This window comes from Tamandua tetradactyla, chromosome 2 (assembly GCF_023851605.1).
Source record: "Tamandua tetradactyla isolate mTamTet1 chromosome 2, mTamTet1.pri, whole genome shotgun sequence".
Classification (NCBI taxonomy): Eukaryota; Metazoa; Chordata; class Mammalia; order Pilosa; family Myrmecophagidae; genus Tamandua; species Tamandua tetradactyla.
This window is the reverse complement of record NC_135328.1, coordinates 157,781,053-157,925,231: the sequence shown is the minus strand read 5'-3', so window position 1 is coordinate 157,925,231 and position 144,179 is coordinate 157,781,053. Positions and strand designations below refer to the sequence as shown.

The window sequence follows — 144,179 nt, the reverse complement described above, 5'->3', positions numbered from 1 at the left end:
AAAGTCATTATGGAAAAGGCCCTGGGCAGCCTCAAGAGAGGTGTAACAGAACTTTTTCTGTCTCTGTTAAGGCTGCTGCCCCTTCCTGATAATCCCTTGCTATGCTGAACTCTGGGGTGGGGGGTGGCAGAATGGCCTAAGAAATTCACGTTTAGGGAAGGTTGTTGGAGTAGACTGTGGTGCTTCACATCTGAAGACATCAAGCAGGCAGGGGAAGTTGGAACTGCAGGGGGGAGGCCTACGGTGACACAGGCTCGGGAGTGTTGGGGAGAACAGGTTCTGGCACAGCAAGTGGCTAAGGCTGGAAGCCTTACGGAACTGAGTCATCCTGCAGAGGGTCACATTTTGGAAGAAGTGGGCTGAGCAATTGAGTGAGAACTAATTGGGCTGAAACCTTAGGCCCTCTGCAAGTTTCCAGAGCTGCAACAGCTGAAGTTTTAATGGTGCACAAGGACCTTGCTCAACAGGGACCCCATGTGGGCGGTGATGGGAACAACAGTGCCAGCCACTTGATTGACTTCTAGTTCTCTCTACTTGGTATAAAAAGCAAGACTAAATAATTATTTCAGACTAACTAAACTCTCAAAGTTCTTGAAAAATTTGGGGCGGGGGAAGGAGGCCTGAAAATGGACTTATTAAAATTCCTGCTAATAATAGCAGCTAGGAATTGATAAACCTTGACCTGGTCACCCAGTCTGCTGACACCACTGCCCACCTGAATAAGCAGCATCATCCATCAGTCACAAATTACATAGTCCTGTGACAGGCACTGCATACACCTGCCCCATAAGTCCAGCCAATCAGCACACGCTGAGACTTTGCCTTCCTAAAATGGGACAGAAACAATTCTGGATCTTTTCACCTTAAAGATCAATCCCAGCTCTTTCCTAAATTTCATTCCCCAGAGCCTGGACTCCACTGTGCATTGGGTTTCTTTCTTGGCAATAAACCTTTTCTACCCAGTACTCAATCCTTGGTCTCTCTCTCTCTCTCTCTCTTTTTTTAATAGTTTAATATATTTTAGTCACAAATTCAGAAACAGCATAGAAGACAGACAACATTAAAACCATGTATTTCCATGTAGGACAACTCAGAAAAGTATAGTGAATGGATGTAATCTACTATGTAATAAAAATACTTCAAACATCATTTAGTTGCCATTAATAAGAAATTTGCTTCTTTTAAAAACATCCAAACGTTGGCATTGTCTAGAAAAATTTTTTCCATTTTATTTCATTTTTTATTTTTAAATTATTTTTTTAATTTTAAATTAAAAAATGACAAAAAAGAAACACAAAAATTCTTAACATATGATCATTCCATTCTACATATATAATCAGTAATTCACATAGCTGCATATTCATCATCATGATCATTCCTTAGAACATTTGCATCAATTCAGAAAAAGAAATAAAAAGACAACAGAAAAAGGAATAAAATGAAAACAGAAAAAAAAATTATACATACCATACCCCTTACCCCTCCCTTTCATTGATCACTAGCATTCCAAACTAAATTTATTTTAACATTTGTTCCCCTATTATTTATTTTTATTCCATATGTTCTACTCATCTGTTGACAAGGTAGATAAAAGGAGCATCAGACACAAGGTTTTCACAATCACAGTCACATTGTGAAAGCTATATCATTATACAATCATCTTCAAGAAACATGACTACTGGAACACAGCTCTACATTTTCAGGCATTTCCCTCCAGCCTCTCCATCACATCTTTTGTGGGGTTTTTTTGTTTTTTTTTGCATGGCAGGCACCAGGAATTGAACCCAGGTCTCTGGCATAGCAGGCAAGAACTCTGCCTGCTGAGCCACGTGGCCTGCCCCATTACATCTTGAATAACAAGGTGATATTTACTTAATGCGTAAGAATAATCTCCAGGATAACTTCTTGACTCTGTTTGGAATCTCTCAGCCATTGACACTTTGTCTCATTTCACTCTTCCCCCTTTTGATCGAGAATGTTTTCTCAATCCTTTGATGCTGAGTCTCAGTTCATTCTCGGGTTTTTCTCAATCCCTTGATGTTGAGTCTCAGCTCATTCTAGGATCTCTGTCCCACATTGCCAGGAAGGTCCACACCCCTGGGAGTCATGTCCCACCTAGAAAGGGGGAGGGTAGTCAGTTTGCTTGTTGTGTTGACTGGAGAGAGAAGCCACATCTGAGTAACAAAAGAGGTTCTCTTGGGGGGGGCTCAGCCTATAGCTTGGTTGTCCACACTGCTTGTGAGAATATCAAGAATTCAACTTGGGTCTCTCTTTTTTAAAAAATATTTTTATTAAGAAATTTTCACACACATACAGTCCATGCATGGTATACAATCAGAGGCTCACGATATAACCACATAGTTATGTATTCTTCACCATGATCATTTTTAGAACATTTGCATACTCCAGAGAAAAAATAAAAGGGAAACACCCAAACATCCCATACTCCTTACTCCTTCCTCTCATTGACCATTTGTATTGCAATCTACCCAATTTTTTACCCTTTATCTCTCCTGTTATTTAGCTATTTTTTTATCCTTACTTTACTCATCTGTCCACATCCTGGATAAAAGGAGCATCAGTCCCACAAGGTTTTCACAATCACTAGACACATTGTAAAAGCTATGTAGTTATACAATCTTCAAGAATCAAGGCTACTGAAACACAGTTCGTTTCAGGTACTTCCCTCTAGCCATTCCAGTACACCATAAATTAAAAAGGATAACTATATAATGCATAAGAATAACCTCCAAGATAACCCTCTCAATTCTGTTTGAAATCTCTGGGCAACTGAAATTTTATTTTGCCTCATTTCTCTCCTCCCCCTTTGGTCAAGGAGGCTTTCACAATCCCATGATGCCGGGTCCCAGCTCATCCTGGGAGACCTGTGCCACGTTGCCAGGGAGATCAACACCCCTGGGAGTCATGTTTCACATAGCAGGGAGGGCTGTGAGTTCATCTGCCGAGGTTCTCTAGGGGGTAGGGGGGATGACACTCTTAGGGATAATTATAAGTAAGCTTAACTTCTCCTTTGTAGGAATAAGTTTCATAGGGGTGAACCCCAAGATTGGGGGCTCAGCCTACATTATTGGTTGTCCCCATTGCTTGCAAGACTATCAGGAATTCCCTAGATGGGAAAGTTCAATATTTCCTCCTTTCTCCCCATTACCCCAAGGGGAGTTTGCAAATAATTTTTTATTCTCTGCCCAAATTACTATGGGATATATCACAGCATCACACTAACCTGTACAAGCTAGCAGGATCTCATGCAATTTTCAAGTGTCATGGTCAGGTTCATGTGTCAACTTGGCCAGGTGGTGGTGCCCGATGTCTGGTTGGGCAAGTGCTGGCCTGTCTGTTGCTATGAGGACATTTCATAGAATTAAATCATGATCACATTGGCTGCATCCACAGCTGATTGCATTTGTAATCAGCCAAGAGGAGTGTCTTCTGAATGAGTGACGTTTAATCTAATGACTGGAAAGCTTTTAAGGAGGATTCAGAAGAGACAGTTTCTCTTCCTGCTTCAGCCGACAAGTCTCTCCTGTGGAGTTCATCCAGACCCTTCATCGGAGTTGTCAGCTTCACAGCCTGCCCTATGGATTTTGGACCCTACGTTCCCATGGTTATGTGAGACACTTTTATAAATTTTATATCTACAGGTATTTCCTGCTGATTCTGTTTCTCTAAAGAACCCTAGCTAATACACCAAGATTCCATATAATTATGGCGTTCAAATAAACAGACTATACAAATTAAATGAGATAATATGCTGCCAAAAATATAAATTTTGCACCAAATAAACATCCTTTCCTGTGGTCTTACACAGAAGTTGAAGTCTAAAAATATGGACCATATTATCCTTTACCCTGTATTCTGATTTACCTTCATCCTATCCAAATCAGCTTCATTCATATCTCTAGTCAAAGCCTGATCACTTTTTCAACTTTTTAAGCAGATGCTATATGGGGTAACACTGTCAATCTTTGGTCTCTTAATATATATATATTTCTCTCTACAGGATTTAAGCTATTTGGAAAAACAAAAGTGATATGTCTTTATTTGAACTCCAGATCAGTGAAATAGTTCATTCATACACAAATCATAAAAGGAAATGATTTAAGAAATAAGTTCTAGAACATATTAGTGTAGGCTTATAATAAAATGCACAAACCCTCCATGAGGTGGCCACTCTCACTCTGAACCCAAATCACAACCAATCTTGATCACAAATTAGAATCACCTGGGAACTTTTAAAAGTAAGGATTTGCATACATTGCTGGTGAGAAAGTAAAACGGTACAACCACTTTGGAAAACAGTCAGGCAGTTCCTCAACAGGTAAAATAGAGAATTACCATATGACCCAGCAATTCCACTCCTGAAAACAGATGTCCACACAAAACCATGAATGTTCAGAGCAGCATTATTCATAACCAAAAAGTGTAAACAACCCAAATGCCCATCAACTGATGAATGGTTAAATGAAATGCAGGGTAGTCCTATGATGGAATGTTATTCAGCTATAAAAAGGAATGAGGTACCAAAACCTTCTACAAGATGGGTGAACCTTGAAAACTTTACCCTAAGTGAAATAAGCCAGTCACAAAAGACCACATATTATGCTTCCATTCATGTGAAATGGGAAGGGTTTGAGGGAAATCAGGAATGACTGCTGAAGGGCATGGGGTTTATTTGGGGAATCTAAGATTTGTTGCAGCAATGGTTGTACAACTCCATGGCTATACAAAAACAAATCAACATATTTACTTTGAATTTATTGTAGGGAATATGAATTATATCTCAATAAAATTGTTATAAACAAACAAAAAGGATGCTGAGAGTTCAAATAGAGTCAAGAGGCTGCACTGGAGGTCACTTTTATGCATGTTTCAGTTGCACATTGCTACTTATCATAACTTGCCAAACCCCAACCAAAACCATTTCTGCCAATCCTAAAGAATACCCACAGCATTATACAAGATTCTACAAAGGTTCCATGTACTAGGGTAACTTTCCAAAGCCTGCAACCTCCAGATGGGTCCCTGGGCCAGATGTCCTGAAATGCAGAGGGGTCAACCCTTCCAGAATTTCAACCAGTTCCATCCCCCTCCCCCATATAATCAACAGCCCCTTCCAACAAGAAAAAGTTAGAATAGTCACAGCCCAAATATCCTTAAAGAATGGGAGAAAGATTAAAGGTGATGGTGGAGTTATATCGAGAAGTTTGGGTTTAACAAATGAGTATGATTGCTGAATCATACTGATATTTCTTTTAGCTCCCAGTACCTTAGAGCAGCTAGAAATAAAAACTGAAAAAATCGTGGAACTGTAACCCATACCAAACTTTAACATCTGCTCTATAACTACTTGTTAAAATGTACTTGGAAATGTATTGCTTTTTTGTATATATATATTTCACAATAAAAGAAACACTGAAAAAAAAATAAGGGTGCTGGGCTCCACCTCTCAAAAATTTGATTTGATAGTGTCACATATGGTATTCTATTTACTTAAAAGCTCCCCAGGTGATGCTACTATGCAGCCGGGTTGGGGACCCCTGCAGAGGTCCCCTTCTTCAAGAGGCCAGTCTGGCAGTCAGTATCACAGGTGGAAGGACAAAGGTTCTGCATTCCAATCCTATGTACCTGGCCCAGCCCATCACATGCCTCACTGATGCACCAACTTTCCTCTAAGGCAGGAACTGCAGGAGATACCTCTGGAGAACACTCTGCATGATGTGGGTAAAGGACTTTGAATTTGTACTTGGAAGATCTGGATTTGAATTCTGGCTCTGCTACTTATGTACATAGGTCAATTTCCTCTTTTACCTCAACTGTAAAATGGGAATAATCCTATTTGTTTTTACACAGCTAAATTTTGCCATAAACATGGGATTACATCAGTAAAAGCATTTTGTGACCTATTAAAAACTAAGTATGAAGTAGTCGTCTTTATTATCAGTTGGCTAAAATCTGGAGGATGATTAGAAAACCTCATGCCCTTACAATATTCATGGATAGGGCAGGGAAATAGTGAATTAGATCATTATGGAAGATTGGGACTGGATCACAACAGGCATTAGAGACACTGTCTGGCTGCTGTTTGGAAGATTAGGGTGGCTCTCTTCAAGGTGTTTGAGTAAAAAGTGACCTAAACCAGGTGATGTCATATATTTATTTGGGGGGAGGGCAGCAAAATGCAGGAAGCTTGAAGGCAGTCACCAGACCAGGAGGGAGATGCTGAGGGCATTGGCCTTGGGGACCGAAAAGAGAAAGCCAATTCCAGAGACTGTCAAGGTAGACCCAACATCCCTTCTGAGGGACCAGAAGTAGGAAACACTGGGGAGGAGTGGACAGAGCACAGGCTTCCTTGGTAGACTTCTGGCTCCACTTTTTATGTCCATATTGAATCCCAACTTTGTGCCAGACACTGGACTCAGGGTGGAGAAATAGCTGTGAACAAGGCAGGTATAGCCCCTCCCTCATGGAGATTTCAAACCAGGTGGGAGAGAGGCAAACAAACTGGCAATTCCATAGGGGTGTGATGACTCCTATGATCGGGAGTACAAATTTTTGTGAGCTGTCATGTGTTTGTTAATTTGGGAGCATGGAGGAGGCGGGCCTACCTAACGTGTTCCTGGGAAATGCTGAAGCCTTCCCATTGGAAGTTCATTTTAGTTGATCTGAAAGGTAAGTAAAGGTTTACCCAGCAAACTCAGGGGATGGGGTGAAGAAAGGAAGTGTGTTTCGGGTATGGGGAACAGCAAACACACAAAGACATAGAGGCAAGAGTCCTAATGTCACACACAGTAGGTATTTAGCAATTTTCTGGAGCTAGAAACTAGCATACAAAGCAGGAATGGTGAGACAGAAAAGAGCAGAGGAAAGCACGGATATCATAAACAATGTCAAAGTATTTGAGCTTAGAGGGCAATGGTGAGCAACTAAAGCTTTTATTAACAACCAACAAAACAAAACAAATTTAGATAAAATTTATGAGCCAGGCACTGTAATATGTTGAAGTGTTTCCATCTACTCTCCATGTTTTTAAGCTTCTTTTTCACATTTCAACTCTTTGTTTATGCACGGTGTTCTGGGAGATTTCCTTGGCTATGGCAGTCTGTGTTTCACTCACTCACGGAGGTTTTTATTTCAATGTCCGTTATTTTTCATTTTGAGAATTATTGGTGGTTCTTTTAATAGCCACTTATGATTTCCATCTCCCATTTTGTCTTACTAATGCTATTCTTTATGTATTTGGCTACCTTAGATATACTTATTTATTATTATTATTTTTTTACATGGGCAGGCACCGGGAATCGAACCCGGGTCCTTGGGCATGGCAGGGAAGCACTCTTACCTGCTGAGCCACCGTGGCCCGCCCAGATATACTTATTTTAATTTCTCTTTTAGATTGCACTAGTATTTCTATTTCTTCAAGGCTGAGTTCTCTCTCATTTATGTCTGTACATGGCACTTAAATGGATGTGAATTTCCTCACTGTTTTAGTTTGTTAATGCTGCCAGAAATGCAATATACCAGAATGGATTGGCTTTTATAAGGAATGTATTAAGTTTACTGGTTCTAAGGCCATATACATAAATGTCCAAATTAAGGCATCCAGATAAAGATACCTTGACTCAAGAAAGGCCAATCTGGGAAGGCACATCTGCTGGCCCTTTGGCTTCTGGTTTTAAAATGACTTCCCAAAGGCATTTTCTTTCTGCATCTTGAAAGGTCTCTGGCTGCTTGGACTCTGAAACTTATTCCAAAATGGTTCCTTCTTAAAGGACTGCAGTAAGTCACCCACCTTGAATGGGTGGAGATACATTTCCATGGAAACCACCTATTCAAAAAGTCTCATCCATAATTGGGTGGGTCACATCTCCATGAAAACAACATAATAAAAAAGATCCCACCCAACAATATTGAATCAAGATTAAAGAACATGGCTTTTCTGGGATACACAGCAATTTCAAACAGACACACTCACATACATGAATAATTCTTGCTCCAGATTTTTCTCCTCATGTAACTTGGGTCATGGAGGTCTCCACTTGGAAAAGCTTCTCAGTTACCTCTTCCAAGGTCCTAGTTTGGGCTTACTGATTCCAGACACTTTTTTAGGTTAGTGGAAAGGTTTGGATTTTGCCACATTGGAAGGTAGGCTCCACACCTATATGTATTCAGGCTCAGGATCCAATTTCATGGCCCCTGTCTGGAAAGAGTGATTCTATCTTCCAGCTAAGAACTTGGTGGAAGGATATTCATATTCACATATGTGGGTGGGCAGTATGTCCAATTTTTAAAAATTTTTTATTAAAAAAAAATTACAAGAAAGAAACACAAACACTCCCAACACATACACTCAGCAATTCACAATATCATCACATAGTTGCATATTCATCTTCATGATAATTTCCCAGAACATTTGCATCAATTCAGAAAAAGAAATAAAAAGACAACAGAAAAATAAAACAAAAGCAGAAAAAATTTTTACATGCCATATCCCTTACCCCTCCCTTTCATTGATCATTAGCATTTCAAGCTAAATTTAACATTTGTTCCCCCTATTATTTATTTTTATTCCATATGTTCTACTCATCTGTTGACAAGGTAGATAAAAGGAGCATCAGACACAAGGTTTTCACAATCACACTATCCAATTTTAAAAAAAAAACATTTTTATTGTAAACAACAAATAAACACACAGACATTCTTGACATACAAACATTTTTGATACGGTTACAATCAATGGCTCACAATATCACATAGTTGTGTATTCATCACCATGAACATTTTTTTGAACACTTGCATTTCTCCAGCAAAAGAAATAAAAAAGAAAAAACTCGTACATGCCATCCCCTTACCCCTCTCTCTCATTGACCACTTGTATTTCAATCTACTCAATTTATTTTAACCTTTGTTTGCCTATTATTTGTTGATTTCTTATCCATATTTTTTACTCATTCCATATTGTAGGTAAAAGGAGCACCAGACACAAGGTTTTCACAATCACACAATCACATTGCAGAAGTTATATCATTGTACAATCATCTTCAAGAAACATGGCTACTTGAACACAGCTCTACAGATTCAAATGCTTCCCTCAAGCCCTTTTTTTTTTTTTTTGGCTTTGTATACATATGCCTTTCAGGTATTTTTAAAAAAGTTTTTTTATTTTGAAAAAAATTAACAAACAAAACATTAAGATATCATTCCATTCGACATATACAATCAGTAATTCTTAATATCATCACATAGTTGCATATTCATCATTTCTAGAACATTTGCATCGATTTAGAAAAAAATAAAAAATACAACAGAAAAAGAAATAAAACGATAACAGAAAAAAAAAGATTATACATGCCATACCCCTTACCCCTTGCTTTCATTTACCACTAGCACTTCAAACTAAATTTATTTTTAACATTTGTTCCCGCTATTATTTATTTATTTATTTATTTATTTATTTATTAATTAAAAAAAATTGACACAACATTTAGAAATTATTCCATTCTACATATGCAATCAGTAATTCTTAATATCATCACATAGATGTATGATCATTTCTTAGTACATTTGCATCGATTTAGGAAAAGAACTAGCAAAACAACAGAAAAAGATATAGAATGATAATATAGAGAAAAAAATAAAAAAATAATAATAATAAAAAATAAAAAAATATTAAAAAACAAACAAACAAACAAAAACTATAGCTCAGATGCAGCTTCATTCAGTGTTTTAACAAAATTACATTACAATTAGGTAGTATTGTGCTGTCCATTTTTGAGTTTTTGTATCTAGTCCTGTTGCACAGTCTGTATCCCTTCAGCTCCAATTACCCATTATCTTACCCTCTTTCTAACTCCTGCTGGTCTCTGTTACCAATGACATATTCCAAGTTTATTCACAAATGTCGGTTCACATCAGTGGGACCATACAGTATTTGTCCTTTAGTTTTTGGCTAGACTCACTCAGCATAATGTTCTCTAGGTCCATCCATGTTATTACATGCTTCATAAGTTTATTCTGTCTTAAAGCTGCATAATATTCCATTGTATGTATATACCACAGTTTGTTTAGTCACTCTTCTGTTGATGGACATTTTGGCTGTTTCCATCTCTTTGCAATTGTAAATAATGCTGCTATAAACATTGGTGTGCAAATGTCCGTTTGTGTCTTTGCCCTTAAGTCCTTTGAGTAGATACCTAGCAATGGTATTGCTGGGTCGTATGGCAATTCTAGATTCAGTTTTTTGAGGAACTGCCAAACTGCCTTCCACAGTGGTTGCACCATTTGACATTCCCACCAACAGTGGATAAGGGTGCCTCTTTCTCCGCATCCTCTCCAGCACTTGTCATTTTCTGTTTTGATGATAATGGCCATTCTGGTGGGTGTGAGATGATATCTCATTGTGATTTTGATTTGCATTTCTCTAATGGCCAGGGACATTGAGCATCTCTTCATGTGCCTTTTGGCCATTTGTATTTCCTCTTCTGATAGGTGTCTGTTCAAGTCTTTTTCCCATTTTGTAATTGAGTTGGCTGTCTTTTTGTTGTTGAGTTGGACAATCTCTTTATAAATTCTGGATACTAGACCTTTATCTGATATGTCGTTTCCAAATATTGTCTCCCATTGTGTAGGCTTTCTACTTTCTTGATGAAGTTCTTTGATGCACAAAAGTGTTTAATTTTGAGGAGCTCCCATTTATTTATTTCTTTCTTCAGTGCTCTTGCTTTAGGTTTAAGGTCCATAAAACCGCCTCCAATTGTAAGTTTCATAAGATATCTCCCTACATTTTCCTCTAACTGTTTTATGGTCTTAGACCTAATGTTTAGATCTTTGATCCATTTTGAGTTAACTTTTGTATAGGGTGTGAGATACGGGTCCTCTTTCATTCTTTTGCATATGGATATCCAGTTCTCTAGGCACCATTTATTGAAGAGACTGTTCTGTCCCAGGTGAGTTGGCTTGACTGCCTTATCAAAGATCAAATGTCCATAGATGAGAGGGTCTATATCTGAGCACTCTATTCGACTCCATTGGTCGATATATCTATCTTTTTGCCAATACCATTCTGTTTTGACCACTGTGGCTTCATAATATGCCTTAAAGTCCGGCAGCGTGAGACCTCCAGCTTCGTTTTTTTCCTCAAGATACTTTTAGCAATTCGGGGCACCCTGCCCTTCCAGATAAATTTGCTTATTGGTTTTTTTATTTCTGAAAAATAAGTTGTTGGGATTTTGATTGGTATTGCATTGAATCTGTAAATCAATTTAGGTAGGATTGACATCTTAACTATATTTAGTCTTCCACTCCATGAACACGGTATGCCCTTCCATCTATTTAGGTCTTCTGTGATTTCTTTTAACAGTTTTTTGTAGTTTTCTTTGTATAGATTTTTTGTCTCTTTAGTTAAATTTATTCCTAGGTATTTTATTCTTTTAGTTGCAATTGTAAATGGGATTCGTTTCTTGATTTCCCCCTCAGCTTGTTCATTACTAGTGTATAGAAATGCTACAGATTTTTGAATGTTGATCTTGTAACCTGCTACTTTGCTGTACTCATTTATTAGCTGTAGTAGTTTTGTTGTGGATTTTTCCGGGTTTTCGACATATAGTATCATATCATCTGCAAACAGTGATAGTTTTACTTCTTCCTTTCCAATTTTGATGCCTTGTATTTCTTTTTCTTGTCTAATTGCTCTGGTTAGAACCTCCAACACGATGTTGAATAACAGTGGTGATAATGGACATCCTTGTCTTGTTCCTGATCTTAGGGGGAAAGTTTTCAATTTTTCCCCATTGAGGATGATATTAGCTGTGGGTTTTTCATATATTCCCTCTATCATTTTAAGGAAGTTCCCTTGTATTCCTATCCTTTGAAGTGTTTTCAACAGGAAAGGATGTTGAATCTTGTCAAATGCCTTCTCTGCATCAATTGAGATGATCATGTGATTTTTCTGCTTTGATTTGTTGATATGGTGTATTACATTAATTGATTTTCTTATGTTGAACCATCCTTGAATACCTGGGATGAATCCTACTTGTTCATGATGAATAATTCTTTTAATGTGTTGTTGGATACAATTTGCTAGAATTTTATTGAGGATTTTTGCATCTATATTCATTAGAGAGATTGGCCTGTAGTTTTCTTTTTTTGTAATATCTTTGCCTGGTTTTGGTATGAGGATGATGTTGGCTTCATAGAATGAATTAGGTAGCTTTCCTTCCACTTCGATTTTTTTGAAGAGTTTGAGGAGAGTTGGTACTAATTCTTTCTGGAATGTTTGGTAGAATTCACATGTGAAGCCGTCTGGTCCTGGATTTTTCTTTTTAGGAAGCTTTTGAATGACTGATTCAATTTCTTTACTTGTGATTGGTTTGTTGAGGTCATCTATTTCTTCTTGAGTCAAAGTTGGTTGTTCATGCCTTTCCAGGAACCCATCCATTTCATCTAAATTGTTGTATTTATTAGTGTAAAGTTGTTCATAGTATCCTGTTATTACCTCCTTTATTTCTGTGAGGTCAGTGGTTATGTCTCCTCTTCCATTTCTGATCTTATTTATTTGCGTCCTCTCTCTTCTTCTGTTTGTCAATCTTGCTAAGGGCCCATCAATCTTATTGATTTTCTCATAGAACCAACTTCTGGCCTTATTGATTTTCTCTATTGTTTTCATATTTTCGATTTCATTTATATCTGCTCTAATCTTTGTTATTTCTTTCCTTTTGCTTGCTTTGGGGGTTAGTTTGCTGTTCTTTCTCCAGTTCTTCCAAGTGGACAGTTAATTCCTGAATTTTTGCCCTTTCTTCTTTTCTGATTTAGGCATTTAGGGCAATAAATTTCCTTCTTAGCACTGCCTTTGCTGCGTCCCATAGGTTTTGATATGTTGTGTTTTCATTTTCATTCGCCTCGAGATATTTACTAATTTTTCTTGCAATTTCTTCCTTGACCCACTCATTATTTAAGAGTGTGTTGTTGAGCCTCCATGTATTTGTGAATTTTTGGCACTCCACCTATTATTGATTTCCAACTTCATTCCTTTATGATCTGAGAAAGTTTTGTGTATGATTTCAATCTTTTTAAATTTGTTAAGACTTGCTTTGTGACCCAGCATATGGTCTATCTTTGAGAATGATCCATGAGCACTTGAGAAAAAGGTGTATCCTGCTGTTGTGGGATGTAATGTCCTATAAATGTCTGTTAAGTCTAGCTCATTTATTGTAATATTCAAATTCTCTATTTCTTTATTGATCCTCTGTCTAGATGTTCTGTCCATTGATGAGAGTGGTGAATTGAAGTCTCCAACTTTTATGGTATATGTGTCTATTTCCCTTTTCAGTGTTTGCAGTGTATTCCTCGCGTATTTTGGGGCATTCTGGTTTGGTGCATAAATATTTATGATTGTTATGTCTTCTTGTTTAATTGTTCCTTTTATTAGTATATAGTGTCCTTCTTTGTCTCTTTTAACTGTTTTACATTTGAAGTCTAATTTGTTGGATATTAGTATAGCCACTCCTGCTCTTTTCTGGTTGTTATTTGCATGAAATATCTTTTCCCAACCTTTCATTTTCAACCTATGTTTATCTTTGGGTCTAAGATGTGTTTCCTGTAGACAGCATGTAGAAGGATCCTGTTTTTTAATCCATTCTGCCAGTCTATATCTTTTGATTGGGGAGTTCAATCCATTAACATTTAGTGTTATTACTGTATGGGTAGTACTGTCTTCTACCATTTTGCCTTTTGTATTTTATATGTGATATCTAATTTTTCTTCTTTCTACACTCTTCTCCACACCTCTCTCTTCTGACTTTTCATATCTGTCTCTAGTGCTTCCTTTAGTATTTCTTGCAGAGCTGGTCTCTTGGTCACAAATTCTCTCAGTGACTTTTTGTCTGAGAATGTTTTAATTTCTCCCTCATTTTTGAAGGACAATTTTGCTGAATATAGAAGTCTTGGTTGGCAGTTTTTCTCTTTTAGTAATTTAAATATATCATCCCACTGTCTTCTAGCTTCCATGGTTTCTGCTGAGAAATCTACACATAGTCTTATTGGGTTTCCCTTGTATGTGATGGATTGTTTTTCTCTTGCTGCTTTCAAGATCCTCTCTTTCTCTTTGACCTCTGACATTCTAACTAGTAAGTGTCTTGGAGAATGCCTATTTGGGTCTATTCTCTTTGGGGTGCGCTGCACTTCTTGGATCTGTAATTTTAGGTCTTTCATAAGAGTTGGGAAATTTTCAGTGATAATTTCTTCCATTAGTTTTTCTCCTCCTTTTCCCTTCTCTTCTCCTTCTGGGACACCCACAACACGTATATTTGTGCGCTTCATATTATCATTCAGTTCCCTGATCCCCTGCTCAAATTTTTCTATTCTTTTCCCTATAGTTTCTGTTTCTTTTTGGAATTCAGATGTTCCATCCTCCAGTTCACTAATTCTATCTTCTGTCTCTTTAAATCTACCATGGTAGGTATCCATTGTTTTTTCCATCTTTTCTACTTTGTCCTTCAATCCCATAAGTTCTGTGATTTGTTTTTTCAGACTTTCTATTTCTTCTTTTTGTTCAGCCCATGTCTTCTTCATGTCCTCCCTCAATTTATTGATTTGGTTTTTGAAGAGGTTTTCCATTTCTGTTCGTATATTCAGAATTAGTTGTCTCAGCTCCTGTATGTCATTTGAATTGTTGGTTTGTTCCTTTGACTGGGCCATATCTTCAATTTTCCTAGCGTGATCCGTTATTTTCTGCTGGTGTCTGGGCATTTAATCAGATTTCCCCGGGTGTGGGACCCAGCAGGTTGAAAGATTTTCCTGTGAAATCTCTGGGCTCTGTTTTTCTTATCCTGCCCAGTATGTGGCGCTCGTGGCGCTCGTCTGTCTGCGGGTCCCACCAGTAAAAGATGCTGTGGCTCCTTTAACTTTGGAAAACTCTCACTGTGGGGGAGGGTCGCCAGCCGAAGCGGCTTGGGGGAGTTCCGATTCAAATCTCCCAGCTGGCCCGGGAATCTGCGCGTGGGTGGTTGCCGGCCTTTGTGGCTTGGGGGACCTCCTATCCAATTCTCCCAGCTGGCCCGCATGGCCTCACATGGTGGGGGCGCCAGCCACCACGCCTTGAGGGGACCTCCTGTCCAATTCTCCCAGCCAGCCTGGGAAGGAGGGAGGGAGGGATTCCGGCCACCAGCCGCCCCGGCCCGGGGAAGCACGTGCCCCTTGTGTATCTCACCACAGCGGATTCTCCCTGCCAGTTCAGCCGTTCCAGAATGGGGTATGCTGTCTTTTTGGTCTCTGTCGTGGCTCCGGGAGCTGTTCTGTACCATTTCTATTTCTTTAGTAGCTGTTCTGGAGGAGGAACTAAGACCCGCGTGTCTTACTAAGCCGCCATCTTGATGCAAGATCTCCCTCTAGCCCTTTTACTACACCATAAACTAAAAAGGAGATATCTATATAATGTATAAGAATAACCTCCAGGATAATCTCTCAACTCTTTCTTATTCTTTGTATTCTTTGTAGGGATAAGCCTATTCTTTGTAGGGATAGGTTTCATAGGGGTGAACCCCAAGATTGAGGGTTTGGCCTATTGATTTGTTTGTCCCCATAGTACGTTCTTGCTTCAACTTCAAACAGGAAGTTGACACCAGCACTTCACTGACTGCCAGGCTAGTGGCATGTTATGGGTATTTTAACCCCAGCCCTTACAGACAATATCTGTTCCTGGTCCTCTCATGGGCTGTGCCACTTCAGCTCCTTCTCAATATATCTGATGCCTAGGGGGTCCCAGTTTTTGCTTTTGAGACATGTACTCTAAAATATTTTAATAGTCAAATATTTAAAAAATACGCTATTTGGCTTTCCTGTGTATTTGACATAGAAGTCATGTTTTAGAATGTATCCAATCTATCATCTTAACTTAAGATGTTCCTATTATATTTTTAACTAGAAGTTATTTTTAATAGGATATTAATATATTGATTTTTAAAAATAATTTTAAATAATCTCTTTACTTACCTCTCTTGTTTTTCTAATAAGTTACAACGGCTTCTATTTATTTATTTTTGACATACAATCATATAATCTGTAAATAATGAAAATTTTGCAACCTCCTCTCTAATAATTATACATTTTATTCAGCCCTTGTCTAATTGCCTTAGCAATTACTTTCATAACTATATTCAGTAATAGTGATACTATCATGTCCGCGACTTCTCGCTCAGCGTCAAGCCCCCGGCCGGTGGGTGAGACAATGAGGAGAGACAGAGAGACGCAGACAAATCCGCGCTGGTGAGAAACACAGGTCCAAGACACGCAGCAGTTGTAAGCACAGACCTTTACTGGAGTTAAGCTTGCATTCTCTGTTACAGGTTCCGCGCGGGTGAAATATCCCGCGGGGGAACAACCTCTATGCGGCCGTCAGGCACGGCTCCCTGTGGGTCGTCTCCACCCACCCCGTCCGGGTAACCTCTTATATACTGTGCCCAAACCCAATAGGTTAGTGCCACGTATACAGAGGTGATTGGAAGATAGGGTTGGTGGGCGTGTGCGTCATTTGCGGAAGCAGGATGTGAGCGCCATCTTGGCTCACTCGATGGGCGGGGGGAACTCTAGAGCAGGCTGCAGCGTGTCCACTAGGCCAAACCCGGAAAGCGGCTCTCTACATCTCCCCCTTTTTGTTTTTATAAGAGGCATGGTCCGTAGACCGTATTCTTGTACCCAGTGTCTCTATTGATGATGGTGCTCCCGTGGGCCTGAGTGGCTCACAACATAGTTTGGTGCTTTGGGGAGTCTGGACTAGGCTCGCGTCATCACACGACGGAGCCTCTGGCACCGACCAGAATGCTCACCTCATATAGAGACCGGAGAGTCCGTGAACTGGATACCACGTGACTCCTCCCTGCAGTGCTTCGCCTCGCAACTGGGTCAAGCGGGGATTATGAGAGCGACAGCCAGGGCATAGGAAACGCTGCGGAGGCCTCGGTGAAATGGCTAGAGCCAAGCCCAGTCTGGCCAGGACTGCGGCCGCAGCTCCACCGTCGAGGCGGCTAGGCGCGCAAAATTAACAGCCTCTGGTGCCTAGCTAAACACGGGTAGTGGCCAGGGAGCCTGCAACAAACCTTGCTGACAAGAGCTTTGCCCCAGGTGATTCAGACGGGCTATCTATCGAGGAGGGACGCACACCCACATTTGACTGGGAAGACATAGCTAACATGGTAGAAACACGTAGTTGCTGCTGTGTCTGGAACAAGCGTTCTAACAAACATTTAACAGTGACTAAGCCCACTAATAGTCCCACTGCCACGAGAATCCAAGTAGTCAAATTGGGCCAAGAGAACCATGAGGTGACTCGGTTCCACAGACTTTGTACAGTCTCGCCCAGTTTGGAAAGGTCGAAGGCAACGGGGGTTATTAAAACTGGTCCCCCTTCTAAACAATCGAAGGGTGACCGGCGCTTTCGTTGCTATCTCGTCAGTCGCCGCCGTCATCAGCAGAGTTGGAGGCCTGATCTGATGGTTCAGGTTGAAGGCTTGTTGGTTTTTTAGGCAACAGCTCCGTGGCCTCCTCGGGCGATGTCACGGTTCTCACCAGTCTTTCCGGAACCCACACTGGTTGACGTCCTGGCTCCTGGGGAAAAACACAAACAGAGACTCTGGCCCAGCTGAGCACGGGGTCAGGGCCTTGCCACTGTCCCGACAGGACATCCTTCCAACGCACTAGACCTCTATGTGGAGGACTCGGAGTAGTGTGCTGAAGAGCAGGTGTCATTCCTAGTGAATTTTCATTTAAAAAATTGTACGTAAACAAGGCTATAGACAGTTGAGCCTTTGGGGACAGGCCGTGACCTATTCCCCCTTTCTGTTTCTTTAGTAAGTCTTTGATGTCTAAGATGAAAATAGACCAATGCTCTGGCAGAGCTGAGAGAAGGGGCAATCCCATCTGAACAGGTCCTAAGGACTCCATGCAATTATTAAAGGCTCTTAAATCATGTAACAATCTCCATCTGCCTGATTTTTTCTTTATGACAAATACGGGTGTGTTCCAAGGCGATGTGGAGGGAATGATATGGCTCTCTTTTAGCTGTATAGACACTAGAGTATGCAATGCTGACAGCTTTTCTTTTGGTAAGGGCCACTGAGGCACCCACACCGGGGTACTGGTCTTCCACTTTAGTTTTATAGGTGTGGGTGGGAGTCTCCCCTCAGTGGCCCCTAGGAAAAACCCAGGCCTCGTCTGTCAGAATTGGAGACAGCTTGTATAGGCCTTGCGCGCCCGTGCAATGAGGCTCCTAAGCCTTTGCCGGGGACATATCCCATTCCTTTTAACAAGCGCTTAGAAGTTGGAGAGCAGCCACTGTAATTACCTGATTCGGCCACCAGAGGGAGCCCGTGGTGAGGGTTTTTGGCGAGATCACCAAAACCATTCACCAGAAGCCGCCGCGCCCCTGCAGCAGGCGCTGGCGGGGCGGAAGGCTGCGTGGGTGAGACAGGGGGCCTCTCCCAATCGATTAACGGAGGCGCATCCGCACCTTCGGTCTCACCGCTATCTGACTCAGAATCAGAGGTGTCTGAACTATCGCTTGACTCTGGCGGCTTGCCTTTACGGGAGCCGTCCGCAGACGAAACTGACTGAGTTTCTTGGAGCGCGTGCCGTGCCTGCAGCAGGGCGGAAGACGGACTGAGGCCTGAAGTAGACTCTGCCTCAGGGCAAGCACGGACGGTTTCCCAGATAGGGACCAGGATCGGGTCCATACAAAGGCCCGTCTGGCGCGCCCGTTCTATGTCATTACCAAGTTTTAACCAAGAAGGCAGACTGAGGCTACCAGAATGGGCGAACCAAAGGGCAAAGGTAACAACATCGTCAAGGAACCGCAGGAGGGAACTCTTCTTAACTGAGATGCCCCGCTGCTTCAAAAGGGTTTTTAAAGGGGGTAATAAAGGTGAACTTCCTGACTGCCCCATGCTTGCAGCCGGCACTGTACTTTAACCAATCGGGGAGCTCTCCCGATTCACTGGGGCTACCTGAACGCCCACAGCCCTTAACTCTCACGTAATAAGAAGTACTCACCTTCTCGCGGTGATCAAGCGCGGGAAGTCCGCTGCGAACTCAAGAAGCACGTCCTCACCAGCTCGGGGAAAGGCAGCAGAAGGGTTCCCCGTACGGGCCACCACTTGTCCGCGACTTCTCGCTCAGCGTCAAGCCCCCGGCCGGTGGGTGAGACAATGAGGAGAGACAGAGAGACGCAGACAAATCCGCGCTGGTGAGAAACACAGGTCCAAGACACGCAGCAGTTGTAAGCACAGACCTTTACTGGAGTTAAGCTTGCATTCTCTGTTACAGGTTCCGCGCGGGCGAAATATCCCGCGGGGGAACAACCTCTATGCGGCCGTCAGGCACGGCTCCCTGTGGGTCGTCTCCACCCACCCCGTCCGGGTAACCTCTTATATACTGTGCCCAAACCCAATAGGTTAGTGCCACGTATACAGAGGTGATTGGAAGATAGGGTTGGTGGGCGTGTGCGTCATTTGCGGAAGCAGGATGTGAGCGCCATCTTGGCTCACTCGATGGGCGGGGGGAACTCTAGAGCAGGCTGCAGCGTGTCCACTAGGCCAAACCCGGAAAGCGGCTCTCTACACTATCAGGCACTCTTTTGTATCTTACTTTGACAATAATGATCATGGTATTTTGGTGTCCTGGCTTTCATTTTGAGAAATATGTTTTCATTAACATAAGGAAGTACTCCTACGTTTTACCAGGAGTGGGTATAGGAATTTCATTAACTGCATTTCCAACATTAATAATAAAAGCAATCATATGGTTTCTCTCTTTTCATTTGTTTAATAATTTATATTACTAAATAACATGATATGGGACCATCCTTGATTTCTTAAATGAACCTCACTTGGTCCTGGTGTGTTACTCTTTTAAAGCACTGTTGATTCTATTTGATATCTATAACATACATGTATGTGTATATATATTCATATGTTTGTTTATAAACTTTTTTCTTTTTCATGTCTATTCACAAGTGTAATTGTAGTTTTCTCCTCTTGCCCTGCTTTTATTAGGTTCTGGGATTTATTGATTTTGCAAAAGGAATTAAGATATTTCCTTTATTTCTCTATGTTCTTGAACAGTTTAATAGCTTCAAAGGTATCTGTTCTTTCAAGATTTGGAAGAGTCACATATGAATGACATGGGACTAGAGCTTTTGAGGGTCATTTTCTTACTATTTGTTTAGGTTTTCTATCTCTTTCCAATCCAATCTGGAAAATTTATATTTTCAAGGTCATCAATTTTATGCAGGTTTAAAAATTTATAGGTACAATAGCATGCAATAGTCTCTTACATTTATCTATATTTCCTCTATATCTGGGGCAACTTTCATTTATCATTTCTAATTTTGTATTTTTATGCATCCACTTTTTTTGTTTGTTTGTTTAGGCTAGCTACTGATACCCAAAAACAGTCACCCTACTTTCAGGTGTAATAAATTCCATTTTCTGTTTTTGTTTTCTTAATCAGTACCTTCTGATTTTAACTTTGTTTCTTCTTTTTTTCCCTCCTTCCTTAGGCTTACTTTATTTTTTTTCTATTCCTACTTTTCATCTACTTTCTTTGTAGTTTATTTTATTGTTTTTCCTTGTTCCCCCTTTCTTATAGTTCATTTAGATTTATTTTATTGTTTTTCTAACTTTTTGAGGTAGCAACATGTTCCTGTGTTTTTTTCCATAATGGCCATAATGGCACTATGCAATTTCAACCATAGTGACTGAACTATGGTGACTATGGACTCCATTGCACTATCTAGTGGTGACTATGGACTCCATTGCACTATCTAGTGACCTTCCAGGATATCACACTCACTGGAGCCTTTTGGGACTGACTTTCTTAGGTATTTTGGTATCTCAAAACCAAATGACAAGACAAGAACCCTGGGTAAGAGCTGAACATGCAGAGATTTGGGATGAAAGGTACACAGAAGGCAGAGGAAACATAAGCAAATTTTCAAACACAGGAAAAATATAGCTGAAGGGTAGATATAGGTTAGTGGTGGATGCTTGGATGGGGAGAATGAAGCCAGAGCACTGGATCTTGAATCCAAGGCTAGAGTTTAGAGATTTCTGTAGACAGTGGGGAGCCATTGACAACTTTTGTTTAGGGTAGGGTACCGTGAACTCTGAAGGGGTTCAGGCCTGATCTAGGACCTGGGTATCAGATGCAGTGGACAGGGCAGGACCTAAGGAGCTCCTCATGGTCAATGGCCAATGATCAGTAATCAATACTCAAAAGCCAAGTGGGATGATCTGGAGCTCATGGAGAGGTCAGGACCAAGATGTAGGTGTGGAAGTTGTCTGGATGAGAGTAATCATAGAAATCCTGAGGGTTTTAGGGGGAGGAAGGAAGAGAAGAAGGGTTGAAAATGAAAAACTTTAACAGGGATTCAAAGAAGAGAGAGCCTGAGATGGAAACCTAGAGGTAAACCAGGGAGAACAGGGCCATCAAAGCTGAGAGACAGAGCTGTGTTAAGCTATGGAGGGATACCGCATCAGGGCTGCAGATGGGTGGAGTGGATGAAAGGCGAGAAAGTGAGAATATAAGTGGAGACCACTCTTTCTAGAGGGGTCCCTCATCCCCAATGTTAAATGAGTGAATGGTTGTTATAGAGCAGAGCAGAAGCATCAATGGGAGGTGGGGTTTTGGAAAGAATGGGCATTTCACTCCTAAAGATCTTTTTTATTTTATTTACAATGAACAAATGAAATATTAGAAAACTGTTGTGTTGTTTTTGGAGATTGATAGGTCAGTTTCTATCTTGCCTGGCTGGGGATCACGTATTCAGTGCAAAACATTGACTAGTACCTTCTTTTCGAGAACAGGTTTTATCAAAGAGAGGTCAATTAGAAGAAAACAACAACTAAAGACAGAAACAAAACAAAGATTATTTCCTTCATTTCAGAAAAGGTTTGTTTACAAGCTTCCTTTAAACAGATGTCTCTCCTAGGGTACTGAAAGTATTATTCAATTTTAAAAGATAGATATACCAAGCTTTTCCATGAAATGCCATGTAAAAAATGCCTTGCAGACGTTCAATAAATGTTAGTCACCGTCCCCTCCTCCTCCACTCCCAGTAGTTCCTAGGCAAATCAGGCCTGTGCTCCATCACAGAGATGTGTTCTTCCTGCTTAGAAATTCAATTAGCTTTTCTCATCTGGGGCCAGATGCATCTGAGTCTTACCTAACAAGAGGCTGTGCATTTGCCAGGATTACTTGACCTTTCCAATATGCATCACCATTCACCCAGCTAGGCCTGCTCATTTTGCCTGATGTCTGCTGTAGGATAATAATATTGGAAGCTACAAGGCAGGGTGCCTGCTTCCGGACTGCACACAGACCAGGAAGGGTATGAAAAAGGTCACTGGTGTTAATCATGTAACTTGCCTCCAGGCAAATACACAAACAATAGTGAGTTCTGGGAGATAAAAGAGGAAACCCAATCAGGTCTTGGGCGCCTATTCAAGCCCCATCATAATGCAAGGCCAGAGGGAGAATGGATGAATCAGGTTTCTCTAGGGAGAGGAGATATTTTTATAGGAATTGGCTCATGCAACTATGGGGATGGGCAAATCCAAATTCTGGGAGCTCTAATGGAGGTTTTTGATGAATTCCCCAGGAGAAGCTAGCTGGCTGAAGTAGAGATGGAAACTCTCTCTTCTCTTTCAGTTTCCCTTAAAGTTCAACTTCCAGTTGCTCCCTCTGTTATTCTCCCTCTATGTTGGAATTTCATTCCACTTATACAGGGCTTCAGTAATAGGATTAAGACCATCCTGATTGGGCTGAGCCACACACACCTTAGCTGAAATCAGAAGGTCCTATTTAAAACCTACTTCACACACACAGGAATGGATTAGATTTAAGAACATGTTTTCCCTTTCCCACAGAAAGGGAAAGTGGAAGAGAAAGGGCCAGTAGCTTTCCATGGGGCCAGTGATTAAATGGCAAAGCCAATGCCCAAAGAACAAATGAACATGCATTTGTGTGACAGTATTGTGCTATCCAGCCTTGAGGGATGGGAGTTTTCTTCTGTGGAGTTATTTTTCAATGTCCTGAGAAGCAACTACCAGGTGTGGCCTACCAGCTCCGAGCTTCCCTGGTTCTCTCCTGCTCTTGGTTGGACCATCTGACCCAGGAAAACTGACAGTCCACATCCCGCCCCCCACCGCCCCCACCCTGCTTAGCGTCTACGTTAACCTGACTTTACCTTTCACTGTCCTCATCAATGTAGATTATTATACCAGGAAACTCTTGCCCTGGAAGATAAAATTCACAAATAACTATTGTTTATTCCAGGAAGTTTCCCCAAAACTGTTTACATGAGCATCAAACTGTTAGACTATTCAACAAAAAGTGTCAGAGTGCTGTTTATTCCCCAAGCTCTTTGTACCCCTCCAAAATTGTCCCCTTGCTGTGTCCACGGATCCCAAACTAACACAATCGTAACCCAATCCTATTCAAACTCCACATCTAAAGGACTGCCATAAATCAGACTCCAAAACTTCACACAATAGGATAGGTTGAATTCACCCCTGTACCAAAAAACAGCTACAGAAGGGATGGGAGGGCAACTGGGACAACAATTCCAGGGTGTAAGTGACCTGGGAGATCCCTACACCATATAGGGAGGCCCTGGTTGCAAAAGCAAAAGAATTGAGGGACAGAGAACCAGAGACAATCCAGCTAGTGCAAACAGCCTAATGTGCTGCTTTCCAGGCAGAGGCTCAGAGCTCTCAGGAGTGCACAGATGGGGAGACAATGGGGACTAGGAAGCAAAGCCTCATTCCTTGAACGACTATCCTCAGGCACAAAGTCCCCACTCCTGTCCCGTGACTCACCCCACACCCCATGCACCCAACCCCCTCCACCTGTCCCGCTGTCCAAGCACACTGTCCCACCCCAAACTCCTGCCCTGAGCATGCGCAAGCCTGCTCAGCCCAAACTGCCACTCCCGAGCAAGTTTGCACTCTCACCCAGCTCCTCCCAAGACCCATCCACCCAGCCCCTCATCCCTCTGCCTCCCTGTCCCCTGCAGGCAGTCGCCAGCACATCAAGGCTGCAGGCGCTTACCTTCATATCCAGGCTACACCCACCCCAGCCCATACAGTTGCACAACCTCGCCCCACCCCATCACCCCCCCCTGAACTTTATGCCTGTGTACATCAGTTTATGGCCCTCCCACATTCCCACATGTGTGGGGCCACCCCCCCCCAGCTCTGGCCAAGCGCTGACCTGCTCATCTGGGCCACACCCGCTCCCAGCCCAAGAGGGCTTTACCCCAGCTGCTGGTCCTGAGCTTTGCCCAGACACACACCAGGGCCCCGCCCCCAGACCCGCCCTTGTACCCCTCCAAAACTGTCCCCTTGCTGTGTCCACCGATCCCAAACTCACATGCTCACAGTCACATCCTCCCCACCACCGGGGGCCCATGGTTTTGTGCACGGAACTCTTGACCCTGCATCTTACTGCCTGCCCTTCACACATGCACCCTTGCCCCGCCCCCCGGCATGAGTACTCTGCTCCCACACCCAGCAGGTGTTCACATGCGCATCTGTGCTACATAGCCCCACCCTGCCCACGCATGCACCCCTGCTCCAACACCCCGCACTTGCACACCCGTGCCAGAGTCGACCCACCTGACATCACATGCCCCTGACCCACATCCTGCAAACCCCATGACCTGTGTCCCACCCACCCCTACACACTCCCACATCTGCATCTAGCCCCCCGGACCCCTCCCTCGTGCAAGGACACACCTGTGCCCTGCCTTCCCTGTGTTCCAATGTCTGTGCCACCTACCCTACACCCTGATACTCATAATCTCCAAGCTCCATGCACCCCCCCCCCACATCCTGCCTGCACACCAGCTCCAGTGCATTTGCACAGCTTCCATCCACCTCCTGCCCTCTGTCCCCCATGCTGCACCCTGCTCCTGTGTTCCAAGACTTGTCTCAACTGCACCTTGCCCCACAGCTACCACACCGCACCTCCACAATGCCACACCCCACATCCCATGCTCACAGGCATCAGCCCTACAAAAAATACTAAAGGGAGTTCTGCCAGTGTGTGTGTTCGGGGGTGGAAAGATAGGAGACAGAGGTCTGGAGGAGGGCACAGAATTGAAGAGTACCAGTAAGGGTAACTTTTTTTTTTTTTTTTTACCTTTACTCATAGTCTTCCTTTCTGCACTCTTCTCCACACCTCTCTCTTTTGTCTTTCCATATCCATCTCTAGTGCTTCCTTTAGTATTTCTTACAGAGCTGGTCTCTTGGTCACAAATTCTCTCAGTGATTTTTTGTCTGAAAATGTTTTAATTTCTCCCTCATTTTTGAAGGACAATTTTGCTGGATATAGAATTCTTGGTTGGCCGTTTTTCTCTTTTAGTAATTTAAATATATCATCCCACTGTCTTCTTGCCTCCATGGTTTCTACTGAGAAATCTATGCATAATCTTATTGGGTTTCCCTTGTATGTGATAGATTGTTTTCTCTTGTTGTTCTCAAGATTCTCTCTTCTTTTTGACCTCTGACATTCTGATTAGTAAGTGTCTTGGAGTATGTCTATTTGGATCTAGTCTCTTTGGGGTACACTGCACTTCTTGGATCTGTAATTTTAAGTCTTCCATAAGAGTTGGGAAATTTTCAGTGGTAATTTCCTCCAGTAGTTTTTCCTCCTCCTTTTCCCTTCTCTTGTCCTTCTGGGACACCCACAACACATATATTTGTGCACTTCATATTGTCATTCAATTCCCTGAGTCCCTGCTCATATTTTTCTATTTTTCCCCTATAGTTACTGTTTCTTATCGGATTTCAGATGTTCCATCCTCCAGTTCACTAATCCTATGTTCTGCCTCTTGAAATCTACCATTGTAGGTTTCCATTGTTTTTTCATCTCTTCTACTGTGTCTTTCATTCCCATAAGTTCTGTGATTTGTTTTTTCAGACTTTCAATTTCTTCTTTTTGTTCATTCCTTGCCTTCTTTATATCCTCCCTCAATTCACTGATTTGGTTTTTGATGAGGTTTTCCATATCTGTTCATATATTCTGAATTAATTGTTTCAGCTCTTGTATCTCATTTGAATTGTTGGTTTGTTCCTTTGACTGGGCCATATCTTCAATTTTCCTGGTGTGATTTGTTATTTTTTGCTGGTGTCTAGACATTTAATTACCTTAATTAGTTTATTCTGGAGATTGCTTTCACTTCTCTTACCTAGGGTTTTCTTACTGGATGAATTTGTTGTCTATCTGTTCTTTGACATTCAGTTCAGCTTTTTCTGGACCTTTAGCTTAAGTTTTGTTTAACAGAGAATTTTTCATTTCTTGTTTTCTTGCTTCTTGCCCTGCTTGTATGGTGCCTTTCTGCACCGCCCCCCCTTCCACCCTTAGGAGAGTCTATGTAGGCATTATAGACCCCTGCCAGATTTTCCCAGACCAAACTGGCCTCCTATCAGAGGAAAGAGTCACCTGCATCAGTTTTCCCTGGGGGTGAGATCCAGCAGGGTTGAAAGACTTTCCTGTGAAGTCTCTGGACTCCATTTTTCTTATCCTGCCTTGCAGGTGGTGCTTGTCTGCCTGCAGGTTCCACCAGCATAAGATGATGTGGTACCTTTAACTTTGGCAGACTCTCCCTGCTGGGGACATGGTAGAGACAGAGGAGAGGTTGTAGGCTGGTTTTAATGGCTTCCTAATTACCAAGTCCTGGTGTCTGAATTCCTTGAGGGAGGGATTCCACCTGAGTTGGGCTTCACCCCTTCCCTGGGGAAGGCACAGGCTCCAGACACGCCCTCAGAAGGGCTTGTTTCTGTCTATGCCTGGGGCAGTTGCAGCTTGAGAAGCCCTGCCACCTTATCCAAATGCAGTCAAGCCCTCGTAGAAACACAGCCACAAAAATCTCGTTTCTTTGCATTTTTTCTTTTTCTGTCAGCCCAATGAGTGACCTCTGCTTTGACCAGGTTCACCTGAGCTGGGGGCCTACTTTTTAATATTCAGAATCTGTTAAGTAATGCCACAATTTGTGTTTGGTTGGGCTCAGCCCCTGCTGCTGTTAAAGTCTCTTTCCTTTCCCCTCTGGGAAGCAGCCTGGCCTCTGCAGCTTGGGGAACCCACGGTTCTGGATAGGCTTGCAGCCGGTCCAGCTGCTCCAGACTGGGGTATGCTTTGTGTCCAGTCACTGATGTGGCTCCAGGAGCTGTTCTGTACTGTTTGTGCTTATTTAGTAGTTGTTCTGGAGGACGAACTAAAACGCACACATTGTTAAGCTTCCATCTTGAGACTTCAATTTCCTTTTTTAAAAATATTTTTTTTAACATCCACATCCTGTGCCTATACCTGCACTACAACCCATCACCACACTGTTGTGCCCTGCCCCACCCCTACCATCCTGCTCCACACCCATCCTGCAAATACAAAACTACCGAAGGAAATCAACTCCCAAAGTTACCCTATCAAGATATTTAAATGCCTCAAAGGCAACAGAAGATCACCAAGCATATCAAGATGCAAACAGATACACCCCACCCTAATGACCAAATTAAAACACTGGAAGAAACACAGACTTTGGAACACTAATCAAAGATATTCGTATAACTACTAAATAGAATCAATGGATGGCTAATGACATAAAGGGATCAAGAAGACACTAGATGACAATAAAGAAGAATTTGAAAGAATAAATAGAAAACTATCAGATATCACAGAGATTAAAGATGCTGTAGACCAAATAAAAAATATATGAAAGGCACACAATAGCAGACTTGGAGAGGAAGGAGAAAGAATAAACAAACTAAAGGACAGGGCAACTGATTTCAAGCACACAAAAGAGCAAATTGCAAAGAAGATGGAAAAATTTGAATTGGATCTCAGGGAAGTGATGGACAAAACAAAGTGCACAAAAATAAGAATCATCAGTGTCCCAGAAGGAGAAGAGTAGAACAAAGGGTTAGGAAAATCAGTTGAAAAAATAATAGAGAAAAACTTCCCAATATTTATAAAGGATATAAATATGCAAATCAAAGAAGCCCAGAGAACACTAAATAGAATGAATCCAAATAAGCCTTCCCCAAGACATATACTAATCAGTCTGTTAAATGTTGAAGAGAAGCAGAAAATCCTGAAAGTGGCAAGGGAAAAACAATCTATTACATACAAAGAAAATACATAAGTCTGAGCTCAGACTACTCAACCGGCACTATGGAGGCAAGAAGGCAGTAATATGATATATTTAAGATCCTGAAAGAGAAAGACTTCCAGCCAAGAATTCCGTACCCAGCTATATTATCCTTCAAAACTGAGGGAGAGATTAAAATTGTCACAAACAAACAACAGCTGAAAGAATTTGTCAACAAGAGACCAGCCCTACAAGAAATACTAAAGGGACTTCTGCCAGTGTGTGTGGAAAGATAGGAGACAGAGGTCTGGAGGAGGGCACAGAATTGAAGAGTACCAGTAAGGGTAACTTAAAAAAAAATTTTTTTTTTTGTCAAACCTTAACAAATGTACAAACATTCTTGACATACATGGTGTACAATTAATGGCTCACAATATCATCACACAGTTGTGTGTTCATCGCCATGATCATTTTTTTGAACATTTTCTTGGCAGAGATGTGTTTCTTTAACATTCACTCCCCCTATTATTTATTCATTTTTAACCCATATGCTTTACTCATCTGTTGATAAGGTAGATAAAAGGAGCATCAGACATAAGGTTTTCACAGTCACACAATCACATTGTGAAAGCTATATCATTATACAATCATCTTCAAGAAACATGGCTACTGGAACACAGCTCTACATTTTCACATAGTTCCCTCCAGCCTCTCCATTACACCTTAACGAAAAAGGTGATATTTATATAATGCATAAGAATAACCTCCAGGATACCCTCTCAACTCTGTTTGGAATCTTTCAGCCATTGACACTTTATTTTGTCTCATTTCACTCTTCCCCCTTTTGGTCAAGAAGTTTTTCTCAATCTCTTGATGCTGAGTTTCAGATTATTCTAGGATTTCTGTCCCACATTGCCAGGAAGGTCCACACTCCTGGGAGTCATGTCCCACGTAGAGAGGGGGAGGGCAGTGAATTTGCTTGTCATGTTGGCTGGAGAGAGAGGACATTTGAGCAACAAAAGAGGTTCTCTGGGGGTGACTCTCAGGCCTAATTTTACGTAGGCTAAGCCTATCCTTTGTGGGGTTAAATTTCATATGAACAAACGACAAGATTGAGGGCTCAGCCTATTGCTTTGGGTTTCCCCACTTCTTGTGAGAATATCAAGAATTCTCCACTTGGGGAAGTTGAATTTTCCCCCTTTAAGAGACTCATCTTATAACCAAGGCTACAAATAGATTGAAAATGAAAGGATGGAAAAGATGTTTCATGAAGCTGTAAACATAAGAAAGAAGGAGTAGCTATATTAACAGCAAACAAAATAGACTTAAATGTAAATAAGTCATAAGGGACAAAGAAGGACACTAATATTAATGAAAGGGAAAATTCACCAAGAAGAAATAACAATCATAAGTGTTTATGCTCCTAATTAAGGAGCTCCAAAGCACATGAGGCAAACATTGGCAAAACTGAAGGGAGAGATAGATGTTTCAAAAATAATAGTGGGAGACTTCTATACACCACTCTCTTCTATAGGTAGAACTACGATACAGAAGATCAAATGCAAATAGAGAACTTAAACAATTTGATAAATGAATTAGACCTAATAGACATATATAGATCATTATACCCCCAAACACCAGAATATATATTTTCCTCTAGTGCTCATGAAACATTCTCCAAGATATATCATATATTGGAGCACAAAACAGGTCTTTATAAATTTTAAAAGATTGAAATCACTTTCTCTCATACAATGGATTAAAGCTGGAAATCAACAACTACCAAAGAAACAGAACTTTCACAAATATATAAATGACGCACTCTTAAACAACCAGTGGTTCAAAGAAGAAATTGCTAGAGAAATTGGTAACTATTTGGAGACTAATTAAAATGAGAATACAACATATTAGAACTTATGAGATGCAGCAAAGGCAGTGCTGAGAGGGAAATTTATTGCCTTAAATGCCTATATTAAAAAAAAGAAGAAAGAGCAAAAATCAAGGACTTAATTGCTCATCTGGACAAACTAGAGAAAGAACAGCAAACCAACTCCAAAGCAAATAGAAGAAAAGAAAAAACAAAAGTTAAAGCAGAATTAAATGAATGGACGAACAAAAGAACAACAGAAAGAACCAATAAAACCGGAAGTTGGTTCTTTGATAAAATCAATGAAACCGATGGACCCCTAGCTAGTCTGACAAAGAAAAAAAGAGAAAGGATGCAAATAAATCAGAAACGAGTGGGGGGGGGGGGAAGGGGTCATTACCACAGACCCTGAAGAAATAAAAAAATCATAAGAGGATACTATGAGAAACTGTATCCCAACAAACTAGACAGCTTAAATGAAATGGACAAATTCCTAGAACCACATGAAGAAGCTATACTAACTCAAGAAGAAATAGAAGATCTTAACAAACCAATCACAAGTAAGCAGATTCAACAAGTCATCAAAAAACTTCCTACAAAGAAAAGCCCAGGGCCAAATGGCTTCATAGGGGAATATTATAAAAGATGCCAAAAAGAACTAGTAGCAATAAAAAAAAACTGAGGAAGAAGCTCTTCAGTTTCTGAAGGCCTTCATTTTCTGAAGGTAACATCACTTTAATTTCAAAACTGGGTAAAAGATGCTATAACAAAGAAAAACTATAAGCCAATCTCCCTAATGAGTATAGATGCAAAAATTCTCAAGAAAATACTAGCAAATTTAATCCAATGGCACATTAAAAGAATTACACACCACAAACAAGTGGGATTTGTACCAGGAATGCAAGGGTGTTCAACACAAGAGAATCAATCAATCCCTTTAGATTTGTTAATGTGCTGTATTGCATTGATTGATTTTCTTGTGTTGAACCACTCTTGCATTCCTGGTATAAATCCCATTTGGTCATGGTGTATAATATTACATTGATCATCTCGATTGATGCTGAAAACGCATTAGACAAAATTCAACATCCTTTTTTGATAAAAATACTTCAAAAAGTAGGAATCAAAGGAAACTTCCTCAATATCATAAAGGGCATATATGAATAACCCCTAGCCAGCATTGTACTCAATGGTGAAATACTGAAAGCCTTCTCCATAAGATTGGAAACAAGATAATGATGCCCTCTGTCACCACTATTATTCAACATTGTACTAGAAGTTCTAGCTAGAGCAATCAGGCAGGAAAAAGAATTAGAAGATATCCAAATCAGAAAGGAAGAAGGAAAACTTTCACTATTTGCAGATGACATGATACTATATTTGGAAACCCCTGAAAAATCTACAATAACCCTTTTTGAGCTAATAAAACAAATTCAGCATAATGGCAGGATGTAAGATTAATGTGCAAAAACCAGTAATGTTCCTTTACATAAGAAATGACCTAACTGAAGAGACAATTAGGGAAAAAATTGCATTCAAAATAGCAACTAAAAGAATCAAGTATTTAGGAATAAACTTAACTAGGGATGTAAAGGACCCATACACTGAAAACTGCATAACACTGCTAAAAGAAATCAAAGGAGAGCTAAAAAGGTGGAAAGCCACTCCTTGCTCATGGATAGAAAGGTTAAATGTAGTTAAGATGTCAATTCTATCCATATTGATCTACAGATTCAATGCAATACCAATCAAAATTCCAACAACCTACTTTGAAGACCTGGAAAAGCTAGTTATCAAATTCATTTGGAAGGGAAAGAGACCTTGAATAGCTAAAAATATCCTTAAAAAGAGCAAAGTAAGAGGATTAACATTTCCTGATTATAATGCTTATTATAAAGCCACAGTGGCCAAAACAGCATGATACTGGCACATAGGTAAGAGTACTGGCCAATGGAATTGAATTGAGAGTGCAGAAAAAGATCACCAAATCTATGATCAACTGATCTTTGGCAAGGCCTCCAATATACTGCACTGGAAGAAAACAGACTTTTCAATAGATGGACATGGGAGAACTGGAAATCAATAGCCAAAAGAATGAAAGAGGACCCTTACCTTACCCACTATACAAAAATTAACTCAAAGATCTAACTACAAGAACCAATACCATAAAAATCTTAGAAGAAAATATAGAGAAACTTTTTCAAGACCTAGTAATAGGAGGTAGCTTCCTAAACTTTGTACCCAAAGCACAAGCAACAAAAGAAAAAATAGGTAAATGGGAACTCTTCAAAATCAATGCTTCTGCACCTCAAAAGACTTTGTTGAAGCGCTGAAGAGGTAGCCAACTTAATGGGAGAAAATATTTGGAAATCATGAATTGGATAAAGGTTTGATATCCTATACACATAAAGAAATCATACAACTCTTCAACAAGAGAACAACCAATTATAAAATTAACTAAAGATATGTACAGGCATTTTTCTAAAGAGTAAATACAAATGGCTAAAAAGCTCATGAAGAAAGTGCATGGATGATTCAGTGCTAGAATGCTCACCTTCCATGTGGAGACCTGAGTTCAATTTCCAGACCATGCACCCTGCCGCCCCCGCCCCCAAAAGGCGAAAACAAAAACAATGGCTCTCGGCCCCTCTTCCCAGGTACGTTGGTTCTGCCAAACCAGGCAGTAGGCCTGGTTCCCCTCTCTGCTCCAACAAGCTGGCGGGAAAGAGACTATTGGGCTGGCCAGCGACAGCGATAAGGCCGAATTTCTGCGCTTGTCCCCAGCTGCACGCGGGAGGGCACGCAGTCCAAACTGCCCACTCCACGCTCTGGACGGCCCCCGCCAGATGCCAGAAATGGATGGAGGATTGTAGGAGAGATGACTTAGAAGTTGAAACAATCAGCTAAATAAACATTATTGGTTATGTGTCAAACACTTTGAGACCTCTATGATCTGCAGAAATTTACATTTTGCAGGGCATCAGAAAATTAAAGGATGATTGGGTTACTTTATTTCTCAAAATTAATTGAAGCAGATTCTTGTGAAGTCAGTGGGAGAGTCCTCATAGGACAGTTCTTCAAGATAATGCTACACCAAAAATATCTGATCTTACCAATCATTTCAACAATTCACAGAGTGGACACAGAAAATGAAAGAATTGAATGAAGATGAAATTGGGAGACTGAAATAGAAAAAAAAAAACAAAACACCCAAAACTGATGAAACTTCTGAACAGGAACAAAAGCATAAAACAAAACAAAACAGAACAAAAGAAAAATACCCAGCAACGCTTAGAACCCAGACACAGAAGAAGAGGGAGAAGAACCAAATGAAGGCATTTTACCTTTAACCCTTGAAAAGAAGGAAAACAAAGAATACCTAAAATCTTTATTTGAAATTTTGATTCTTGTGGAAAACAAAACATACCCCTGGATGGATATGAGGCTGATAAATTCGCTGAAGTTCTCTACTCCTGTTAATTTTCAAGCATTGCTAGAACGCTGAATAAATTCTGGTGAAGAGGTTCTGAGAAAGCACTTTTGAGACAACAGTGTTTAACCCACTGTTCAAAAACACAGCACAAGCAGATGCTAGAGATGTGCGAGAGCTGCATTCAGGAGACACTCTCAGGGATGTGAGCGACTCACACTTCTTTTCCACTATCATTGGTGGTATGGTAGACATAGCAGGAGAAGGACATCTGCTTGTGCTTGGTGAGATTTATTGATGGATCATTTAACCTGAGAGAGGAATTTTTGATTTCCTGCTTTATGAAGCCGATACAGAAGTTTTAGTTGGGAAATTTCACCTATAATAACTGAGAAGTGAGGACTAAACACAGAGTACTTTTGTGGCCAGTCTTACATTGTATCCAGTGGGTTTTCTCCCAAAATGAAAGTTGTTGCTTCTAGACTTCTGGAGAAATATCCCCAAGCTATGTACACACGCGACTCTTCCTGCGCTTTAAATATGTAGTCAGCAAAATCATTGTCTGCTATTGGAGTAGCTGTTGCATTGGGAATGACGGAGGAAGTTTCTTCGTTTCCATCCATCACCGCAACCACTTTCAGAACTTGAAGTAATTTCTGCTCTTTCTCAGAGCAACTAACAAAGGAATAAGGAACAGAAAGAAGTTTGCCATTTTCAATGGACAGGCATGCATGATTCTTTTGAAATTTTAATGGATCTCCTGCAAGCACTTGTTTTATGTTTAGATGTTATAAATAGTGACACAAATATTCCTATTATTAGGAATAAGTGTATAGCTGGATTAGCTTTTGTACTCTGCAGTGAGAATTTTTATTTCATCATTACTGATGTCCTTAAGAATGGCCTATCTTTATAAGCACCTTTGGGAAAAATCTCCAAGGACAAACATCTGATGTCTTCTTTGCAGCCAGTAGCTTGACTGCACTACTGCAATCACTGATTGAAGTGATGGAAAATATTGAAGTCTAATATGAATTTTAGTTTGAGAAAGCTACACATTTGGCAACCAAACTTGATATTCAAATGAAATTCTCTTGCAAATTCCACAAGACTCAGCAAGGTGACCTGAAAGCTCAACTAGCTTCTGAGAGTTACTATAAAGTGTTCCAACACTTTATCCTAAGTGTTCCAACAAGTGGGGCATATTTTTCTGAAACCTAAAGATATATTCTCAGAACAGAACCTCAAGGTTCTTAAATGCTTATCTCTGGTACCCCCTGTCATGGGACAGCTCACATTCAATACGTCAGAGTAGCACCATGATGACATGTACAGAAGTGACTTACCCAATCCTGACACACCCTCTGCTGAGCTTCATTGTTGGAGAATCAAGTGGAAACAGAGAGGGGAAGATCTAGAGTTCCACCCACCATTCATGAAGCCCTCCACCTGCCTGACATCAAGATTTTTTCCTAATGTTTATGTATTGATGAAGGTCTTATGTGTTCTTCCTGTGAGGCAGGTTGAGAATGAATCTTACGAAAATGGATGAAAACATCTCAAATCATACCTGAAGAACACTCTGACAGACAAAGGTCAATTAACTTGGCTTCGCTTCACATACATTTTGATATAAAACATGATCTGTATTTAATGGTGGACAGACATATAAAACTCTCTACCACTAAATTAGAGCTTCTTACAGGTCATTCAGAAACCATTGAAAATACCCGAAAGACTTAAAAAATAGGTTTTTCTCTTTTATTTGGAGGAAAAGCTGTAAGGTGTATGTAGGCCTCTTAATCATTAGTATCTTTGCTTGGAGGTGTCCCATTGAATACATTAGTCGTATCTACCTACTTAAAGGGCCCCTGTTTGAACTCTCATGCTTGAAGACCCATCTATTCTTTCAGAAGATAGCCTGAAAGTGCCACGTTTTATTCATTTCTAATGATCTCTGTTAGTGGCACTCTGGACTTGCTTTAGTGAAGTCATTTTTCATGTACCATTTATCATCAGTGTGGATCCAATTGCCAGGTTATCAGTCCAGTTATTAGTACTTTGACGAAATAAAGTTTGAGGAGTATGGGAGGAATACTTTTTTTTATTATACTGCAAACATTTTAACGATTATTGTTGAGCATACATTTTGGAAATTTAAGGAATATATTTTATAAAATGTTACAATGAGGCTCACGGCTGACTTTTGATTAATAGGACTTTTAAGTAAGTTGTTAAATATTTGTAATGGACACTTAAGGAAACTACCATAGAAGGAGAGAAACTGAACACACCCACCAAGAATTTCAGTGTAGGTTTTGTCTTTATCAAATGAACTTAAAGAAAGAAGTTACAGTTAAAGCTCGAATGCCATAGTTCCATAACTGATTGTTGTTTATATGCCTTTGTTGAGATGACACCTTTACAAGTTTTTTATTAGGTATCTGTTGAACTCTGTTTCATGACCAGAGGTCATGGATACTGACAGCTGTTTTCTTCTGTCTGTTTCCATGACTTTACTGCCTCATCTTGATTTATAAGTAAAACCTAGAAGGCCTACAAAAATAAGTGTTCTGTTGTTCATCTAGGAATAATGCAGAAAATATTGCTGTTATGGTTAGTGAAAAAAATCAATTTCGTACAGTTTCTTTCAATCTAAATAAAGTGCAAATTTTGTTAAAGTTCAGTTCATTGTTTTTGGTGGGGACAAAACAGATTGTTGTAGAATATTCTCTTTCCAAAAATATTTGATCATCACTATTACAGTTATTCAAGGTGAGCTTTTATTTCTTTTTTTGCATGTTGGATTAGAAAAATAGCTTTTATTTAAGGAGTACTTGTAACATTTATCTAACTGATGTTTTTACATTATCTATGGTATGGCCCTTGAAATAAATTTCCAGGCTCTTTGTTATTGTTGCTGGCTAAATTGTAAATGAATGAATGTAACTGCAAAAAAATTAAAATAAAAAATAATAATTCTCAAGATTATTGTAACCCCCCAAACTTAGGCCCTAGGAACCACTGGCAGGTTCCAGATGACATGTCTGTCATTCTCTGCCTGAACCTCCTGCCTGGAATGCTCTCCCCACCTTTGTGCTTGATGAATTCCTATTCATGCTTCAAGATGCAGCTCAGCACTAGCCAAGTTGACCCCTTGGTTCCCATGTCTGTCCTGCACTGGGCTGTAAGTGCTTTAAAAACCAGATCTTATCTCGCTACATATGGTACCCTGGTGGCTTTTTGTGATTGTTGCTGACCTGAATTGATATTCCCCTTGCTTCTTGCTTAGAGTCCTAGCCTTCGACCACTGTCTCCCTCTGATTCCTGGATTGGCTCCTGGAGAGCAAACCCTTCCCCCTGGAACAATCATGCCTACGTCTCGGTGCACCTGTGTGCTTGGCCAGCCCTCCAAACGGTGAGACCTGTATGTCCCATTTCCTCGCCTGTTCTACCCCACACTGAGATCCAGGTACTCTGTTGCTTTACTACAGGGAGCACCATTGTTTTCTCTGTGAATGACAACTCCTGGAGCACAATTCTAGAAGATACCATTTACTAGAATAGGATGAGAATACACTCTCTTGTTACAGTCAAGGGACAGGGGTGGAGACTCTTCTGTACATTGAGCTCCTATCTCCAACCTCTCCCTCTTCAGTCTCACCCAAGTTGATTCCTTGTTCCTTCTAAAGGGCTAATCTGATCATATGGCTCTCCACCTTATACATTCTTCAATGGCTCCCTAGTACCCATAGCAGTGAGATTTTAGCTGCAGGTTTCTGAATCCGGGAAATTACATGCAAATTTTGCATTTGTCTTAAGGGAGTTTCAGATTCTGAAAGGAGACTATGATTCCCCCTTAAAGTATAGGCTCAGATCCAAATTCTTTATCTCAACATACAATTCTACTCCCAACCTCCCCTTTAAATCTCCTTTCCTTTCCCAGTGTATCCTAAAGTCATTCTGAAATTCTCTCCATTCCAGGAATAGGCCTATGCTTGCAATATAGGATGTGAACCTTTTACTGCAGAGACACAACAGCAAACCTGACCTGCGTTGCAAATTCCCCAGAACAACAGCAGAAAAATGCAAAGAAACTTTGAGACAGGTCATTGAGAGATAGTCTTTTAATATTCCACTGCAAGGGTAGACCAGAGTCTTGCTACTCAGTTTCTGGACATGACCCAGCAGCAGTGGCAGCATCTTCTGGGGGCTGGTTAGAAATGTAGACTCTCAGGCCCCGCCCCAGACATCCCGCATTCCAACGAGATCCCCAGGTGATTTGTATGTACATAAACATTTGAGAAGCACTGGGCTAGTACATTTATTAATGTAGGCTTTTTGCTCTTAAAATGTGATTTGAGGTCAAAATAAATCCACTTAAAGTGTTTTTAGCTCATTGTTTGCTCCATTCTTACCACCTCTGAGCAGCACTATCACCTGTCGGGGTTCCTGCTCGAGGACTTTGAGTCTCTCTTATGAATCACAGAGGCATAAAGAATGAAGTTTGCTGCCCTATATCTGTAATCCTTTACGGATTACAAATTGGATTCCAATACTTCCATCAGCTGTTCCTTGTGCAACACCTCCAGGAGGTAGGTTATATGGTGATTTCCGTGTTTAGAGATGATGAAACTGGGGTCCAGGGGGTTGCATGACTCACCCAGGACACAAAGCAAATCAGCAAGGTGAAAACTCAGCCTTTTGATTTTGTGTCAAATGTGAGGCTCACCGAATTTTGACATCTTTTCTTTTTATGTATGGGGGACCATAGAGAGAGAGGTTAAGAAAGAAGAAATTGGCGGAGAGCCTTATGTAAGCTACTGAGTTTGAGACAGACAGACACACACATACATACACACATGGACCCCAGGCTGGAATGCTCTGCAGTCAGGGGCCTCGGGAGATCTGGGAGCAGGTGTTTGCTCACGGGGACCATGAGGGAGAGGACCAGGGATCACTGTGAGGCTATGGATACAGCTATGGAGGAAATGTGGTGGTTTCTAGACATCAGTAACCTATCCTCAGAAGGATGCTCACTCAGATTCATTTGTTTCTTTTGCCAAGTTTGGAATAGCTGATACAATTAGACTCTGCCTAAATACACTACGGCATGCATCATCGGATCGGATTTCCCAATGAATTACAATTTCTCTGAAACAAATGGGAGTCACTTCATGACTCAAAAATGCAAGAGTATATCTTCAGCACTGACGCCTGCGTGATATTCCTACCTTGTTTGGATTTAAATGTCTCTATGCACCCCATCCAAACAAAGCCCTCAAGCAGGGCTTGTTCAGTTTCACCCATCTTTATGATGGTTTTCCAAGGGACTTCCAAGAATGATTGCCAGGGGTTTGCTTAAATCCCCTCCCCATCCTCTCTAGTCATGCATAGTCAATGGGACATATTTGTATATAATCGATTAAAAAAACCAAAGAGACAGTGCACTTTAAAATTCCATGTAAAAAGTATTGCTTTTCTAATGTGCTATTGCCTGCCCACTTGCTACACGGTGCTACAAAGGGTACAGCCAAGAAGAATTCAAGTCTGAAGATGTTTTGGATTTCTGAAGGACCCCAGTGCACCTTATATCTTGCTCCCTGTTCTGAAGCCCGTGTAGTTTGGGGGCTTGGCCTAAGGCAAAAACTACAAAGCATCCTAATAAGCAGAATTATACAACAGGAATACATGTGCATATTTGACATAGTTTCTTCTCTCCCGGGGGGTGGCCTTCTGACTGTGACCCCTGCCCGCTCCAAGGGCAAGGGAGGCTTCCAGAGAAGGAGCCTTTTGTTTCTCCTGCCAGTGCTTCCCGTAGCCCTTAGGGCCCCAGGGACCTGCTCTGCTCTGCGTGGGCTCTCAGAAGCCCTGCAATTTCCACATGGGCGGGCGATTTCAGAACGATGGACAAAGCTGTGTGGCCAGCCTACAGGGAAGAAAGAAAATGAGAAATAAACTTAATCTCTTCGGCCCCAATCTTTAAAATTCCAACATGATTACCACCCATGAGGGAATGGATCCAGACACCCTAGGAAAGGAGAAGATTCAAACGGCCATTAAAGGAAACAGGTGCCGGCTTCCATGGAAATGGAACACACTCTGGGAAATCTGTACCAATGGAAATAAAGAGATATCATTTGGTTTTTTTAATTCTCTTTTTAAAATTTACAGAGGAAGGAAAAAATCTTTCATTATTCCATTACAGGGACCTAAATGAAAGTTAATTTTGGTGTGTTTCCCTCCAGTCTTTTCTCATGGGCAAATTTTTATTTTTTATTTTTTGTAAATAGGGGAATGGTAGTATATATCAATTTTGAACCACTTTTATTTTAAACTAACTAAGACCTGCTGAGATTTTCCCATGTTCTTATACTGTCATCATAGTATATGATTTTTTTTTTGTATGCTGTATGGTACAAGTCACATTTCATTCTTTTTTTCCACGTGACTATCCGGTTATTGCAGCACCATTTGTTGAATTTTTTGTTTGTGTGTTTTGTTGGGAGTGCAAGAGCCAGGAATCAAACCTGGGTCTCCCACATGGCAGGCGAGAATTCTACCATTGAACTACCCTCGCACCCCCAGCACATGACTTTTTAATGGCTGCAAAAAATTCTATGGTTTGCAGAACCATTTCCCTTTTACTGGATACTCATCACGTTTCCAGTCCTTCACCATTATAAACTTGGTGCGAAAAGCAAGCTCTTATTTTTAGTTACTTCCTTAGGAACCCACTCTCAGAAGTGGCTCGTGGCACCATTTTGACCACCCGAAGCACAATGCCATAGGTTTTTTATACTGCCCCAGCAGCGCAGGAAGCCACTGGTCCCACTTGGCCCCACTGCCTAAAGAAGGAGCAGCTGTCAGCAACAGCAGCCACTCTCTAGAGATGAGGACTAGGACGACAGCAGGCAGGAGGGGCGTTGCAGGTGGCACCGAGCTCACGTCGGCAGCCACAATCTCTTAGGAGCAGGCTCGATCCCATATCCAGAATTTTGAAATCTAAACACTTTCCTGGTAACTCATTTGGAGGCAAAACCAAACCTGAGGCTATCTATGATCCTTATTTAGCCCACGTATTGGGAATATTTATACATTTTAATTGGGAGGGGAGAGGGGCATGTAAGACCCCCTGATTATTTTCTCTACATGGAATCACCTTCCTAAAATGAAAATAATTTTTTCACATGGGGGGATGGGAAGTGTTAACACCCAGCTTAAAACTCTTCATTCTTTCCTCTTTGTTCCAGGATTCTAAAATCCAGCAGCTTTTGGAATTACACACACATATGAATAACTATAATCCATGGCAAAAAGCCAGACAAGTTGGAGGAGAGGAAAAGATGGAGTTCAAAGGAGAGAGGACCTCGCTTGCTGAAGGAAGGCAGAGGTAGTAAGTGGCACTTTGTGGGACTCTGAAGGGTGACGTGGTCTTTGCAAAATAAGCAAAATTCTTTCCCTGAAGAAGCTTTGTGTGTCTCTCGCTCTCTATTTTTTTTTTTTACCACCATTTATAATTTGATATTTGTGGGGTTATTTGATAAATCTTGGGCTCCAAGGTCAGTCTGACCCCTCCCAGCCACTGGTCTGGTGTGTGCCCGAGGAAGCATTTTTGAAAGAGGGGCTGCAAGGGATGCTAAAATAAAGGTATTCATTTCATTTTGATGAAGAAGTTGAGCAACTTCAATCCCAGCAAGTATTTTCTTAGAGCCGGCACATCTGGAACAAAGCAGAAAGGTTAAGCAGGGGAGTCTTGTAGAAGCCGTGCGGGGAGGGTCTGGGTGGAGGCAGGCCTGTCCTGCCTCACTCTACACTCCCTCCCACTGGGCTTCGGCAACCCCGCAGCGCCGTGTAAACATGAAGGAGTGTGTGATTACCACGATTATGGGAAAGAGCCGCAGGGCCAGTCCCGGGGAGGGGGGCACATGTGCCTTTTAACAGGGCCCATCTGGAGAAGGCAGCCAGCATCTGTGAAGTCTGCAGACACTGAGAGTGGGACCCGATCTTGGGAGGTGTGGCAGAGAGACCACCGGGGATGGGTGGGCAAACCTCAAATGCCTCTGCCCGAGCCCTGGGTGGCATAAGGCCTAAAACTAAGGCCCCACATTATGTCCTGCCTTGAATGGCTTAATTGCAAGTTCCCATCTTCCCTATGCTCCTGTGGATAAGGTCTTCCAGTTTAACAATCTTTCCTATCCGGGGAACCAGGTACAGATCCTGCTTATCCCTAAGTGGCAGGTATCAGTTCCCTGCTAGCCTGCAAAATTGCTCAAACAAGGAGTCACCTCTTCCCCTGGAGACCAGGTCACCCCATCCTCTTGATACTACAGAGGCTGCCTGTAGTAGGCTCTGGTGGTTCACTCTGTTCCCAAGTGCAGCCCCCACGTGGCCCCACACAGCCTCCATTTGTATATGCGACTAATAAAGTGTGTTGAGCACCTTTGTCCAGTGTCATGTGTTTGGGAATCCCTCCCTCACCATTGGGGTGAACAGGAGGTGATTAAAACACCCTGGAAGAAGTTGGCAGCATGCAGCTCCAGCGAAACCAGGCACAGTGTGCACTGCACAGTGGCTCTGAGGGCCTGAAGACCCCAATTCTGAAAAAGCAGAGGCAGCTCAGACAGCTGGCACAACTGTGTGTGTGTGTGTGAGTGTGTGTGTGTTGGGGGAGGGTGTCTGACAAGAACTCATCAGGAACCTACTGTGTATCAAGCAAAGATGAGCAAGGCACAGTCTTTGCCTTCAAGGAGCTGTCAATTTGATGGATGCTTTGCAGAAGCTGCCAAAACAAGCCCTGGGGCCCAGTGCTCAGTCCCTTCTCCCAGCTCTCTGTCTTGGCAGCTGAGGGGAAAGCAGTTGATAGGAATATAATGGGGCAGCCTCAAAGTGGCTGGACAGCAGGTTTCCTTGAACTGTCTTCTTAACCTAAGGAAAGAACTTTGCCTGCTGTTCTGGGGGCTCTGCATTTATACTGAACTTTAAATATTAGCAGGATGAGAGGAACCAATTTCAGGACATGTATTCTGTCTTTCAAGGGCATTCCCAAGTAATCCCTGAGGTTAATATTTAAGCCTTCATGGTAAATAGTGAATATTGCAAGGATGCGGTGATTATTATATAGCTTTTCCCTTTAAATACACAGTATCTGAAACAGAGCTTGGTGCTTGAGGAGGCTCAGTCAACAGGCTCCTTCTCCCACTACAGACCCTGCAAACTGCTCACCCGTGGATGTATAGACTGTGTTCCCCCACGTTAGCTTTCCTAGCCCCAGAGATGGGAAACTTCAGTTTGAATCCAGAATTGACCCTGAGCCCAGCAGGCAACATGTGATTGGGCAACAGGTGGAATCTGGAGTTCACGCCACTACCTGGGCCCCCTGTGCTGTCTGGGCTTTCCTTAATGACCCTCCTTTTCCGCCATGCTAGCCCTCTGCCTCAGCCCCCCATTCAGCACTCAGTTCCTCCCTTCTGGGCTTAGATTCTCACCTACAACTGCAGCCAGCCTGGATCTTTCTGATCCAGCACCTGACTGGGACTGGATGCCTAAAAACCTCTTGGATTTCAGGATGCTCCTAAACTAGGGTTTCCCAACTGCATCACTATTGGCATGTGGGGCCAGATAATTCTTAATTCTTTTTGTGGGGGAGCTGTCCTGTGCATTGTACGATGTTTATCGGCATCCCTGGCTTCTACTCACTAAGTACCAGGAATATCTGTCCCAGAGGTCTGACAGCCAAAAATGTCTCTAGACATTGCCAACCATCCCCCAGGGAGCAAAATCGCCCTGGATTGAGAACCACCGGACTAAACCTTGTATGGCTCCCTTAGGAGAGCCAGCCTCTCTCCACTGATTGGCTCCCCTAGCCACAGACTTTCATTCTTCCTATTTCTTCCAGATACTGCCTGCTAATACCCAAGTAGGTTTCTGCTCATTGCTTTTTGTTTTAGTTATCACTGTTTACCTTTTTGTAATAGTAACAGTTACCATCAACTAAATACCTCCCAGATGTTAGATATGAGTTTTAAAAACATTACATATTTAGGTATGGTCTATTACTATCCCCATTTTATATATGAGGAATACCGAGGTTCAGAGTGGTTAGGTGATCTACCTAAAGGCACACAGTCAATGAGCCCAGACAAACTTGAATATATAATTTTAAGTCCATTTTCTGGACAATCATTCTTGAATTGTCCAAAGTGCATCAGTCTGCCTCCCCTGATCCATGTCTCTTCCTCCACATCCTGAAAGCAGCCATTTAGGTGTCTCTTACCTTTGATAGTCCCCCAGAGGTCCCCAGGAGATGCTCTCAGACTCACTGCCTGATAATCCCACCTGACCAGGACCTTTCCAAAGCTAGCCCCAGGCCTGGCCCATGAGCTTCTCCTTTCAGGTCTCCCTGTGGTAGCAGCAGTGGTTGCTCCTAAGTGGACCCTGGGCCCCCAGGTTATAAGGTGCCTCCTTCCTTCAGGGTGATCCCAGCAAGTAGCTCATTAACACAGCCCTTCGAATATCTCAATCTATCCTAATGTTGGTAAAAAAAGGCTCTTATTTCTAGCAGTCCATCCCTCTTTTCAAATAAATTTCAAGAGGGTCTGAGCTCTGTAATTATATCAGAAATGGCTTTGGGGCACAGCTGGGTGCAGGAGACCCACACCCCAAAAGCTGGGTGAGGTCTGTTGCTGGGCATGGCTTGAGGAACTTAGCAGCTCGAAAACCACTGATGGAACAATTTCAAGTTTGTTCAGATGTGGTTGATTAAGAGAGGTTGTCCCTGAGCAGGGCTGAGACTCTCTTCTCCTCCCCAAGCTTTTGAATCCTTTAGGCTGTGTATGTCAACAAAGTAGAGAAGTCTATTCAATGCTTTAAATGTATGCCAAAGCATTAAGTTACAGTGCCAACATTTAGGATACTAGGGTTAGACCTAAGTTTGAATTCCTGCTCTGCAAATAAGCAGCTCTGTTTCTTTATCAGTAAAAATGGAGATAACATTATCTATGTCACTGGATTATTGAGAGGATTAAGTAAGGTAATGCACAAAAAAGGATTTAGTCCCTGTGAATACTCTAGAAATATTAGCTACTATAATTATAAGCAACAGGATCAATTATTGATCAATCATTAATTCTTCTGATGTGTGGCAGATACTCTACTTAATGCTAGGGATCTAGCTGGGGAGCCAGAAAAATGGACCCTTCAGTGTGGCATCAGTGAGGATGATGGAGCAGTTGAGAGTGTGGACTTAGGAGTTTGATAGAAAACAAGTTCTACCAGCTGCGTGAGCTTGGGCATGTGATCCAACCACTCAGTGCCTCTCCTTCTCCAAATACAAAGTGGTAGGAGCAAAGGAATCAACCTCATAAGTTGTTGATCAATCTCATCTGGTCACGGCAATAACAGCACATGGGCTTTGAGACAGTAGCTTGGGCAGAAAGTGCTGGCTTGTGTGGACTCCTGGAAAGTCAGATGAAGGGATCAGTTACAGCCTCTCCTCTATCAACAGTGGTCCATTTTATCAAGCCACCCTGAAGCTGCATTGCCAGACACAGACCTTTCAAATAAACTTCCTGGTAAGGTGGTGGCAATGCCAATACCAATGAGGATGATGATGAAGATGATGGTAGCTAACATGTCAAGTGCCATGGGTCATCTCATTTAAATCTCCCAACACCTTACGAGGTTATTCTGATGCTCCTGCCATATGGTTCTTTGAATTCTGCTGGCTGGCAAGGCACCACTCAGGACCGGAAGTTCAATACCAGCTTGCTCCTTGCCTGTAAGTCTCACCTTGTCAGTCAGGCTGCTGTCGCAGGCAGGGTGTGCCAAGAGTAGCCGCACCATGTCAGCGTTGCCATGGTGACAGGCCAGCATGAGGGCAGATGCTCCATCGTGGTCCTGCAGGTTGACATCTGCCTGGCAGCTCAGCAGTGCTTGGACCATGTCCTCCCTGTCGTGGCTCACCCCCAGCATCAGTGCCGTCTGGCCTCCCTGCACACAGAACCACAGAGATCTGCTGAGATTGTCGCCAACCGGGGAGGGCTCCTTCTCCAGCCTGGGTGTGCTCTGAGTGATAGTTCTCAAGAAAATGACCATTGATATGAATTTTCTTCTGCCTTTGGAATGGGGCATGCCCCTCTCTGCCTGGCAAACTTTCACTCCTCTTCTAAAACGAGTCAAACACAACCTCCTTTCTGAAGCTTTCCCTTGCTCCTCCTGGCTTGGGATACATAATTTAGCCCAGCATGGACTGCTTGGCATTACAAACTGTCAACCCTTCTCTTTCTCAGGGACTGCGATGGAATAAATGAAGGATTGAATACTTTAGCACCATAGTCTTACAGTCTGATTTCCTTTATGAAACCTTGATCTGCCCTGATGGCTCTTGAATTTTCATATTTTATAATGTTATATATTTAAAAAAATGTAATATATATATATATATAGTGAAATATAATATACATACAAAAAAGCATCAAATTTCAAAGTACATATTAAGAAGCAGTTATAGAACAGATTTCAAAGTTTGGTATGGGTTGTAGTTCAGTTTCCTTCTAGCTGCTCCAAGACACTGGAGACGAAAAGAAATATCAATATAATGATTCAGCAGTCATATTCTATAATCTTATCTTTTAAAAATTATTACAAGTTTAAAGATGCTCAGAGCCCTCTTGCCTCAATAAGATATCGCCACTTCCTTGTGGTGATTTCTAATCTATAGATATTGAAAGTGATTTCTTATATTTCTGCAATCATCAGTGGATGGATCAATGAATGAGAGTCAGAAAGTTGAGTCCAAGCTCTAGTTCTGGTTTTTACTAGTGCATGACACTGGCCATGCCACTTGTCTTCCCGAATTTTCTTTTCTTAAAAATTAATACAGTGATCTGCCCTGTGTACCTCACGGTGCTTTTCTGGGAAACACATGAGATACAGGATGGAAATGTAGTAATGTGAAGTAGAATTTTTCTAACCAACATTTCTCATCTATTTTTCCTTAATATATTCATTCCTCTCATATGACTTTATTATATTTTCCTTTCATGGTTCTCTTGGGTTCTAAGCAAGTCAGGTTTCTCTTCCTGCCTAGACACCAGGCTCTGTAAGGTTGTGAGAACAAGGCAAAGATTGTATTTTCTCTCCTTTCAGATCCCACCCAACTCTGAGCACAGTGTCTTACATGCAAAAAGTGCTGAGGAAATATTTGCTGATGTGTTACTTGATTAAAGCTCCCATTTGCAGTCACTGATGGACTATGCTTTCTTGCCCAGAAGGCTGAGATTTAGAGAAAAGAAAGGGGGATTGGGATTTTAAAATCCTGGCTTTACTACTTATGAGCTATATAAATGTGGGCAAGTTAACTTCTGTGACTTTTCCTGATTTAGTAAAAAGGGAATGATTAAGAATATTACTAACCTCATAGGGTTGCGAGAATTAAATGAGTTAGTATGTGGGAAGGGCTTAGAACAAATCTGAGTGTTAATGAGTGCTAGGTGTTAGCTTATTAGTATCATTAAAGATTACACATAATGCCTGATAAATGCTTGGCACATTTACTTGATACATAGGAGTATATTAGTAGATGTCCCTGCTTCCTTGTTACTCTGGGACCCAAATGGTTCTTTCTAGAGAAGTTTGTAGGCTTTATGTTTTGCTTTTACTCAGCTCTAAGGCGGTGGTTGTTTACTGGACTATTCAGACCACTAGGTCTCCAACCAGACTCTTCTCTCCAAATGTTATTAAGGCCAGATGGCAGGTCTCTTCTGCCCTTCTGCTGGACTCGGGGCCCCTTCCTTCCCCACTTCCTTCCTGGTTCAGTTCAGTACACTTTAATTCAATGATCCTTCACAGAGTGATCCTGTATGCCAAGTACTGCCTTGGTCCCTGGAGATAAAAAGAGAAATAAATAGCACAACCCTAGGAGACTTCCAGGCTCCCATCTCACTCCCATTTAGCCTGGACCTTCCCTTTTCCTCAGATATACAAGACACTGGGGGCAGCTGAAGGGAACAGCTGTAGCTATGAATTCCTGTCCTTCCTTTAGAGACTTGAGATAAGTCTTTTACCCTTTTAGAGCATCAGTTTTCTCCTCTCTAAAAAGAGAGGGTTGATTTTCATCATTAGCAAACATCCTGTCTTGCAAGAGGGCCAATTAGGAAAAATTAGCAAGTTTATGGGCAATATATATTGAAAACGAAAACCAGAAAGTGATCTACCAATATCTGTTTCTCACCATCAGTAGAATCGCTATTAGGTGAAATGTGCAAAGTGACTTTCCTATCAGGTAGCTTTGGTGGGGGAGAGGAAGAACGCAGTTAAATATATTGTGGGGAAACTGTGTTCCATGAGTTTCTTGCCTTCCTGTACATCTTGTGAGTGCAGCACTGTGTGTCCTTTTGTTCTGGACTGTCTTCTCAAGAATATTTGTACAGTGAAGAGCCTTGGCAGATAGTGATAATGCCTCTCTCTAGAGCAATGGGCAGGCATGCTTACTGCCCATTATAAAAGACTCAGTTTCCTTAAGGTCAGGGTTCTTCTCCTATAATGCAACCCACTCCATGCACAGGTGTGGTATGGCTCTCTTCACACTGCTTAGGGGAACAGGGGCTGAGGGAACTGGTGCAAATGCTGATACTGTAGTTATTGCTATTGCTGTGAGTAATAAACCACTCTGACTCTGATACAGGGTGCTTGTGTCTCCTGCCAGCATCCATTGTAACTGTGGCAAACTAATTTACCAGTTTGAAAGTACGGTAAAATCTCTGACTCATAACAGTTTTTAATAGGCTACCTCTGTGATACTCTATGGAGTAAAGGAGTATTAAATGTAATCTAATTGTTTCTATATTGTTCAAAGACAAGCAAGTGCTTTCTTTGAGGAATCTCCAGTATTCCATGGGAGGCTTTGGTGAACTCAAATCTCTATTATGTAAAGACCACACCTTTACCCTGTGTTCTCAAATAGATAGACCCAGAAGCTGAACAGAGACATCCCGACCCTCTGAGTTGCTTTCTGTACCTTTGCTGTTTGAAAGATCTTTCTTAGAATGAACTCCAAACTACTTCTCCTACTTAATTGCCCTTTGAAGGGTTCAGAGTATTAGATTTTGGTTAAGTTACAAAAATTATCAGAATGTACAGAATAAAAAGTAGGGTGCTTTGGGAGAGAGTGAGCTCCCTGACACTAGAGATACATAAGAAGACTGGAGACTGATTGGATAGGATTTTGCAAAGGAAGAGAGGGCACACCTAGGTGACCTTTAAGGGCCCTTCTGACCCTGGGGCACAAGGTACCCCAGTGAATTTGTGGCACTCACATGTTCTGACTCCCTGGCTCCACCTTTATTTAGGACTCAACTGGCTTTTGACAGCAATTGGTCTTCTGAGCCTGGCCTACAGCACAGCTTCAGGGAATGGGGCATGATTTGTGCCACTATCACTTGTTGGTAGGGAGTTAAGGAAGATGAAGGTGTTTTGAGGTCTGGCATTCCAGATGGATTGCTCAACCATCAGTGGAATGCTCCAATGACTGTGGGCTGAAGCCAAGGTCTGGCAAGTGGGAATTCTTACAAGTACTGGCATCGTTCACTAGAAGTTCCTGTCCACCCTGCCTATCCACACTCTTCTCCATCATACTGGGAACTCATGGCTTTGATAAAGGGCTTAGAGGAGAGAAGGGAAGACAGAGAAGAGAACATCTTTAGAGGATCAGACCTCCAAAGAACATTCTGCCTACTCCAGTGTTTATGGGTGATAGATCAGGGTAGGTCACCTGAAGAGGCTTTCCTAAAGCAGCCAACTAGCAAACACCTTCTCAAGATGCTAACAGTGTGAATGTTTGGTTCTAGGAGAGTCTAGATGGAATTTATCCATTTTCAGACTAGGACATAGAGTGGAAGCTCACTGATCTCTATTCTAGCCTCTGGTTCTCAGGAGCCTTGAGGAAAACCAAATGTTCAAGCCTTGGGTAGATGCCATCTGGAGGCCCCATACTTCTTGGACTAAAAAAATCTATATGAATCTGCATGGAATTTCTCACCCACTGGCAGAATAAAGCTGGGAGGTGTCTCTGTGTTAATTAAAGAGGAGATCATGTTTACACCTCCTACCTGAGTTGCTTGGATGTTCACATTTCCTTCTCTTAAGAGTTTCCAGACAACAGCCATGTCTTCATCACTCTCTGCAGAAGCCAAGGGGGTGATCATCACGGCAGTGTAGCCAGCCTTGTTCTGATGGTCCACGTTGCAGACACCTGAGAGATGAGCAGTGAGTGAGGGCACTGGAATAACTCCAGAGGGGCCAGAAGCCAGACTCCACTTTGGCCAGTTTGCAAGGATGCTGCCTGCTGGGTAAAAGGCTATGGAATATTGAGAAATCCTTTCTACAGTGGTAGACTCATGTTTTAGCAGCCTTCAAAACTGGCTACTCTTTTTCTACAAGTGTTCCAAAGATACCTAGCAAGGAAAGCCCACAGCAGAGTCAGAAATAGCCAAGGGGTCACAATGAGCACGACGATGTTTCCTAACCCAAAATACAAATGAAATATTCATTTTACAGAGGAGGACACTGAGGCTCAAAGAAATGACATAAACTCCCCAAGTAAAGGTGAGATGGGACCAGGATCCAAGTCTGTTACACCCCAAAGGCCATCACTCATCCTACCACACCAGAATTTCTGGGACTCCAACCTGTCTCTCCAAACTTATTACCCGTACTGTTTCCCAGAAGTCTACTTGACCAGGGCAAAATGGAGAACATCCCCATCTCCTGCCACTGTCTCACTCCTAGCTTTTGCCCACACTGTACCTCCTAGTCAGGATCCTCACCTCTACCTTCTCAGCTTCTATGTCTGAGAGGCAGTTTGGTGTAGAAGTGAAGCAGATCAACCCTGGAACTGGACTGCCTCTGAGTAAAGTTGCTTAATTACTGTGCGCCTCAGCTTCCACATCTGTAAAAATGAGGGTAGTAAGAGCACCACTCATAAGGTTACTCTTAGAAGAGTGTTTGGAAAGCAGTCAGTAATCAATCATTGACCATTATTAGTATTTGCTACTTGACAGTCACTTCCACGACCTCCTCTTCCTGGTCTCCAGGATGTCCCAACTTACGGGGGTGACTCCCCCCCAAGTGTTTTATGATCAGTATCACCTCTTCCTTTGACATACTTCATTTGTAATTTTATATCATTTGTTAATTTTTTAGATACATTTCAAGCCCCCCACTAGAGGGTCCTCACCTTTTGAAGGCAGGGACTTCTTACATTTCTTTGACCCTCCCCTAACACCTGGCACAAAATCAAATTGATAAGAGCAACTTTTCCAACTGCAGGGAACAAGACAGCTCTAGGGAGAGCAAGGCAAACAGGGGGCATGAGACCTGACCAGGACAGACACGGGACATCTTCCAGGAACATCTATTCTGTTTAAAAAACAGAGGGGGGGGGGGGGACACCATAATGTTTATATTAAAACAAGTAAGAAAATGTATGTGTGTGTATATGCATATATATATAGTATATATTTCACAATAAAATGAAAAAATTGGTATATTCTTTAGATGATGTATTAAATGAGACTTCAAAAGAAATTTCTGTTCTGCAGCCTTGGGGATATGCATTCACATCCATCTCCAACAAAGGTGAGATAGGGGATCAGGTGTCCATTGATATCTTCCATATAAAAGATCCCACCACTTAAAGATGGCAGTGCATAGAAAACCAAATTGTTCCTTGTACTCTTGCACATTCAAAAAAAAAATGTGTTCCTTTTGGGTAATAAGACTAACTCAATAGAGCAAGTCATTTAACATCTCTGTGTTTCCATTTCCTCTTCTCTAAAAAATGGAGGTAAAAATAGAATTTTCCTCATGAGGTTACTGTGAGGATTTAATGAGAATATATTTAAAGCACTCAGAACAGTGCTGAGCACCATAGTAAACACTCAATAAATGTTAACGATTATTAGTATTATTGTCCAGAATGGTATTCTTTCCTTATATCTTTGTTAAAGTTGCTACATGCTCATGAAGATAGTTATTCATTGCAACAAATCTGCTTTATGAAAGAAAAATGTGAATTAGGGCTACTTACAAGTTCCGTGTTTGGGGAAAAAAAATACAACATGTATTTGCTATTCCCTCCACCCCACTCCAAATAATTTTTTCAGAAAAAAATGCTGTAGTAACCCCAAGATAGCAGGGGATACAGCAAAATCGCCTGGACTTATTTATTATTTGGGAGGGCTTCCTCCCAAGCCCCATCTGACAAATAATAATCTCACTCATCACCACAGAATTCTCTTGATAAAGAAGCAAATATTTACACTGCTTTGCTAGTGACTTTTACACTTTCACCTCATGACTATTTTCTATTTGCTTTTCAGATGTGTAAGTGAGCCTCAGGTTACCAGTTCTCTTTCATCTCTTCAGAAACATGACTTGTAGCTCCGTAGAAGGAGGTCTGACTCCTTCCCCAGGACTGTCCTGTTTGGGGTCAGAGGACCCAGGGCTCTTGCAGCAGATGCTCCAGTGCAGACCCTAGGAGGCAAAGCCAAACTTCCCTGGGAGTTTTCTGCGCATGCTCCAATTCCACAATGTCCCCTTTCTATAGGGACATCCAACCGGCACAAACAACAGATCACCATAGTTCGTTTAAACAACCCAGATATGTGGTGTACAGAATGGTAACGAGGGCTTGTAATTCTGGAGAGCTTAAAGTAATACCCGGATATATCCCAGAGTATGTTGGGCAGATAATTAAAAAGTATAGGCAAAGTCGCTTGAGGGACTGGAGAAAAAATACGAAACTATTAAACTTTCTCACCTGGGAAACCCCAGATACTCTTTTAAACATTAGGGATTCACAAGTCAATAGGACAAGCCCTTAATTTTGAGGTTTGTTCTTGTGAAGCTTAAGGACCTTTTTTGTTGCTCAGATGTGGCCTCTCTTTCTCTAAGCCCAACTCTGCAATTAAAATCATTACCCTACCCCCTACATGGGACATGAAGTCAAGGGGTCTGTGTCTCCCTTGCAATGTGGGACATGACTCCCAGGGATGAGCCTGGCCCTGGCACCATGGGATTGACAATGTCTTCCTGACCAAAAGGAGGGGAAAGAAATGTAACAAAATAATGTTTCAGTGGCTAAGAGAGTTCAAATAGAGTCCAGAGGCTTTTCTGGAGGTTACTCTTATGCAAGCTTCAGCTAGATATTGCTAATTGCAAGGTTTGCCAAATCCCAATCAACATCTTTCCTGTTAACCCTAAAGAACACCCAGGGCTCTATCTGAGTTTCTACAAAAGTTACACACACCAAGTTTACTTTTCAGAAACCTAAAACCTTCAGGCCAAATAAGTCCTGAAACCAGAAGTGCCAGTCTCTCTAAGAGCATCAGTCAGTTCCATCCCCCTACTCCATATTATGGACAACGCTTTTCAACATGAAAAAAGATAAAACGGGCATAACCCAAATATCCCTAAAGATTAGGAGAAGGATCAAAGGAGAAGGTGGAGTTATAACAGAGAAGTTAGGATTTAACACATGAGTATGACAGCTGAATCACTACATAGATATTACTTTTTACTCTCTAGTGCTTTGGAGCAGCTAGAAGGAAAAACCTAAAATTGTGGAACTGAAACCCATACCAAACTTTGAAATCTGTTCTATAACTACTTGTTAAAATGTACTTTGAAATTTATTGCTTTTTTGTTTATACGTTATATTTCACAATAAAAATGTTAAAAAAAAAAAAGATCACTAAAGTCAGTAGAGGTGAACCTGGTGGCACCATTATTTAGAAAACTCAATAATAATGAATAACTTCTTCACAGCCCTTTACAGCTTATAATGAGCTTTTTGGATGTTCAACAACAACTTCCTGAGAAAGGAGTCTGAGTTTGGGAATGTGAAATATCTGCCATCCTCAACACCCTCTTCTACAGATGAGAGTAAGTAATGGTACATTTGGATTTTCTCCCTACCCGCCTTCAAACTTTATGCTTGTGGCTACTTAGCTATTTCAGTATGATAAGGAGAAAAGCTTCCAAACCACTTTAAGGTGGATGACTATGAACTGGGTTTTTGGCCAGTATCAGCAGAAAATTATAACAACCAAATCTGAGGTTGGCTATTATCTGCCCTGGCCTGGCCTACTTTCAAACATGCTACAAATCTGTGAGTTACTAAAGACAAGGACTGTGTGTTACTTATCGCTGGATTCTCATGCACATAGTAGGTGTTTCCAAAGTCTCACAGTGACCCTGAGACCTAGTTTGGAGTAGCAGAAAAAGCTTAGACTGTTGAGTTGTGTTCCCCTAAAACTTATGTTTACTGTAGTTCCTGAATATGACCTTATTTGGAAATAGATCTTTGGAAAATATCTAAATGAGGCCAAATCAAAGAACTTCATCAAGAAAGTAAAAATACAGCCTATACAATGGGAGACAATATTTAGAAATGATGTATCAGATAAAAGGCTAGTATCTAGAATATATGAAGAGATTATTCAGCTCAACAACAAAAAGACAGACAACCCAATTACAAAATGGGCAAAAGACCTGAACAGACACTTCCCAGAAGAGGAAATACAAATGGCCAAAAGGCACATAAAAAGATGCTCAATTTCCCTGGCTATTAGGGAAATGTAAATCAAAACTACAATGAGATATCATCTCATACCCACCAGAATGGCCATTATCAATAAAACAGAAAATGAAAAGTGCTGGAGAGGATGTGGAGAAAGAGTCACACTTATCCACTGTTGGTGGGAATATCAAATGGTGCAACCACTCTGGAAGGCAGTTTGGTGGTCCCTCAGGAAGCTAAGTACAGAATTGCCATATGACTGGCAATACCATTACTAGGTATCTACTCAGAGGACATGAGGACAAGGACACAAATGGACATTTGCACACCAATGTTTACAGCAGCATTATTTACAATTGCCAAGAGATGGAACAGCCCAAATGTCTATCAACAGACGAGTGGCTAAACAAACTGTGGTATATCATATGATGGAATATTATGCAGCTGTAAGACAGAATCAAGTTATGAACTATGTAACAACATGGATGGACTTTAAGGACATTATACTGAGTGAGAGTAGCCAGAAACAATAGAACAAATACTATATGGTCTCACCGATATGAACTAACGTTAATGAATGAACTTGGAGAATTTCAGTTAAGAACAGAGGTCATCAGGAGATAGAAATAGGGTAGATATTGGGTAATTGGAACTGAAGGAATACAGATTGTGCAACGGGACTGATTGTAAAAATGCAGAAATGGATAGCACAATACTATCTAACTGTAATACAATAATGTTAGAACACTGAATGAAGCTGAATGTGAGAATGATAGAGGGAGGAGGGCTGGGGGCATAAATGAAATCAGAAGGAAAGATATACGATAAAGACTGAGATGGTATAATCTAGGAATGCCTGTAGTGTATAATGATAGTGACTAAATGTACAAATTTTAAAAGTTTTGCATGAGGAAGAACAAAGGAATGTCAATACTGCAGGGTGTTGAAAATAGATGGCAATTAATATTTAAAAATTTTAACATGTGTGAGACTAAAGCAAAAAATGGTTTATTTGGTACAGTATCATACAGAAATGGTTCACTGCCCTAAGGAAAAAAAAAAAAGATGAGGCCAAACTGGGTTAGTGTGGGTCCTAATCCAGTATGGCTGGTGTCCCTATAAAAAGAGAAAATTTGGACACAGAGGCAAGGAAGACAGCCGTGGGTGTAACCAGAGATTGATTTATGCTGCCACAGGCTAAGGAATCCCAGGGATTGTCAGTCACTGCCAGAAACCAGGAGAGAGGCATCTAGTAGATTTTTCCTACAAACTTCAGAGGAAGCATAGCCCTTCTGATACTGTGATTTTGGACTTGTAGCCTCCAAAATTATGAGAAAATAAGTTTTATTACTTTAAGCCATCCAGTCGTGGTATTTTAGAGATAAAGGGTGACAGGTCTGGTTTGAATTCTGACTTAGCTCCTTGCTAACTATGTGACCTTGACCACATTACTTGCCCTCTCTAAGTCTCAGCTTTCCCAGTTGGAAGATGTAATTCATACCTATTTCACAATCCCTGAAAGGATTGTGTATGGTAATGTACATGTACATTGTGCCCAGGGATACAACAAAAAGCAATAGCTGCTGTTTTTTTTCATGTTCTCCTAATGAAAACCCCCAATATGAACCCAATAAACAGAACACAGGGCCACGCTCCCTTAATTATGCGCCTTTCTCAGTGGAGCTATCACTTATATGTTATCCATGAAAAACTGAAATGGAATAAAATTTGCTCAAGGTTAGACCCGTAATTTATTCTTCTTTTGATGATGTAGGGAGCAATCAGAACTTTCGGCCGTCATTATGTATTTCATCTATCTTGTTCAGCCGAACAGTCACAAGTCTGCTTAGCAGAATTTTGGAGAACTGAAGTTACTGGAATTTTACCTAGCTCCCAGGAGTCATTCATTTGACAGATATAGTCACTCACCACTTACTATGAGCCAGGAAGGGTGGGGATAAGGATGAGAAGTAGATAAAAGCCCTTCTTTGACTGAGTTTACATTCTGTTGGGTAAAAATGACCAGCAAAGAGCATCTTAAGAAAAAATAGCCTGCTCCCTAGAGCCAGAGAGATGGGGACAGTCACTTTACATGAAGTCACCAGGAAGAACTCTGAGATGGTAACATTTGGGCGTGATTCGAGTGTTGGAAGGAGCCAGTCATGAGAAGAGTTTTGTGGAAAAGAGTCTAGATAGAGAGAAAGAAAATACAAAGGACCAAGGAGGGAAAGAGCCTGGCAAGTTTGAGGCCAGTGTGGCTGGAAAAGAGGGAAGGGGGAATTAATAAGGAGCTAAGTCAGAATTCAAACCCAGATCTGTCACCCTCTATCTTTATGATGGTAGGCATACAAAGGCTGGAGGAGCCAAGGCCTGTGAAACCCTGAAGCCCAGGCAGAGGGGGCTGCCTTTCATCATAAGAACAATGGGAGGTTGTGGAGGGATATAATTTGGGAGGAAGTTGTTTGGTCCTGAATTAAGATATCTCGATGTCCATTCAAACTTCCCACTCAGGCTTCCTAAAATAATGGTGCTAGATCTAGTGTCTGCTCAGATTCACAGATGCTGGGAATGGAAAAGTAAGTCAATGACATTGACCTTAAACCCCTCACAACATGCTTAGTCATTGGATGATCTAGGACCTGTTTGTAGACTTTTTGAGTGTCACTTTCCTCATCAATAAAACAGGGATAACAATGCTTGCAAGAGGGTTGTTACAGGGATGAAATGAGATTGTGTATGTCAAGTGCTTAGAAGAGCACTTAATACGTGGAGATCTTGGTGGGGGAAGGGCGGCGGTTATACCTCTGTAGGTGGCCTCCTATGTAACCCTCACATGGCCCTTCCTAAACTCATAGATTATTGTCAACTAGAATCCAAATGCTCTCAGCCAGCCCCATCACCTACCTGATCACATTGTCACTTCCAGGCTGCTGAAAAGCTCAGCTATTAACTACTTGGTCCCCTTCAGCAGACACAGGCGGCCTGCTTAGCAATCCTCAAAAGGTTCCTTGTTCAACTACTAACCACCTTTTCCAATCTCTGCAACCCTGATCCCTCTCTTGATTTAGTGAGGTCAAGGCCATTGAAGCCAAGTGCCCTTTATTTTCCTTCTCTCCTCCTTAATATTTCTCTAATGCGCTAATGACCTCCCTGCTTTTATTTTTTAAAATATTTTTATTGATAAATCTTAACATACGAACATTCCATTCATGGTTTACAATCAATGGCTCACAATATCATCACTTAGTTATGCATTCATCATCATGATCATTTTTCAGAACATTTGTATCACTCCAGAAAAAGAAATAAAAATAAAAAACTCATTTATACCATACACCTTAACCCTCCCACTAGTATTTCCATCTACTCAATTTATTTTAATCTTTCTCTCCATTATTTGTTCATTCTCCATCCATATCTTTCACTCATCTGTCCATACCCTAGATAAAAGGAGCATCAGATACAAGGTTTTCATAGTCACATAGTCTCATTGTAAAAGCCATACTGTTATACAATCGTCTTCAAGAATCATGTCCACTGGAACACAGCTCAACAGTTTCAGGTACTTTCCTCTAGCCACTCTAATATAACATAATCCAAAAAAGGATACCTATATAATGCATAAGAATAACTTCCAGGATAACCTCTTGACTCTGAAATCTCTCAGCCATGGGAACTTTGTCTCATTTCTCTCTTCCCACTTTTGGTCAAGAAATCTCTCTCCATCCCTTGATGCCAGGTCTTGGCTCATCCCGGGATTTCTGTCCCACGTTGCCAGGAAGGTTTACACCCCTGCCTCCCCTTTTTTTTGCCTCTTTATCATCTAGCATCTTGTCTAAGCTGACCTCATTTGTCTCTGCTGTGGATTTCATTTTTTACCAGCTCCTCCAAGTCCTTGCTCCTTCAATTATTTTCTGTCTTCTGAATCTCAAATCAATCTCTCTCTCTCCCCACGACACCTGCTGGATTCCTCTTCTCAGCCACTGGACATGTGCAGAGACATAAAAACTACTCTCTGTACCCTCTCCTGCCTCTTTCAGCCACAGCACTATATCATTGCCTTCCCAGCCCCATATGCATTCACTTCTTTCCTCCCGATATCCTTCTGAAAGAGTTGTCCCTGAAGTTATCAACAACTGTGCCCCTATCATCTGCCAAGCCTGGGTTTCATCCTTCAGGAACCTTGCAGTATTTGAACAAGTGGACAATCCCCTTTTCTTCTTGAAATATTCTTCTCTTCATTGGCTTCCCCACAAGTACTATCCAGTCATTTCTCTTACTTCTCCCTCTGTGTCTCCATCATTGATTTTTTCTTCCTTCCCTCCAAATGGGATTCCACAGGGCTTCCTTCTCCAACCTTTTCCCTTCTCCATTTACATTCATTCCCTAATGGTCTCCACTGACTATGTCCAAACTAGCCCTGCTCAAACCTCTGTCAGCTGAAGTTGGATCTAGAATTCTCAATAGCATTCTGGACATTTCCACCTGGAGGACCCACAGGAAACTCAAAGTCTGCCCCAAATTAAATATATCCTTTATGTTATCCCTGCTTTTGCTTTTTCTCCTCCTTTCACAGAATCACCATCTGTGCTGGTTTGAAAGGAAGTATGCCCCCTAGAAAAGTCATGTTTTAATCAAAATATCATTTCATAAAGGTAGAATAATCTCTATTCAATACTGTATGTCTGAAACTGTAATCAGATCATCTCCCTGGATGATGTGATTTAGTCAAGAGTGGTTGTTAAACCGGATTAAGGAACGACATGTCTCCACCCATTTGGGTGAGTCTTGATTGGTTTATTGGAGTCCTATAAAAGAGGAAATATTTTGGAGAATGAGAGATTCAGAGAGAGCAGAGAATGCTGCAGCACCATGAAGAAGAGAGTCCACCAGCCTGTGACCTTTGGAGATGAAGAAGGAAAATGCCTCCTGGGGAGCTTCATGAAACCAGAAGCCAGGAGAGAAAGCTAGCAGATGATGCTGTATTCGCCATATGCCCTTCCAGCCGAGAGAGAGGCCCTGACTATGTTCACCATGTGCCTTCTCACTTGAGAGAGAAACCCTGAACTTCATCAGCCTTCTTGAACCAAGGTATCTTTCCCTGGATGCCTTTGATTGGACATTTCTATAGACTTGTTTTAATTGGGACATTTTCTCGGCCTTAGAACTGTAAACTAGCAACTTATTAAATTCCCCTTGTTAAAACCCGTTCCATTTCTGGTATATTGCATTCTGGCAGCTAGCAAACTAGAACACTATCTTTTCAGCCACATGTGTTTGACATATCAGTGAGCTTGGAGTCCCGTTACCTTTGCCCCTCATAGTCAGTTGGTCACTAAGTACCGAGTGGCTGTCTCACTCTTCCATTCCTACTATCCTCACCTACTGCAGCTCCTGCTGCCCCTTTCTGTGGACCTTTGCAGTGGCCTCCTGTCTGGTTTGCCCACCTCCTGCTCCTGTTCTTTCCACTAACTTATCCCTACTGCCAAATTAATCTTCTCAGTGAACTCCCCTGGTTATGGTGTTCCCTTACTCATAAAGCTGCACTGACTTCCTGGCATCTTCCAAACAGGGTTCAACCTACTCAGGCTGGCATTCAAAGTCTCCATGCTGTGACTCCACTTCCATTTCAGTGTACCTATCCTGCTCCCAAAACTAGACACGATCTCACTTCTGAGTCCCTAAACCACATTCTGTACCTCTCTTATGAGCCATCATCCTTCTCCACCCTGATAATTCGGTTCTAAGCTCTTGGGAACAGAGAGCTATCTGGCTCCCTTTGGATCCCTTGTAGTAGTCAGAGCAGACCTTATATGCAGGCATCAATAAATGTCTGGTGAGGGATGAATGAATTGACGTGGTTAAATAGAGCCCAGGACTTGGCTAAAAAGTATCTTATAAAGATGTTAAAACATGGCCTTTCTTATAGTGTGTGGTATAGCTCTGGAGTCAGATTGATTGGTGCTCAAAACCTACCACTTACTGTAACTGTGACCTGAACAGGTTTTATAATTCTCTGAGCCTCAGTTTCCTCAACTATAAAATAAGGATAATAATACCACTTACCGTCACTGTGATTTGAACAGGTTTTATAATTCTCTGAGCCTCAGTTTCCTCAATTATAAAATAATGATAATAATACTTACATCACAAGGGTGTTGTAAAAAATAAAAGACCTATTAAAGGCAAGATGGTCTAGCTCAGTTTCCTCGATATCAGGAGGAACTTAAACAGTAAAGAATTTTTTTGCTGGAACTATGTGATGATATTGTGAATTACTGATTATATATGTAGAATGGAATGATCATATGTTAGGAATGTTTATGTTTCTTTCTTGTAATATATTTTTTTAATTTAAAAATTAATAAAAAAATATTGATTCAAAAAAGAATTTCTTTGCTGGAAAGAAGCATCATACAAGAATTACCCTTCAGGGATGCAGCCCTTTCTGACCTGTCTCCAGCAGCAGCTTCACGATGGAGAAGTTGGAGTGGGACACACTGTAGTGAAGCGCTGTGTTTCCATTGCCATCAGCCAAGTTGACAAGCAGCTTTAGCAAGTGGGGCGATTGGGGCTGGACCCCCCGGAGATAGGCGGCCACCACAGCAGGGCTGGATGACTTCCGGCTGGAGACACGAAACCACTCCTGATTGATGGTATTCAAACTTTGCCTCTGAAACATCAAAAGGTTTTAATTTCAGAAGGTTACCTGGCTTGGAGTGCCTCAGATGGAGGGTTAGTTTCCATTAGAAAAAAAAGGCAGCGTTGGAGGCTTCCACCTGTGTCCCTTTAGCTCTCTGCAACTCTCCATGTGATTTATTCCTTAAGGGTTCATAACTGGTGGAGCTGGTGGGGTTGTGATGTAAAAACATATTTTGTACCTATGTGATCAGTCCCCACATTAGGCAGAAAAGTAGAAAGGGAGATTGGGAAGATAGTACAATAACCAGTAACAAAGCATTTTTTAGACCACAGTTGGAATTCACTGTCACGTTTAGATCGCATCTCCTGTATGCACAGAATCTCCTTCATACTTACACAGCTGGCCTATGTCCCAACCTCAATTCAGACTGTAACTGGGGCTTTTGTGTGTTTTTAACACACAAGATCTAGTTGGAAAGTCACAACATTCTACTAATGGGAAAAATGCATACTGAAAGCTAAGACAAAAAAACTATTTAATTTATGTTTAAAATGAAACCCAAGCAGGTGTGCTTGAATTATTTTTTGACCACTAAATGTTGCAAGGACCTCCAGAGTGAACAGTTTTAACAACCCATGGCGGGACCCCACTATCTGTGGAATTCAGCTTCTCTGGAACCATGAGCAAGGAGAGTTTCAGAGCCAATGACATCAACTCTGTATGACATAACCTAAATGTTTAAAAGGAAACATATTTGGATTATTTACCTAAAGCAGAGGAGAAACTTATGGGATGTCATTATTATACATGATGTCACACTCATTTTGATAAAAGGAAATGTATTTTTGTACTAGGAAGAATACTGGATTTGGAGTCGCTAAATCAATGTGACCAGGGTTTAAGCCCTGGCTCAGCTGTGGGATGTTGGAAGTCATAAAACCTTTTGGAACCTTCTTTACATCATCTGTAAAATGGGGGCAAAATAATATCAGGCTTCCTTACTTCCCCAGCTCTACAGAGTAAGGTCCTCCTACAACCCCCTCTGTCTCTAAGGCAGGTGGCAATCTTCTGCTTTGATCATAACATGGGTTTGATATAGTGCTTGCATTATACACATTTTCTAAGGCAGTAGCAGTGGAATCTTTTGTAGCCAAAACACTTTTATATATTAGAATATCTCCTTTAACCATGAAATCACCAAAAGAATCTGGAGAAAGATCCTAATATTGAAAGAACACATAGGTAGATTTTAAATGAAGGGCTAAGAAATATCTTAGTTCTTTAATTCATTTAAGAATAAGAAGCAGGAATTTCCATCAACATCCACATGGCATATTAGTTCTTTAACAATCTGGGAACAATTATTTGCCAAATTAGCTAAGATAAAATAGTGAAAATAGGTTGCAAAAATATTGGTTGGGCCACAGTGGTTCAGCAGGCAGAGTTCTTCCCTGCCATGGCGGAGACCCGGGTTCGTTTCCAGATGCCTGCCCATGCAAAAAAAAAAAAAAAAAAAAATTAAGGCCTGCTGAATTGATCTCTTTTATTCCTAGGAGTCTTCTTTAAGGAGATCAAAATAGGTTTTAAAATGGCTTATAGGTTGTTATACTTTGGGGCTTACTGGTCCTCTTATAACTTGGGAAACTGTGTCTGTACCAGTAATCTCCTGATTGAAAGTAGAATCCAATAATTATATTGTTTAAATTTCATTGGTAATGACAGTGTTAAGGAGCAAACAAATGGATTTTCTTGCTTCTGGTCCCTACACCCATAGCTACATTAAAAAAACAAAAAAATAAAGATTACAGAATTAAATGTCAGGGATTGAAGGTGAGAAAAATGTCTTACCCACCAAGGACCTCACTGAGTCACTGAGGAAGCTGAGGCCCTGAGAGGGGACCCAATTTGCCCAAAATCTCACAGATGATGGTTCTGGATATAGAACTCACAGTTCCCACTGCACATGCTCTTTCTACTTTACAAACGGTCTTCCAAACCATAAGGCAATTTTAAGCCTAAGCCACAAACAGACTTTTATGACAGACACTCAGGGGCCAATAGCTAATAAGGTTTGGAAAAGGCTTCCCTGCTTTCTTGGGTGTATCGATTGGTTCTGCTTGCTCAGTATAATCAATCACCTTAGGCAGCAGAGTTGAGACAAATGACAGGGTGCCCAGAGGAGAGGGACTCCTGAATACTCGCACAGCCTGCCCCAGGCAAGGGACCAAATTACCCAGCTGGAGCTAACTGCTTAAACAATATGGAAATCTTTACATGACAATGAAAAATCAGAGTACCAAGAGTTGGTCGGTGGTGGTTCCAATTTCTGGCAGATGTTGGCTCAATGCCTGGCATGCCTTAAGAAATTCTTCTGAGGGTTTATATCTAAAGAAAAAACATACATATGTATCAGTTTCACATGTTGCTAAAAGAGAAGGTTTTTCTCTACCTGGGTTTCACTCCCCTGTATCACTTCTCAGCACCTTGAACCCCCAAATTTGGCAATTTCCCAAGATAAGGGCCATTCTTTGGCTTTTGGACTTTTCTGGAGAGTGAGTCTTGGCTTTTGGACTTTTCTGGAGAGTGAGTCAAGCACACTGCTCTTTTCATCTTGCTGTTTTTAGGGGACGGGGCAGATAACCAAAGCATTCCACGATCCATGGACCTAACTGCAATTGTTGACATACTGGGAGAGCAAGATTTGTCTTTCTGACTTTGGACCAAAAATTTTCTGTGTGGGTGATCTGAAGAATCCCAGGAGCCCAATCCATACCAGTAAATTTCTTCAAGTTATTCTTCCATGAAGAACACATAAATGCTAATATAATCAATATAATGAGAATTGATTAAGCTGGGGTGTCCATAGAGATACACATTCTTCCACTCTTCTCGTATTAGTATAAAGGCCGTGTTTCAGCACTGAGATGCCTAAATTGGGACCTATTGGCTTCCAACAGCCTTGGGGAAACCACACTTACTCAACACGTCCTTATAGTGCTGCTATGCTGGAGCTGTTGTGTGGAGCTGTTTGTTAATGAGCTCCTGCTTACTGCTCATCACTCCCCTAGAAACAACCTGGGGATGGTGATCATAATGTAATGATAATTATTATTTTGATTTCTAACATTTATTGAGAGCCTGTTATATGCTAGACACTGTTCACATACTTTTCCTCGTTTACCCTCAGATCAAACTTGTATGGTTACTATTATCAGTGACAAAGGCAGGATTTGAATCCAGGTATGTCCAACTGCAAAGGCTATGCTTTTTGCATCACACCACTTTAACAGAGTTGGCTTGTATCAGTGTGGCCAATGGGACAGACAGAAAAGCTTGTGATAAAGAAAGACCTGGGACAGAATCCTTGCTCTGCTAGCTGTGTTACTTAAGTCTCTAAGCCTCTGTTTCCACAACTGTAAAGTGGGGACTATATAATGATTACCTTGTAGTATTGTTTAAAGAACTGTAAAATAATACATGTAAAGCCTCTCACATTTTATGTGATAGATATATGTTAGCTTTATATGTAGGGCTCTACCTATGACAGTATATTCCATGAAGTAATAATCACATCTGCTTAGTTCAGCCAATGCACAATGCCTGCCATACAACAGAAAATCAGTAAATATTAGTGAATGAATAGGTAAATGAACGAATAAATGATTGAATGAAATGGCGACGAAATGCCCTTGCCCTTTCTCAGAGGAAAAGGAGTGCTCATTTGTACCCATGTGACTCACCTCTCAACCTTGGGATGGGAGACCTCTTCCACAGGCCCACTTTGCCGGCCTGCATTGTGGGTGTCCTCAGGGAGGCTCTGCCCAGCCTCATCACTGGCATGGGCATCATTGCCCTGCCTGTGCTCTGGGCTGTCACATTTCTTCTCAGCTTCGCTGTCAGACAGGTCTTCAGGAGAGCTGTCTTCACCACTGGTCTCCTCACTTGAGGTGGTCTCATAGCTGGGGGAGGAGACAAAGGTCACTTGCTGTGTCCTTGCTGTGCAATACCCATGTCAACCCTAATGAGAGCCAGCTAATCACATCCTCCATTCTCCACACCTAAAGGCTGGGTAAAAGGGCTGCTCAGGAACTTCAGTGTCAGAGAAGCATACTGTAAAGAGCTCTGGCTCTGACTCTGGAGGCCATTTGGGAAGAAAATATCATTAAATAAGCTCTTTGCAATGAACACACAAACAGCCAGTCCCCTAACGGGTCAATACATTCATATAATCCAGGAAGACACAATCCAAATTTCTCATGAAAGCATTTGCTTCTGAAATCCTAATGTTTGCTGATGAAAGGGGAACAAACCTAAGCATACATTCCTCTCACCCCCATTCTAAGTAGTCTCCAAATTGTCTGACAAATATTTGTTTTGTTTTGATTATGTCTGTTCTTTTTAATTTTTTAGTTTATTATTATTATTATTTCTCTGAAAAATCTTCTCTGTTATTCCTGCTCTGGCTTAGCTTATACCTAACAAGGAGTGAAATCATTTGTCTCTACTTCCAGCAGGAGTTCTGTGGGCTACAATGAACCACTGGGAATTCTGAACATCAGTATCTGTCATTCTCATCTGCAGCCTGTTTAAAGTATTGCTTGGAACAGCAAAAGTGATCCCATGGGTCAGTTGGCTTATGTCCCTCCCCCATTTCTGGCAGTGATCCTTATGCTCAATCATAAGTGAACCTATTGAGAAATCAGTCTAGGAGAAACCATGGAGGAAATCCTAGGAGACTTAATGACCCCACTGCCAATGGTCAAAGGAGCCCCTGATAGGGGATGATGGTGTTAAGATGAGCATTTCTAGTTCTGATACCACTGGACACAGCCAGGGAAACCAAAGGCCACTGTTTCTCCCGAACTCCTAAAGCGTCTCTGAATGGTAGCTGCTGTAAGCACATCCTCTGTTCGCTGAATTTGCAAACCCAGCCTGCTCCTTGGTATTCCTGTCTTGCTTAAACCCCAGTTATTTCCTCATCTACTTTTGTGACTAAGACAGTAGAGGGACATATGACATTTACCAAGCAGTCTTCATCTTAAAATTGCTTCAATAAAACTTGACTTAGATGTTCATTCATTCATTCAACAGAAATTTATTAAGCATCTACTGTGTGCCAGTCCCTGTTCTAAATGCTAGGCAGGAAACAAATGTGTAAACAAATAATATATGCAGATAGTGATAAAAACAATGAATAAAATTTCAAAGGACAATGGGGTAAATCACGTGAGGAGAGGTTACTTTATTTAAAGCTGAAGTTTTTACCTTTGGTTGTACATTGAAATGACATAGGATGTTTAAAATTCCCAGTACTTGCACTGCACCCCAGATTAACTGAATCAGAATTCCTGATGAGACCCAGGTATAAATATATTTTTCAGAGTTCTCCATGTATTTCCAATATGCAGCCAAGGTTTAGAACCACAGTACTGAAGTGGCAAATAACAAGGAATATCTGGGAAAAGTGCATTTCAAGCAGGCGGAAATGCAAAGGCCCCACGATGGACCTAAGCTCAGCGTGTTTGAGGGAAGAAAGACAGGAGCCAGCAGCAGGAGACAAGGCAGGCTGGAGCAATGAGCTGTGCTTTCCAGGTTTTGGTTCTGAGTGGGAATCATTGGAGGAGGGTGTTAAGCAGGAGATTAACACAATCTGCTTTAGGCTTTAAGATTAGGATGATACCCCTTCTCTGTACACAAACTAGTGAAAGCTCAAAACAAAATAGCTTCTCTCAGGCCACAGTGCCAGCCATTAGCAGAGGTGGGAATAGCAACTCTCCCAGGACATCTCATTTCATCATTCCTGACAATTTTCTACAGCATCTGCAACAATGACATCATTCAGGTTGCATTTTATGTCTTCCCTTCTGGAGTGAGCCGAATTAGCAGGAACTCGACATCTTCTGGAAAGTCTCCCTGATCTACCATTTGTCTGGGTGAGTGCCTTTCCTTGGGCTTCGATAGCACCTTATGCTTCTTTTCTAATAGTGTCTTAGTATGCTGTCATTTTCTCTTTACTTGTTGTCTTATCCCTACTCATCTGTGACCTAAAGGTGGGGACCATGATTTATTTGATTTTTTTAATTCATAAAACAAAACCTGGAACCATGGTCAGCATTTAATAAATGTTTGTTGAATGAATGATTTAGAAAATGTTCTAGTCTCTAGAATATATAAAACTTTGTTCTGAGTCAATAGATAATGGTTGGTCTTCTTTTTTCCAAAACACTTGGCTTGGTTTGAAGTTAGTTAAGGAAAGAAAGAATAAAATGAATTGAATTTGAAGCTCAACAAATTAACAGAGTTTGTACCAGTTTCAATGTTGTGCTTCTGGTTAAATCCCTTCCTTAAAGGGCCCACGTGGCCCCCAAATTCCCGGAAGCCACCTGGAATCCTGGTCCCGGGGGGAGACCAAAGCCGAGACATATTAAAAGCAGAGGTTCCAACAGACCACAACAGCTGGCAAGGAGCCACACACATGCAAACCCGAGATGGAATTTTAAAGGGCCATTGAGATGAACTCCCTTGAACAAGAATGAAAACCAGATGCATCCCCCTATGAAAAGAGAGCGCTAAGGACAGCAGCGGGAGAGGCGGCAAGGAAGGCGGTCTGAGCTTCACGAGCGATGCTTACCCACCGTTAACCCCAACAAACTGAAGGTTCTTTTTGGTCCCATTACCTCCTGCACGGAAGCCATAGTCTTTCTTTTTCATTATGGATTTAAGGCTGGTCGACGGGGAGATCTCTAGGCAAACACAACATCACAGGTTAGAATGACCTGGGGGATGCCCCAGAATGCAGCAAAACCAGGAGCTTGCTTTAAGGGGATCCAGGATGAGGGTGGGGGATGCGGCAGAAAGGGACAGAGACGCCAGTTGATGGAAATCAAATGTTTGGGGGTGACCCAGCTTTCTGGTCCAGGTTGGTAGACCTGCCCCTGTAAATAATGCCACTCTACGTGTGGAGGAGAGTTAGAGTGGCTGGAGCTCTCACAGAAAGAGCTTTTGGAGTGAGTGCCATTGTGCTCCTATTTTATGGCCAGGAAATCTGAGGCTCAGGCTCACTCAAGAGCCTGTGGTCAATGAAAGACATAGCAGGAGGAGAACTCAGGTCTCCCACTCTTGGTCCAGCACCCCACTTCTGCTCAAGGGCACCTCAGTAGTCCTTCTTGGCTCACATGCAGTCAACACTTCTGGTGTGGAGGCAGGCTTGGTGGCCAATGAGCAAGAGAACAAATGCTCTTTTGCTGTGCTCAAAGTTACGGGAGGCATGTCCCAATGCGAGAGACTAGAACCAGCACCGAGGTAATGAGAAAGCAACCAACTCATGTGATCTATGGCAGGAAGCAGACTCTGAACTGCCTGTTGAGCAAAGCAAAATGTGTATCCACATCACTCAAGAGAGAGGCATGTATGATCTGTTAGGAAAAGTAGTACAGCTCAGCCAAAGGGCAGATTGGCACATGTGAGCAGCTCTTGCTCTTGCTCTCTTGCTCTCGCTCTCTCCACCGCCCCCACTCACACACACACACACACACACACACACATACATACACACACACACACACACACACGGGGAAGTATTCAGTGAACTATTGTTGATTTCAATATAATGTCCCCCTAAAACCAAGCCAGAGAAAGCCTCTGCTCTGTGAAAACCAGAGAACAACACTGGAATGCAAAAGCCCAGGAAATGGAGGGGAGGCCAAGTGAGGAGCAGAACACATCTAGCCAGGCTCCTTCTTGCCCTAGACATTGATTTTGTGCCATGCAAATGAGAAACAGGCAACCTCCATGCCCACCCCTCCCTGGATGGATGGGTACAACAGACACATGGGTTGACAAATGGAGTTGGGCTGGATTTCAGCTGCCATTTGCCCTCCTGTCTGGGCATCTAAGCGCCCTGCACCATCTGTACAGCTGTATATGCTGGCCCTACAGCTAGTTCCAATCTCAGAGCAAGGATGAGAGTAGAGGTATCAAGCTTCCATTGTTACATAAATTAACTTTTATTCCACCAGATTCTTAGAGGTACTTAACTATTTTTTAAAACATACTCATGCAAATTAAAAACCATTTTCTCTCTGACTTGGCATGTAAAGGAGAAATGACTCCCTGCCTTGAGAACCAGTATTTACCCTGCAGTGGGGAGGAAGAAGGGGCTGGGGGCTCCTTCGGAGGTGGAGCCTGGGCCGAGTAAGCAGACAGCAGTAGGTTGAGGGAGCTCAGCAGCTGGCTCTGGATGCTGCTGAGCTTGGAGGCAGGTTGCTTGATGGCACTGGCCAGCTCTGGGTACCCGTGCTCCAGGCAGCTCCACTGTTCTTGCAAGAGCTCCTGGATCTTCTTAACATATTGCCCAATAGTTGCATCTGTGGGTGAGCTTGCTGGTCTTTCTGGGTGCTCCTTCTCTGGGAGCTCTGAACTGGTCTCCTCCCTCCCTACAGAGGGACTCTTTCTGCTGCTCCCTGAAGAGCCTCCTGCTTCCCTGGCCAGATCTTTTGTTCCTTCCTGTAGCCCTTCCTCCTGCTCAGAGCCTCCTTCTTCAATCCTGAGTTCAGTGGAGGGGCAGCTATCTAGAGAGGAAGTGAGAACCGTCTGGGGTCCTTTTGGCAGTGACAGCTGGGGAAGCACACATTCTGCTGGGCTCTGCTCTCCCTGTTTGTGCCTGCCTTGCCATAACAGGAGGCCATTTTCCTCTCCTCTGGCCCCCCAACTCTCAGATTCAGTGATACCCAGAAGATTGACCCCAATGTTCTTGTCACATAACTCTTTGTTCAACGGTCCATGGAGGGGGTCAGTGTTCACCATGGCATCAGTCTGGCCCTGAGCGTGTTTGGCATCCTCCTGGCTAAGCTTTTCTTCTAGTTGGGCTACAGTGCACTCTAGCTCTTGAATCCTTTGTTCCCTGGTCCTGATTTCCATTTCCTGGTCCTGGAGGGCAGCTCTGACCTGGGCCAGCTCCTCTGTTCTCCCAGACAACTTACTTTCAAGGGCTGTGACCTGCTGCTTTAGGCTGGAGATACTGCTGGGATCCACCCTGGCAATGCCCAGGCTTTCTTCTGTTACCCTGATGCCAATGCTTCTCATGTCCACCTCTACAGGTGGTGGGGGTGGAATCTCACTGATGTTGAGCTCAATTTCCTCCAGGGGGAGTTCATTCTCAGGGATGGGGGATGGCATGGGTGGGGGGCTTGGTGTTGGCGAGCTAGGGGTGACCACCACTTCTGCTTTTCTGGTTTCACGTTCATCTTCGGCATCCTCTAGAACTACAAATGCATTCCGGGAAGAAGAAGGCAAACCTGGGAGAGAGAGGTGATTTGGAGCTCCCTCTTTGCCCTCTGGATGCTCCGGCCCCTCCTGGACCAACTCCGGAATCCCTGGCACCAATTCTCCAAAGTCTCTGACTTTCAGTTGGGTTGATGCTCGTGGGCTGGAGCTATAAAAATCTGCAAATCCTTCTGCAGGGCCAAAGGTGCCATCACAGACACTGCCTTCACCCTGAAGTGGAGGGAAGGTGAGAGACGGTGGTGAAGCTGAGTTTACGCTTGGCTCCTCGGAGGCCTTGTTTTGCAGCAGCGTGGCTGGCATGCTGGATGCTCTCAAAAGCTGGGGCCGTCCACTCCCAGAGGTGAGCTCAGCATCCTCAGGAGGAGTAGCCTTCAACTGTCTGGCAGTCTCCGCCAGCAGGGCCTTGCGGTGGTAGCTCACCTCACTCCCGCTGCCTGCAGCGTGGGAAGAATCACCGGGTGGCAGCGACTGGGCTCGCTGCTCTGTCCCCAACGATGTCTGCCTGGTCACCACCGGGGACCAGTTTTGGTAGGGAAGAGCAGCATGGGGTCGAACTCCGCTGTCAGGAAGGCTGAAGTTTCGGGGCAAAGTACTAAACTTGGCCTGCTTGGCCCTTCTGTGGATAGGAATCCTTTTGATGGTGTTTCCTTTCTCGATGTCATCCACATACTTCAAGAAGTCCAGGTCTAAATGAAAGCCATATGGGGTCTCCACAGAGTAAGGGTGGCTCTTTGGTGGGTCTTTCTCTTGATCCCCTTGAGAGGACTGATCTTTGGCTGTGAGGCAGAAGATGTAAAAAAGAAGTATAAAGTTAATAAGAATTATAGGGTAATGAAGCCCGAAGTTGTTGATTTTGATTAAATGCTATCACATGAGCTGTCTCCTAAATGGTACAGCCTCTAAATTATGCTGAGATGCTCATGGCCTTTTTGGTTGTACTGGAAAACCATTGTATTAAATCAAAATGGACTCTGCCAATGTCTGAAAGTCTCCAATTTGCAGTATGCCAGCTCAGCTACTGCTGTGAAATTGGCCTGTAGACCAACAAAACAAAATTTGTCTCAGACTGTTTTACTGGCTTTGAGTCATTTAATTGGTGAACTGAAGTGGCCAGTGATTTGCCAAATCAGGGTGCTAATTGGCAATTATGGATATGGAAGCTTTGGAAGGTCAAGATACACAATTGTCTCAACATTAAAAGAGAATCTTGCATTATTCAAATAAGCACCAGTAAATCTTGCTAAAGCCAGAGATATCAATGAGTTATGCCTTCTACATAATTTAAACTTCCTCATATGGTTGAGTCTCCAGGTACATGAATATCAGAGAGAACTGGAACAAGTAATCATTCATGACCAGAAAGGAGTTTTCCACCAGAAAACTTAACCAACATGAATTTCACTTTCAAAACTCCATGTGAATATGGAATTATCACATTTAAAAACTTTTTTCCATTTTTTTATTGCTACAAATGATATTTTAGCAAACATTCGTGTACATATATTTGTCTATTTGTAAATATTTTTGTAAGATAAATGCCTAGAGATAGAAGTGAAGGACCAATGGGTGTATACATTGTAAATGTTGATATATGTTCCTGAATTGTCTTCCAAGAGATTTTGCTTTTTAAACTAGAGCCAATGGTGCCCGCAAATACCTATTTCTTCTCAGGGTTTAACCTGGGGCATCCTTTCAACAGCTTTATCATTTGAAAAAGTCAAAATGGACATAAGGTAGGTAGATTAAAAACAACAACAAGAAGAACAACTTGAGTTTAGAACCACTAGCCAGAACCCTACCCCGGACCTGATAGCACTCATACAGTGACAGCAGTGAAAGTAGTCACATCCACTCAGTACACGGTTGGCGATAGTCTCTGGCTGTCTATCCAAGATCATCAAGGGCCTGGCTTAGGAAAAGTAAGTGAATTGAGTGAGGAAATAAGAAACATTATGTGCAAACAACATTCATCTCTGCTAAAAAGAGATGCGTGAGTGAAGAATTTAGAGCAACTGTTCTTGAGAAGGCTTAGAGGAGACCATGGGACACTTCAATTTCTAGCCAGAGAGAGAGGTGGAATATACATCCCTAGTATAAATCTTCAGTTGCATATTTTTATGTTTCCCAAATAATAAGACATGAAAATTATAGTGACTATGTATTGATCATAGCTACTCTCTCAAGACTTTTTGCAAAGTATGTTTTTTCCCTTTTGCACCTTCTGGGTAATTGAAAATTTGCAGTGACAGTTTCTAGTGGAGGTGGTTTTCTTCATTGGTAAGTAGAGGAAGCAAGTTTGAAATATTAAGTTTTTCTGAGATATAAAGACATTATTATTCTACTTCTTTTAGATGCTAACACTCTTTAGTGTTTAAATATTAGAGAGCGCTTTCTACATATTAAACTATGTTGCATGAATGGGTGAATGGGTTTATCCTAGTCAGGAAACTAGGTAGTCTAACCAAATTAAAAGAAAATCTGAAATAAATGTTTGATAATGATCAAAGGTGATTATTATCAATAATCGATTATCAATAATATAGGAGTTCCTTTAACTTGGAAATAGATATATAGAAAAATCAGCATAATATCTGAATTAAAATTCAGGTAATATGTAAAAAAAAAAATCAGGTAACCATGGCTTGTATTTACCAACATTAGGGGAATTATCACATTTTTCACAGACTGGAAGAAAGTGGTGAGCAAAAAGGGTCAATTATGTTGAGAGGGACATAGGCATTTATCCTCCAAGAGATGTAGAGCAAGTGACTTTTCAAAGCAGCCCAAATTATCTGAGGTTATCTTGATGAGAATGCTCCCCATTACACCACTCATCTTCTGGCAGCATGCATTTATTGACTCCAGCAGAGGACATTGAGAACAAGTCAGTCCACTGACTATTTGAATCCACAGGAATTTGACTTCAAGTAGCCTCTTCTGCAGGCTAAATAGACTTGTTCCTTTGACATTCCTCCCATGATATACCTCATTACTTCTGTGACAGGCCACTAAAGATGCTCCAAAAATGTGTTCAGGAGAGGAAATTAGTGGTGAGCATAAAGATTAAGACTAGCGGCCCTTGAACTTGGGTTATATCCCAGCTCTGCCACTTTCTAGCTCTGTGACCTTGGGGAAATTACTTAGCCTCTCTGTGTTTCACCATATGAAAAATGAGAATAGTAATAGGAGCTTACCATATAAGGTTATTGTGAGGACTAATTAATTAATGCACATAAAGTGCTTAGAACAACCCCTAGAACTTTCAATACATGCTCAATATTTTAAGTATTATCTGTGTGGAAGCACAAAATGTAGAGAACCGAGGCCCATAATGGAAACCAACTCCCTATGCCTCACTGCTGCGCCTGCAGGAGGTACTCAACACGTTCTCTGTGACTGATTGATTGCTTGGTTCCAAGGGCAGCAGGTCCTAAGTACAAAATTATAAAATAGCAGTAATTTGATTCAGTTACCTAACCACTAGTTATTGTGCACTTATGTGTCAGTGGCTAAACTAGATCCCAAGGACAGAGAGGTGAATCATGTACAGCTTCCACCCTCAAAGAATTTATGATCAAGTAGAAGAGACTTGAAATGCAGTATGATGAGGATGGTAGCAAATGCATGCACAAAGTACAGTCTTCTTTTCTGAGTTATTTTCAGTTTCTACAGAATTATTCACTTGGACTTGGAGGTTAACTCTGCCTGGGTAGAAGAGGCATGACTATACAAAAGTGACAAATGACCTAGGCTTCAGAGGAAAAAAATGGAATTTGCCAGGTGAATAAGAGGATGAAAGACAGGGTGGCAGTTTATCTCCAGGATGGCCACCATCAATTCCTTCCCTCTCTAGAGAAGCAAGCTAATCCTATATTGAGAGGCAGAGTCCATTTCTCTACCCATTTGAATCTGGCCTCACCTGTGACTGCTCTGACCAAAAAAATATGATGGAAATGATGCCAATGGACTTCCAAGATGAGGTCACAGGCTGCCTTGTAGTTTTTATCTGGGTCTGTAGGAATGCAATTCTGTGGGAGTTGAAGAAGACATCCAAATTCCCTGAGACTTCTATGCTATGAGGAAGCCCAAGCTAGCCCTAAGAAGTCATGTGGAGAGGGGAGAGAGATGCCTAGCAGTCCCCAGCTGTTCCAGCCATCCTAGCCTAGGTGCCAAGCAGGAGTAAGGGAGAACTCAGATGACTCCAGCCTCAGCCAACATCTGACTTCAGCAAGTGACCACCACTCAGCTGAGCCTGTCAACTCTCAGAAATGTGTTACTAATAAGTTATTGTTTTAGGCAACTAAGTTTTGGGCCATTTGTTATTCAGTAATAGATGATCAGAACAAGCATTCTAGATATATGTCAGAGAAGGTACAGAAGCATGGCGGTGTAGAACTGTGCAGTATCTCAGGACTCTGTAAGATCAGTTCACATGGCTAAAACTTAAAGTGCAGTAGAGAAGGGTAGGGAGTAAAGAAAGATAAAATTTAAAGGTAATCAAGAGCCAAATCATGGAGCAACTTGTATCAGGCTTAACAAGCTTAGACTTTACTCTCTAGGTAACAGGAGAGAAAATTGAATGGTTTTAAGTAAGAAAGTGACTTGGTCAAATGTGTGGTTTCAGTAACAGCCCTCTTGAAGTGGATTAGAGGAAGGAAAAGCCAGAAGCCTGAAGACCAGTTGGGAGATGGCTGCCAAGATTGGGGTGAGAAAAGTTAAAGGCAATGAGGGGACAGGGACAGGAATAAGAAAAGATGCAAAAATGATGGTATTATCAAACCTAAGGCGCAATTTGGGCTAGTTTTACTGTTAGGGTGTTGATGGATTGGAGCTGAGCTCTTCCCACTTGCCTGCCTGATCTCTCCTTGTGGTTAATACTACAACTCATCAGGAGGTCCTCTGTGCTTAGGGATCTGCTGTTTTGTCCAAAGAACTAAATGAAGCCAACTAGACACACAAAGGCTGAGCTCATAAATACTGATCCAAAAGAGACTAATGACTATCAAAACTAAACAAAGCCACAAGGCTTGTGGGCTCTTATGCTATAGCCACAGCCACAGCAGCGGCTTGGTGTTGATGGGTCCTTGTTGGATTCCACAGCTTCTGCAGAAGATACCAGGACTTCAGACAGATAAGGAGGAAACACTCCTCCAGCACCCAAAAACCTTCAAATAAGTTCCCATTCACCCATGTATTTTTTTACTACTCTGTTTTTCCCAAATGAGACACACTAGTGGTTTCAGTAAATAAGAACAATATCTTTCATTGCTCTCCACGTATCAGTTTTCTAAGTTGCACCCTGCTATACTCCTAGACCTTCTGGCTCATCCAGAAGTCTCCAGGATTACAAGGACAAGGCAATTCAAAGAGAAGATATTTGTCTAAAGTTAAGTAGAGAACAGATTTATGACCCAGAAGGCAAAGAACGATTCTAAAGGAAAGGCTGCATTATTTATCTGCTTATTGTCTCAATTCCACAGAAATGTGCTGATTTACGTGGCGGCCTCCGGGAGTAGGTCCAGAGCACAAATGCAATAATAGCATCAAAGTGAAAACAGCAGTTTCAAGGACAAAATCTTCCACAAGGGAGATGAGGGAACCAAAGTAGTCTGTGAAACTAAGCAGCTATCCAGGATGACAGGTTTAATAAGTGTTTTAGTAACCTAGTGCTATGGGGTAACACATCCATACCCCCACCCCATTGAACTGCTCTGCCTGTCCCCCACAATTCTACGTCCCTTCTGTCCCTCTCAGTGAGAGAGGAATGCTGTACCTTGAATGAGGGAGCTTGGCCAGATATGCTGGGAGACCTGTGCTCGCATTAAGCTCTGCTCATGTTAATTCCACCTGGTGACAGGTGTGCAGTAGCTCAGAATTCCAGGCATTGGGCCAGGGCCAGAAACCACTAGGTGGACTGTCTTTGCTCAAAATGAAGTTCAGATCAGATTAACCAACACATGGCCAAAGTGGCTGTCAACTCCTACCTGTGTGACCCTGGGCAAATTGTTTAATTTCCTATGCCTCAAATTCTTCATTGGTAAAGTGGAAATAAGAATACCTATGGGGTACAGTGTTGTGGGTGGGCCATGGTGACTCAACAGGCAGAGTTCTTGCCTGCCATGATCCCAGTGCCTGCCCATGCAAAAAAAAAAAAAAAAAGAATACCTAGGGCATGGAGTTGGTACTCAGCAAAGGTATCTAAAGGCATGTCTGGGTTGCTTCTGAGTGGGGCATGGGACGATTCACAGAGAATATGCCCTGTCCCTGGACTATGTGACTCTTTGTTAGGACTACAGTCTCAAGAGGGAATGAGAGTCCAGAAAAATAATTTGGGAGAACCTGGGATAATGAGTCAGGGGAGAAGAAAGAAGTAAGACACGGGACCCTCAGAGCTACCCAGAATTCATACAGGGGCTCACCATGAAAGCACAACAGATTGATAGACCCATGGAAAGAATCTACAAACACAGCCACTACTTTAAAGAGCTACAAACCTGAAGAGGCGGGATTAGAAGAGGACAAGGTGAGGAGGGACGTGCCACAGTAATCGTATTGAGGGGCATAGTTTGGTGTGGCAGGTGAGTGAACCCATTAGGGGCATCTGAAGTGAGGAAGGAAAGCTCAGAAGTCTGTACTCAATTTCTGAAAGAAATGGGAAAAACAGCAACTAGAGAGAAAGTGGCCAAAAATAAAACTAGAAAGAAGAGGAATAAAATAAGCCTCTTCAAAAGGCCAAGACAGCACTGGAGACTTTTCCCTCTTCTGTTTTTATTTTGGGAGAAATGTGCGACTGAAGGGAGGGCTGGCTTTTCTGAGCTGCCGTGGCAGTCACCTGAGGAGTGCAGCAATGCTGAGGATGCTGACTAGGGACAAATGAGGCAGGCGGGGATGACAGGCCCCTGGGGCACTGAAGGAATTAGCTGGTGTTCTGTGGGACCACTTCCAGGGATGTACTGAAACGACAGCTCCCTGGGGGGAGAGCAGAATCTTAAAATATATAGTAACTGCATTTGGAAAAAAGGAAGAAGCAGGGCCTGGAGCTGATATCTGGTCCTTAAATCCTTTCCAGAGAAGGGTCATGTGATTCAAGGAGGATTATAGGCTCTCCATTTTCCTGACATTTGGTGAGCTGGAAAAAGCATCTTAGGAGACTGGGGGCGAGTCTATGACCTTCAGCAAGTTTCCTGGGGAGGGTAAGTAGGAAGCCTTCATTGAGTCAGCCATTGTGCTAGATGGTTATTACTTAAAAACTTTACTTGCATTATTTCATGTAGTTCTTATCAGTCTTATGAGGGTTTTTTTTACAGATATAAAAACTGTAGTAAACAGTTTTGCAAAAATAGCCACAATGATACTCTACCCTCAGGTACTCCTCTCCCACTCTGACTCTGGGTTCGATCTGGTGGGTCAACAGAAATGTGACAGATGCAGACACTTGAAAATCGTATATACATTAGAGTTTGTCTGCTCTTATTGTGCTTGGTACCCTTTGTCACCATGTGAACAAGCCCCAGCTAGCCTGATGGATGATGACGGACATACGGCTAAATCTTTGCCAATGCCCCAGATGACTTTGAGTCAACCACCGGGCATATGAGAGTGGCCATTCTCAACCATCCAGCCCCAGACAAGCCACGCAGAAGACCACAGACATGTGAGCAAACCCAGAAAAGTTCAGCCAAGCTGGCTCAGACCAGAATAATGTCCCAGATGACCCACAGACTCTTATGAGAAACTACACATGTCTGCTATTTTAAGTCACTACATTTTGGGGGAGGCTTGTTATGCAGCAAAGCTAGCTGATACTTGCAAGGACAGAGGCTTGAAGATGAAATGACTTGCTTAGTCACGCAGGTATGAACAGAGGCTCTTTTACCATATTGTGCTTCTTTCTTGGACCTCAACTTCCTCTTCTATAAAAAGAGAAATGACTGAGAACAACCTTGCCTCTTTCTTGGTGCTTGGCTGGGATGAAAAACCACTCTGAAGACAGTACCATTCAATGTAAACATAAGGCTTCATTCTCATTCTCTGTTGCCTTTTATTGTTTACACCTGAAGTGCGTGCTTTGGGCCTCCCAGTACTTCCTGTTTAGGGAATGTCTTCTAGGCCTCCCTAGAATTCTATTTCTAGAATTTATGGTAACAATCCCTTTCTAACCTGAGTGCTTCCTTTAAGTCATGGAATAAGAAGCAGCCTGCTTACCATCTGTCTTCTCCATTGTAGGGAATGCTGACCGTCCCTCTCTCAGACACTCTTCATCTGATAAGTCTGTGAAATTGATTGGAGCTTTCTGAAACAAAGAACGATAGAATAGTACAGGCAGGGTTATCAGAGTTAGAATAAGTATCGAAGAAACACAGCACCCAGGAAAGTAAAACCTATCCTTGTCTTCTTTCCAGGGATGTCCATGAACTCACAGCCCTCCAAAGAGGAAGAATAAAATCCTGTGTGTATTCCTAGAGCCCAATGCTGGATATGTCTTCATGGAATGTTAGCAAGAGGATGCACTTGGCCCTTTCCCCTCACTTTGGCAGATGAGGAAACTGAGGCTCAGAAGTTAAGTGCTTTATCCAAGTCCTCTCAGCATATTAGTGAAGGAGCTGGAGTAGAACCCAGGGCTTCTGTGAGCCAGCATAGTGCATTTCCAGAGAATCAAGACCTGAAATCTACTTTTCCTTATTCTGCTAAGAGAATTATAATTCATTTTATGAAAAAACTGAATCTTGGTACCTGTAACTGACATGTAACAACCCAATTAAATCAAGACGAAGGGGAGATAATTCAAGTTCTGACAGGGAGCCAAAACCTAGCGGTAATTTCTAACTATGGGCAGAGCAAGGGAAGATTAACCCAGGTGGCCAGAAGACATCAGTAACTGTTCAAGCAGAATATTGTTCTTTTGCTGAATTAGTGTACCCTGGGGTGTGACCATAAATTTCCCCCAAAGTTTTCATCTATCCCCAGGATTTTTTTTTTTTTTTTGTAATGGTAAACAACCCAGCTCCTGCTCCAGTTGCAAAATAAATCACCCAGGAAATTGGTTTTTTATGATTGTAACTCCATACACCAGAATAATGAATGATTTGTGACACCCAGCAATGAAGCAGGGTTGCTTTAGGAATTCCAGTGTGCTTGACAATAAACTCCAGACCAGCACAGTGGACCAAGGGCAAGTAAGGGAAAGGGGAAACTGGGAGTGAAGGAGGAAAAGGGATAGACCGCAGCAACCAAAGAGTAAAAAAAGGGAACAAATAAGCAAACTAGAGAAGAGGACTGGAAAAATATTAGGGCTTCCAATGAAGAGAGAAATTCTAAGGTTGGCCTAACAGAAACTTAGTATAACCTTTTGCTGTGAATGCTGCAATTGCTTCTGGAGCCACTGTCCTGTTTCCTGCCCAGCAGAAGAGTGTCTGAAAGCAGAGAAACTCCTACCAGCCAGCTCCTCCAAGCTATTTTCCATATAGCTGCTGGGGTGGGGCATTTTCCATGCAGGTCTGAGGAAGCCCTAACAGGCAGGCAGGTTTCTAAAAGCCCAGAAGAGATCCAGCATAGGGACCTGCCTTCCAGGCAGCTAAAACCTAGCAAAGGCATAGAGCATTCTGACACACACAAGTTTTGGTGGAAGCCCATAGATGAAGCAGAGGAGAAGTCCAGGACAAGATACTGAGAGCGTGTATGGTCTTGGAGGCAGACAATGGAGAGAGAGGTGTGGAAGATTCTAATCTGGGGCCAAGGAGGGTCGTCCTTGACCAAAGTAGTGTTGCAAAGAGATGTTTTCTAGGCAGAAGTGGGTGTCCTGCTCGCAGCATCAAGGTGAAGCCTGAGGGAGAAAAGCTTGTGAGGACACAGCTGCAGGAACAGCTCTTCCTTCCTCCTCGGTCAGATGGCAGTTGGCAGCTTGAAAGTCAAAAGTCAATTTGGAATCTGCTTCGAGTTGTGTTTAATGCAAAAAGGGTGTTTTTAAAATGCCTCTTACACTGCATTACAAATTGGTGCCAGCGGTGGTGTCTTAAGTTTTGAGGTTCCTGGCGGAGGCTGCCTTCACCCAGGCATGGAGGGGGGCTTCGTGGGGGCATGAAGCCTCCCCCTCTGCAGCCTCTGTTCTCAGAAGTTTAAACACCCCCTCCCCCAGCCTGTCTCTCCATCATCACATCCTCTCTCCTCCCTTCTGTCTGCCCCCTCCGACCCCCACCCATCCCTCGTCCCGGCTCACCCCACAATATTACTGTACCACAACATGGTGGAGCCTGGGCACTTAGCATAACATGCATTATCTCATTTAATCCCCACAGCAACCCAAAAAGGATTACCATCCCCATTTTTCAGAGAGGGAGACTGAACCTGAGAAAGTTTACAAGCCTGCCCAAGGTCACCTAACAACCAAGTGCTGGGGCCAAATTTGCCCTCAGGTCTCACTGACTCTTTTAAGTTCTGGGCTCTCACTGAGAGGCTGCATAGAGCAAGGATGCTGGAGCCCTAATGCCTGGGTTCAAATCACTGCCACTCACTAGTTGTATGGCTTGGAGGGAGGTATTTAACCTCATGGTGCCTCAGTTTACTCACCTGTAAGATACAGAGAGGGGTGGTAATAATAGCAGTACTTATTCTATCAGGTCCTGTAGAAGATGAATGAATGTGACCTACATAAAGCACTTGAAACAGTGTCTACTAGTGCTCTCTAAGTGTTAGCTGTTGCAGCTATTATTCACAGCTCTCTCTCTCTTTTTTTGGGGGGTGGGGGTGGGGAGGGTGGTGCATGGGCCAGGAATCGAACCCAAGTCTCCCACATGGCAGGCGAGCATTCTACCACCGAACCACCCGTGCAACCCCACAGCTCTCTCTCTCGCTCCTATTCTGTGGCCCGTCTCCTCAACAATTCTTCGTCCTGTTGGCCCCCAGCTTTCCTAACCTATTTATTTAATCCCTCCCCCTCAACCCCCACTGCTCCCTCATCCTTCAAGACCGAGTTTAAAATCCCCCATCCTAAGGAGCATTACCTGAACCCAAAGAGAACTTTCTTTCTGAAAAATTAAGTCAGTTCTACTCTGCTCAGCATTCAATTAATTATTCCCTAATTGCTTCATGCATGGCCTTTAATTATTCATTATGTTTCAGGCATGTGCTTTTTGTCTCTCCAGTTAGACTTGAGAGAAGGACCCACATCTTCCAATCGAGAAAGGGATGTTTCGTGCACAGTGTTGGGAACAGAAGTGACTTGTAAACAAACACCTGAGTTCATTGCTGCTATGGCTGATTCCCGGTATTCTTTGTGAGGAGAAATGTTCCTGACTAGCGCTTTTCTGCTCTTCCCACAGTGTGTGTGAAGAACTTTCTGGACTCAGAGAAAGGGAACTGTTCTCTAGTGCGTTCTCTGGAGCCAAAGGAGAATTCGGCTTCTCCAAGGCTGGACAGCAAGCAGCAAGGCCCCTCCTGAGGAAAAGGACACTGCCTGAATGCAGACGGGCTTTTTGGATGCAAAGTCTCATCATCTCTTTGGATAATTCAGTCACATCCACTGCCTTTAGTCAGCATGTGGATTTCTTTCCTTCATATGTTAGATTATACTCTTTCAAGTAATTATTCAGCACATTTCAGATAAAATTTCATTAAAAAAAACCTCTGCAGAGACCTCTAACGTTTCTCTTAAACTTGAATTTTGCTAAAATTAATCATTCCAAGAACACAGAGTCTGGAAATTAAATGGAGCAGACTGCTGCCTCTGAAGAAGAGGGCTCAGCAAGCTTTAATCTAAAGAGCTCTATGTGCAGAAATTTTAAAAATGAACTCTTCTATCTCCCCCCCGCCCCATCTTCCCCTACCCTTCTCCACTTTTGTCCCTGGTCCTGTGGCAGATATCTTAGAGTCTGAGGGGGTTTCCTTGGAGTAAGTGAATGCTTAATGTGGTTAGGTGAGTGAAATCAAAGAATAATTACCACATCAGCATGTGCTACTCTGTTCATAACACAACAGAATGTGAAAACAGCTTTGTTGGATGGAATTCCCTTTTAAGGTGGAATTTCACAGCTCTCTGGGGCATTTAACGCTTTGACATAATGCAACTTATTATGCATTCTGTTAAATTGTACCCCCAGTGTTCAAAACTTTATAATACCTGACAGCGTTATGTGACTTTTCATATGTTTATGTCCTATTCCAGAAGCAAGGATCTCCAATTACTTCTCAACGTGTCTTATTAGCTCATCTTATTCCAGATGTTTTGAGTATATGCAGTTCTATCTTTCCCTGGCTCTTCTCCCCTACTCAATATAAGCTTGTGACAGTCAGAAATCCTGCAGGACTCATTGATGTCTCTCTCCTCTATCCCCATCCCTTAACATGTGACACTCAGCCTGTGGTTCTTAAGTGAACAAAATGATGTTTTCAAACAGAACTCAGGGAAAGAAACTGCAGGTACCAAGCAATTACTGTCTGAGTCCGGTACTATGTATAATTTCCTATTTCAACCTCTCACCAACAATCCTGGGAAATAGGTCTTACTTCTAAATTACAAAGGAGGAAACTAAGACACAAAGAGACTATGTGGCCAATCCAAAGTTACCCAGTTCATTAGGGTAAACAGTTTGTGTGGTTCCACCTCCCCATACTGCCTCCCAAAGCCAATGAATGGGGCAGGGAGGAGGTGGGCGCTGAGACTTTGTTCAAAATACACCAAAGAATCTGTTGCTAACACTTTAGAAACAGTACCACCGGGTCCAGGAGGACAGATTTCCCCAGGTCAGCCCAACTCCTGATGTATATAGCCACCTCGACCCCCTCTTCACATTTATACCCTTTATGATGCCAATTTCTCATTTCTAACCTCAAAGCCAAATATAAGGAGATCTTCCTTTACTTAGTCCTGAAACTGAAACCGGGTTCTGTACTTTTGTTCTCTTCAAATCTCTCTTCATTCTGCAATAATAAAAATGCCATGTTTCATCTCAGAACAGGCTGCATGCCAAAATAAATAGCACCTTGGATTTCCTTGAAAAGAAAGCTTGGCTCAAAGCATAGCCTCATTGCCACAAGAATTCTTCGAGAATTCAACCTTACAAAGTCAAATATTTGTCAAGATAGGACACCCAACAGAAATCCTGTCAATCCCAGCATTATTACTTGCAAAGACAGAGCACTTTTTCCAAGAGAAAAACAAAAATTACCAAAACCACGGACAGATCCTGCCAAGAGGATGAGAACTTCCCATTTCCTGATTCCAGGACCCTGAGCCTCCAAATGTAATTGTCCCCCATGCTGAGAAGCAGGAGGCATCTGACTGTAGCTACTTAACAGTGACAGTTCTGAAGCCCAGACACCAGCAGAGGTGAGATTCACTCTTGAAAAAGATTCTCTAGACTGACTGAGTCCTCCAGCAGGCTCAACCCACCCCACCCCTGACCTGGTAAACAAAGAAATAACTCATGCTCAATAAATGACACATTAACACAATCTCATTAACTCTATCCCCACATTTTTCTGCAAGTGTCTTTCATTTTTGTCTGCATTGCAGCAGCTGAATTTGGAGCTTCATGAAGAATAGAAAACTGTTGGGAGGAAAGCTGTGACCACATTACCTTCCCTTTGCATCCTTCCTCGGCCATTGCGTGGAGCCAGGAGGACACTACTCCCTCCCATGAAAGAAAGGTTTGGGCCGCTGGACTGTAGCCGATTGCTAGCTAGTGAGGTTCAGCACAGCACTGTGTCTGCTTCCCAGCTGTTAAAGGACTTGGTCAGGTGATCTGTGACCTTGCTGGAAAAGCAAATGCTGATTTCCTTTTCGCTCCAGGGAATAGGTGAGTGGGGTCAGAAAGGAATTCACTGCTCAGTAAGCTAATACTGGGTTATGCAGAAAGAGGAAGAAAGCTCAGATTCTTCAATTGGAAAGTTTGTTCCCAGAGCTGCTATCACACCTCTACCAAAGATACCCAAACTGTGCATGCCTTCCTTCCCCGACTCCTCCAAACCTGGGAGCTCATCTGGGGCAGGGCATACCTCATTATGCTTTCCCTCCTTTCTCCCTGCAGCTGACCTGACTCATTAATGAAATTGCTCCTAATGAGAAAGCAAATTCTTTAGGAGTTGTAAGTGCATCCCTTTCTTGCTGTCTCTGCTTTTGAAACTTCCTCCCGGGCTCCTTCTCTGGAGTCCCATACCATGCAAATCCCCCTGTGGAGAAATCCACTGCCTGAATCATTAAATGAATGGAAGTCTATCATGACAGAACCCAGAGACAGAAACAATGCCCAATGGATTCCAAGGGCCAGCCTGGCAGCTCTTGTTTCTTTGCTGCTCTACCAGTCTGCTGCCCTCACCACCAAAACACACCAAATTCTGGCACGAAGGAAAAAGCAAGAAAGTACCTGCTGTAATTGCTAAACATACCATTCAGTTGCTTGAGCTCCTGGCAAGGTTTCTAACTGCAGCACGGACCAGTGACTTGAGAAGGGCGGGGTGGAGGAGCTGGGAGAAGGCAGCAGCGGGCAGAGGAAGGTCTCGGCAGTGTCCCAGGCAGGCGCGGCGAAGTCTCTGTCCAGCTTACCGGCTGCCGCAGAGGCAGGTGGCCAGGGGCAGGGCACAGAGGCTCCCAGCTCTGCAAACCCAGCGCTGCCACTGGAGACCTGAAGGAGATACAGAGGGGTGGGAGCTAACAAAAAGGGGCCAGGAAAGCAGCCAGGCTCCTTTAGGCAGGCTCAGTAAAAGGATGATAGGGACACTGTTCCCCTCACCTCCCAGGGCTCCAGCCAAGCAACGCCTCCTAGGAAGTGAAGCCCCAATCACTAAGATATGTCAGAAGCAGCTCTGACCTTCACAGACACAGACTATATGCTTTTTTTAAATTCATGGGCAGGCTCCCCTGGAATCGAACCTGGGTCTCTGGCATGGAGGAAGAGAACTCTGCCACTGAGCCACCGTTGCCCGCCCACTGTATATATATATATATATTTTTTTTACTATTTTTTTATTAATTAAAAAATTAACTAACACAACATTTAGAAATCATTCCATTCTACATATACAATCAGTAATTCCCAATATCATCACATAGATGCATATTCATCATTTCCCACTGTATACTTTTAAAGGCTGGAGTTCTGGGCAGGTTCCTGTCATTCATACTAAAATTAATGCCGGCTTTGAGTGTCACCCTGAAATGCTCCTGCACCAAGCCTGGTACACTAGGAAAGCACTCTCTATCACGTGCCACATTTATCCTCACACCGGTGCTTAAGCAGCCAGACCAGGGACGAGCAGCCCCCTTGAATAGGTGAAGAAAATGAAAGGCAATCTAAGTGCCCCTCTCTTGGTCATCTGGGAGCAAATCTGGATAACAATGAAAACTCCTGAGGTAGACTTCCATGTTCTTCTCACTATGCCAGACCAAGTTCCTTATTTTCCTCGGAAGATTTGAGAGAGCATCTTGCCCAAGATATGGCTCTCCTAATAGAAGCCCAGGGAGGTTACGGGACTTACTGAAAGGCCCAGGACAACGTGATGGTGGACGAGGCGATCGGACACCAACATCCACTTTTCTCAACTGATAAAAGTATTTTTCTCTGTTAACAGAGTACACAGATCAAACTGTCAGAACAAAAAATAATGAGAAATATACCTTGAACTCAGGTTGTATGAGACACATACTATGAAGCAAACTGCCTCTCTGACCCATTTAAAATGACCATTGACCATGCCCTCCAAACTGGCTAGAGAATAGTTACAGTGGCATGTAACATTTCACCAGAAAACTGAGTGAAAAAAAAAGCCCTTCACTTAACCAAGGTCCCACGACTTTCCAACCACCCACTCTGGTCTACACGACTAAGATAAGCATAAATTCTTCTTTATCAAAGACAAAGAGGTGAGAGTCGTTACCTCCAGAGCTGCACATTTTCTGCAAGACTCAACAAGGGAAAGGGTTCCCTCTCTCTGCCCCGCCAATTCCTGTCTGCCCTCCAAGCCTGCACCCAGGCTTCCCCTCCCAGTGAAGGGGCTGGCCTGGGAGCCACTGCTGCTCCTGTTTGCCCTCTGTGGCAGCATTTATCACCCCGTATTCTAATTACTGCCTTTGCGTCTGCTTCCCCAACCAGCATCAGATGCCCAACTGAGTTTGCGAAACTTAACTTACTAACTTACTCACAGTATCTATGGCTTTAAATATGGGTGACCTCTCCAGACACTCCCTTAAACACGCAGGGAGCGCTGTGACTTTTCCAACAGTCTTCTCTCATCAGATTAAGAAACCAGCAGAACGAAGATGGGAAATACAACTCCTGCCTTCCACCCCCTCCTCCCTGCCCACTGCAATGCCACTCATCAGCTGGGCTCTGATGCCAGGCTAGAATACACACACACAGAGCAATCCGGAATTTCCTTGACTTCTTCCTACCTCCTTCTGGGGTGAAGTAGTACTTTCAGTGATACACATTCTGCATGAGATGCCAGGACAGGCCTTGCACTAACTGCCTACATCTCTAAGAGTAGAAAAAATACTTCTGTCTTTTGTGTCTTTATAACTTTCAATCATTCACACCTATTATTATCTCATCTGAACAGCACAGTCAAGCAGGGAGGTAAGCAGAATGGGGAGTATTATCCTCCATTTACCAGATGAGGAAAGAGCGTTTGTTCCTATGATCACAAAGCTAAAAAAAGCAGAGCCTCACTCAAATCCTGTTTTCTGCCTCCCGGTCCAATGCTCTTTTCATTAAACCTCATAGCCTGAATTATACCTGCAGGTGAATACACTAGACACACAAATACCAGAATGCATGCTTCAATAGGGGTGCTGTCTAGGCAGAAGGTGACCTCACCTTCACAGCAAGCTCCAACCACTTTCTCTGTGCTTTTTTCTGGGGGTCCCTCCATGGCTCCATGGCTTCTTGCCAGGTCAGGGGTATTGGGTATCTCCACCCCTCTGCCTCATTCAGACATTTGTCCCAAGGCTAATAGCCACCTTCCTGTTACCACCAAGCCACCCAGAGAATCCCCATGGGTCAAACACATTTATCCAAAGAACTTTTTCTAAGATTTCATCTGATAGAGGGGAGGTTTGATTCCTTCCACAATCTAGGAAGCCCCAACTTCTATGGCCCAGTTCTCTTCTGCCCCATGATGGAAAAAATGATCAACTGCCCAAGACAGGCAAGATCAGAGCTAGGCAAAAGGGAAAAAGAGACAGAAATATCTTAAGAATGTGCGGTTTATCTGAGTAGTCCCTTAGGCATTTGCATTTTTCCCAGGAAGGTCAGCTGCAATTCCACAAAGGCTGGTCAGGGCACGCTGGTTAGGTATATGCACAACCAAAAGAAAACCTCTCAGGGAATACTGGTTACATCCAGTCATTCTGATGGAATTCAACTTAAATCAACAGAGAAGGAAATCATGCATGTGAGACCTGTGGGTGTAGCAATCTAGGAGGGAAATCAGCTATTCTAAAGATTGATTCTTTAAAGCAGATGAAATTTTCTGAGGGAAGAAACAAGGCCAATTGCAGGGAAAGGAGGCTGCATCAACCAGTGAAAAATACTCCTTGGGGTGGGGTGGGGGAGAGAGAGAGTGAGAGAAAGAGAGAGAGAGAGAGAGAAAGAGAGAGAGAAGACATTAGGGCAATGGGGAAAAAAAAAAGACATTCACTCCTCAGCTCTCTTTATTTAAACCCATCTGGAAAACTCTCAGTCCTTTACCTGTACGAATTAAAAACCAAGGTGCCAACAGACAAATGAGGAAGGGAAGGTCATAAGAGGAGAGATACAAATGGTTAATATTTTTAAATGTTTACCCTCACTAATTAATAATCAAAGAGATAGAAAAATCAACATTAAAATGCAGTACTCTTTATTTACTCTGCAAAGTGCTAGGCACTCTAGGTCCATTCCACACACCATCCAAATTGAGTCCCACAACCTGATAAAGTAGCTATAAAGTAGCTTTGTTATTTCTGATAACTCAGGACAAAGCTGGGGCTCAGAGCAGCAGCCCATACTATTAGCACCCAGATTGGAAGCCATGGTTTTCGGATGCTAATGAGCTCCTCTTGACCTTGGTACAACACACACATGTTGAGACCTTGGACGAGTTAATTAACCTGTCTCAGGACAACTGTCTAGTCCTGCCACCTGCTGTGGCCATTGTGTAATTGTCCAGTGCCTCTTGCTGGACTGAAAGTGTCTGCACGACAAGCATCTATATATCTCAATTCTTTAAATCTTTAATTCTCCAAGTAGAGTCCCTGGCCCAGTGATAGATGCCAGGGATATCCCAAAGAGCCAAAAACGGACCCTGAGTGCATGTGTTTTCTTCAGTTCTTACAGGCAAATGGTATAATTACGTGGGATTTCATTTTATACAAGGAACTAGGAACATAGTGAGTTATCGAGGGTTAACAAACCTTGACATTAATAAACAAAAAATAATTCATTACAACAATTTAATTTGCTATTTTACAAGGAAGTGTGAGTTCCATTCATCATTAAACAACACTACACAACCAGGAACTCCTGCAGTTCTCAGGAAAGGCACTTTGTCATCAGCACAGAGGATATTTGTTGTGCTTTTTTTTTCTTGCTACTCAGCATCTTGTGAATTCGTGAACACCTGGGTAGAGCCACTGTTGTTTTCAGAGTTTTCAGGTCAACTTGGAAAACTTTTATTTTGGATTCACTAATGCCCTGCCTGGTCCTCTAGCAAGTTCAGCCTGAAGAGCATATCTGATGTGGGTCAAACAAGAGTGGTGAGCACTCAGCCTGAGGAGCATGTTGATCAAAGGAAGAGCGAGCATCAGTTCAGATTTGAGGAAGAGCAAGGAAGTGGGAAAGGTGGATGCCTGGTGTAGGAGGGTCTCTATGACCTTCTATCAACTTCAACCTTTCCTTGAAGGAAATGGGATTCATTCAGTGTACCACCTGGCAATACGAAGGAAAGTTATATAATATTATTGCTTGGTTGGGTTTTGTTTTGTTTTGATGCGGTCAAATCATTAAGAAAAGGTATTTCCGAAATTCATACCCTCTATTTGTATTACTTGACAGCAGCTCAATAGTGTCACAAAATGGCTGGGCATTTGGAGCACAGCCTAGGCAGACTTTTACTAGGTGAATATGCACACGTCCTTTCTTTCAGCTAGATTATGGGGCTCTTTAAAATCAAGGCCCCTTTTTCATGCTTCTGGATAACCCTCAGGCCCTTGCAGTGGTGAGAGCTAAATTAATCCTACTGATTATCTACTCTTGGGACCGGAGAAACATAAAACAGGAAAGGCTCTTGGACATCACCCTCATTTGCTAATGGGGAAACTGAGGTTCAATGACTCCGGTGAGCCAAGGTCATATTCTGTTTTCTAGATCCAATACTTTCCTTTATTTCCCTCATGCTGGCGGCACTGTTCTGCAATGTGATATCAGAGGGCACAGAATTGATGGCTACTTTAAAAGCAAATAATGTGGCTGGTGTCCCCATTTAAATGTGGAATAATGGAGTTTTTATTGTGGCATAGAGTGCCAGGGAATAGCTCATACTCCTCTTCATGACCTTTATTTGCAGCCCCAGGCTACAGGGTAAGACGCACAATAATAAAAATAGTTGCCAACATCAATTACTCACTTACTCTCTCCTCAGTTCTTTATCATCCTCACTCAAGGCCTGTTGATTGGGCTCTGGCAGGTATAAATCGGGAAGATCCTGTCCCGTTTCAGATATAAACAAAGTAAAGATGACTGCCTCATGGCACAGTCTGACTTTAGTGTTGTGTTCAAAGAAATATAAGTTAAATAGAAAAAATTAACTGGAAGCAATCCAAAATGCAGTCTCTAGAGAAAATACCAAAGGGGAAGTGCATTCTTAACTCAAAGTGAAAGTCCTAACATTTTTGTTTCCTATCTCTGGTATTCTCAATACCTATTTCCAGCAAAGCTGCTCCAGAAGTAGCATACTCTCTGTTTCCCAACATCTGCTATGCAAGCTCTTCTACCAGGCCCTATACTCAATTGACTCCCTCGCCTCCAGCATCTATTTTTCTTACCCTGTCAGTCTCTACCTCCCTCAAAGTGAATCCAGTGCTTTCTCATCATCAGATGCCCCATTCTGCATGATAATGGAGCATGTCAAGCATGCTATGCCATAAATTTCTTTAGCAGCAAATTAATCAGAAAGCTCCACAAGCAAAGAGGCTTTGAATACCCAAATGTTAATGTTTTATTTCCGTTGCACCTATTTTACAGATTAAAAAACTGAGGCTTAATAATGATGACAACGATAGCAAAGACATATATTGTTATAATGTCAATTATTATCACTAGCCAGATACTGTCCCATATTGTACAAATGTTAATTTACTTGATTTCACAATGACCCTATTAGATGGGTGTTATTATATGCTTTTTATAGTTAAGAGGTTCAGAAATTTACCAAAGCTAGTAAGTGGAAGGATTGGAATTCAAATAGAATTTGTTGGACTCCAGAGCCCAAGCTCTTAGCCACAGTGTTCTCTACCTTTTGAGTTTTATTTCTTTTCTATGAAGCAAGTTACCAGTGAAGTTTAAATAGAAAGAGAAGGAACTCGATATAATGATTTAGTAAAGGAATGAGTCTACTATTAAATTCCATTGTCATCCATGTCATTAAATATTAGATTTTTAAAAATGTAAATAACATTTTGGGGGATAAAATTGGTCTATAAATAAGTTAAATTTATTTGCCAAGGAAAAGACTAAAAAAAAATGCAGTGGCTCTCTAATTAAATTAAAACTTATTTAATCAATAAAACCCAATTACTTTTCAATAATCTTTGAAACTTCCAAGGAATCTTGAGGTTTTAAATTGCTCTTTAATCAGATAGCAGCAGTCAAATTACACAGACATCAATTTTACAGAAAATGTTCTTTGCAGATCTAGTGCTCTGTCAGAATTTCCATTAGAAAGATGTGTTTTCAGGCCAGATACAAAGGTTTTAGGTTACAAATGAATTTCTTCTCTTTATTGCTCACCAGGGCAGGGCCTCACAGAACTTGGAAGAGAGATGCACTTCTCCACCGTAAGGATGCACATCCCAGAAGCAGAGGGATGCGGGGCCAGTGACGTGATAGGGGAATGTTTTGGTTTGTTAAAACTGCCAGAATGTAATACACTAGAAATGGAATGGCCTTTAAAATGGGAATTTATTAAGTTGCAAGTTTACTGTTCTAAGGCAGTAAAAATGGCCAAACTAATCCACCCAGGGAAAGATACCTTGACTCAAGAAAGGCTGATGGGTTCAGAACACCTCTCTCAGCTGGGAAGGCACTTTGCTGGCATCTGCTGGGATATTTGGCCTCTGGTTTCAAACAGCTTCCCCAGGGGCATTTACTTTCTGCATCTCTGAACGTATGGGTCTCATGTTGGCTCTGAAGCAACTGTGTCCAAGCATCTGAGCTTCCTCCAAAATGTTTCTCCTTTTAAAGGACTCCAGCAAACTAATCAAGACCCACCTTGAATGGGCAGAGTCACATCTCTGTCTAATCAAAAGGTCACACCCACAAAATGTGTCACATCTTCTTCGAAGTAATCTAATCAAAAGGTCACACCCAAGCTGGGTGTATCACATATCCATGAAGACAATCCAATCACAGTTTCCAGCTTGAAACAATAGGTTGCTTCTACAAGATTGGATCAGGATTAAAACATGGCTTAGGTACATAATTGTTTCAAACTGGCACAGGGACCAAGTTCAGCTTATATTTCACCTAATGGCTCTGGCAGATATAAACCATGACCCAACTTGGGCCAAGAGTGCCTGTATCCCACTCACATCCATTCTATTCTGAGGAGCCCATGTAGTAAAAGCAATGGATTTAAAGTGGAATAAGGAAAGTTTACAAAATCAGAATCTCTAGGGTAGGAATCTGTGTTTGAACAAGCCTTCTGGGTGATTCTTATGCACACTAGTTTGAGAACCACTGCTCTAGCCTACTTTGAAAAAATAACCTGTGACTCAAACAGATACTTGTATACCAATGTTCACAGTGGCATCATTCACAATAGCCAAAAGGTGGTAGCAATCCAAGTATCCACAATAAGATGAATGAATAAATAAAATGTGATATAACCATATGATGGAATATTATTCAACCTCCAAAAGGAATGAAATTCTGATACATGCTACAACATGGATGACTCTTAAAGACATCATGTTGAGTGAAATAAGCCAGACACAAAAGAACAAATACTGTTATGATCTCACTTATATGAGATGCCTAGGATAAGCCAATTCTTAAAGATTACAGGTTACCTTGGGCTGGGCTGGGGGGCTGGGGGACTGGGAAGATACAACTTAATGGGTATAGAATTTCTGTTTGAGGTGATGAACAAGTTTCGGCAATGGATGGTGATGAAGGTAGCACAAAATTGTGAATGTGATTAATATTACTGAATTGGACACCTGAACGTGGTTAAAACGGGAAATTTTGAGTTACTGCAATAAAAATGTTTTTTTAAAAAGTGCTATAAACTATAGTTCAGAGCCCCTCACTCTGTATAATATAATGTATATAAGTCAACCAATTATCTTGTTAAAATATAGTTACTGATTCAGGACTGGGATAGGGCCTGAGAGTTTGCATTTTTGACAAGCTTTTAGGAGATGCTGACACTGCTGGTCCCATCCACAACTCTGAGTAAGGAGCAAGACTGTGTGATCCGAGGGTGTCTGTCTGGTTGGCAAGGGATGAGAAGTCCACCCGGCCAAGGCACAATTCCCATCTCTAAGCTCACAAGCTGTGTGACCTTGGGCAAGTCTGACTCTTTGAGCCAGTCTTTTCAGCTGCAAAAGGGTATACAGTAGTACAGTCTACTTCATAAGGCTGTTCTCATGTCCACTGAGGCCTATTTTTTTTTTTTGGCAGTTAACTTGATCAATACCACAGTTTATTTGTAAACATGTTATATGTGTCAATAATCAAATTGACAATACTTTTATACATTTCATTGTATATTTTTAACATCATACCAGAAAACAATCCACTGTACTCAGTTATCGTTTTGGTACTTAATAATCTTTAAATACAAATATTTGAAACACTGAACAATAAACAGAAACATAAATGGCAAAGGAAACTAAAACAGTAAATAAAAGAAACCACCATCACCCCAAAAAATAAATATAAACTCATCTGGTTACATATTTTTAAAGACTATATCCAGGAAATAAGATGACCCTACTTTTCAAAAATGTAACACGAAGTTGTATTTCTCTAGACCCACTTAAAAGTAAAATTATACCATACTAACTTCCATGTCCTTCTTGATGCTTATTCTACCTTCTCTTGGTTTCTAAGGAATATGTGCCACAGTTTAAGCCAAATGAAATCACTTCAAACATTTGCAAAAAAAAAAAAATTAGACAAAAATTATTTAATGAATCTTCTTTGGCAAATAAAGTCTATATTTTAAATTTACCTTTTCATTGAATAGGATCAACACTTTAAAGATGTAAGAGTTGCATCTTTACATGAGTTAGTGTATAAATGAAATAAAGCGAAGTATGGATAGCAGCATTTCACATTTTACAAACAGCTGTAAATACACAGATTCACTGAGGCCTATTCTTAACACAGTCCTTGGCTTGTTGAAAATACTCAAACAGGAGCTGCAGTAGCTGTTTCTGGGGAAAGATACAAGGTTTGGCAGGGAAGAAGCAGAAAAATTTCTTTCCTGGCTGGTGTTCACAATCCAATGAAGTTGGGAACATGCGTGCACTGAAGAATGTCATCTTTCTGTAAGCAATGGGGTGAGGTTCCGCTGCCAGTTACTCCGGTTTTATATTGGGATGCCAGATAAATCTTTATGGGCTGGTTTCCTGAGTTAGCGACTAGGAAGTATCACATTTCTAATTGGGCAGTTGTATGTAATGACCCTTCATCCTGACTAGCTCTCATGTACTCCATAAGGCTGGATTAGTTGGAGCAATGACACCCAGCCTTGGGGCACTGGGGCTCAAATTCCCAGGGAGTTGATAATTTGTGTGAAGTTCCCTTGAATCTCCATGGCTATTAAACATCACCAGCAATCCAGTATGTACAGTATGAGCACATATATTACATGAATGTATATATGATTATATATATATGTGTATATACAGATTAGACTCTTTTTCACCAAATATCTGCAAGTGCTGGTGTGATGATTAAAATATACATGATTTATATCATACATATAATATATTAGTTATATAATTAATTAATTTAATTAAGTTAATTAATTAAACTAATTAATAGTCCAATTAAGTATTAGAAATAATAACAGCTACCATTTATTGAGTGCTTACTCCATTCAGAAATCCACATTAAGCTCTTTACATTCATTAACTCTTTTAAATATCATGACGTGGTGAAGTTGACATTTTTATTAGTCCCATTTACAAATGCTCAGAGAGGCTAAGTAACTCTCCCAAACTCAGATGGCCAGTAAGAGGCACACCCAGGATTCAAAAGCAGTTCTCTGATGGACACCAAAATATGTGACTGACACCAGAATACCATCAACCTACAGCTTTAAGTCATTATCTATTTTCCTCTTCCTCAGACTTAATCCCTACAGCTGCTAACATGGGCAAGGGAGAATGAGGGACAGTTTTTCACAGAGTAGCCTGGCTTCTCCTTGTTCTAGAGGTGAGTTCTTCACAAAGTAGCCTCCTCCTCCTTGCTCTAGAGTAGACCTGGGCAGCTGACCCCTCAGCTTTCCTTGGATGGAAGTTTAGAGGAGTGTCTGTCACAAGACCAAGAAGATAAGTCTTTTCAACCTGACCATGGGGACAAGCACACCAAGCACACAGTTTACTAATCCCATGGACTCAGCGATCTTATGCACATGCCTACAATGCGCCCTGAAACCTCTTCATTTCCACCAGAGGGACCACTGCTATCTGCACTGGTTTGAAATTGTTAGGTACCCCAGAAAAGTCACGTTCTTCTAATTCAATATTGTGGAGGCAGATCTACTGTTGAGTGGGACATTTTTAAAAAATTACTTATTTTAATTTTTTTAATTAATTTTTGAATTAAAAAAATATGACAACAAAGAAACACAAACATTCTTAACATGATCATTCCATTCTACACATATAGTCAGTAATTCACAATATCATATTCATCACCATGATCATTTCTTAGAACATTTGCATCAATTCAGAAAAATAAATAGACAACAGAAAAAATTTCATACATACCATACCCCTTACCCCTCCCTTTCTTTTTTTATTTTTAATTAATTTATTTTTTATTTATGATACATAACCACATACAAACACATTCTTATCATATGATCATTCCGTCCTTGTTATATAATCAATAACTCACACTATCATCACATAGTTGTATATTCATCATCATGATCATTTCTTAGAACATCTGCATCAATTCAGAAAAAGAAATAAAAAGACAACAAAAAAAATTCATACATACCATACCCCTTACACCTCCCCTTCACCTATCACCAGCATTTCAATCTACTAAATTTATTTTAACATTTGTTCCCCTTATTATTTATTTTTAATCCATATGTTTTACTTGTCCGTTGATAAGGTATACAAAAGGAGCATCAGACACAAGGCTCTCACAACCACACAGTCGCACTGTGACAGCCATATCATCATACAATTATCTTCAAGAAACATGGCCACCAGAGCACAGCTCCACATTTTCAGGCAGTTCCCTTCAGCCTCTCCATCACATCTTGACTAACAAGGTGATATCTATATAATGTGTAAGAATAACCTCCAGGATGACCTCTCAACTCTGTTTGGAATCTCTCAGCCACTGACACTTTATTTTGTCTCATTTCGCTCTTCCCTCTTTGGTTGAGGAGATTTTCTCAGGCCCTTGATGCTGAGTTTCAGCTCCTTCTAGGATTTCTGTCCCACGTTGCCAGGAAGGTCCACACCCCTGGGAGTCATGTCCCACGTGGGGTTGGGGGGCAGTGAGTTTGCTTGCTGTGCCAGCCGAGAGAGAGAGGCCGCATCTGAGCAACAGAAGAGGTTCTCTTGGGGGTGACTAATTTTAAGTAGGCTTAGCCTATCTTTTACGGGGTTAAGTTTCATATGAACAAACCCCAAGATTGGAGGCTTGGCCTATTGCTTTGGCTGTCCCCCTCACTGCCTGTGAGCGTATCAAGAATTCTCTACTTGGGGAAGTTGAATTTTCCCCCTTTTCTCATATTCCCCCTAGGACTGCAAACACTTCCCTATTCACTGTTCAAATCACTCTGGGATTTATCTGGGCATCACTCTGGACAAACCTACAAAATCTCATGCCCTACACAAGGTTCCAAGTGCTATTGTGTTCGATTAAGCTGTCCACAGAAGTTATATTAGGAAATTGGATGGGACATTTTGATCAGGTTGTTTCCTTATAGTTTTGACACCCAGTTGTAGGTAGGGCCTTTTGATTAGATGGAGATGTGACCCCACCTGTTCAAGATGAGTCTTAATCCATTTATTGGAGTCATTTAAGAGGAGGACATTTTGGAGAGAGCAAACAGATGCTGAGAAAGCCAACACAGAAAGCAGAGATGAAACCAGAAACAGATGTCTGGAGATGCAATGGATATAGACAGAAGTTCAGAAGTTCAGAAGCAGGAGCTGAAAGCAATGAAACCTGGGAGCAAAGGGCCAGGAGATGTTGCCACGTGACTTCCCATGTGACAGAGAAACCCCAGATGTGCTGGGCCTTTCATGAGTGAAGGTATCCTCTTGTTGATACCTTAACTTGGACATTTTCATGCCCTTAGAATTGTAATTTGTAATTTAATCAATCCCCTTTATAAACACCAATCCATTTCTGATATATTGAATTCTGGCAGCATTAGTAAACTGAAACATGACCTATTTTATATTTAGACTCTTGGGTCCTTACCAGATCCACACATACATGCATGCACTCTCCCAGTGACAGAGGCTATCGCCACTGACCGCCATGGTTTTGTTTTTTCTACACTATAAATACTTTGACAATTTCATTTCAATCTAATTTACAGGATCAACCAGAGCCACTGACCTTGTCAATATATGATATATGCTTTTGTTTCATGTTCATAACACACCTGCTGGAATATCTCAATCTGGGTAATACTGAATCTCAACAGAGCATTGCATCATTAAACAGAAATTAACCATCAACCAGATTTTATGCTTCATTTGTTTCTCCTGTCCCTACCTCCAAGTCGGATAGGTGAAATAAGAGAAACATAATGCATCCAACTTGTATTGTTATTGGGAACACACAATTCTTCTAAAATTGCCAAATACTGCCCGAATATCTCATCTTCCATGATAATTTAATAAGCACATATTGAATGATTTAGTAAGCACCTACCAGGTACCATGTTGAGGTTGAGGCTGGTGCTGGAGAAGTTGAGAAATTCAGAGGCTACCCTCACATAGCCCATAACTTAGATGGAGCCACAAAAACAGAAAAATGTGTGTGCATGCACACAAAGCAAGGCATGAGAAATGCTTTAATACCTGACATTTATTGAGCACTTAGTACATGCCAGACACCAAGATATATATAATATATATAATATTATCTGATTTAAACTTCCTAGTAACCCATGAGTTAGGTAACACTATTTCCCCATTTTCCATCTGAGGAAACTGAGGCTTAAGAGGCTGATGGTTACCACCAGGAAAGGAAGAGCAGTGACTTAAAAGGAGGGATCTCAATCCTAGAGCCTCTACTTTAACCACTTTGCTCCCTGTCTCAGCCAATGAGGCTATTACATCGTATCTCCAAAGACAGCACATCCCACCTTGTCTCTGCCTTTCCTGAAGCCCAAATACACTTTATTCTATGCCTGTGACCTATATATGTGGCTCATGACAGTCACAGAGTAAAAGTGGCAGCCGTGATTCAGAGCTCAGGTTCTGGAATCAGATTGCTTGGGTTCAAGTCCACTGCTTATTAGCTGTATGCTCTTGGATAGACTGTGCATTATTTGCAAAATAGAGATAATATTGGTACCTATTTTGCAGGGCTGTTGAGATGATTGTAAGGAACTTAGCATTGCATCAGATAAATAGTTAAGTGCTCATTTTGTTTTTATTTATTGAGAGCTGCCAAACACCTACCGTACCAAGCAATATTATTACCCTTTATCCTCCCAAAGGCTCTATGTGCTAGGTATTACTTTCTTCACTTTACAGATTAGGAAACCAAAGCTCAGACAGGTTAAGTAACTTGCCCAAAGACACAAGGATAATAAAAGGCGGAGCTAGGGCTGAATCCAGGTCCTCCTGACTAAGAAGAATGGCCTAGACTGAGGCATGATGCCACCTGGCCCTGAGGCTGGGGAAGGTGGTGACTCTCCAGGTAAGTAGAATGCAAGGCCAGGGGAGTACAGGTGGAGAAGGGGCCGGGGTGAACTGAGACCCTGAGGCAGGAAGTTCAGGAGCAGAGGGAATCTGGGCTGGGTGAAGGACTGAGTCAGACCCCACAAGCATTTTGGATACCGGCCATCAGTGAAAGAGACCAGAAGGGACAGTGACTGTGTCTTCTTCATTTCTGTCTCCCTAGCGCCTAGAAAGGGCTGGCCTACATTAATGCTCAGTAAAGGTATAGTGCTTGAATGAATGAATGAATGAAGTGATTAATATCTGAAGGCAATGACTGATTTGAAATTGGCAGGCATGGTGGGTTGGAGTGGGAAGAGAGACTTTCACTTCCCTACTTCTCTTCTTTAAAAGAGGGAGCAGTACAAAATAGGAATAGGAAAATAATTCAAATAATTCCAAATAGGAGAACAACTGGAATATTTCCCTTGGCCCGCAGCCAGCACACACAATGCTTCCTTTTCTTCCCGGGTCGGAAGGCATTTGGAGCCCAGCCTCTCGGCATGTGTGTGCAGCACAGGGCCTGCCCAACACACTTACCTACTTGTGTCCTGGAACACAAAGCCTTCCAGCCCGCCAGGCCCAACACAAATGCCTCCTTCACCGCAGCCTCTCTGGTGTGTGCAGTTTCAACTGCCACTGCTCTTGAAAGTCCAGGGCCCACATCAGGCTCTCTTGGCCAAATCTCCCTACTACTGTTCTGAGACATCGATCATCGAGTCACCTCCACAGGCCACGAGGCATGAAGTTAAACAGTCCAGCAGCTTGAGGGAAGAAAGCCGGTTCTGTTCGAAGACCAGCCTCTACAGAACATGTTCAGTCATCTGCACATTGAAACTTATTGTTTAGGTATTGGGCTAGCTTCTGTGGATTCACGGATGAATAAGGCAGAGTTCTACCCTTCAAGGAACTCTCAGTTCACGATGAGGAGACCTAAACCAGGTCATAGGGTGTAACAGAGGAGAAGCTAAGGCAGTGACAGAGGCCCCAGAGGGTCTGTGAAGCTCAGGAAATATCCCATGGTATTTGAACTGGATATTTGGGCTTTGAAGGATGGGGGGTGGGGGGCGGACAGTAGAGATGGAGAAGGCAGAGGGCAGAGTTATGCTCATTTTATTCTGTAGAAATTAGGAAAACATCAAAGTTTCTTAAGCGAGGGAAGAACAAGATGAGAGCTGGATTTTGGATTTAACAGCAGCTGCAGTGAGGAGATGTGTCCCAGAGCCTGGCCTTTCAGTGGCCACTCAGTACATTTTGACCAAATGAATGCATGATTCGGAGAGGAAAGAGAAAGTAGCAAGTCTGGTGAGATGACTGGCTAGACAATGCTTTTCACAAACTGCTCCTTTTTCTTTTAATAGAACAGCAGCTTTTCCTCTGCTCCATTGAACCATTACAAATGCATATAATATGAAACTGCAGTGATAACTGCATAATGTTGCATATTGCTGGCAATTTTGTGAATGCTGGCTTTGTCTTCCTGCATAATTTTAAGCTCCTTGATGACTGGGGCAATACACTTGTGATTTCTCTGCATTGCCCAACACCACCTATCACAGGGCTGAGCATGCTGTAGGATCCAGATCAGTAGAACCATGAAACAGATTCAGGGAACACAGGAGGCAGATAGGCTCTTGCAATCAACTGGTCCAAATTCCCTCATTTTATAGATGGGGAGCCTGAGAGCCTGAGAAAGGGAAACAGATGCCCTATCTGAAGATGTGTGTGAATTCCTACTAACAGGCTCCTGCCTTTCATAGCAAGAACCAAGGTTGACTCAAATAAGCCTGGATAACAGCAGGGTAAACAGAACACAAGTGCTCAAACTGCACATAAGAATGTATTTATGTACAGACATGGTGTTCAACATCCAATACTTATTAGAATCTGAAAAGGGCAGAGCCTAGTGTTAAAACTGTCAGAAGGCAGGCGATCATAAAGATTAAGAGTATGGGCTCTGGAGTTAGGCAGCTTTGGGTTTGAATCCCTGATCTGCCACTTACCAGTTATGTGTTTGGTGAGTTCTCTAACTTCCCACAGCCAGAGTCCACATACAGGAAACAGGAAGAAAACTAGTTATATCATCCTTGCAGTGTCGTGCAGATTAAATGGGATGAAGTGTGTAAAATGCTTATCACAGTGCCTGCAATGGAAATTGAGAGAAGGTGATGAACTAGAGGGAAACTAAGAAAAAAAAACAGCAGGCTTGGCAATCGATGGAACTCAAAATTATCCAAACTTCCATCAATGAACATTTACTTTGGTTTGGGCACTGGCTAAGGAGTGTGGGAGGTATAGATAACTCCAGAGTTTCAAACCAGGGTGACTAGAGAATGGTGGGGAAAATTAGGTGAGAAAAAGTTTCAGGAGGAGGAGGATGGAGAGTTCACCCTGGGACATGCTGAACAGAGAAGGGTTCATCCACAGAGACTGGCTCAGCAGGGACAGGGAAAAGCACAAAGGTTAGTGATGTCAATTTTAAAGTCATTCACATCAGTGTGATACTTTGGAGTTCGCAACTGAAGGGAGAGACCAGGAGATCTATACAGAAGGTGAGCACGTCTGCAGGCCAAGGAGAAGCTAAGTGAGAGGGAGGGACTGAAGACACAAGCAAGAGAAGGTAGCTTAAGGGCTGACACTTACTTCAGACACTGCTAAAATGGTACATGGATCACCTCTTTAAGTTGGCTCTTCACCACAACCATAGGAGCTAGGTATATTTATTAGTCATATTTTGAAGTGAGAAAACTAAGGCCCAGAGAGGACAAATAACTTAACCAGGTTAGCAGTCAGAAGATGTGAGATTTGAAGTGCAAAGATCTGGCTCCAGAGTCTCTGGCTCTTTACCCCAAGGCCAGTTCAAGGAACACGTTCCTGGGGATGGGGAAGGAATGTTTTAAAGGCTTGGCTCTGGCAAGGGAGAGGAGCGGAAAGCTGGAGAGAATAGTGAGGTGAAGCTGAGGGAGTTCAAGCTATGTGGACTCCACTTTCTTGGGAATGTAGTTAGAAAGCCAAATGCAAGGTACTTGTGAATGGATCTGGGACATTAAGGAGAGCAGGTGGGGTTTGCAACAGTCAGTGAGGGGATCAGCATAACAGACAACTGGGATAAGAGGGCTGCCAAGCAGCTATTGAGGTGGAAGGACAAGGATTTAAAAACAGATCCAGCAGCCCTAAGGCAGGATTGTAAATAGGATAGTAAAGTTTAATCCAAGATTGATGCTTACAAGAGTAAAAGGAGTTAAGAGGGGAGCTCAAAGGGTGCAGGGGAGGACACAAATTTCCTGGGTGTTGGCATAACACCCAGTTGGGTAAGGGGACTATTTCATCCATACCAACAAGCTCAAATGGAAGATAGCACAAGTAGCCATGATGTGATACGACAGGTCTGCTGAGCAACCACCCCACCCAAAGACACCCCAATTACAGAAGTGCCCCAAAGTACCCTGCCACCCATTCCCAAATAACTCTTCTTGGTTCAGCAGTGAAGGCTCATAACTCCTCTGCCCAATATGGAAGCCACTAACTACAGATGACTACTAAGTACTTGTAATGCAACTAGTCCAAATTAAAATATGCTGTAAGTGTAAAATACAGCCTGGATTTCAAATACTTTCGCATGAAAAAAAGAATGAAGCATCTCATTAATTTTTTTGCATTATTACATGTTGAGCTAGTGCTATTTTGGGTATATTGTATATTCATCTGTTCCCACCATTTCTCCCAGCACACTAATTTTAATAATATATTAAATAAAAATATTTTATTAAAATTAATTTTACCTATTTCCTTTTTATGTGCTGCAAACATTTTTTAAATGTGATGCTTTATATTTCCATAGGCTAAATAATGTATTAGGCTAATATGCTAATTTGCACAAATGAATCTATCCAATAGTGCTCTCTTTTATTCTCTGAGACCAGGAAACAGAACTGGAAAGTTTTAATTTGTTAAAAATGGGAATGAAAGGCCAGGGAGATATATACCTAAACTCGAAAAGAGGACCTCTCTGGGTACCAGAGTGGGATTTTAGGGTATGCCATTGTTTGGGGACAAGAAAAAGGCTAAACATCCTTTTTTAGTTTCCCAGGGCTGCTGTAACAAAGTACCACAAACTCGGTGCTTAAAACAACAGAACTGGGGCTGCAAGAGTAGTTCAGTAGTAGAATTCTCACCTGCCATGCGGGGCATCTGGATTCGATTCCAGACCCGTGCACTTCCCAAACAAACAATCAAACAAAAAAATTCAACAAATGGTGCTGTAATAAGGGGATACTCATGGAAAAAGAATGAAACGTGACCCCCACCATACAGCATACAACAACAGAAGTATATTCTCTCACAGTTCGGGGGGCTAGAAGTCTGAAATCAAGGTTTTGGTAGCGTCATATTCTCCCTGAAGGCTCTAGGGGAGAAGCCTTTCTTTGCCTCTCCCTCATTTCTGATGGAAACCAACAATCTCTGGTGTTCCATGGCTTGTAGCAGTGTAACTCCAGGCCCTGCCTCTGTCTTCACATGGCCTTCTCCCCCATATTTCAGTGTTTCTTCTTTTAAGGACACCAGCCACATTGGATTTAGGGTCCACTTTAATGCAGTGTGGCTTCATTTGAACTAATTCCATCTACAAAGACCCTCTTTCCAAATAAGGTCACATTCACAGGAACTGGGGTTAGAACTTCAGCACCTCTTTTTAAGGAGACATAATTCAACACACAAACACATCTGCAGCTACTTCCAGTCCAAAAGCCTCTCCTTTGAATCCTAGCTCTGCATCAGTGTCCTCAAGCTGCATCAGGCCATTCCCTCCCTCTCTAGCTCCCAACTATCTCCTCCATCAACCTCAGGGATGACCTTCAAACTCATCTGCTTCATCTGGCCCCACTCATCTCTCCCAGCACACTAGGGCCAAAAAACTCTCACAGGTTCTAAAATACTTTTCTTGACTGACCAGGGAACCAGGGCCTGTTTCCCTTCCTGCAGCCCACCCTTTCAGGGGCTTCCTGCCAACAATTAAGAAAGATGGGAAGGGTGGGCCGCGTGGCTCAGCAGGCAGAGTTCTGGCCTGCCATGCCGGAGACCCGGGTTCGATTCCCAGTGCCTGCCCATGTTAAAAAAAGAAAGAAAGAAAGAAGGTAACATGATGCAGCATGACCAGCACTGGAACTCCAGAGCTTAACCTGGCTTTGTCCAGTTTTTGCTGTGTGAGTGTAAGACCTATCACTAGTTCTCTGGGCCTCAGCTGCTAAATCTACAGAATTGCTGTAGGATTCAGAGATAATGAGAGGAAGGGTGCTTTGTGGAAGATGTGTTACACAGATGAAAAAGAATATTGTAATATAGGGAGGGAAGTTGGGGGACAGGAGCAAAAAAATAAGGAGCAGGAAGTGGATGCCATTTGCAAGGAAAAAGCGATGACCCTCCCCCTTGTGCTAAGAGAGGCTGACTTGCCCCACTGGCAGGAGGGCGTCCCCACCCCCAGGAAGAACCAAGGCAGGACTCAGGCTTCCTATCACAGAAAACCACATACCTTGCTTCAAGAATTTTCCTGCAGCTGAACAAATAAAAGTGATTCCAGGGACGAGGTCCCACATAAAAGTTAAATGCATCTGTTAATGAGCTGTTTGAGAATTTAATGTTACTCAACACTAAAAAGAGGATTTTAAACTCTACTGTGAAAACTTATAATTTATCCCAGATTCACGATCTCTCTCCTCCCTCTCCCCTACCCCATGGTGAAGGGTGGAGAATGAGGAATCCAAGGAATGGAAGAGGTAAGCAGGGCCAGAAAGGTTTGCTTTTTCTCAGTGCACAACGGGGGTTGTAGGGAAGCGCAGCTGACACTCTCATCGCCCAATATCCAACAAGCTGTGCTGAGCACATTAGCCTTCTATTTAATCCTCATTATAACCTTGGGAGGAAGGAACTATTACCCCCATTTTATGGAAGAGGGAACTTAGGCTTGGAGTGGTACAACTGGGATTCAAAACTAGCTCTTTCTACTCTAGTATGTTTCCCATCTCTTTACACAGGCCTACAGGTGATGTAATGACCTGGCAATCTGTTCAAAATAGAGCATCAGAAGGAAAGCACTGAAGAACTGTGTTTTTTATTTTTAAAATAAGTATATCCAGATACATATGGGAACATATCTAGATCTATATAAGAATATATAGTTATATATCATGTAGGTATAGAGTCAAGTCTAGAACTATACACTGCAAAATGCCCTACATTCTCTAACCACCAATTCTTGACAGTTTTGAATATTCTCCTTTACTTGCTTCCACATTATCTTACATGTTTGATTTAATTGTAACTGATACAATTAAAAAAATTTTTTTTAACAAAACAGTCTCCCAATAGTGTTCTGTTTTAGTTTCCTGGACTGCTTGAAGCAAATATCAGAAAATGATTTCGCTTGAACAATGGGAATTTATTAGCTTACAGTTTTGAGACCAAGAAAATGTCCAAATCAAAGTGTCATCGAGGCAATGTTTTCTTCCTGAAGATCACTGCAGGCTACCCTGAGCTCCTTTGCCACATGGCAAGGCATGCGGTAGTATCTGCTGATCTTTCCCTTCTCTCCCCAGTTTGTTGATTTCAGCTTCTTGCTTCCATGGCTTTCTCTCTCTTTGTCTGAATTTCATTCTCTTATAAGGGACTCTAGTAGTAGGATTAAGAGCCATCCTGAGTGAGGTAGGTCACACCTTAACTGGAGGAGCCTCATCAAAAGATCCTACACCCACAGGCATGGATTAGACTTAAGAACATGCTTTTCTAGGGTACATACAGCTTCAAACCACTACACGTTCTAACTGAACTTTTCAAATTATAAAGGACATGCGTGTGCATGTGCCTCCCACCCCCATACACACACACAAATTATTCAAAATATGGAAAGATTTTCCCTTTTCCATTAGTTTCTTTATCGGCAAAACACACACACATTTCCCATTACTTTCAAGATTCCAACTTTTCAAGCTTAAAAGCTTAATAAAGTAAGGTAGCAAACCTCTTATGATGCAATAAATATTTGCCAAGAACAGGTGTTTTTGGTGTCTTTTCCCAGCAAACACCATGCCTGAGAGCAGGGGGCAAAAGGCCCAAGCCAGGTCCTAGCACCTTCATCTCTGCAAGCGTCCCGTCCTTCACTTCCTAGAAGGGTCCTTCCCAAGCCTTCATGCATCAAGCATCCCATTTTCCCCCATTAACTGATTCTCTACAGTTAAAATTTACTACCTAATCTGATAAAGGCATTACAATGCTGAAGGTTTAGAATTTTCTTTCTCTTTCCTTGTAACACATCAGAATCTTAGGAGTTTTTGGAGTACAAATGATTAATTCTACAGCGATGTGAATGGTGGGGCTTTCAGGCAGGCTTGGGTGGCCTGAAACAACCTAGGGTTGAGGAATTTGCCCAAAAGGTCAAAACACCTCTGGCCAGGTGTTTCCAGGCCTGTTGCCATATTCAAGACCACCAGATAAAAAAATCCGATTGTTTTCAAGAGAAGCCAGGAATGTGAACTTATGTAGCACCTTGTTTTGAAATATTGACACCTAAGAATTCTTTTCTTTTTTTTTTCACGCTGGGCTGGTTAAATAAAACCTGCAGGCAGATCAAATGCTCTGAAATATCACAGGAGAGAAAACCAAAGCTCAGTGAATAAGTGATTATCTTAAGCTTTCTGTATAAACAGTACCTTTGCATATCTCCTAGCCTTCCTCTGCTCCCTCCTCTTCCCCCCAACCCACCTTCACCCCCCTTCACCTCCTCTACCTCTCCCCACCCCTTGTAACTCCTATTTATCCCTCAAGTCAGCTTTAGTGGCCGGGACCTTCTCCTTCCCCCAACCCCCCACCACTCAGGAATGGGTCTCTTCTCAATTAGGAGTTCCTACAGTTTCCTGTATGAACATCTATCCTATCATTCACTAAACTGTAATTATTTATTTGATTCCTTGTCTCCCTTGTTGTGTTGTAAGTTCCTTGTCCAGCACAGAACCTGGCCCAGGGATTCGTCAATACTTATTGGATAGATGAATGGATGGAAAGAAGGAAGAGCAAAAGGAAGGAAAGAAGGAAAGGAAGATGGGAGGGAATGACGAAGGGATGGAGGAAGCTAGGAGGGAAGAAAGAACAGTAACAGATCATAGGCAACCAAGTAATGGTAGGGCCGAGTCCCACTTCTGGCTGAAATTGATGCTGGATCCTTTGTGCTCCAGGCTGAAAGCAGATAATTAGGAATGGCTCCAGCTGTCTTCCCTCTTCCCCCCACTCTCTCCCCCAGGTTTCTGTTTGGCTTCTAGACCCCAGGAACTAGCACAAACTGCTGCTTTTTCTCCTGGTTTTCTGAGCCTAGGGGAAAATGATTTTCTGCATCAGTCAGGCCCAGCTTTAGAGGGATAACTTCAGTTATGATGGATGATGGTGGGTATGAGGCTTCCTCAGAGGCTGGCAGGAAAGCGAACTGGAGAAGCTCCCAGCCGGCCTGCGAATGGGGAAGGGCTTACAACTATTCCTATCAGCCAGAAAATGTGCTTTTTTGAGTCAGGACATGGGGGAGAGGTACACTCTTCTTCAGAAAACCCAAGAAGTGAGACACTGTGCTGGTTATTAGAAAATTCCTTCATGCCTTATTCACTCCCATCTCATCCGACTCTCCCAACCTTCCATACCCCCACCCTCACCCCAATTTCCCTGTTCACAGTCCAGGAGGTTGGGCCAGGACTCCTGGACCCTCTCCCTGTCCCAGACTGGAGGGAACAGCTGGGGTTTCAGGAGAAATGGCAGAGAATCTAGCCTGGTTGACCTTCTCAAAATCTCAGCTGTTCCCTCAAAACAGCAGTTTACGACACCAACCCCACTGACCCCTACAGTGAGATCAGAGGGTTAAACAAAACTCCACCCTGCTCTCCCTCCTCCCCAACAAGTCCTGACGGGAGGAGAGGCCAAGGACACCATTTCCTGGTGGTGGAGGGGGGAGGGGGGGACAGAATTCAGAGCCTCAGAGAACTTACCTTGAAGGCAAATGACCTGGGGGAGAGGTCATCAGGTCCACCCCCTGCCAGGCCCAGCTCCTGGCTGACAATACATTCCAGGGAGTCGCTTGGGAGCAGAACCCCCAGGTCTCCTCCCACCACCCAGACTCAGCATCTAATCAGCAGGAGTGGAGGGGAAGAGACCCCCACACTTTCTTTCCGTGGGCCTCTTTTTCCTCCATTTCCTCTCTGAATGTTCCATCCAGAACCTCTCCCAGGCCCCCGGAGGCTTTCAATCCCCACCACAACACTGAGTCTAAGAATACCCGGCTCTCACTGAGAGCCTTGGGCAGGCCTGGCACACTGGCTCAACAAACCCTTAGTAAACCAGTAAGGTTTATTTTATGCCCTTGAGGGTTCATGCCTATTGTAAAGGCAACAAAAGGAGTTTCAAAACCATTTTATAATTAGAAAGAGAAAACAAAAGTGAAACAAAAACAAAAACAAACAAAATCTTAAAATAAAAGACTACATTTTTTAAATGAAAAAATACTTTTTAAAAATGACCTAACAAGAACCAGCATTCAGCTAGGGAACTCACCAAATACTTCTACAGCTTTAAGAAAAGAAAGGGGGAAGAAAAGCTAATTTTATGGAGTACTTATTACATCCACATGCTTTCGATGCATTATCTCATTTTATCTCTGGGGTATCCAGTAAGACAATCTCCTACTATTCCCATTTTACAGATAAGGAAACTGAGGAATAAGGAGGTGCTACAATGTAATCAAAACTCAGTGCATTCCAGGGTTCCAGGCAGCTGGCCTAGCCGTTGTGGGTTAACAGGTTCCCCTTCTGGGTAACATATCTGCATTTTCACAATAGGTTTCTGGAAAGATCACAGGGTCCAAAGGAATGCGTCTAATGCAGGGAATTTCAGGCCTCAGCCAGTGGGCAGAGGTCTCAGGGCAGGAGGCTTTGGCACCACCAGGCATCACTCAATGGCAGCCACCCCCGGCCTGACAACACAGGGCTCCATTCAGCAGCTGGCAGAGTGGAGGGCATGGGGGCATAGAGAGGAAGAAGAAGATGAGGTCAAGGAAGGCCAGCCCAGGGGTGGGGAGAGTAAGTAACACAGAAGAATGTGATTTCAAGTGCTCGCCACGTGCCCCCTTGCTCCTGAAACGTCAGCCTGCTTGCCAGTGTGGACGAGCCCTCTTGTTGTTAGTGTCAGGGATTCTGCAGCAAGCAGCCTCGAGCTCTCACTCCAGTTCAGTTACCGGCTCTCTGCGTAACCCAGGGCCTGCCGCTGTCCTTGCTGGCCCTCAGTGCCCTACAAAATGGCCGGGGTGGTCTAGGTCATGGAAGGGGGGGGTGTCTCCCCAGCTTAAACGTTATATAACTGCACAGGAGCCCCATGAACCCAACAACTGGGAGGTAGCATTAATAGTGAATGGGGGTGGGGGTGCTCAGGGTTAGGACTGGTGAGAGGAACAAAGAGCCGGGGGCCATAGAAGAGACAAGCTTGGGGTGAGGGGACCCAGAGAGGTATTTAGGAGATTAGGGGTACTGAGAACGGACAGTGGGGCCCTGAAGTGAGGATTGAAGGGTGCCATTCATTTGCTGCCATTTATCAAGGGTCTGTTGGAAAAGACGCCATGCCTGATGGCATCCTGAACACTGAGGCTGTGGAGAGGAAGTTCATCCCCAGAGGAAACAGCCAGGCATGGGTAGCCCTAGTGAATTTCTAAAAGAGGCGAGGGAGTGATGCCTACTGACCCTAGGCCAGGCTTGAAGGTATCAAAAAGCGCCCCCAGAGAAGCTAACCTTTGAAGAAGACGATGGAGACTTCACCCCGTGCAAGAGGAGAGTGGAGACACTCAGAGGGAGAGAACAGTACCCCCAAATGGCTGACGCACGAGTAGAAAGAATATTTACAATTAGGAAGGAGGTATCATTATCTTTGTTTCACAGATACAAAAACTGAGGTTCAGCGTATGCTCAGGCCGAGGTGGCAGAGCATTCTAACCCAGCTCCTCCTGATTCTACAGCTCCTGCTCTTAATTTTTATCCCATTCTGACCTCTGTGGAATGTGTGCATGGGGAGGGGTTAAAGACAGGAGGGGAAGGAAAGAAGAGTAGGAAGAGGCAAAAGGCTAGAGAGCTGAACTGGGAAAACAGGGTGGATAGTAAGCACACTCTTTCCAAAAGAGAAATGGCAGTCTGAGTTTTTCCAAACAGACTGTCGTAGTTTTTAAGATCAAAGAGTTTGGGAATTTGGGCTTAGATCCTAGCTTCAATATTTAAAACCCCTGTGACCTACAGCAATTATTTAACCTCTTAGAACCTCACTTTGCTCACCAATAAAATGGGAATTATAACAGTCAAGCCTTATTGGGTAGTTAGTGAAGACCAAACGACTGTTAAATAATGTTACTATTTTTTTTACCCCCATCCAAATGCAAAGATCCCTCTAAATTGTATATATCTTAACTCCAAATTGAGGACCTTTGTTAGGTGTTTTATAATTCACTAAGTATTTGTACTGGGCACATTCCCAAGTTCCAGCTCCTTCTGGGACCCACAGCCCTTCCTGTCCCAAAAGGCCCAGTTCTGTACCACTGACCCTCCTCTACCCACCCCTCCCATCCGACTGGCCCAGCCCCAAGTTAACCAAAGACCTGCCAAGACATGACCGACCTGGAGAGAAAGCCTTGGCTTCCAGACAACTGAGCTCAGACAATGGGATCCTCTCTGGAATTGGAACTAAGAGACGAAGAGGTAAAGTACCTGGTAGAATAGGGGTGGAATAGTGGGACCAGGGCGGGATTGGTCCTAAGTTGAGCCAATGGTAGATAAACGTGGCGCTGCAAAATGGAGACCAGTGACCTGCTGAACTGCTGGAGCTGCCTGGAGCTCAGAGCCCTGCCACTGTGCCTGGGGGATGCCCGGCCTCATTCCAGCATGCTCTTAGATATCAATAGTGCCTTTATGGCTACTTGCCCCCCCCCCCCATTAGAACCAGCTTAAGGAAGCCTCTGTTTTGTGTAGGAGACGAGCCCTAAGTCAGTATCACCATCACCATTTCACAGATGAGAAAAATGAACTTCAGTGAACTTAAGAGTAACTTGCTCAGGCTCACACAGCAAGTTAAGCGATGAGCCCATTTTTCTTTTTCTCCTCTCCCCCCACCCCCACCTTTTTTTTTGAGGGGTGGGAGGAGTGTGATGCCTTTCATTGTTTATTTATTTAAAATCACACGAAACAATCTCTTAAAATATTCCAACATTACTGACAAAGTGTCCTCCCTTCCCCCACACTCTCTGAATATTGTATCTAGTAAATTTAGACCCTTACCCTACTGGAGTCATCTTCAGCCACCACCATCTAACTCTACATTCCTTCTCTTTTAAACCTTTCTCCGAGAATTGGATGGCTACATTTTCCAAAGGGGAAGAGAGTGGGGGGTAAAGAGGAGCTCATGAACAGGGCACCTGGAAACACTCAGCCCTGTTGCCTGGTGCCCTGCTTACAAAAATCAAAATTGCTTCCACTGAGAGCCGAAGCTCTCTGGGCCGCTGGGCCTGGACTTGCAGAAACCACACTGTCAAGAGGAGTCGGCACTAAAGGCTGTTCTTTTATCTTTGCATGGAGCAATTTTCCCCCAATCCCATATTTCTCTGCTCTCTTGTCACTTGAAGTCAGAGCACCAAACTAGAAATACATACCAGAGGAAATTCTGCAGACACAACGGATCCTTCCCACACAAAGGGGAAAAAAACCACAGCCACATTAAAACAATATCCAACCAATAAGTTTTAATTACTTTTGGAAACAAGAAATGGGGAGGGGGATGAGAATGGGAATTCGTGTTTTCTCCCACAAAACTTGTGTCTCCAGAGAGCGATTTGAGGGGCTGGGCCCCGGACATGGGCCAGACAGTGAGGTGTTCCTTTTAAAAATAGACTTCTTTCCTTTGGAGAAGGAACGCTCGGCCAGCTTCTTCAGACACCACCAATCTATAACTGCCTGCATATCCCATCAACCATCTACTTGAAATTTGGGGGCAGCATTTATTTTATCCCGGAAACTGCCACAGGCCTATTTTTAGTGGGGGTGGGACTTTTCTTTTTTTTAAATCCTACTTTGAAATATTATCTGTGTGAACTGGAAGCTGTTCACAGAAAGACCTTTAGAAGTCTGTTAGCCTAACTCTGAATCTGGGATCTGTAAGATTAGCATCTGAAGCCCAGAGAGGTTAGGGGTCCAGCTGTAAACCACACAGCTAGTTAGCAACAGATTTAGGATTAAATCCCGGGATCCTCCGGCCTACAGGCCTGGGCCTGGTCCCACATTTGTTACTACAGAACAGCAAAAAGTGGTTAACAGCCTGATCTCCAGAGACAGAAAGCTCATTAAATCCCAGTTGTATTGTTTACGAGTTCCATGACTTTGAGCAAGTCACCTAACCTCTTTAAACCTCACTTTCCTCACCTAGAGATTGGGGATTATGACAGCAACTACATCTAGAATCATTGCAAGGACAAAATGTGTCAGTGCTTGACAAAATGCACACTATTCTTATACTGTACTGTTTTGTATGTTTCACATACAAAATTGAGTGGCTTGGCCACTGAAATATGATGATTGTATCCACAGAACAACCCAGAGGAAGGAAAGAAGGAATTGTTAACAAGCCCATTTTACAACGAAGGAAATTAAGTCAGAGATGACATAATTTGTACCAGATCAGAGTTTTAAATGTGAGCAAATTTTCAGCATTGGGAAGTCCTAAATATCTTTTCTACCCTACGTCACCAAGTAAGAATTGAATTAGGAGTAAAAGTTACCTCTTCCCTTTCCCCTGCTGAGTAGAACCACAAATGTACAGACACACACTCCATGACCATTCCTTATAAACCAGGATCAGCACAGTGCCTGGCACAGAGCAGAAAACCAATGCAGTTTTGGCGAATGAGTTAATTACTAAATGCATGAAGATTCTGATCTGCTGATAAGAACGATACAGTCTGAAATAAGTGTCATGTTGCAGAAAGCAGGAGGTAAGCAGGCAAGAGTTCCAGCGGCAGCGAACAAGAAGCCCCATTCTCTCCTTAGCCTGCTCAGTGGAGAAGGAGCTGTTGACAAGGCCCAAAGCTGACCCTCTCATTTCAAAGGTCCCATCCAGAGGGTCTCTCAGCCTGGCCCACATGGCCCTCTCCAGGTCCTGAGAAAAGAATTGGGAAATACACATGGCCCTCCTCCAGCTAAAACAGACAGGCAAAAGGCCAGGGAGATGCCCCATCTATCTTCCTAATTGTCAACTCTGCCTATAATAAGGTATTTCTCCCTGTCACACCTTAGGCTACTGCTGAACTGAAGCAAAACCAAAATATCCATCTTCTGGCCATAAGCACTGGCCTTGACAAAGCACAAGAAATGAAAGGAGGCTGTTTAACTTAAAGAAGCAGAGAGAGCTGGGAAGAGCCCTTCACTGGAAGTTAAGAGGCTGGCGTTAGGGCTCTTAACTAGTTGTGGGTGCTCAGGGAAGTCATTTCTCCTCATTGAGCCTTGGTTTCCTGCAAAATTAGTGCCCAAAGCTCCAGAGATGGGGTCAATGGAAGGATTGGAAGGTCTGTGAATCATGCGATATTCTTTGCAAAATATTTTAGGTCTAGATGCATTTAGAGGAGAGTATTGATAAAAATCTCAAAGGGCTATATGACTCGGCCTCCATTAAAAAAGGTTGAGAAATTCTGGACTGAACAGTTTCCATGCATCAAGGATTTGTTGAGCACCTTTTGCATGTCCTGCTCCGTGTTAGGCACTTGAGACATAAGTATGACAAGAGAGTCCTGCATTTAAGATGCTCAGTGCAGTTGTCACTCACTGTGACTGATGCATGTCTTGGGAGCTTCAGAAACAAAAATGAAGCATTTGACTCTGCCTGGTCTAGAAAGGCCTTCCAGAAAAAAACACTTTAACATTAATGTTGAAGTTGATGGCTAAGTAGACACTCCTTGTGTGAACAAGCAGGAACCGTATTTTTAGACAAAAGAGAGTGTGTGCAAAGACAACGTGTATTCCAGGAATGGCTTGGAGTGTGATGTGTGAGTAGAACAGAGAGGGTGTTCATTGCGGGGTGGGGTTTGGGGTTGGGTGGAAAGAGGCAGCAGAGGAGGCTGGAAAGGCAGGCAGGACCCAGATTAGGAAATGCCATGTGTGCCACCCTAAGGAATTTTACATTGTTGGGCAATGAATTCTTTCTAATTTTAACAGTATAGAATGGGCTACTACTCCCAGCATGTCATATTTCTAAACAGTGGGCAGGGACCTTGGTCAGTTGTGAGCTCAATGGGCAAAAGTAAACAAGGGGAGGAAAGAGCTGCTGCCTTTTGGAACCATGAGTGAGCATGGGGGGTCTGACCAGGGTGCAGGCAGTAAGACTGCTCCCTGTTAGTCTCTCCTTCTTTCTCTCTTTGCACCCAGCCAGTGGACTCCAACTGTCCATTATAATGGAAAAAGGAAGGCCCTGTTTGTCCAGTCAATGGGATGCAGGACTATGGGGGCATGCCCAACTAGACCCTGTTCAGCACTTGCTGAACAAAGGCTTTCAGTCCTTGTACTGGATACTGCTACTGGCCTCAGTGCCCTCTCACATTCTGTTCCCTCTGCCTAGAAGGCTCTACCCAACCCCTTCACCTAGTTAACAACTCCTACAGCCTCCAGGCTGAGTGACCACTAGACTTTTACAGGCTTTCAGGGTACCCTGTCCTCTTCTTCTAAATAATTCAGCACTGTTCAGAATTGTGTATTTATTTCAGTAATTCGATTCATGTCAGTCTTGACCAATGAATTGCAAGCCCCATGAGGCCAGAGAGTGCTTGTTTTGCTCATTTCTGATCCCATTACCTTGCCTTCCGCCAGGCACAGGGTAAATATTTGTTGACTGAATGAAAGTATGGTGCAGATCCCGAGTCATTCTCCAAAACTCTGTGCCCCTGGAAATACATTATAGTCCAGTGGGGAGGAGCTTGGGATATGAGCAGGAGGGCTGGACTTGAGAGGACAGTGTCAGAGGGTACTCTGATATTTCAAGCTTAGGTCTGTGTTCTCCTGTATTGATACTTGGAAGGGCTCTAAGGAATCTCAATTGAATTTATACAGGCAGGTCCCTGGAATTGTATTTAATTCAAGATGCCTTCTCTCTAGGCCTCCACCTGGTCTCTGACTGCATCTGGCCCTCCTTGACCCTATTTAGTCAGGAGGAAAGGACTTTGCTCGGGCCTCAGAGGGTCACTGCATAAGGGGAAGCCAGATCTTCTCCTCTCTATCCTGGAAAAGTCTTCTTGTTGTCCTCCAGACCAGCACCCCAGGGTGCTGGGGAACTAAGACCCTCCATCCCTGCAGCCCTGGCAGATGTCCCTGGTAAGTGTAATTTCAGGCCTGGTGTAAGAGTTGGTATAGAGTTGTGGGCTGGGCTTTCCAACTCCCACATTAAGTAACTGGCCGTTCTGCAGCAACATAGTACTTAGGTTTGACCTTAGGAGGTAAGAGAGGAAGGGGAGCTAACAAACTGGCACGTGAGCTCAGCAAAGCACCCTCAAGTCCTGTGCACTCAGTCCCAAGGCCGTACTCCCCAAGGTCGCAGCCCAGCACAAGTGCTGGAAAGTTCATCCAGGAGTCAAGGGATACCACGGTAGAAATTGAGAGCTGGCTATTGCCAGCCAGAGGAGAGAGACTAAGAGGATGCTCCCGGTAGTCCTAGGGACCGGCGGAGGGCGTCCCCAGCTCCAAAGCTGCTGCCCTTACCACAGCTGGGCGGGGGCTGCATCACCTGAGCGGCAAGGACAACGCGGCCTCTCTCTTCCCAGAACTGGGGCGCCGGGAGCCAGGTCCGGGCAAGCACCGTAATCGGTGCCCGCTCTTGGACTGTCCGAGCAGCCCTGTCAATCCCATTCCCTGCGCTGTCCCGGACCCTAGGCTCCGCGACGGGGGGGCCAGTTAGGTTCCGTGTCGCCGCAGCCTCTGCCTTAAAGGGACCCGGGGACGCGGCACCGGAATAGGGTCGAGGCAAGAGGAGAAGAGCGGAGGGCCGGAATCAAAACCCGGGTCGTGCAGTGTTGGGTGCCGGGACGCCCGGGCCAAACCACTACCTCAGGCAGGGATCGCAGAGCCCCTTACCTTGGCAAGCTGCGGGAGTCCAGCGCGGCTGGTGCGAGGAGCGACCCGACTTTCACCCCGGCTTCGGGGCGCACGCAGCCTCGGGTGCACGGTTTCGGTCCTGGGCGCGCACCCCAAGGCTGGCGCACACTCGTCTTCCGGGGCGCGCACACCCTTCAGGCACCCTCCAGCGTCCGGGGCACACCCACCGCGGCAGGGGCTGCCTGCTGCGGCGCGGATGCGGGTCTAGCCCGGCGTGGTCTGCACAGGCTTCCAACACCGCTCGAATCCGGCTTTCACTAGGGGGAAAAAAAAAGATTCTTGCCGCGGAGCGCGGGCTTTGGTGTGTAGGAAGGGGCAGAATTTCAAAAACGAGGGGAGGATCTTAGACTTGATAAATGCACAAAGCCCTTGGACTGTTCAGAAGAAAACTTTTTGTAAAGAGACCAGAAAACTCCTAATCTGTGTACAGTGCATTTCACATTTCCAGAGGGCTTTCACACACATTTATCTCAGTTCATCTTTACCCACAATAATTAATTAAGTGGGGCATTCCTAGCCCTGTTTCACAGATGGGGAGATAGAGCATCAGACAAGGCAGTAACTTGCCCAAACCAGGACTAAAGCTCAGGGCTGGTACCTGGGAGGCGGTGCACATCGCCAGAGGAATTTTCTAAGTTCAAGAAGAGGGGCAAAAAATAACAGAATTTTTATTTCTCCTTAGTTCTTCCTTTCTCCATTTTATCACCCTTTCCTGGCTAATCCTGTGGCTCCTCTCATTATAGAAATCCTAAATCTTTCAATTCATATTCCCATCTTCCACTGACACAAATCTCTTCAAAATATTTGGATTTCTATCACTAACCTTGATGACCAGCTCACTCTTGCCAGCTGTTATGCACAATAACCCTGCGTAAAGGAGCTAACCCCCCATTTTACAGATGAGGCCAAACAAGGCTGGGAGAGGAAGAGTGCACGGAGCCCCTGGGACTCCAGGTCCTCACCATGCACACCTTTCAAAAGGCCCCACTGGCACAGGGTAATACTTAACCAAAAGCAGCTCATTTTTGATGTTGTGACCCTAAAGGGAGAGATCATTTGGGGCAAGGGACATTTCTGAGACTTTCCTTTTCCAGTTCCTCACAGATATATAGGTAGTTGAACATTTTCACTTCTACCTGGGCTCTACTAGAAGCAAATCGATAGCCCCAGAGCAATAATAAATGGTAACAGAGGCTTGGCCCCACTTTTGGGAAATAATAGGGAGTAGTGGGGACTGTAGTGAACTTGAGAGCAGCTCTAAGCTCCTGCCTAAGTGAAGGGGGCAGTTGCTACTCAGCCTTAGGTGAGTTTTGCATCCAGGGCAAGAAGTTAACATAGTCAGATCTTTTCATTTTTTTTAAGAGGAGTTGACAATTCAGATATTTAAGGGAAGCCAATTCTTTTTTTTTTTTTTGCGTGGGCAGGCACTGGGAATTGAACCTGGGTCTCTGGCATGGCAAGCGAGAACTCTGCCACTGAGCCACCATGGCCCACTTGCCAACTCATTTTTAAAATGCCAAATACTTTACATATAGGTCAACATTTTTTAAGCCAAATGAAATGGGTTTATGGACCAGATTCAATCCACGCACCAGAGTTTTTTGCCTTCAGGTTTTGGGTACTTCACACTATTTCACTTGGGCCTCCCAGTCCCCCATGACATGGAGCCTTTGTGGATTACTAATCTTGATTCTAGAGAAGAGGAAACCCTGGCCCAGGTGGGACTGATGACTAGCCCAAGGTCACCTAAGCTAAGCGGTGGAACTGGAACTGAAAACCAGGCATTTGCACTTCTAGTCCTGAAGCCTTTTTTCCTCTGCATTCCCTCATCTCATTAAAAATCTGTTTCTTGGTTCCTGGGCATTGTGAGCCAAGTTAGGCGTGGGGCTGGCACTGGGGTATGGAGACATAGCACCTTTCCTGGGAAGATGGAGCGAGAGTGCCAGAAGGCTGTCCTCGAAAGCAGGAGCTCAGCCTGATGACTCAGAGAGGAAACTGTATCTTGAGGGTAAAGCTGAGTCAGAGTAATCTTCTCTGAATTGGGGCAACTGGGGCTGCTAAAACAGGGAGAAAAATGGACTAAGCAAATATACCCACTCCTTATCCCTCTGCAAAACCTGAAGCCACCAATACAGAGACACCAGCTTGAGCATTGTCTATTTTTCCTGTCATGCCAGGAAAACAACCAGAGTTAGACTGGAAAGAGGACCCTTTCTGTGGTCCCTGGAAGAGAGGACCCCTTTCAGGCCGAAGTTCTCCTAAAATGTCAGGGTTGAGCACCTTCACTGCAGGAGCCAACCTGTGCCTTTCAAACAGGAGTGGTGATGTTGAAAGCAATTTAGAATAAATGGCATCTGCTGCTGCAGCCTTCAACTTTGTAACCAAAGGACTGAGCAGCAGAGAATGTAGTCCTTTCTGCCCCCACCATTCCCTGGGAGTTTGGGGTGGTATGTGGGAAGATTAACAGTATTCATCATCTAAACATGTGCCAGCACTGAGCTGAATAGTTCACATACATGATCTACAACAAAACTGTGAAATAGCTATTATTCTTCTAAGGAGGATACTGAGGGACAGTGACACTTGCCTGAAGACAACAAAGTTAGTAAATTGGGGGAGTGGGATTCAAACCTGGAAATTGTGGCAGATGTGGAGATGCATAGCTCAGATCCTGCTTCAAGAAGGACTGTCCAGCTCCAGGCAGTGTAGTTAGCTCTTGCAGAATCTGCCTGACTCGTTCAGTGGTGTTTGTTAGTAATGGTTGACGACCAGCTCTCGGGGGTGGGGAAATGTATGTACGCATGCACGTGAATATATGTATGCCCATGATCATCAGTTTATTGTTAATTTTACTAATATAAAGGATGCACAGTATGCAATTTACAAATAATAAAATAATATGCAATACTCTCTGTTGTTTATTCCTTATAGCCAGTTGATTCTCACAGAAAGCATTTGTTGATTTTGCCCACATCTTGTATGCAACCTATGGGTGCAGTTGACAGACAGGCATGGTTCTAACGTAAATGTTGGTTGACATTTTTACTTGCATTAAGGATTAATAGTGAAGTAAAACAACAAAAGATGTATGTCGGACCTTCACTCATGCTTCAGTGTCATGGGTGACTTCTTTGTGAATCAGATAATAGTTTTCAAATACATTGAAGAATATTTCCTCAATTTTTTGTGCTATTTATAATGTAAAGTTTATAGATATGGCACATTTTCAAGTTCAGGCTGCATTATTAACCCTTTATCCTTTACTTTATATCTAGAATACTATACAGGTTTTTGTGTGAACACAGTTATTTCTCTAGGAATACAAAGGCATGATATTGCTGGTCATATGATATACCAAATATTTAACCTTTTTCTTGGTCCATTTAAGAAGATGTTTTTATTTTAGTATTATTATTATTATTTTGCATGGGCAGGCACTGGGAATCGAACCCGGGTCTCTGGTATGGCAGGCGAGAATTCTGCCTGAGAGCATCAGCTCTACCTCATATAGGAACTGCTTAAAAGTTGAAAAAGGCATCAGACTTCAACTAGACATATGAAGGAAACAGACCTGAATAGAGCAGAATACAGCGTAAAGGGCATCAGCCATATTTTAAAACTTCAACTTCCATGTGATACCAAAGGAAGAGATAGTTATTTGGTGCAAAATTTATATTTTGGGTACTGCATTACCTAATTTAAATTGTACAGTCAGTTTAGGTGAACACCATAAGTCCATAGAATCTTGACTAGGGTGTGATCTTGTTGGTTTGTTCAGGTTATTGTGATGCCCTGATGTATCACAGAGTAATTTGGGCAGAGAATAAAGAAGTATTTGCAAAGTCCCCTAGGGTGACTGGGGAGAAAGGAGGAAATATTCAACTTCCCCATTTGGAGAATTCCTGATTTCTTGCAAGCAGTGGGGACAACAAAATCAATAGGCTGAATCCTCGATCTTGGGGCTTGCCCTTATGAAATTTATTCCCGCAAAGGAAAAGATAAACCTACTTATATTTCTACTTAAGAGCCACCCTCAGAAGACCTCTTTTGTTACTCAGTTGTAGCTTTTCTCTCTAAGCCAACTCAGCAGGTGAACCTACTGCCCTCCCCACTACATGACACCCAGCAGTATAAATCTCCTTGGCAATGTGGGACAGAACTCTCTGGATGAGCTAAGACCAGCATAATGGGACTGAGAAAGTCTTCTTGACCAAAAGGAGGTAAGAGAAATGAGACAAAGTGTCAGTAGTTGAGAGATTTCAAACAGAGTTGAGAGGTTTTCCTAGAGGTTATTCTTATGCATTATGTAGATATCCCTTTTTAGTTTATGGTGTATTGGAGTGATTGAGGGAAGTGCCTGAAATTGTTGAGGTGTGGTCCAGTAACCTTGATTCTTGAAGATGATTACATAGTGATATAGCTTTTACAGTGTGACTAGGTGATTGTGAAAACCTTGTGTATGATGCTCCTTTTAACAAGGATATGGAAAAATGAGTAAAAATATATGGATAAAATAATTAAATAATGAGGGGATAAGGGGTAAAACAAATTGGGTAGATTGAAATACTAGTGGTAAACAAAAGGGAGGAGTTGGGTTGAATGAGTTTTCTCTTTTTTCACTTTATTTTTCTGGAGTGATGCAAATGTAATAAAAATTATCATGGTGATGAATACAAAAAAAAAAAAAAAAGAATTCTGCCACTGAGCCAACATCGCACCACCCAAATATTTTTATTTGAGAAAACAAACAATACACTTAGAACTACCAAAAATAGATATCTTAATTAGGTTAACTATAGGCATATTTAAATAAAGTATTCATATAATCATTGTAAAACCTGTGTTTGCACAGTAAGTTTCATAAACTAATTTAAAATTAAGGCAACAAGAAAAAAATCTACAAATTCAGATAGCAAAGTTCTTAAATTCTAAATATTAATCACTAACAAATACCATTTGATCGGCTGTCAGAACTGTGAATGTTCTCAAAATATTAAATAGAAAGTTATTACAAATATCTACATTGCTATAATAATGACCTATGTTACTAAACATTTTCCTGATTTCAGGTAAATATGAAGATACAAATAATTTTTACAATTAACATATGAAAATATTAACCACCTAAAATGGATATCTTAGTTAGCTTATCCATAGGCATATTTAAATAAAATATATTTAACTTTATAAGAGGGTGGCTGTACCACTTGACATTGCCACCAGCAATGTATGAGAGATCCAATTGCTCTTTGCTTTGTCAGTACTTTTATTAGCATTTTTCACCTTAGCCATTCTAATAGGCATGTATTTCATTATAGTCATTTCCCTAATAACTAATGATGTTGAACATATTTTCATGCACTTATCTGTCATCCACCTTACATTTAGTTCTAATATACTTTATTTAGTCCTAAGTTTATGTAATTTAATTTTAAAAAATGGCTGAATTTAACAACCGACCCATCAAATTCCTGAAAATTTAACCATCTGCTACTGCAAGCCATATAAGCACATCACCACATCACTTGCCTGGCTGAGGTCTCTTCTGTGGGAAATCTCCAGCCAATGACTGAGCAAGGCAGAGATACAAAGACCTAGCCCTTTCCACCCCAGACATGACTCCTTTAAAGGAGCAATTTTTGCACTGAAGCTCCCGTTGGGATTTTGTTATGTCTGCATCTCAGTCCACAGCTCTCCTTGCCTTACCCTGCTTTTACTCCTTTTCTTTCACAGTCGTTGTTCCCGATAAACTTCCCCAGTTCTGTCTCCGTATCTGTACCCCGAGAAACCAATTCATACTACAAGAAACCAACCAGCACAGAAATTCTCTGTTCAGCAGAGTTGGCCTCTGTGGTGACTGCTTCTGGCCCTGTAGTCACTTTCAGGCACAATGCAACAATGCCACACATGCTGGAAGTGCAGAAGTGTTTTTTTTTTGTATGCTTTGTGGATGGCTCCACAAATCATTCTTTTCCATGTGAATATCCCATTATCGTAAGTGCAGAAGTATTAATGTTAAAACCCAGATATATTATTCTTCTCTCCTTCCCTTATTGATAACCCATTCCCCACCCCAGTATACTTTAGCCTCTCTAAAACCTTTCTGTGAGACCAAGCATTCACCTTGTTTCAAAGTTGTGACTGCTTCATTACATACTCCTTTACATTTGCTTTTTCTCAGCCTGGCTTCCCTAGGACTGTTTGCTCCATTAAGTGTTTGCACACTTCTTTTGTCTCAGACTGTTTTCTAGGGAACCTGAGCTAAAACCCTCATCAAATTAAACTATTATCTATGATCTCTTCACTATTGCATCCTAGGTTCTTCACATCAGCAGTCTATCCTTCCAGTCTTATGCTCATTATCCTTTAGGTAGACTGGAGAGTTCACCATTTCCCTAACATGTCCCACACTTATCTAGCTCTGCCACTGAGTGCAACCTGCTCCCTCTGTTTAGACTTTTCCTTTTCTGCCTCCCAACACATGTACATGCATGCATGCGCATGCACACACACACACACACACACACACACACACACACACACACACACACACACACACACACACACACCGTCTTCCCATGCCCCATGGCTAAATGATTCTGCTATCCAACTGCACTTCCTCCATGAAAATCTTCTTGATACCCCAAGGCAACAGAATTTTGCCTTGAATGGTACCACAATAGCATTTTGAAGCTTATGTCAGATATTGTTCATATTCTTTTTTGCATTACCAGGTAGCCTTAGTAATCCTCAGAAAACGTAAATCTGATCATACCACTCTCCTGCTTAAAACCATACAATGACATCCCATTGCTCTGAGATAGAATCTGAATTCCTTTCGGAGATCTAGAAGTCTAGCCCATGCCTACATCTTCAGTCTCATCTTCTGGGCGCTTGATCACTCCTGCAATCGAGCCACATGAGACTCCTCTTAGTTTGTCTAATGCACTGGGTTCTTCTCTACCTAAAGTTGTCCACACATGCTATATTTTCTCCTGCCTAGACGTTTCCCACTCCTCTGACTTAGTTTGCCAGGCTGCTATGACAAATGTCATACAATAGGTTGACTTTAACAACAGGAATTTATTTGCCCACAGTTTGGGAAGTTAGCAGTCCAAAACCAAGGCAGCAGCCAAGCCATGCTTTCTCTTGGAGTCTAAAGTGTTCTGTCGCTGGCTTGTCTCCATCCTTGGGGTTCCTTGGCTTGCACCTCTGCCTCCCATCCCAAGGGGATGCCCTTGATTTCCTCCTGCATCTTTCTCCTGTGATTTTCTTTGACTCCTGGCTTCTGGTTCCTAAGGCCTCCATAACATGGATTAAGACCCACCCTGATTCAGCTTGGCTACACTTAAATAGGTTCCTAAAGAATAATTGATAATATATCTTCAAAGGGTCCAAATGAGTTCACACTTGTAGGAACACAGATTAAGATTATGAATGTGTCTTTTGTGGGGTACATCATTCAATCTATCACACCTTCCCTGCCAACTCATTGTCTAGATAATAAATATTCATCCCATGGGTGTCAATTTAAACATCACTTCAACAAGAAATCCTTTTACCCCCAGATTGTTAGAAATTCTGTTCTCTGCTCCCATAATCTCTCTACTTCCCTTTTACAACACTCAGCACAATTTAGATTATGTTTTTATTGCCCATTTCTCTCACATTGTTATTACATTATGTCAGGGCCTGTGTCTCATATGATGTATTTCAGTACCCAGCAGAATGTACTACATGTAAATGTAAATCCTGGCTCTCAATAAATGTTTAATGAATGATTGAGTAAATAAATCTCCACTGCCTTGAGACCTGTTGGGTTGTGATGGGATAGCAGGTAGGGGAAATAATTACAGGAGTTTTATATTTTATAATTATATATCATAATTGCTATTGTCAGTGTAGTAAATTGAATGTAGCTGCACATTTAACTCTAAATTCAAAAATGTAAATGCTATTATTAAATTTGAAAGGACTGCACACTCCACCACATTACACCATACAAAAATTGTTTAGATTATGTAGATTTAAATGTTAAAAGAAATCTACACAATTTCTAGAAGAAAACAGGAGAATACTCATGCTCTTGAAGTAGGCAAATATTTTTAAAACAAAACACAAAAGGTACCAATCCTAAAATAAAAAAATTAATAAAATGGAGTACAAAAAATTAAGAACTTCTGTTCATCAAAACTTTTTGACAGGGTGGTGCAACAGTGGTTCAGGCAGTGCAATGATGGCTCAGTGGCACAATTCTCACTTGCAATGCTCTAGTCCTGGGTTCAATTTCCGGAGCCTACCCATGCCCAAAACAAAACAAAACAAAACTTATTGACATAGCCCTGCCCCAAGGAAGATGGTGAAGTGAGGAGCATCAGGGCTCCATATACCTAGAAAAGCTTTGAAAAGACAGGAAGACCTGGCAGAAACATTTTTTCTCAAAGTTCCAGAAAGCAGTTAAAGGATTACAATAACAAAGTAAGCGCTCAATCAAGAAAAAGTCCATTTAATATGGCAGTATCTTGTAGTGCCCTGACTGGTTTTTTCCCCACCCCTTCCCAGCTCAATGTGGAGTTGGCCTGTGCTCCCAGTGCAAGTCCCAGGGCCTGGTTCTGGAGGGAGCAGAGTAACTCTTGTGCATATAGTGGGTACTTGTACATATGGCCTAATCTCTCTGGTAGTGACATGATGGACTGAGCCAGAATGCTTGTTCCAGGCTTGTCCTCCAAGATCTTGCCCTGTGTGTAGAAGGAGCTCATAAAGCTACTCTACAGAACATTGAGGGAGATCAGTCAGTCATGGCTGCCTGAGCTAGGGCTTGCTGCTGTAGACAGCACACTGCCAAGGATTGTGAGGAAACTGTTTTCTAGGGAAGAGAAAACATTCATATCTGCATAAATGGGGGAATTTCTAAGGCTATATATCCATGGCCAACACAAGAGGCAAGTGTAGAAAGGACTGGGAGGGCCCTATGCTTTGGCCTGGAGCTATTGTCTAAACTTAATATATAGGTAAGCTCTTAAGGAGAGCACTTGCACAAATCAATCTGATGACATGTGTTTTCTATTTTTTTTCCTTCTTCTTTTGTTTTTGTTTGTTCAGCTCCTGGCATTCAAGAAAAACTCTATCATAACACCAATTGGATACAAACTTAGGGAGCAGACATCGCAGAGTCTGAATTCCAGTGACAACTTATTAAAATATCCATATGTCCAGGTTTCAATAAAAGGTTACAAAACATACAGAGAAATAAGAAGTAATGACTCAGGCAAAGGAGAAGATTAAAGCATGAGACGCTATCAATGAGGAAGACCAAACAAAGACTTTTAAAAAATGGTCCTAAATATGCAAAGAGCTAAAGGAAAACATGATCAAAGGACTAAGGAAAATTATAGGTGAACTCAAAAAGAATATCAATACAGAGATGGAAATTATGAAAAGGAACCCAAAAGAGCCAAAAACCAAAGTAACAGAAACTAAAATTTCCCTAGAGGGGTTCAATAGCAGATTGGAGCTGGCAAAAGAAAGAATCAGAGAACTTGAACAGAAGACAATTGACCTCATCCAGTCTGAGGAGCAGAAAGAAGAATGAATGAAGAAAAGTGAGTAGAGCCCAAGGAACCTGTGGCACCAACAAGCACACAATATACACATTATGGGACTCTTAGAAGGAGAAGAAAGGGAGAAAGGGGCCAAGAGAATATGCAAGGAAATAGTAGCTAAAAACTTCCCAAACTTAATGAAAGATATGAATATACATATCCAAGATACTCAATGAACTCCAAACAGGATAAACCCAAATAGACTTATCTTACAGCAGACTGTAAAATGTCAAAGACAAAGAGAAAATTCTGAAACCCACAAGAAAGATGCAATGTGTCACATATAACAAAACTTAACAAAAAAATAAGATTAAGTGTTGACTTCTTATCGGAAACCATGGAGGCAAGAAGGCAGTGGGATGACATATTTAAAGTGTAGAAAGCTAAAAATTGCCAACCAAGAGGTATGTAACTGGCAATATTGTCTTTCAAAAATGAGGAGACATTCCCAGATAAACAAAAGCTATGGGGGCTCCATCAGACCTACAGAACTGCTAAAGAGAGTTCTGCTGGCTGAAAGGAAAGAAAAATAGGCAATAGATTGAAGCCACATGAAAAATTAAAGATATCCTGTAAGGGTAACAACAAGGGTATATATAAATGCTAGTACTATTATGTTTTTGGTTTGTAACTTTATTTTTCACTTCCTACAGGATCTTAAAGACATTTCATAAAATGTAATGACGAATCAGTGGTAATGACATTATGATTAACATGTATAATGTATAAACATGTAATTTGTGACAAGAACTACATAAAGGTGGGGGAACAGAGGGGAATAGGAACACAGTTTATGTTTACTAATGAAGTTACATTGGTATTAAAGCAAATGAGACTGTTATGCATTTAAATTTAAGCCCTATAGTAACTACAAGGAAATATTAGAGAATGTACAAGTTACTAGAGACAGAAATTAGAGTACAGGTTGCCAGGTGCATGGAGCAGGGAGAAAAGTTAACACATACTGGGTGTTTTAGTTTGCTAATGCTGATGAAATGCAGTATACCAGAAACGGGTATACTGTCTTTTATCCGCTTACAAGGGACCCCAGTAAGAGGATTAAGACTCACCTTAAAATGAGGTGGGTCACCTCTCAATTGAAATAACATAATCAAATGTTCCCACCTACAATTGGTCTACACCCACAGGAATGCATTAAAAGAACATGATCTTCACTGGGGTACATACAGCTTCAAAATATCACAATAGACATGGGGTTTCTGTTTGGGGAGATGGGAAAGTCTTAGTAATGGAAGGTGGTGAAAGTACCTCAACCTTGTCAATGCAGTTAATCCCACAGATCAGTGTGCTTGGGAATGGTTGAGATGGGAAAGCTGACATTGTATACTATGTTCCCACAATTAAAAAAAAGAAAGAGAAACCAAAGACAATGACCATTAAATGCAATACATGATCCTGGACAGGATAATACGGTTAGGAGAAAAGACTCAGAGGGACATTATTGGGGCCTATGAAAATAACTGGAACATGGGCTCGAAGCTTTATATCAGTGTTAAATTTCTTGAATTTGACAACTGCATTTCAGGCAGTTATGTAAGTGAATATCCTTTACCTTTGGAAATGCATTTTGCAGTATTAAGTGTTCAAGAAGAATGATGTCTACCCTATATTCAGTTCACATGTTCAGAAAATGGATAATAGATAGATTAGATAGATAGATAGATAGATAGATAGATAGATAGATAGATAGATAGATAGATAGATAGATGGATAGATGATAGAATGATACTTCAAGTGTGGCAAAATGTCAACATTGGTGGATAATGGGTATTTGAGGAGGGGGTGTTGGTGTATATTGGAGTTCTTTGTATGTGATTTGTATTATTTTTGTGACTGTGCTGTAAGTCCAGAAGTATTTTAAGTTAAAAACTTCATTGGCATAAACAACAAACCTTTCCCAAGGTTCTGTGAGTTGACTGGGTTCAGCTGGGCAGATCATCTGCTCCATGTGATGCTGACTTGGGCTGGAGTCACCCAGAGCTTGATTGGGCCAGAACATCCAAGATGGCTTTTTCAGATGGTTGAGAGTTGATCCTGGCTACTGGCTGGAAGATCAATTGGGGCTATTGACTTAGGAGCACCAATATGTGGCCTTTCCATGTAGCTTGGACTTTTCACAGCTGGGTGTCTAAAGTGAAAAGTGTCAGAAAAGCAAGTATTCCAAGAGGGGAAAAGTAAGAGCTGCCAGTTGTCTCAAAGTCTAGGCCCAAAACTGGTGTAGCATCCTTCCATCATGGTCAAATTTATATCCAGCTTTAATTTACCACACCATCAAAAGAATATAACAGAAAACCACAGTCTGGGAGATGTTTGCAAAACATATTTGAAAAAGGATCTGTATTCAAAATATATAAAGAATGCATGCAAAGCAATAAGAAAAAGACCACCTAATAGAAAAATGAGCAAAGGCTTACGCTCTTCACAGAAGACGATATTTTGAAGATCAAACATATAAAAAAGTGCTCAACATTATTAGTTACCAGGGAAGTGCAAATTAAAACTGTAATAAGATATCACTGCACATCCTTCAGAATAGCTTATAGTAAAATAATGAAATATTACTAATACAAAGTATTGGCAAGAAAGTAGAGCAAGCAGAACTTTTAAACATTGTTCCTGGGCATGTAAATTAGTACAACCACCTTGGAAAACTGTCAGAATCTATGAAAGCTGAATATAAGTATACCCATGACCCAGCAATTCAAATCCTGGGTAGAGACCCAATTGAAATTTGTAAATATGTGCACCATGGGGTATAATAATGAATGTTTATAGCAGTACTATTCATAATTGCCCCCTAACTGGAAACAACATAAAGTTCCATCAACTGTAGAATACATGAATAAATTGTGGTTCAGTCATAAAATGGTATACGATACAGCGATGAACTAACTATAGCTGCACAACACAACATGGATGAATTTCACAATAATGAATAATGAGTACCAAGTAAAAAGAATATCAACTGTATAATTCCATTTATATAAAGTTCAAACACAGGCAAAATCACTTTATGATTATAGAAGCCAGGATGGTGGATATCTTTGGGGAGGAGGGGATTGGTGACTGGAAGGGGACACAAGGGGAAATTCAGGGGCTAGAATCTTCTTGTATTTTTGAAAATCTGAGTGGTAGTTACACGTCTGTGTTACTTTGTGAAATTATTTGAATTGTATCTTTATTATTTGTGCACTTTTCTGTGTATTATATTTCAATGTAAAATTGTATTTAAAAAAAGAAATAAATACATTTAAAGTGTCAGAGAACTCCACCCACTGATAATTTGAAATTTTAGTCATGTTTTTCACATTTGCAATGATTTATAAATGTGCTCTGCTTAAAGTCATTCTGAGCATTTTTTACTTTTCTTATTGAGAGAAAAGAGGTTGCAAGTTCAATTTCATTATCTTCTCATTAATGAAGCTTTGTTGCATGTGTGAAATACTCAATGTGATAAATTTTTTAAAATTTTTATTGTAAAAAATAAACATAAACAAAAAGCAATAAAGTTTAAATCACACCGCAACAATTGGTTATAGAAGAGACTTCAGACTTTGGTATGGGTTACAGTACCACAATTTTAGGTTTTTCCTTCTAGCTGCTCCAAGACACTGGAGACTCAAAAAACTATCAGTATAATGATTCAGCAGTCATACTCATTTGTTAAATCCTATCTTCTCTGTTATAACTCCACCTTCTCCTTTGATCCTTCTCCCAATCTTTAGGGTTATTTGGGTTATGCCCATTCTAAATTTTTATGTTGGAAAGGATTGTCAATAATATGGGATAGAGGGATGGAACTAGTTGATGTTCTGAAGAGGCTGGCCTCTCTGGGTTTCAGGACTTATCTGGCCTAGGAACCCATCTAGAGGGTGTAGGTTTCTGGAAAGTAATCATAGTGCATAGAACCTATGTAGTATCTCAGGTAGAACCCTAGATATTCTTTAGGGTTGGCAAACCATAATGTCCAGCTGAAGCTTATTGAAGAGTAGCCTCCAGAGTATCCTTGGACTCTATTTTTTACTCTCTCAACCACTGATACCTTATTTGTTACAATTCTTTCTCCGTTTTTGATCAGGAAGGCATTATCAATCACATGGTGCCAAGGCCAGGCTCATCCCTGGGAGTCATATCCCACGTTGCCTGGGAAACTTTTACGCCTGGATATTATGTCCCATGTAGGAGGGAAGGTAATGATTTTACTTGCAGAGTTGGACTTAGAGAGAGGCCACATCTGAGTAACAAAAAAGTTCCTCTGGAAGCAACACTTAGGCAGAACTATAGGTAGGCTAAGCTTCTCTGCTATATAAATAAATTTCATAAGAGCAAGTCTCAAGATCAAGGGCTAGGCCTATTGACTTGGGAGTCCCTAATGTTTGAGATGGTATCAGGGGGTTCCCTGGTGGTAAAGTTCAATTGTTCCATGTTTTTCCTCCCAGCCCTCAAGACTTTGCCATACTTTTCAATTATCTGCTCAACATATTCTGGGATGTATCAGGCATTTCATTAAGCTATCCAGAATTACAAGCCCTCTTTCCCATTCTGGGCTCCCTTTGGATTGTATAAGTGATCTATCTAGACAGCTTGAGTTAGAATATATGCTACAGAAAATTTAGGTTCTGGACAAAATAAACCTCTCTACCTTTGGTCTCATAGAGTAGATGAAGTTCTGAAATACAGACTCTGTCTTCCTTACACCTGTATTCTGATTTACCTTAGTCCTGACCCAATTGGCTTCATTCATATCTTTCATTGAAGGCTGATCTTTTTTTCAGTATCTTTTTTTTTTCCTGTATGCTGCATGGTGGGGTCATATTTCATTATTTTTCATGTGAGTATCCCATATTGTAGCACCTTTTGTTGAATTTTTTGTTTTTTGTTTGTTTGCTTGTTTTTTTGGGAAGCGTACTGACCGGGAATTGAACCCAGGTTTTCTGCCTGGCAGGTGAGAATTCTCCAATGAGCTACCCTTGCACCCCCTCTTTTTAAATTTCTTTAACACTTGTATGTGGCAATGCTAACCTGATTAATTATTTTAAATTGTTAAAATATAGAGTGAGTAATAGCATATTAAGCAAGGCATTTACTTAAGGAATTTCCAGTGAAATTAAGTTGGGAGGCACAGTTGATCAATTGGATGACATAATTAGCCATCCAACAGGTCCCAACCACTTTAGCGTCCAGTCTAATTTCCACACAGATGGCAGCCTACACACCAAACTTACTGAATGTGCAGTTCCTCAAACCTCAGGCTCTCTCTCTTGCATATCTAGGTTACTTCACATATAGCATTCTCTGCCTGGGAGAGCCTTCCATAGCTCTTCTCTTAGCTAAAGCCTTCTGAAGCTAGGTCACATACAGCTTGCATTAAGAAATCTTCCTTGACCCCTGTGTAGGGATTCTCTGAGATGGTTCACAATGACCCCCATCTCCTGGTAGTCATGCCACATATAATGCCCTCCCTTTGGGTGTTGGCTGGACCTTAGTGATTCACTTCTAACAAGTAGAATATAGCAGGTAATGGGATTTACAATATTACAGAAAAGACTGTGACTTCTATCTTGGGCTCCCTCTCTTCTCTCACTCTCGCTCTCTCAGAGGCTTTGCTCTAGAGGACACTACCTGCCTGGTTGTGAGTACCCCTATGGAGAGCCCCACATATGTCTCCCGCCAACACCTAGCAAGGACCTGAAGCCTTCCAACAAACATGTGAGTATTCTTAGAATAGAACCTTCCCCAATTGAGCACCCCTAGCTAACACTTTTAATCTTATGGAGGACCCTGAGCTAGATCTACCCAATGAAGCTACATCTGGATAATCTGACCCACAGAAACTGTGAGATAATAAATGTTTATTTTAAACAGCTCAGGTTGAAGTAATTCATTACATAGCAACAGAAAACACCTGCAACCATCTTGCCCCAGGGTTCCAGAGGGTATACTGGATGAATAGGGTTGAGGCTGTAGTGAGAAAGAAATACAAAGAGGGAAAAGAATGAGTGGGGGTGAGAAACTTGCAGATGGGGAAGGGCTTTCTCTGTTGCAAGGCCCCTGTTCTAGGTGGCTATGAGGACCTGGTTTAGGTCAAGGTCCTTGCCCCAATTTGGTCCTTTTGACATCAAGTTCTGTGCTCTTCCCTTCGACAGACTCCTCTCATTGGAAAACAGAGGCCTCTATGATATCAGTAATGGGGTCAGGTCTGGATGACCCTCAGCCAAAGATGCTGTGGGTGGGTGGGGTGGCCAGGGATCGGATGGGGTGTCTGGCTGTGAGAGCTCTCAGGCTGCCTTGGCATCCTTGACTGAGGAAGTTACACAGAGCAATGGATCTTCCTGTTATGACTATTTTGCTGTAAATGAAACAGGAAAACATGAGGGTTCTTGAAATCTCCTGAGAGGAAGACAGTAAAAAAGCAATCTGACCACCCAAATGGAAGCTCATTTTCAATAACTTTCCATGGCTATTTTAAGATAGAAGTGGACACATTTCTATTAATAAGCCTGGCTCAAGAAGGCCTGTCTGCAGCCATGGTAACTGAGAGCTTCTTTCTCCCAGTGTCCCTGAGGGGGTAAAAGGAAAGGGATGTGCTTCTGCCCCTGGGCAATCTTCACATAGAAAATTGTACAGGGAAAGAGCTTCCTCAGCCTCTCATTCCACCTCTTAACCATTAAGGAGGAGTTTATTACAGCAGCTTGAGGAAAGGATTTATCCTAGGTTAGGCAACCCTGTAACAACCACAACCAACTTTGGAAGGAGGTTCTAGTCATAGTCTCATTTTAGTGATGTGGAAACTAAGACTTAGAAGAATCATTATTTTTTTCAAGTTCCCACAGTAGAAAGAGGAGAAGCAGGAATTCCAGACAATCTAGGTCCCAAGCCCATCCTCATAACCACTCCACAGCTTTGAATCCTCCTTGAGGCATAATTTAGATCATGTGAAGGCCTTCAAAGTCAACTGCTTGTATTGTCTCAGATGTGGTCCAGAGGCAGCTGATTCTCACACCTGAGCTCTCTCTGCCTTGCTCACACAGTTCTTTGTTGTCCTTGTAAGCTACAAAGTCATTATGAACTAAAGACCAGGTCTCCTTCAACCCAGAACCTCTCTCACCATCCTGCAAGGAGGTCATCAGCCTTACTTTCACTTTCTGTCCTAGTCAGATGTTCTGTTTTTTTTTAATTTTTAATTTTTTTTAAATACCAAAAAACACCAAACACAAACTTTCTTAACTTTTGATCATTCCATTCTACATATATAATCAGTAATTCACAATATCATGACATGGTTGCATATTCATCATCATGATCATTTCTTGGAACATTTGCATCTATTCAGAAAAAGAAATAAAAAGAAAACAGAAAAAAATTAATATACACTATACCCCTTACCCCTCCCTTTCATTGATCACTAGCATTTCAAACGAAATTTATTTTAACATTTGTTCCTCCTATTATTTATTTTTATTTCATATGTTCTACTCGTCTGTTGACAAGGTAGATAAAAGGAGCATCAGACACATGATTTTCACAATCACACATTCACATTGTGAAAGCTATATCATTATACATTCATCTTTAAGAAACATGGCTACTGGAACACAGCTCTACATTTTTCAGGCAGTTCCCTCCAGCCTCTCCATTACATCTTAACTAACGAGGTGATATCTATTTAATGCATAAGAATAACCTCCAGGATAACCTCTCAACTTTGTTTGGAATCTCTCAGCCATTGACACTTTATTTTTCTCATTTCACTCTTCCCCCTTTTGGTCGAGAAGGTTTTCTCAATCCCTTGATGTTGAGTCTCAGCTCATTCTAGGGTTTTTCTCAATCCCCTGACACTGAGTCTCAGCTCATTCTAGTCAGATGTTCTTGTTGCAAAGAACAGATAGCACTTCAAGTTGTGTTGGGCGAAAGGAGGTGTGGTAGTATTGGGGCTGGAACAGGAACTGAAAGTGCCCTGAGTACATTTGTCTCTTGTGGACCACCTGGTCTCTCTCTGTCTGTGCCTTTCTCACTGCCTTTCTCTAAGTCTAACTTCTCACTGCATGTAGTCTTCAGTCTCCTCCATCTATTAACCAGTTCTCTGCTTACTCCTGGGTTCTGCTCCACAAGTGGCCTTGTTGCTTTCTCTCCACTGTGTAGAATCTTCCAGTTGCATTCCTGTGGCCTCCTGCCATGCTGCTAACTGCCTGCATGTCTCAGTATTTCTTGGTTCAAATTCCTGAGGTGGGAATCAGATTGGCCTGGTTCCTTTTTGATGCTGGGCCATAGGTCGTAGGTGGCTGGACAGCCCAGGAGTGGCTGAAATTGCCTTAGATGCTGTCCCCTCTTGTCCTGGACAGCCAGGTGTCAAATGGGGCAAAACATGACTGAGGAATGCCCCCCCCTTTCACCAGAGGCTGAATTGTTCCTTTTAGAATGATCAATGGTCAACATTGGTACAGTACTTCTAAAACCTTTCGTAGCCCTGAGGCAGGAACACAGCCTTTTGGAATCTTTATAAGGGTTTTAACTGCTAGAAATTGTAACTCACAATAAACTGGCTCCCATTCAACTTACTAGTACACAACCCTGCACTTTCAAATTGCTAGTACACAACCCTGCACTTTCAAATTGTCCTCCAACATATATATCTATCTCTAGGGGCTCCCAAATGGTGACTCCTATCTCAGCAGCAAGTTCAGTTTGCTGTCACAGAACCTCTGCATGTTGCTCTCATCTGCCTTCTGCTGTGCATTGCTGGCCCCAAGACTTCTGGCACTTACATGTTTGCAGGTATCACTGTGTCCATCAGCCACAGAGTTGCCACTGCTGGGGGAGAAGCTAAGGGAGAGATGGCAGGTGTTAACTTTAAATCAGTGCCCATTTTCTTACCATGTCTGATTCTCTCCACTTGGGGTGAATTATTTCCCAGGACACTCCTTGGGCTCCCAGCTTAGTAGACTTCAGAAAAGCCTATGCTTGAAAGTCAGCAGTAGAGGTGGCTTAGAATCAAGAATGTATCACTCATTTCTCCTACCTAGCAGTGGAAATGGTCAGAATCAACTTTTCACACTACTTAGAACCCACCATGTAGAGGGAAAGACCAAATGACTTGGCTGCGGGGCCAAGAGCCTGGGCTTGGGGTTCAGACAAGCTTGAGCTCTCATCTCAGCGCTACCACTGGAGTTGGCAGTTGGCGTCTCTGAGCCTTGTTTTTTTTTTTTTTGGTCTATACATTGAGGGTAATAATCCTTTCGTTGTGAATTTGTTGTGAGAATTAAACTGAATGAGATATTGTACGTAAAACCCTTGAGCCTGTCTTGGTCCCTGGCAAGAGATTTATGGCTACAGATATTGTTAGGACCCCAAGGACTGAACTCAGACCCATCTACATGTCTGAGCCACAGAGATCGCACTTTGGTGGGCTGTCATGGGCATTGCATCCCAGGTTAGGAGAGGGAGGTTCAGTGGGGATGAAGAACATCTCCATGAACTGGGGCCTAGCATAACTTGGGAGGTCATTGAGAATAGCAATAACCTTGAAACATGTCACCACAAGGGAAAATTCATTTCCTCTTTGGATACCTGGAAAGAAGTTCCTCTTATCTCAGCCTTGAAGTACAGCTAGTTCATCTTGCAATGGCTCTCACATTGCCCAAGAGAGGAGAAAACTGACTTATATTTAACATCTTCTAGTTAAAACTATGCCATTTCTGCCTCCCAACACAATAAGTTTGGGTAATTCTCCATTTTATGAATGAGGAAACTGAGCACAGAGGCATTTGGTACTTTGTCCATGACATACAAGTCGGTGGAGCCAAGATTCCAACTCCAAAGTTGCAACTAAAAAGAGTAAATAATCTATTCTATAACCTAAACCCTAAAATGGGTGACTCTGCTGCTCCAGGGAACAGATTTCTCAGAGCATGACCCAGTCTTACACTGATTCAGTGACATGCTCAGCATTTTCCTGTAAGGGGTTCAGTATGAAACCACGTGGGACATGGCAGTCACTTCCTCTTAGCTCTGGCAACAAAATACTCAGAATCGCCATTTTTTTTTTAACAGTGGCTACAAGATTTTACCTTCCCGCCAATGATGTACGAGGGTTCCTATTTCGGCGCATTCTCACCAACACTTGCTATTTTCATATTTTAAAATAATAGCCGTCCTAGTGGGTGTGAAGTGGTATTTCACTATAGTTTCAATTTGCATTTCTGTAATGACTAATGATGTTGAGCATCTTTTCATATATTAGCTACTTGAATACTTTGTTTGAGATATTCCTTGGCCCATTGTTTTGTTTGTTTGTTATATTCTCGGGGTCACATTTCATTCTTTTTCCATGTGAATATCCTGTTATTGCAGCACTATTTGTTGAATTTTTGTTTTTATTTCTTTGTTTGGTTGTTTGTTGTTTTTTGGGGGAATGGAGGGAGTGCATGGGTTGGGAATTGAACCCAGGTCTCCCTCATGGCAGGCGAGAATTCTACCACTAAATTACCCTTGCACCCCATCTTGGCCCATTTTTAATCGGTTGTTTGTCTTTTTGTTGTTGAGTTATAGGAGTTCTTTATATATTCTGAATGTTAAACCCTTATCAGATATTTGGTTTCCAAATATTTTTTCCCATTCTGTAGGTTGTTTTATTTTTTTTTCACTTTCTTGATAATGTACTTTGGTGCCCCAAAGTTTTTAATTTTGATGAAGTCCATTTTGTCTATTTTTTGTTGTTGCATGCGCTTTTGGTGTAAAATAGAAAAGTCCATTGTTTACTACAAGGTCCTAAAGCTATTTCCCTATGCTTTCTAAGAGTTTTATAGCATTATGTCTTATATTTAGGCTATTGATCCACTTTGAATGAAATTTTGTATATGATTCCTCTGAAAAGTAAACACAGTTATCATATGACCTGGCAATTCTACTCCTAGGTATACACCCAAATGAATTGATAGCAAAAACACAAAAAGATATTTGTACACCAATGTTCATCACAGCACTATTCACAAAAGCCAAAAGGTGGAAGCAACACAAGTTTCCATCAAATGATGAATAGGTGAGCAAAATGTGGTATATCCATGTAATGTAATATTATTCGGCTGTGAAAATAATTGAAGTGCTGAGACATGCTAAAACATGAAATTTGAAGACAACATGCTAAAAAAAGTAAAAAAAAGTCAGACACAAAAGGACAAATATTGTATGATTTCTCTCATAAGAAAATATTGTCAAGGTACTTGACGTTAAAGAATTATGCATTAAAAATGGCTAAAATCATTTTTATATTACATATATTTTATCACAGTGAAATATTAATTAATTAAAAGCAAATAAGCTTAAAAAGAAAGAAAGAAAGAACTTTGGAGAGGGCTGGGCAGGTCTTGACTGATCCCTGCAAGTCCTTGAGGAGAAGGAAGATGTGAGGGAAGGAGTCACTCTCCCCTGGGGTCACTGTCACACAAAGTGCTGAGTCACTGCTGGGCCATGGGGTGACCCAGAAAGGCAGTTCCCATGGTCTCATGCATACTTCCTTTTGCTCAAGATCAGCAAGTTTGTTTTCGTGACTGTTTCATGTCTGTCTTTTCCTAGGGACTCTCTGTAACCCTGACTCCCAGCACAGTTCCTGACACACAGTGGGCACCCATGTTTAATAGATCATTATAAAGGCTGGTCTCATGCAGAAGCATGTTTCTGTGGGAGCAACCGGTCATCTCTGGAGCATATTCTTAAACTTATTTTCTGCCTTTCAGGAGTGCTCAGTCTAGTGGCTTTTACAGAATAGTAAAAGCAAAAACCAAACAAACATAAAACACCAGAAAAGCAAAATCCCACTGGCTTAGCCTTTTACCTCTTGCCTCTTTTAACCATTCTTCACATTCCAGCCAAATGTAAGCTAAATTCTCCGAAGCCCCTCCTTAAAACTTTCCAAGGCATCCCACTGCTATTAGGGTAAAGATGAACTCTTTACCCAAGTTTCTTCTAAGGTCCTCTGAGGTTTTGGAGTATTTATTTATTTGCTTTTAATTAATTAATTTTTAATTGTGGCCAAATATATATTATAGCCATTTTTAATGCATAATTCTTTAACGGTAAGTAATTGACAATACTGAGATCTGTCCCCTGCCCTCTCTGCAACCTTAGGTCTCACCTCTTTCCCTTTTGCTGTGTCTTTCTACTCCACCTCCAGCTATTGAAATGCATTCAGTTTTCTGAACCTACCAAGTTCTCTCTTACATCCTGTCCTCTGCAAGTGGGCCCTCCCCACTTCTTCCCTTTACTTGACTCACTTTCACTTCGCTTTGAGATCTCAGCTGGGGATCACCTCCTCTGGGAAGTTACGAAGCAGGGTGTTTCAATCTGCCAAAGCTATCAGAATGCAACACACCAGAGATGAATTGGCCTTTAATAAAAGGGGATTTATTTAGTTAAAAATGTGTGGTTCTTCAGAGAAAGGCAGCTAACATTCATCTGAGGTTTTTTCTTACATGGGAAGGCACGGCGCGATCTCTGCTGGCCTTCTCTCCAGGCCTCTGTGTTCCAACAGCTTTCCCCGGGGTGATTCCTTTCTGCATCTCCAAAGGCCTGGGCTGAGCTGAGAGTGCTGAGATGAGGTATGCTGAACTGCTTGGACTGTGCTGTGTTGAGCTCTCTCATTTAGGCATCCTGCCAATTAAATCAAACATCATTCATTGCTGCAGGCACACCTCCTAGCTGACTACAGATGTAATCATCGACAGATGAGCTTCACATGCCATGGCTCATGTCCACAGCAACAGAACTAGGCACCTTCACTTGGCCAAGTTGACACCTGAACCTATCTACCACACAGGGTAACTCCATGTTCCTGGAGCAGCCCATCCCTGATCATGCCTCTTATGAAGCTAAGCAGTAACAGCCTAGATTTGGTCAGTCTCCTCCACTAGACAGAAGCTCCCTGGTATATGGCCAATACTCCATAAAATAGATTTGATTTAATTATAAGTTAAGGGAGGTCACTGCAAGTGATTTCGGAAGTTGACAGGATGCCTAAGCCTTGGCAAAGTAACTTGGGGATTTCTTTCTTCCAGTGTCTAAGGGCTATATGAAAAGAGGTCTCCTGAGAGACAAGGCATGTGAAAAGGGGGAAAGGACTGTGGATGTGGAGTTGGAAGACAGAGGTTGGAGCCTGGGCAATTTGGGGGACAACCAGTTTGTCACTATGAGTTCCTTCATCTCTAAAATGGGGGTAAAATGCCCATCCTTTCCAATGCACGGGTTATGATTGGATAGTACATGTGAAAAAACTGTGCAACATATATTCAGGAGTTGTAATTATTATTTCTAAATTTTGGGATACTGAGCTGTTTGTATGTAACCTGGTCATTCCCAGAAACTTCAGTTATTTATGTACACCTGACACTTAGAATCAGAGCTTTGAAGCTATGGAAGTCAGCAGTACCCCATACAGGAACTGTTTAAAAAGTTGAAAATGGGATTGGACTTTAACTAGAGATATGAAGGAAGCTGTTCTGAATAAAACTTCAACTTCTGTGTGAGACCAAAGGAAGAGATGCTTATTTGGTGCAAAATTTATAGCTGGTATAGTGCATTACCTAATTTAACTTGTATGATCAGTTTAGTTGAACACCATAAGTACATGAAATCTTGAATAGGTGTGGGGTTTTGTTGGTTTGTCCAGGTTAGTGTGATGCCCCAATATACGTCTCAGAGTAATTTGGACAGTGAATAAAGAATTATTTGCCAAGTCCCCTTGCGGGACTGGGGAGAAAGAAGGAAATATCCATCTTCCCTATTTGGAGAATTTCTGATATTCTCACAAGCAGTCGTAACAACCAAATTGATAGGCTGAGTCCGTGATCTTGGGGTTTGCCCCTATGAAACTTATTTCTGCAAAGGATAGGCTAAACATACTTAACATTAGGCCTTAAAGTCACCCCCAGAGAACCTCTTTTGTTGCTTAGATTTGGCCTCTCTGTCTATGCCAACTTAGCAGCTAAACTCACTGTCCGCCCCCCCCCACATGGAATATGACTCCCAGGGTGTTTATCTTCCTGGCAATGTGGGACAGAAATCTGGGGATGAGCCAGGACCCAGCTTCATGGGACTGAGAAAGCCTTCTTGACCAAAAGGGGGAAGAAAGGAATGAGACAAAATAAAGTTTCAGTGGTTGAGAGATTTCAAACAGTTGGAGGTTATCCTGGAGGTTATTTTTATGCATTATGTAGATATACCTTTTTAGTTTATTGTGTATTGGAGTGGCTGGAGAGAAGTACCTGAAACTGTTGAGCTGTGTTCCAGTAGTCTTGATATATATATTTTTTATTGTATAGTATAACATATATACAAAGCAAAGAAATAAAAAAGCAATGGTTTTCAAAGCATTCATCAACAAGTAGTTACAGGACAGATTCCAGAGTTTGTCAGGGGTTACCTTAAGGTCCTCTTATATTTTTCCTTCTAGCTGCTCCAGCATGTAGGAGGCTAGAGGGCTTACATTTTTTTATCACCACAATTGACTTTTTTCCTTCTTTTTTTTTGTGAAAAATAACATATATACAAAAAAGCTATACATTTCAAAGCGCAGCACCACAATTAGTTGTAGAACATTATATCAGACTTTGATGTGGTTTACGATTTTAGGTTTTTACTTTTAGCTGCTCTAAAATACTGGAGAGTAAAAGAGATATCAATTGAATGATTCAGTATTCATATTCATTTGTTAAATCCCATCTTCTATGTATAAGTCCACCATTACCTTTGATCTTTCCATACCTCACTTTAGGGTTGTTTGGGCTATGGCAATTCTAAACTTTTGATATTGGAAGAGTCTGTCACTAATAAAGGATAGAGAGATGGAACTATCTGATGTTCTGGAGAGGCTGGGCTATGTTTCAGGACTTATATGGACCAGGGACCCATCTGGAGGTTGTAGGTTTCTGGAAAGTTACTCTAGTGCCTGGAACACTTGTGGAATCTTATAAATTGCCCTAGGTGTTCTTTAGGATTGGCTGGAATGGTCCTAGCTGGGGGTTGACAGGTTATAATAGGTAGCAAAGTCTAAGTGAAGCTTGCATAAGAGCAACCTCCAGATTAGCCTCTCGACTCTATTTGAATTCTCTCTGCCCCTGATATTTTATGAATTACGCTTCTTTCCCCCAATTTGGTCAGGATGGAATTGTTGAGCCCATGGTGCCAGGTCTGGATTCATCCCTGGGAGTCATCTCCTACATCGCCAGGGAGACTTTCACCCTTGGGTGTCATATCCCATATAGGGGGGAGGGCAATGATTTCACTTGCAGAGTTGGGCTTAGAGAGACTGAGGCCACATCTGAGCAAGAAAAGAGGTCCTTCAGAAGTAACTCTTAGGCATGTCAATAGGTAGTCTATGCTTCTCCACTATCTACATAAGTTTCACAAGAGGAAGCCTCATGATAGAGGGCAAAGCCTATTGATTTGGGTGTGTCTAAAGTATCAGGGGATTCCCTGATGGTGAGGTTTAACAGTACCATATTCGTTTTCCCATCCCTCAGGGAACTTTGCCAATTCTTTTTGATTATCTGCTTAATATACTCTAGGATTTATCCAGGCATTGCACTAACTTACAGAGGATTAAAGGACTTCTTTCTTATTCTGGACTTCCTGTGGTTCAGTTGTTCAAATGAGTATACCAATAGGTTGAATTAGATTATGCACTACAGAAAATTTCAGTTCCAGACCAAATAAACCTTTCTTCCATTGGTCTCAAAGAGTATGTGTGGTTCTAAAATATAGACACTTCCTTACCCCTCTGTTCTGAATTACTTTAACCCCAATCTGTTCAGCTTCATTCTTGTATATGTACATGTGTATATATAACAGCCTCTCAAAATCCAGAAATATTAATCACCACTCTTGACTTAATGTGTCTGGCCTAAAATCTTACAATTTAGGCTTCTGTTTTCTTATAAGCACTTTCTAAAAGTAACCATACCATTCTTGTTCTTCTGTTTCTGGCTTATTTTGTCTCACCAAATGTCCCACATGTTCATTCATATCATTGCATGCCTCACGACTTTCTTCCTTTTTGTAGCAGCACAACCCTCATTCATAAGTATACACCATTGTTCGCCAAGCTACTTCTCCATCAGTGCATCCTTCAGTCACCTGTGTTTATCAGGCATCATGTAGACGGCCCAAAGTCCACAGTCCATCAACATTCTCAGTGTTAGAAAATTTCATTGTTTCCAAGAGAAAGAAAACCAATAAACACACCCTCACCAAATAGGAAATCTAAACTTCCTCTTAACTTTTGTGCCTCCCACCATTATTTACCTCTGCTGTTGCTATGGTAGTGCTGATGGTTTTCTTTTGAACATATTTCATAGCATGCAATAGCAGTTTTCTCCCTGTACCCTAACACTCTTTGTACAAAAATCATATCTTTGAAGAAATTCTTGCAAGAATTAATTCATATTTCTAGTGTTAATCAGTGGGACATTTCTAGTGTTAATCAGTGGGACATACAAACCCTTTCAATCTTGTTCATCTTCAATATGGTAATATTACTTATAGACCCAGGACTTATCTGGACCAGGGACCCGTCTGGAGGTTGTAGGTTTCTGGAAAGTTACTCTAGTGCCTGGAACACTTGTGGAATCTTATAGAAAACCACCTTCACTCCTATCTATTCACTTTCATTGTGGTTCAACCTCATTAGCTAACGGTTCACCCATCTCTAGCTTCTATGTATCTCTAAGTCCCCTATATTCTGTGTTTAAGCCTTTGATTATACCTTTATGTTGGTCATAAAAATGGAATCATACATTATCTATCCTTATGTCCTCAAGGCTCATCCATCTTGTTATGTGCTTCAGGACGTCATTTTGTCTTACTGCTGCATAAAAATCCGTCGTACGTGTATACCACATTTTGTTGATCCACTCATCTGTTGATGGGCATTTGGTTTGTTTCCATCTTTTGGCAATTGTGAATAATGCTGCTATGAACATCGACATGCAAATGTCTGTTTGTGTTGTTGCTTTCAGCTCTTCTGGGTATATACCAAGTAGTGCTATTCCTGGGTCATAGGGTAACTCGATATTTAGTTTCCTACAGAACCACCAAAACATCTTCCATAGTGGTTACACCATTATACATTCCCACACAGCAGTGTGTAAGTGTTCCAGCTTCTCCACATCCTCTCCAAATTTATAGTTTCTTGTTTGTTTAATGGCAGCCAGTTTTGTAGGTGTGAAGTGGTATCTCATAGTATTCTTGATCTGCATTTCCCTTATGGCCAAAGAAAATGAGCATCTCTTCATGTGGCTTTGAGCCATCTGTATTTGTTCTTCAGAAAAAATGACTATTCATATCTTTTGCCCATTTATAATTAAGTCATTTGTTCTTTTGTTGTTGAGTTGTATGACTTCTTTGTACATGCAGGAAATAAAACCTTTGTCCGTTATGTTATTTCCAAGTATTTTCTCCTATTGAGTTGGCTGCCTCTTCACCTTTTTGACAAAGTCTTTTGAGTCACAGAAGCATTTGATTTTGAGGATTTCCCATTTATCTATTTTTTTCTTTTGTTGCTTGTGCTTTGGATGTAAAGTTTAGGAAGCTACCTCCTATTACTAGGTCTTGAAGATGTTTCCCTACATTTTCTTCTAGAAACTTTATGGTGCTAGTTCTTATATTTAGGTGTTTGATCCACTTTGAGTTAATTTTTGTGTAGGGTGTAAGATAGGGATCCTCTTTCATTCTTTTGGCTATTGATATCCAGTTCTTCCATGCCCAATTACTGAAAACACTATTTTATCCCAGTTCAGAAGATTTGGGGACCTTGTTAAAAATCAGTTGACCATAGATTTGGTGGTCTATTTCTGCACTCTTAATTCAATTCCATTGGTCAATGCTTCTATCTTTGTGCCAGGATTTGAGCACTGTGGCTTTAAAATAGATTTTAAAGTTAGAGAATGTTAATCTTCCCACTTCATTCTTCTTCAAATACTTTTAGCTGTTCGGGCTCTCTTTCCCTTCCTGATGAATTTGTTAATTAGCTTTTCCAAATCTTCAAAGTAGGCTGTTGTAATTTTGTTTGGTACTGTGTTGAATCTGTAGATCAATTTGTGGAGAATTGACATCTTAACTGTATTTAGCCTTCCCATCCATGAGCAGGGAATGTCTTTCCACCTATTTAGATATCCTTTGATTTCTTTTAGCAATGTTTTGTAGTTTTCTGTGTATAAGTCCTTTATGTCCCCAGTTAAGTTCTTTTCTGAATACTTGATTCATTTAGTTGCTATTTTAAATGGTGTTTTTTCCTTAACTGACTCCTCAGCTGGGTCACTGCTTGTATACAGAAATACGCAAGATGATTTTGCACATTAATTTTATATCCTGCCACCTTGCTGAATTTGTTTATTTGCTCAAGTAACTTTGCTGTAGATTTCTCAGGATCTTCCAAGTATAGTATCATATCATCTGCAAATAATGAGAGTTTTACTCCTTCCTTTTCAATATGGATGCCTTTTATTTCTTTGTCATGTCTGCTTGCTCTAGCTAGAACTTCTAGAACAATGCTGAATAATAGTGGTGACAGTGGGCATACTTGTTTTGTTCTTAATCTTAGGGGGAAAGCTTTCAGTCTTTCTCCATTGAGTATGATGCTGGGTATCAGTTTTTCATATATCCCTTTTATCATATTGAGGTAGTTACCTTTGATTCTTATTTTTTGGAGTGTTTTTTATCAGAAAAGGATGCTGAATTTTGTCAAATGCTTTTTCAGCATCAATTGAGATGATCATGTGATTTTTCCCTTTTGATTTGTTAATATGCTGTATTACATTAATTGATTCGCTTGTGTTGAACCATCCTGCATTCCTGGTATAAACCTCACTTGGTCATGGTGTACACTTCTTTTAATGTGCTGTTGGATTTGACTTGCTAATATTTTATTGAGAATTTTTGCATCTATGTTCATTAGGGAGATTGGCCTGTAGTTTTCCTTTCTTGTAGCATCTTTAGCCAGTTTTGGTATTAAAAAGATATTAGCTTCATATAGTGAGTTAGGAAGAGTTCCCTTTTCATCAATTTTTGGGAAAAGTTT

General features: G+C 42.1%; 1 protein-coding gene and 1 long non-coding RNA gene across 5 annotated transcripts; one reads left to right on the top strand and one right to left on the bottom strand.

Annotated features, from left to right (window-relative positions):
• Positions 1 to 37,572: 37,572 nt before the first annotated feature.
• KANK4 (KN motif and ankyrin repeat domains 4) lies at positions 37,573 to 115,685 on the bottom strand. Of its 4 annotated transcripts, XM_077149455.1 has the most exons (11): positions 115,470 to 115,685; positions 84,339 to 84,574; positions 78,162 to 78,249; positions 68,807 to 70,732; positions 67,303 to 67,414; positions 64,412 to 64,630; positions 62,969 to 63,056; positions 60,482 to 60,701; positions 49,557 to 49,699; positions 45,238 to 45,438; positions 37,573 to 39,376 (listed from the first exon to the last, which is right to left on the bottom strand). In XM_077149455.1, the coding sequence occupies exons 2-11, from the start codon at positions 84,339 to 84,341 to the stop codon at positions 39,272 to 39,274; spliced, it is 3,105 nt and encodes a 1,034-aa protein (XP_077005570.1). In that variant the 5' UTR covers positions 84,342 to 84,574; positions 115,470 to 115,685; the 3' UTR covers positions 37,573 to 39,271. The 4 variants fall into 4 exon arrangements, with proteins under 4 accessions (XP_077005570.1, XP_077005569.1, XP_077005573.1 ...); XM_077149454.1 differs by lacking the exons at positions 84,339 to 84,574; positions 115,470 to 115,685 and adding an exon at positions 83,531 to 83,734; XM_077149458.1 differs by lacking the exons at positions 84,339 to 84,574; positions 115,470 to 115,685 and adding an exon at positions 82,780 to 82,927.
• LOC143674136 (uncharacterized) lies at positions 40,711 to 78,503 on the top strand. Its single transcript, XR_013170880.1, has 3 exons — positions 40,711 to 40,843; positions 53,275 to 53,391; positions 78,359 to 78,503. It is a non-coding gene; the product is annotated as an uncharacterized LOC143674136 (long non-coding RNA).
• Positions 115,686 to 144,179: the final 28,494 nt, after the last annotated feature.

Bases quoted from the DNA above. Each gene is read 5' to 3' on its own strand.
- KANK4 (XM_077149454.1), bottom strand. From the start codon at position 83,557: ATGGCCGAGGAAGGATGCAAAGGGAAG. The intron at 70,733-78,161 runs GTAAGCAGGCTG...TCTGCCTCACAG, and splicing joins TACAATGGAGAAGACAGATG to CCAAAGATCAGTCCTCTCAA. The intron at 45,439-49,556 runs GTAGGAGGTGTA...TTCTGTGTGCAG, and splicing joins TGAACATCCAAGCAACTCAG to GGAGGCCAGACGGCACTGAT.